General features: G+C 42.3%; 1 long non-coding RNA gene across 1 annotated transcript; it reads left to right on the forward strand.

The window, feature by feature from the left end:
• Nucleotides 1-30,263: 30,263 nt before the first annotated feature.
• LOC309373196 lies at nucleotides 30,264-111,815 on the forward strand. Its single transcript, XR_014169824.1, has 4 exons — nucleotides 30,264-30,870; nucleotides 90,395-90,684; nucleotides 95,465-95,576; nucleotides 111,109-111,815. It is a non-coding gene; the product is annotated as an uncharacterized lncRNA (long non-coding RNA).
• Nucleotides 111,816-144,179: the final 32,364 nt, after the last annotated feature.

Genomic DNA, 144,179 nt, shown 5'->3' on the forward strand with positions numbered 1-144,179 from the left:
GATACTGCCACTGAGCTAAAAATTCAGTTTATTCTCTGGCTTAAAATATTTCTAAAATGCCCTTCATCGCAAGCAATCCATATGGCAGGGTGAAATGTAAACAATTTTAAGCCATAACAAACATTAATGAGTGCAATCATACAATAAAATGAGGCAGATAAATCAAATGGATTAACAGCCTATAAAATACAACCAAATACAGCTGAGCACCCAGTCTAGACACTTGGAACACATTGTACCGTTCCAGTTGCCTCACATCAAAAAGGGTTCAGAAAAGGGCAATGGAGAAACTCCATATAAACAACATTTGGGGGCATGTTAGCTTAGAGAAAAGGTGAGTAAGAGGCAACGTGACAGACATTTACAAAATTATGCATGATGTGGATAAAGTAGATAGGGATTTCTTTGAAGGAACAAATGTGAATTTTACATTTGCACAGTGGCCAAGTTTCTACACACACTTGCATTCATACCCCTATCTTCCACTCAGTAAGCAAGATGTTCAAGGGAACATTCCAGCCATGCAAAATCCCTCACGGATTATGTGAAGTAGGGCTGCACAGGGATGTAGGAAGCGGGGTTTGAGGATGCGGTCCGCCCTGGGTGTCAACCCTGAGGGAGTGACAAAATGGCACACCGCGGGGGTGGCACTTACCGCGAGGCTTGGCCTGCAGCACGCCTGAGCCAGGCATCTCTCCTGCGAAAGATGTGGTGGCTCAGGGCCCCACGCTGCCCGAAACGGCAGTGTGGGGCTTACATCTGCCAGGCGGACTCTGGGAGCAGCTTGCTAAGATGCCGCCCTGTGCAGCACCCCCGTGGCCGACTTGCCCCATGCCCGCTGCTCCGGGTGCCAGAGCAGCTAGCTACGCCCCTGGGGCTGGAGAGAGATATGACCTGGGGGAGGATTGTGTGCTGTGGGGAGTGTCCTGAGGGCCAGATGCACAAGTGTGGAGGGCCACATCAGGTCCTCATCCCTGGTGTATTTCAGCCATGGGTTTAACAATTTGAATTATTATTCTCATCAATAATATTTGACTCTTGATCCCTGGAAGAATTCGGCTGGGTGTAGAGAGGGAAGAGAGAGAGGACGGTGAACATATCAATTTACACTGACAAGCATACTGCATCCTTCAGGAGGCAGCTAATTTTAAAGAGACCTTTGCAGAGTCAACATTAGAAGAAAACATTACAGCAAAGGCAGACGAGCCTCATATATTAATTCCAAAACTTTAGAACTTGGAGGACAAAGAGTGCTGTTCAAAATAGCTTAAAGAACTTGAGTTTTGCATTAGACACAGATCTATTTTTACTCCACTCATTTTCCATTCTTGCCTCTGCTGTCTGACAGCTTTGCCCATTCCCCATATTAATTTATAATTCGGCAGATGATGTCAGGCAACCCTCAGATCCTACTGTTTATATCAAAAATAATTTGCTCCAGATTTTGTTTGGAAGTGTGTGTGTCAGTATGTGTGTGTATGTTTAATGCCAGGGACCACACAAAAGCTTTTGCAAAGTTATTATTTGCCCGCCCCCTAAACTTTCAGAGTAAATCTTAGCTTTTCAAAGTGCCCTTATGTAATTAATTTCTCACTCCATGCATTCTCCTGTTTGTACATGGGATGCAGAGTGCAAAGAGACGAAAACAGGGTGGTGTTGGGAATTGGTGGGGAAGGAGGAGTGAAAGTTAATTAGGATCCCATGATTCCTTGGGGATTTTGAAGGTGGTATGATTGTTTACCTGCCAATAATGATGAGGAGATTAAAAAACTAAGAAGACTCTTTTCAGATTCACTGGATAGCCCCTGATGTTCTCTATCTTCAAGCACAGAGGATAGGATTGAGACTAACTCTGCCACCAAGCAAAGCCTACCACCAGGCAATATATAAGTTCAAGTCCTAATTTTGCATACAAATGGTCTCAGGTTCAATATCCAGCATCTCCAAGTAGGACTGGGAGAGAATTCTGCCTGAAATCTCTGCGATACTCTGCAGGTCAGTGCAGACAATATTAAGCTAGATGGACCAATCATCTGACTTCCTATGTTCCTAAAAGAAGTAACTATACACTTCATACATGACAATACACACAGCAATGGGTCTATGTCACTTACAACAGGAATGGGGAATTTGCGGTCCTCCAAATATCAGTGGATTCCATCACCCATCAACCTAGCCTTCATGTAGTCGCAACAGCTTTTGGAGAGCCACAGGTTCTCTACCCTTGACTTTAAAACAACACAGGTGTGAGGGCTTTGGTAACAAGTGCTTGGTGCTCATGATGGAACCAAGTAAAATTTCACGTCACTAAAACATAAAGGTAAAGGACCCCTGACAGTTAAGTCCAGTCGCAGATGACTTTGGGGTTGTGGCGCTCATCTTGCTTTACTGGCTGAGGGAGCCAGCGTTTGTCCACAGACAGCTTCCGGGTTATGTGGCCAGCATGACTAAACCACTTCTGGTGCAATGGAACACCGAAACCAGAGAAGCGCACAGAAACGCTGTTTACCTTCCTGCTGGAGGAGTACCTATTTATCTACTTGCAGTTTTGGTGTGCTTTCGAACTAGGTTGGCAGGAGCTGGGACCGAGCAACAGGAGCTCACCCTGTCGCGGGGATTCAAACTGCCAACCTTCTGATCGGCAAGCCCAAGAGGTTTAGTGGTTTAGACCACAGAGCCACCCGTGTAACTAAGGTGATGCATTTCTGCTTGCCAGATGGAACAATCTCTCTCCTCCCTCTGTGTGAAATTTCGAGAGTTCTCCCAACTACCCTCAGAGCTTATTTGTGAAGGGGATGCACTGGGGTAGGAGAGCAGGGAAAGTCAGTTCCACTAGTGGGACTTGTTAATGCATGCTTATGCCAACACAACTAGTTACTTCACTCTGCCCCTAAGCTTCTGCTTGCAGAAAATGGAGAAGGTAACTTTTGGTGGTATTCCTATCTTCGCTTGTAGCTCCTTGAAAATCTGCTCCAGCGGGGTGGGGACCTTCTAGAGCGGCATGAGAGGGGCTATTGGAGGAAGGGGACACTGGCGAAAGAAAAAAAAGTCAACCCATCGCAGCATGGAATTCTGCTGGTTCCCAGAAGGTCATCCTTCCATTTAGGGAAGCACCAATAGCAAAATAAGGGAAGATGAATAATGTTTGTATTCTCAAAACTCTTATAGCTTAGGACTCTGGATGCAAATATCCACTAGGAAACTCTTCTCCTGTTCCTGGGGCTGCAAGGATAAGGTGCCCCCACATGTCAGGGAAGGGAGACTATGCCTCAACGTAGGTCCATTAGCATCCTCCATCTCTTTCCCCACCCCTATCAGAACAGCACCAGCAAGACACACATCTCATTAAGAGCCAACTATCAGCTAGTATTGACAAAACCATCAAATCCTTGGGCAGGGTGGGGAGGAGGAAATAGGGCCTGTGTAGTGGGGGTCCACTCACAGGGCCCTGATTCCTTTTCAGGAGAAGCTGCCTTCTGCTCTGCTCAGCAGTCACTACAAAATGCTGCATTTTGGTTCAATTACACCACCTACCCTGTGATTACATAGCTTTTCAATTCTTTGCAGTGAAGCATTCTGCTTATCCAATAGAAATTTAAATATTTGGTTGCCTGTCTCTGCTCTTAAGCAATGTCAGGTAAATACACATGCCTAATTTGTTTCAGATGTTTGCTTGTTTTCAATATGGTGGTGAGGGAAGACGTTAGAATAGAAAAAGACCGAGTTAAATCACAGAACATGGGAGCCAGAGGTGACACCAACTGACCTTGGTGGGTTTAAAAATTAGAACAATAAAGCTTATTTTTGTGTGCCGGCGGGGGTGGGGGGCAGGAACAAGGGGAAGAATCACAGCATGCAGATTCTTCTTTTAAAAATAAAAAAGAATTGACTATCTGCACACAATGCAGAAGATAATGGAAGCGACTATTCATGCCCGTCTTTCTGAATGGCTGTGCACAAGCCATAGGTCTGCTCAGTGCCGCTGCTGTAGACAGAGTGAGATTTTATAATGAATTGCTCATTAAATTTTCGGAGTCCTAAAATGGTTGGTTGAAATGCAGTAGTGAAATGCCCCAGAAACTCGGCATCACTTTGCTTCTCTTCATTAAAAAGAAGGCAAAGCAAAAAAAGAAAAAAGCGAGGGATTATTTCATCTTTTAAAGTGACTGTAATCAGTGGAACGAAGGGGGTGGGGGTGGGGAGAGAAACACACTGCATAGCTCATCATTAATAATTTAATTTTCAAAGACTCCCTTCTCCTGCTGTGGTGCCGCACCGTTTAATGAGACGTACTAAATAAATTACATATAAATACAATGAAAACAGACACAAACAAATGAGCAAGTGAACTGCCAAAGAAAAGGATCAAGGAATTGGGGGGTAGGGAGAGAGATAACAAAGCTACAGCTGGCTGATCAGAGATTGGAATATAAAACAATTACAGTGTAAGGCTACAATCCTCTGCATCTTACATGGCAGTAAATCCCCCCTGAAATGTGCAGGGCTTAAATGCACAGGACTGCACTGGGGGGGAAATGTTCTCTAGGTAAATATACAGTTATTCCATTAACATTCTTGAAAGCTATGTTGGGATTTCCGTGGTCCATGAGGCAGCATGCCTGGCTAGGTCATTCTCATGCTGACTAAACTGATGTGCTGCACACATCTGGAGCCTGTGACGTGAAGTTGGAGGAACTCCAGGAGATGATGTCTCGTTTTGAGGGTCAGCAGCTATTGCTTCTGTGTCCAGAGCTGCCCTAGAAGCATTAGCAAGTCAGCAGAGATTGCAAGGAAGTGATGTCACCAGAAATGCCATTGGGGTAGGAAGTAGGTCAGCACTGCCACTCCATCCATCTCTTTAAGAACTACATTGAGAATCTAAGTTTGGAATACATTTTTACTCCTGAAATAAAATGTGTTCTAAGAATATAGGAACACCCTGGCTGGATTGCAGAAAAGGCCTGTTAAGTCCAGCGTCCTTTTCTGCACAGGGGCCGACCAGGTGCCTCTGAAAAGCACACACACAGGACGTGATAACAACAACAACAACAATTTATTTATACCACACCCCTCCAGCTGGGTTTCCCCAGCCACTCTGGATGGCTCCCAACAGAATATTAAAAACACAATAAAACATCAAACATTAAAAACTTCCCTAAACAGGGCTGCCTTCAGATGTCTTCTAAAACTCAGATAGTTGTTTATTTCCTTGACATCTGGTGGGAGGGCGTTCCACAGGGCAGGCGCCACTACTGAGAAGGCCCTCTGCCTGCTTCCCTTGTAACCTCACTTCTCGCAGTGATGGATCCGCCAGAAGGCCCTTGGCGCTGGACCTCAGTGTCTGGGCCGAACGATGGGGGGGGGGGAGAAGCTCCTTCAGGTATACTGGGCCACATGAGGCCACGAGTCCTAGAATCTTAGAACTGTAGAGTTGGAAGGGACCACTAGAGCCATCGAGTCAAACTTCAACAGTGGATATTTGGAAGCATGGTGCTTGCAGTAGCAGCTATTGTTAGCATTCTGCTTTATGAATTTGTTAAGAACCATCTAAGGCTGCATTCATGTAGCAACTTTCCAAGGCTATGATGATAGAAATACCGGAGGTCTGTTCTTAACCTGAAACTTTTCTTAACTTGAAGCACCACTTTAGCTAATGGGGCCTCCCGCTGCTACCGCGCCGCCGCTGCACGATTTCTGTTCTTATCCTGAAACAAAGTTCTTAACCCGAGGTACTATTACTGGGTTAGCGGAGTCTGTAACCTGAAGGGTCTGTAACCTGAAGCATCTGTAACCCGAGGTACCACTGTACAATGCATATAAAACACTTTTTCTTTACCCATCTAGTTGAGTCCCTGGTCTGAGCCAGCAACATACTCATATACCACTATTGTTTCTAAGCAGTTCACAGTTAAGTTACTATAGAGGTAAAATAGTGAAAAAAATCAGATAAAGTGAACCACAATTAAGGGCTTTAATGGTTAAAGGCAGGACTTTGAACTGGGGCCAGAAATGGACCACAACCCAGTAGGGTTTGGATATTATTATTACTATCATCATCATTATTATCATCACCTTGCTTTCAAATGTCTTAAGATGATGTAAAAAAATTCAACAGAAACATATAAAAGTGGCCAAAAACAACACAGAAAGAAATAGCAGGTAAATTTTAAAAATAATACAGAGTTCGTACCCATGGAAAAGACCCATTCATCCAGCTGGGAAAGTTTTTTGGGAACAGAAATATATTCAGTTGTTTCCAGAAAGTGCTGATAGCAGGCAGCTGTGATATCTTGATGGGAATGCTGTTCCAAAGAACAGGGGCAGCCACATTATGAGCTCTATTCTGATATTCATTTTGTATGGAAGAACATTCAATATGGAGATTCCTTCTAGCCAGCAGAACCACCACCAGCCAGTGAGAGACCTGTCCTCTATAGATTTGCCTAACCCACCTAACCAAAACGGCTAAATATATATACATAGAGCATGGAAATAAGAATAGGAATCTGAGATTTCTAATGGGCACATCATGTACAGTGGTACCTCGGGTTACATACGCTTCAGGTTACACACTCCGCTAACCCAGAAATAGTGCTTCAGGTTAAGAACTTTGCTTCAGGATGAGAAGAGAAATCGTGCTCTGGCGGTGCAACGGCAGCAGGAGGCCCCATTAGCTAAAGTGGTGCTTCAGGTTAAGAACATTTTCAGGTTAAGAACAGACCTCTGGAATGAATTACGTAAGTACTTAACCCGAGGTACCACTGTACTTTAAAACACACACACACACACACTTTGAATTTTAATGATGCTCTGGGGGGCGAGTACTTGGTCCCAAAGCCCAGAGCTCTGTGTTGCAAGAGAAAGCAGACACACACTATGTCTTGTCTACAAGTTTAACACAGGCCTGGGATCCCAGGGGCATTTGAATATCTTGATAAAAACAATAAATAAAAAAGAAACAGGGAAAAATGTAATAAACTGTAATGGAAAACATGTTTCTGTTCTCTTGCCAGGAGGGATTACAATATTATTCTATGTATCTCGCCAAATGGAAAGAAGAGGCAGGCAAGACGAGAGGGTAGAAAGGACCGAGAAAACAAAACTTCCATTTGTTTTTCTATCTCAAAATATAAAAGAGATCTTTTGGGGGAAATTGATTTGATTTGAAGAAAGGCAGCTTTCATGTAGTGGCCTCATCAAATACCGGAAAACCTCACACTCTTGGCATATGCATCTAGATTGCAGACGTGTGTGTGTGTGTGTGTGTGTGTGTGTGTGTGTGTGTGTGTTAAAAAGGAAAAAAAGAAAGAAAGAAGGCAAGGGAGCCTTCATCTGTGATTGTAAACCCTAGAAAACAACTCGAAGACAGCACATTTTTGACACTTATGTTAGGTGGTGAAAGATTGTTAGAAAGCTGTCCAGCTTCCATCTCTTTTGTACTAAAATAAAATCCCTGCAAATCCAAGATATGCTTCTAATAAATGCACTAGAACTGATCAATTAGAGAAATGGGATTATTGGAGGGGTGTGTGGAATCCACTGCAACAGATGTTGGGTTTGCAGGAGGCCTGGAACACTCTTCTTTGATGCTTTTCTAAAAACAGCAAGCAATTAAAAGTTACGTTTGTGTGGCTACAATATAGGCGGACTGCTTTTCAACCAAGCAGTTAAGCCAAAATGAGAGGACAGCACCTCATTGGGAGACCATGTGCTTTGCATTCAAAAATCCCCACATGCAAACCTGGACATCTTCTGTTAAGGTTCCCCTCTCTCCTTTTACTATTTTGGGGGACACAACCATTTGTGCTTTATTAACTCTGCTTTGGGTTGGGTTGCCACTGGCAGGGGAAATGTGCTGATAAGGAGAAGGGTGCACAGGTAGATACCACCACAATCACAATATTTATTCGCACAATCATTCCGCACCCTCAAAAAGTGAAGGTTTGGGGGAAAGGTCTGCTACACTGCAAGGACAATACAACACAATGAAAGAAGCACTATGGTTCAGTGGTTAGAGTGCTGGACAGGGACCTGGGAGACCAGGGTTCAGGTCCCTGCTCAAGCAAGAAGCTCGCTGGGTGACTTTTGGCAGTGCAGTGGCATGGCGTGGAGGGAGCACAGCAGCAGTTGCCCTGGGCTCAAAATTGTTAGCGGCGCAAAATTTCAGTACCCAGTGCTGCCTCAATACAGTTGCACACTTCTGTCACTGGGCTCCACTGAAAATGACTTCTCCATGTGAACCAGGAAGTGACCTCTCCAGACAACAGAACAACTCTTCTTATCTCTGCGGCTGCGATCTCCTAGATGATGCGGACACTGTTAGGCAATCAAATGCACATGCATGCTCTGTTTTCCTGTCTTTTCTACTCCCCCCCCCCCACAGCCCTGGGATCTGCCAACCCATGCTATATGACTGCGGCTACCTAACCTACCTCACAGGGTTGTTCTGAAGGTTAAGTGAATAGGGGCAGGAGAACTATGTTGTAATGGTTCTAGGGGTTGCTCGTGCGTAAGTTGCCGCCACTCCTGGCTAGGTTACCTGGTTGAACCCTTTCTGTCTGGACAGCCCTTCACTTCGTGGCTGTCTCAGTCGCTGGCAGAATCCGTCAGTGGGTGTTTCTTGAACTTCTTCCAGCAAAGAAGTTCTTTGACGCCAAGTCTCCTCCTACTCTCCCTGCGCGGAAGTCTTCTGCGCAGGGAGGGTGTGGGCAGCAGAGGACCCGTGCTCTCCCCGCTGATCTCTGGTGAAGAGTCCTGGAGCCTCCTCTCCGATTCCCCCATCTGCCCCCCTTCTCCACTGGTGTTACGCTGATTTCCTTCCCCAGCAGATGGGCTGCCTCTCTCCCTACTGGGACCCTCTCCGGCATCCCTCTGGAGCCTTCCCTCCGCCTCTAGCTCCGATGGCAGTTCCCTGACACATGTATACCACCTTGAACTCTTTGGATGAAGCATGGTATAAAAATGTAACCACAAATACCGTATTTTTTTGCTCTATAAGACTCACTTTTCCCCTCCTAAAAAGTAAGGGGAAATGTTTCTGCATCTTATGGAGCGAATGCAGGCTGCGCAGCGATCACAGAAGCCAGAAAAGCTAGAAGGATTGCTGCTTTCACTGCTCAGTGATCCCTCTTGCTGTTCTAGCTTCTGAGAGTCAGAATATTTTTTTTCTTGTTTTCCTCCTCCAAAAACTAGGTGCGTCTTGTGGTCTGGTGCGTCTTATAGAGCGAAAAATTTGGTGAACAAAATCATCAGGATCATTCTGAGAAATCATGGGACAAACGAGCAGAAGTGGTGATGTTACTAGACATGACTCATGAACAGGCAAAGATCTGTGATACAACCACAGCAACCCTGCTAATATTCTCTGACCATAGGTGACATATGGGAAGGGTTGCAAAGAAACAGGTGCCATAATCTCCTTCCAGAAAATGTTTCCATTATTGGCTATGTGGGCACAGAGTATGTAGAAAAGAACCTTCTATCTGTCCAGACCCAGGACAAAAACATGTGTGAGTTTTTCCCAGGCAGCCATTAACATGTGCTGGCTACTTTGGGCTCTTTTGTGTGATTCTTGCAGCAGATTCACTCCTCTAAATTGAGGAGCTGGTGACACTATCGTTTGAACTGTTTCTGCAGAAGGCTTTGCACCGGAGTGTCTTACGCATTTTGTTTCAACTTTGGACGTGCTCCTGATTAAAGTTCCAAGAAAGCGTTCTTTCACTTTTCTTTTCTCTCCCCACACTTTCCCACACAATTAGTCGGGGAGGCATGTGCCAAAGTCTATGCAATGAAATAGTTAGCAAAATATACACTTCTTGACAGATGAAACCCAGGGCAAGCAACAATAAAATAAAATGAAAATAAAAGTGTGTGTGGGGAGACACAATATGTGGTTCCTTCTGAATCTCACGTGATGGGGCTCAAAGCCTCCATGTACACATGCAGGATTAAACGGCAGCTTTTGCACTCCTGTGCCAAATCCTAGTCACGCTAACTACACATGTTCTGTTTGCATTAGATAACAGGAGGGAGAATAGTTAAACTGGGGCCGACCCCAAATTGCTCAAGAAAGAATTTGCTGACAATTTCTGAACAATAGGTTGTATACCTCAGAGATATTGTGGGTTCGGTTCCAGACCATGGCAATAAAGTGAATATTGCAATAAAGCGAGTCACACAAATTTTGAGGTTTTCCCAGTGCTTTCACAACTTGGCTAACTGTTTGGCGCAAGAGGCCTAGTACTCAGCCTATCTCAGCAGGGCTGCCTGCGACTGCACCCACATCCTTGTCTGATATTTACAGTGTTTACAGTTGAGCGGTTGCTGTTTTAACATGGAGGAACCTTCAGTTATGTGTGGATCCTTTAACAGTGTAGCTCTTGTTCATGATACCAGCCAGCCATGCCCTCACCCAGGATACTCCATTGCATCAACAAGGGGCACTGACTTGGGCCCCAAATTATGGGTATGTGTGGCGTAACGTGACATCATGACGTCACATTATGTCGCGTGTGCCGCAGCAGCGCCTGGGAGCCCCAGAAGTCACATCCGAGGCCTTGTGAAGCCTCAGATGTTACCTGTGAGGTGAGTTCTGGGAGAAACAAGAAGTCATGTCCGAGGCTCGCCAGCCATCAGACGTCGTGCCAGAGACCTCGTGAGGCCTCGGACATGATCTCCAAGGCACTGTGAGGCCTGTGATGCAACTTTCAGGACCTAGCACTGGAAACACCAGAGGTAGCATCGGAGGCCCCACAGTTTTGGTGCCAAGCACCCACAAATAATTTTTTGTGGGTGCCCAGGCACCCAAGGCCTCCCATAGTTGGTGCCAGTAACATCAACCCTGGTTTTCACCTTTCCCCACTAACAGATGTTCAGTGCTCTGTGTGCAGTGAGCAAGTTCAGTCCTGTTGGGCCTCCCCTCCTCTTTCAGGTTTTTTAACAAGTTTGTTTTTAACTTCAGTTCCATCAAGAATGCTGATATTAGGCCTTTTGTTGTCCCACCCCACAGCTTTGCACTTCTGAAAACTACCATCCTTCCCACTCTGGTGTGGGTGATACTGTTTTGGCTACATAGACAAGGGCAGCTTGAACATCAGAATGAGAAAGGAATGATGTGAATCCTTACCTAGAGTCTGAAGACGCACAGCCAGAGATTTAGCACTTCAGGGAGAACTAGGGCTGAGGTTTACTTTTTTACTTTTAAAAAAGAAGCTTTTATGAGACTGCAAATAAAAAACAGATGGCATCAAAGTTTTGCCACAAGTTTCCGTGCAACATACTTTTGATGAATCAGCTGTTAGATACTTGTAACTTCCAGTATGGAAAGAAAAAGGAAGGATTTGAAAAAATAATCTCAGCTGATTTGAAAAGAGCTTATGATCTTTTCGAGCATTAGCTGCTGCCAAGCTAGCATACACATGGCTGCTGACCCACGATGGGGAAGGCAGGTATGTTTTCCATGGTGGAGGCAATTAATTACTCTCAGGACCACTGGGAAATGGCGGCCTTTTCAGTGAGACCAGCCCAGTTGATTAAGCAGCAGCAGTTTCTGGCTTCAGGGTAGCTACAGATGTTTAAGACCCAGCCTTTTCTGAGTACTGCAGTCATTCCTAGGCTGGAGAGAATAAACAGCCTGTAATAGAGAGCAGAACCGCCTGAGGTAACTGCATCTAGCGCTAAAGAATTGCAGGGAGATAACTTCCTACACATCTTGAGGAAAAAAACCATTTTAAAAATAGCAGAATTATATTTCAACCCAACGACCTTCCTCAAATGACAACGGCAAGTAATTATTCGAGAAACACAAGTGTTTGCTGTTAGTGGAGAATAGGATTGTGTATGCAATAACCTTGGGAAGACAAACATTTCCAGCGATCCTCCAAATCTGCAGTTATGAGAGGGCGGAGGTGGCAGTGGGAGAGGAGGAAAAGGAAGCCCGGGAAAGGTTGTTTCAGATTGCCACTGGCGTCATGGTGCTGAGCTCTGTATATCCAATGCCTCAAAGTCAGCAGCTTGTAATCCCCTATCTGCTTTTTATATGGCTAATAATAATCTGTTTAGGGCTGGTTGCAGAGATGGAGCACATCTGAATATGTTGCCTTTATTTTTTTTAAAAAAAAACCTGTGGTAGTTTCTATAGCCAAAGGCAACGTACACGTTTTGTTTGCTTGTTTGCTTGTTTTGCCTACCCACCTGAGAATGGTTACTCTTCTTGGGAAGTCTTCTGGTTTATGCTGCTGTGTGACGCATGCCTGTTTTATTCCAACAGGTTTGGGGAATTGACTATTTTCTTTAAGGAAAGGGTTTCCCCCCTCACTGTTTTTAGTTTTGTTGTGGGTTTTTTATTGTCTATATTTTAACAGATTCCCCCCACCCCCCATTTTAAAAATTCCATTACAGTTCAATTACTTTTTAAAACAATTATCTTTTATATGTTTTTAGCTTTCTCGTATTCTAGCTGGTTTTTAAAATTTTGTGTAAGCTGCCGTAAGTCCCAGTCTGGGAAAAAGGTGGGATATTTATTATTATTATGACTGACCACCTGTCTCCTTGATCCTTGATCCTGGCTCATAAAAGTGAACTGAGAAGGGCTGGGCAATGGGCTCTGGGGGGTGGTGAATGCCTCTCTCTGTGAGGGAGTCTTTGCAGACCTGCTTAAAGAAGCTGTTATTAAACCCCTTCTTTTTTAAAAAAAAACCCACATATTTGGACCCGGCCAATATGGCCAATTATTGCCCAGTCTCAAACCTTCCATTCTTGGGCAAGGTGATTGAGCGGGTGGTCGCTTAACAACTCCAGGCACACCTGGAGCATGTGAACCGCTTGGATCCCTGGTCCTGCTGGATCTCTCAGTCACCTTTGACACCATTGATCTGGACCATCTAGAGGAGTTGGGAGATGGGAGCACTGTTATACAGTGGCTCCGCTTCTTCTTCTTCTTGGGCTGTGTCCAAAAATGATGTTGGGGGATGAAGCCACTGGGAGATATCATCAAGGGGTTTGGGTTGGATTGTGGATGATACCCAGCTCTACCTCTCCTTCAAATCTGAACTAGTGAAGGTCCTGTGTGAGTATCTGGAGGCAGGTGGGAGATGGATGGCAGCTAACAGATTGAGGTTGAATCTTGACAAGTACTATTTTGGGGGACAGTGGGCAAGCAGGTGTGGGGGACTTCCTGGTCCTGAGTGGGGTAGCTGTGCCCCTGAACAACCATGTGCACAGCCTGGGAGTCATTTTGAACTCACAGCTGTCCATGGAGGTGCAGGTCAATTCTGTGTCCAGGGCAGCTGTCTACCAGCTCCACCTGGTACACCAGTTGAAACCCTACCTGCCTGCAGACTGTCTTGCCAGAGTGGTGCATGCTCTGGCTATCTCTTGCTTGGATTATTGTAATGCACTCTACATGGGGCTACCTTTGAAGGTGAACCAGAAACTAGAACTAATTTAGAATGCGGCAGCTACACTGATGACTGGGAATGGCCACCGGGATGATATAACTCTGGTCCTAAAGAATCTTCATTGGCTCCCAGTGCATTTCCGAGCACAATTCAAAATGTTGGTTCTGACCATTAAAACCTTAAACAGCCTTGGCCCAGTATACCTGGAGGATCATCTCCTCCCCCATCGTTCAGCCCGGGCATTGAGGTCCTCCTCCGAGGGTCTTCTACTGGTTTCCTCACTGCAAGAAGTTACAGGGAACCAGGCAGAGGGCCTTCTCGGTAGTGGTGCTCTCCCTGTGGAACATCCTTTATTCAGGTGTCAAGGAAATAAACAACTTTCTGACTTTTAGAAGACAGCTGAAGACAGCCCTGTATGAGGAAGATTTTAACTTTTGAGGTTTTAGTATGTTCTGATATATGTTGGGAGTAGCCCAGAGTGGCTGGAAAAACCCAGCCAGATGGGCAGGTTATAGTAGTAACAGCAGCAAAAACTAATGCAGGTAAAATGCTTATATTTACAGCAAAAACAGTTTCAGGCATGTGCCTTATGCTTGAGCAAGCAGACAAACATCCGCTCTCCTGACTGGCTGGAGTGAAAGAGAGTGAGAGAGGAAATAAGAGACATCACACAAAACCTTCTCTGTCAGTTACATTTCTATGGTCTGCCTGCCTATCAGCAATACAGATTGATGGTCTTAACCCCTTCACACGTGAAGTAGCAAGAATAAGCTTTGTTAGATTTGAATGCAAATATGATTTGTTAGATTTGACTCCTACAGACATCTCTTTATAGCTTAGCATAATTGCTACTATTGTGGGTGCCAGTGATAGAAAGAAAAAAGTACTCACCTGCCAGATGAGAAAATAAAAGGCTCTTCAGAGTATTAGTGTTCTACCAAATACCATTGTTTGCTCAACGGAAGAATAAGCACAACTCTGAGCACATGATGCATCGTGCATGTGCCCTTGAAAGCTCCCTTTCTGATGATAGTTTTCAAGTGTTGGTGCTCTCTACCACAAAGCAGAATGCTTTATTATAATGATGATTGTATTCAAACTAGGCAGCATTTCTGAATGATCATGGTGAGGTTTGCTCTTAAATGCACAAAGTGGTGATGCAGTGGAGCCCTCATTCCCTGGGGCTGGACTGTCCCTATGTCATTCTTCCTTCCCAGGCTACACCCCTCACTGACCCTGCTCTGTACCCTCCTCGACTGCTTTTACCTGTCTGGGATGGGTCCTTGAACTGTAATAAGGCCTAGTTCTTGCCTTAGATGCAGAAGTGCATCCGTATGTTAGAATGATTGCAGTCATGGGATTGTTGTCTGTTACATGACAGTGTATGTTTTGACTCCACAGTGTGGGAAGTGACGGAGACAGAATGTTTGTGTTACTGCGTTCCGTGATGTGGGACTATTTCTCTTTGCTGTCTGATGCTAGAGAGAGGGAGCCATGTTGCAGTGCTCTCTATGTGTTTATATGTAAATAAAGTAGATGAGCCAAAATGCTGAGTTGCTGATGTCTGTTACGCAAGCTGCGAAGACTCTGCAGATCCCTAAGTGTGCCGATGTCTATTGGCATCAGTTGCTGTGATGTTCGGGCTGAAGAAAGCTTTTGAAGCTCCCGAACGATCAACCAGGAGGGAGAGAACATGCCAGTCAGGTATGTGTCTCTGCCAGGGTCTTACTCGAGTGTAGGACGAGCTCCTGTCACTGTATATGTGTACAAACTTCTGGGCTTTTGTGTGATTGGAATGCTGTCTTCTGTACAAAGCTCTACCCAGGGTTATTCTGGCCCAGCTCACCTCTGGGAAAAGGCCTCTGGAAGTTCACCCAGGTTAAAGAATGTCCCTAACATTGCTGGAAAGCAACAACAACCCAGAGCAAATAAAAGTCACAAGTGCATACTCCACCCTTCTTGGAAAGTTGCGGGTCCACTCGCAGTGTCGTCCTCCCAAAGGGCAAAACCCAGGCAACAACAGGTGTAACAAACCAGACAGGACAACGTTCTGGGATTTAAAATTGGACGCAGCTTGTATTGATTACAGATTTGGGTTGCCTTTAACTCAGGCACTGGGTGTATATCCATTTCCAGTCTCCAGAGGGAGGGCTGACGCTTAAGAAGGGGTGGGGGGCTGTGCCATGCTGGGGCACAGCTGGTCTTTATCTCCAGGAGGTGGACCAGAGTGAAGATGTATCCCTTCAGCTCCACCACCCAGATTCCACCCCCCAGCTTGCCCCTAATAGGGCAAATTCAAATTTCAGGATGGCCCACCACAACAACCGCCCACCTCCTGGCTAGGTTAGTGGCCTTTACACAAAGAAAAAGAAAGAGTGAGTGATTGTGCAGATATATTCCACAAGCATGAATCACACTGCTGCAGATTATTTATTTATATCCCTTTGCTATTTATACGTCCCTTTGCTATGAAAAATACCCAACGATTAGAACAAGAGAAACAATAATACTAAGAGCAACAATAATATGAGGAAGGGCAATAGGTCAATAACAAGCAAAATAAGAGGGAAAGTACATTGAGAACCAGAGATGGGCCGAGTTGTCCTATTACATTGTTTTACAGCAGCAAAAGATCCACTGATGGAGTACCTGTCGCATCCATTACCCTACAATTTGATTAAATAAGTATTGCCTTAAAAAAGAATCGGCTTTTAATAAATATGCATTCATGCTGTCTCTTCTGCTTATCCAGTTGTGCAATGTCTGCCCTGCCAATTCATGATGATGATGAGCATTTGTTTACTAGCTGTCTTTGTGAGCTGCTTTGAGTCTTATTTTGTATGAAAAAAGTGAAATTATTATTACTGTTACTCATATCAGCTTGCAAAAAGGTAGCTAGTAAACAAACGCTACTATATCCATGCAGCAAGAATGTATAAATTCACAATATTAGTAAATCCACTTAAAACACTTAATAAACCCTAGCACATGGGTAGGCAAACTAAGGCCCAGGGGCCGGATCCAGCCCAATCACCTTCTTAATCTGGCCCGTGGATGGTCCAGGAATCAGTGTGTTTTTACACACGTAGAATGTGTCCTTTTACTTAAAATGCATCTCTGGGTTATTTGTGGGGCATAGGAATTCGTTCATCCCCCACCCCCCACAAAAAATAGTCCGCCCCCCATAAGGTCTGAGGGACAGTGGACCAGCCCCCTGCTGAAAAAGTTTGCTGACCCCTGCCCTAGCACTTATATCTACATATGTCAGCCAGCAAAATTACCGTACTACACCAATTAAATTTCTCTAAGCATATCAAAAAGCAACTCCCTCAATAAATAAGAGCAAACAACCCATGAGTTAATAAACTATTTTTTTTCTTTAAGGTAAAGGTAAAGGTACCCCTGCCCGTACGGGCCAGTCTTGACAGACTCTAGGGTTGTGCGCTCATCTCACTCTAGAGGCCGGGAGCCAGCGCTGTCCGCAGAGACTTCCGGGTCACGTGGCCAGCGTGACGAAGCTGCTCCGGCGAACCGGCACCAGAGCAGCACACGGAAACGCTGTTTACCTTCCCACTAAAAAGCGGTACCTATTTATCTACTTGCACTTTAGGGTGCTTTCGAACTGCTAGGTGGGCAGGAGCTGGGACCGAACGACGGGAGCTCACCCCGCCACAGGGATTTGAACCGCCGACCATGCAATCGGCAAGTCCTAGGCGCTGAGGTTTTACCCACAGCGCCACCCGCGTCCCTGTCCACAGCGCCACCCACGTCCCTATTTTTTTCTTTACAATGTGTTAATTAAAGACTGGATATATTAGTGTGGCAACAACTATCGTGGTCTTTGTCTTTTCTTTGTAATCCCCCTTCTGGGATCGAATGTTGCCAGAGTTCCATTAAAACTGACTAAGCAATCATGACTAAGCAGAACTGGCATCCAGGATTAATAGCTCATCTTTGCTGGGGTCTATTTTACACAATTACTGTCAAGTAAATTAGGCTACATAATCAGAGTTGAAGTTCCCATGCTCTGATATGAATATGAATTGGCCCTGGGGAAAAGGGCTTCCTACTTTCTCTCTTCAAAGCACCTTGCTTCTCTCCAGGTCTGCGAGTATTGGCACTTCAGGAAAGCTGATCTTCAACTTCTCATTCCAAATATTCCATTACAGGTACAAGCAGAAAGCAAGAAAGTGTCGCTTGAGATAAGGAGCATCTTGGCATTCTCCATATCTAGACTCCTTGGTGGTGCAACCCTAGGCACACCTACTCAAAGGTAAGCTCCAGTGAGTTCAATAGGACTTACTTGCAGGCAAGTGTGCATAGGATTGCAGCCTAAATACAGCAAGCAGAATACTGCATGAAAAGCTGCTAGATATTGATTTATGGCCTCCGTGTAACTAAAGCACTACAGACTTAGGCAACATAAATCTAATACAAAATCTAACAAAGGTATCAGAGAACAATAACTAAAGAGTAATGTTTATTAAGGCAATGACGATATGCTAAGTGGGGTAGTTTTATATGTACATATTTTAAAATTTAAATGCTCAAAAGAAAGTTAAAAGAGGAAGACACAAGACCGATCCTACCATTGGCCAGACTGAGGGCTTGGCCACACGTATAATAATAATAATAATAATAATAATAATAATAATAATTTATTTATACCCCGCCCATCTGGCTGAGTTTCCCCAGCCACTCTGGGCGGCTCCCAATCAGTGTTAAAAACAGTACAGCATTACATATTAAAAACTTCCCTGAACAGGGCTGCCTTAAGATGTTTTCTGAATGTCAGGTAATTCTTTATCTCTTTGACATCTGATGGGAGGGCGTTCCACAGGGCGGGCGCCACTACCGAGAAGGCCCTCTGTCTGGTTCCCTGTAGCCTCACTTCTCGCAATGAGGGAACCGCCAGAAGGCCCTTGGCGCTGGATCTCAGTGTCCGGGCTGAACGATGGGGGTGGAGACGCTCCTTCAGGTATACAGGACCGAGGCCGTTTAGGGCTTTAAAGGTCAGCACCAACACTTTGAATCGTGCTCGGAAACGTACTGGGAGCCAGTGCAGATCTCTCAGAACCGGTGTTATGTGGTCCCGGCGGCCACTCCCAGTCACCAGTCTAGTTGCCGCATTCTGGATTAATTGCAGTTTCCGGGTCACCTTCAAAGGTAGCCCCACGTAGAGCGCGTTGCAGTAGTCCAAGCGTGAGATAACTAGAGCATGCACCACTCTGGCGAGACAGTCCGCGGAGAGGTAGGGTCTTAGCCTGCGTACCAGGTGGAGCTGGTAGACAGCTGCCCTGAACACAGAGTTAACCTGCGCCTCCATGGACAGCTGTGAGTCCAAAATGACTCCCAGGCTGCGCACCTGGTCCTTCAGGGGCACAGTTACCCCATTCAGGACCAGGGAATCCTCCACACCTGCCCGCCTCCTGTCCCCCAAAAACAGTACTTCTGTCTTGTCAGGATTCAACCTCAATCTGTTAGCCGCCATCCAACCTCCAACCGCCTCCAAGCACTCACACAGGACCTTCACCGCCTTCACTGGTTCTGATTTAAAGGAGAGGTAGAGCTGGGTGTCATCTGCATACTGATGAACACCCAGTCCAAATCCCCTGGTGATCTCTCCCAGCGGCTTCATATAGATATTAAAAAGCAAGGGGGAGAGGACAGAACCCTGAGGCACCCCACAAGTGAGAGCCCAGGGGTCTGAACACTCACCCCCCACCACCACTTTCTGGACACGGCCCAGGAGGAAGGAGCGGAACCACTGTATGACAGTGCCCCCAGCTCCCAGCCTCTCTAGACGGTCCAGAAGGATGTTATGGTCGATGGTGTCAAAGGCCGCTGAGAGATCCAGCAGAACTAGGAAACAGCTCTCACCTTTGTCCCTAGCCCGCCGGAGATCATCAACCAGCGCGACCAAGGCAGTTTCAGTCCCATGGTGAGGCCTGAATCCCGATTGGAAGGGATCCAAATGGTCCGTTTCCTCCAGGCGTGCTTGGAGTTGTTCAGCAACCACCCGCTCAATCACCTTGCCCAGGAATGGCAAATTTGAGACTGGGCGATAGTTGGCCAAATTGGCCGGGTCTAAAGATGGTTTTTTAAGAAGCGGTTTAATGACCGCCTCTTTCAGCGGGTCTGGGAAGGCTCCCTCACAGAGGGAAGCATTCACCACCCCGCAGAGCCCATCGCCCAGCGCTTCCCGGCTCGCTTTTATCAGCCAGGATGGGCAAGGATCAAGGAGACAGGTGGTCGGTTTCACTCGTCCAAGCAGCCTGTGAACATCCTCGGAGGTAACAGATTGGAATTGATCCCATATAACAGGACCAGACAGAACTCTAGCACTCTCCCGCCCTGGCCCTGCTCCCACGGTGGAGTCTACCTCCTTCTGAATCTGAGCGATTTTATCTGCAAAAAACTTTGCAAAAGCATTGCAGGAGATCTTGGGGTCCCTACCAGGCCCCGGTGGTACAGGTGGTTCCGATAAACTGCGAACCACCTGAAAAAGTCTCCTGCTGCTGTTTTCTGCAGATGCAATGGAGGCGGCGAAGAAGGCCCTCTTCGCCGTCGCCATTGCCACTTGGTAGGCTCGACGTTGAGCTCTAACCCGTGTCCGGTCTGATTCAGAATGAGTTTTCTGCCACCGGCGCTCTAGCCGTCTCAACGATTGTTTCATCACCCTCAGCTCCGGGGAAAACCACGGGGCTGTCCGGGCTCCATGCAATCGGAGAGGGCGCTTTGGAGCCAGACAGTCAATTGCCCTGGTTAACTCCGCATTCCAGCGTGCCACCAGGGAATCAGCTGAAAGGCCATCAATTTGGGATAAAGCATCCCCTACCACTCTCTGGAAGCCAATTGGATCCATTAAGTGGCGGGGGCGGACCATCCAAATCGGTCCCACCTCCCTCCGGAGGGGAAGGGTTGCGGAGAAGTCCAGTATCTTTTGCCCTGCTCTTTCCAGGCAGAGGTCTGTGCTCCATGGCTCGTAAAAGTTGCTGGCATGTTGGTTTGATACCTGGTGCTAAGGGGAGACGTGCATTAGGAAGTAACAATGCTCATACCTTCTGTTTTAGAAATACTGTCTCGAGTGTTTTCTCTTGTTTTGGCTCAGATTGAAATGGGGGCTGGTGGAAACTTTTTAGCTGATGTGCATAAAAAACTAGCGGGAAAGTGTGTGTAAAATAAAATAAAATAATCATCTGAACAGAACAAATGGAATATGCAATTGCATGAAACAGTTTAATTCACCAGAACATTTTTTTTAAAAAAAAACATCATCTTATTAGCATATCCAAATTTGCTTGAGCATGGATCATGAAGGTTCTCAGTGACCCCAGAATCATTAGAACTAATGGGGTGTAAGCTCTGGCCTATGAATAGCAAAAACCCCACAAATTCCTTCTCAGGACTTAAGCTGTATCATCCCTATTAATGTATTAACATCAGTAGATGAAACATAACTAATACTACATCTCATTTGCATAATGGATGAGATGGAGGAAGCAGTTCCAGATGGCTGATGAGCACCTGGAGCCAAAAATTGATTTTTTCCTTTTCTTTTAAGTAACACTGAGATGCTGATGGACATATTTACCTGGTGTGGTAGGCTGTATATGACGGGGAAGAAAGTTGAAGTGCAAAAACAATGCAAAGTGCAATGGCAACAATAGCATAAAGGTAAAGGGTAAAGGGACCCCTGACCATTAGGTCCAGTTGTGACTGACTCTGGGGTTGCGGCACTCATCTCGCTTTATTGGCCAAGGGAGCCGGCGTGCAGCTTCCGAGTCATGTGGCCAGCATGACTAAGCCGCTTCTGGTGAACCAGAGCTGTGCACAGAAATGCCGTTTACCTTCCTGCTGGAGCGGTACTTATTTATCCACTTGCACTTTGACATGCTTTTGAACTGCTAGGTTGGCCAAGCAATGGGAGCTCACCCCATTGCAGGGATTCGAACCGCCAATCTTCTGATCAGCAAGTCCTAGGCTCTGTGGTTTGACCCACAGCGCCACCCGCGTCCCCAAAAATAGCATAGTGCTTATCAATTAGGGATGTGTTAACTCATAGCTCAGGAGTAGAGAAACAGATCCCTTTGTGCCATATAAAGCATAAAAATGGAAATACCTACCATTCATGGTAAGGTGGGAGATATAAAACATTATAATACAACCAGCAGATTTCAATTATTTAGTTAATAATATTGATTTAAATAAAACCACAAAATATCCATTTTGATGCACCACCAGCACAATTCTATGCACGTCTGCTCTGAAGTAATATCAAGTTTATTCCCAAGTAAGTAGGTATCTTAAAAAACAGAGACATCATCTTGCTGACAAAGGTCTGTATAGTTAAAGCTATGGTTTTCCCAGTAGTGATGTATGGAAGTGAGAGCTGGACCATAAAGAAGGCTGATCACCAAATAATTAATACTTTTGAATTATCGTGCTGGGGGAGACTCTTGAGAGTCCCATGGACTGCAAGAAGATCAAACCTATCCATTCTTAAGGAAATCAGCCCTGAGTGCTCACTGGAAGGACAGATCCTGAAGCTGAGGCTCCAATACTCTGGCCACCTCATGAGAAGAGAAGACTCCCTGGAAAAGACCCTGATGTTGGGAAAGATTGAGGGCACTAGGAGAAGGGGACAACAGAGGACGAGATGGTTGGACAGTGTTCTCAAAGCTATCAACATGAGTTTGACCAAGCTGTGGGAGGCAGTGGAAGACAGGAGTGCCTGGCGTGCTCTGGTCCATGGTGTCATGAAGAGTCGGACACGACTAAATGACTAAACAACAACAACAAGTAGGTATAGGATTGTAGCTTAATTCATATTATTATGTGTTTTTGGCTGATCTCTCCCCCCGCCATTCCCCCGCCACACATGCTGTAAGATATAGTCACACTAATTCACCCCCTGAGGATTGTCCTATTTAGAGCCTTCTCTCCTTCTCACTACTCTGTCTTCTCTTAATTTGTTCAAATAAACTCTTCTTTCGATCTTTAAATTAAGCTTTTCCCTCCAGACCGTTTCACCTCATTGGAACAAGAACACAATTACAAAGTGCGGATGATGACATGCAGCGATGTGATATTTGGGTCTTTGGCCTCTGAATTAGGAAGGCAATGATTCTTTTCTTTGTCATGGGCAAAGAGTCTAGAGACACTTCACATGTTTTTATATGAGTGTGTGTGCATGCTCACCCTCCCTTAACATACTTAAAGCGCACACCTACAAATGCAAATGTGAAAGTGACAAGTGTATGTTTATAGCAACATGTATCGCAGAAGGAGCTGTGATACGCTGCACATTTTGATTCTGAGTACTCATAGATTCACATCTGCAGTGCAAGCCCTTTTTAGTCATGCAACATCTATGGCTAAGAAATGCCCTTTCATTCATTAGATCAGTAGAGGAACAATGCATGCATACTCTATGTAAGGTGCTCTATAGACATTTTAATGAAGGTAGGTAAATTGGGACATGGCAACTGCTCCCCAATAATACAGTTATAATCAACAGAAATTGACCAACTAAAATGACTTGGCTGACAAACATGGGTTTGTGTAGTGTTTAAAATGACCTTTCGGGTGCATTAAGACCCATGTTTCCCCTGTCTAAAATAATTATAATTATCTATTAGTGTTGCTTTTCATGTTGCTGAATTAATGCTTTTCTAAAAAAAAAAAAGAGAGAACATAGTGCAGCTTACACAAAATCCACACAGTGCTGAATAAGAAAAAAATACACCCACAAACAAAACAAAGTAGGGTAAAATAGAGAGGCAACAACAGTTAAAAACCAACAGAAGTTTTAAATACGAAAGAGGTAATCTATTATTATTATTAATCTTTCTAATCCCAAACCCCTCATTCACTTTCCCAATTTTTGTGGGCAAACATTTGGCACAGGCATATGGAATATAATGATGGATGTGTTTTCTGATTCCACTCACTTACCTCGGTGACGGCAGAATTTCCTAGCAGCGCAAGTTTCAGAAGGAGCAGAAAGACTGTTTGTAGGCAAAACCCTTACTGGAGACACAGTTATGGTTTCCTGACCCAAATGGAGATCCAACTGCCTCTTCAAATTTCACCTAGTCTCATTTACTCTGTCAGTTCTTCAAAATCGTACGTTGCCTATTTCATTTAAAAGCTTGGCACCCCCCCCCCCACTTTTTCAGTTTCTTCTCAGGCATACTGCATCATGGGTAAAATGTGGATGGATCACCTCCTGCAAATGTTTTAGCTGGGGAAAAGAAATAAAGATGGTTTGGGGTGAAAGTATTAAAACAGCAGATGGGATGGAGCAAAGAACACTTAATTCTTATTGTGATTCCACTCTTTAAAAAAATAAAATTAAAAATGAACAATTATGGAATACCAGTCAGAATTTTTGGATGAGGATTTAGAAGAGTGGCAGAACTGCAAGATTCAACCCCCGCCTTTCTTTTTTTGGAGGGAGTCTTTATAATTTTAGTGTTAAGACACTCCATACATTGTTGATAAACTGCAGCAATGACATGGAGCTGTTTAGATTAGTCATGGAAAAAATTAATCCTTTGAAAACCAGGATTTGGCTTTTAAAGACAGATGATGTAGCAATCTTGCTGCACTTAAGCAGGTCTGGATCTGCTTAGTGCCGAGATGGGAGACCTCCTGGGAAGAACCCTGCAAATAAACCTTTGAGCTCCCCAGAGGAAAGGCATGATATAAATGTAATAAATAAACCAACAGGAAGAAGAATAGGATTTGGATGTTGTCCACCTAATGTCTGCAATCGATCTTTTTCATAGGGTAACTATGCCAAATTGGTGTTCTGTGAACTGATACACTCCTATGAGTTTTAGGTGCCCTCTTAGAGCTAAGAACACTATAAATTTATATTTCAGTATAAATGAAACCTCTCCATGGTGCTAGCTGTGTACTGCTTATCTCAGGCACCAGAGAGAGTCCTATCCATACTGGGAAGGGCATTGGGACTATTGGGGGAAAGGGTCCTTATGTCAATTTATTATTTATTTTAAAAAACTTATATCCTTCCCTTCATCCTAGGACCCCCAAAGCGGGTTATATCAATAAATAAAGCTAGTGGTAATAAAAACAAAAACCAGCAAGATGATAATGTGAACATCTTAGATGTTGCCATAGATGTCCAGAGTGGTTTGACATCTCAAGAAGCGTAGTTCCTATGATGTCAAATCACCCTAAATGAGCAGTACCTCTGAGATGGTATCAAAAGTCTTAGGTCCAGATTTCTCTCCAGCAGTGGGTGCTGGTCCTTTAGGTCACCTGTGGCACTGCTCTCCATCCAGCCTTCAGCCAGTGCTCACAAAGAAGGAGTCATTGTCTATCAGCTTCCCACTCCTTAGTCTCAGCATTGCTCCTGTAGAACTCAGCAGAGAGGAGGGTGAGTTAGCTTTGCCTGTCATTGGCTCTGGCTCCACCTACTGTTTGCCTCCCTTCCTTACACCCTAGCAGTTTGAATGGCCACCAACCACCACAGCTCCCCAGTAAGGATACAGTTCATGCCCTGCTCCAGAACTTTGCACAATTTCCTAAGGGGGCCCATATAGGAAGTCCTATTGGCCTCATTTTTGGAGCCTACGAAGCCTTGTGTTGACTCCAACTACATGCTGTGCTTATTGACTTACATGCTTCATTTCCGTGCAAATTGACATTTTCCCAACCACCTTCCCAAACCAATTTGTTGTTGTTTTTACAGAAGAGAGATTTAATTTAATCATCACTTATAAGCATTCACATTTTACTTTTATGGTTTGAATAAGGATTTTATTTTTATTTTTTAGCTTGTGTATGAAATGTTTTCATTATCCATTACATGGGGTGATTAACTGATTAAGGAGATAAGCCACTAATTTCTGCTGATCCAAGACCTCAGCTGGTTCAGGCTGGTATAATTCCAGTGACTTCAGCTGACTGCAGTATATGCCACCTAAGTAGCTGACATCAGGCTTCCATCGTCAAAATAAGGAGGGGCAAACAATTTTTTTTATGTCAACAACAAAGTGCTTCAAGTTTTAAAGGAGATAGGCACTTTCATATTATAAATATGATACTGATTTTGATATCTAATGCAATGCTTTGTGTTAATGGCTTGTCAGCTTTTAGGGGAGGTACTGAATTACCGTTTTTTTGCTCTATAAGACTCACTTTTTCCCTCCTAAAAAGTAAGGGGAAATGTGTGTGCATCTTATGGAGCGAGCGCAGGCTGTGCAGCTATCACAGAAGCCAGAACAGCAAGAGGGATTGCTGCTTTCACTGCGCAGTGATCCCTCTTGCTGTTCTGGCTTCTGAGATTCAGAATATTTTTTTTCTTGTTTTCCTCCTCCAACAACTAGGTGTGCCTTGTGGTCTGGTGCGTCTTATAGAGCGAAAAATACAGTACATAAAACTTTGATATTGTTAGTCTGCAAGCAAGGATTGCCTGGTTTTGATTGTAGGCAAGCAGCTCTGGGAGCCTTTTGGGCTGAAGAGTGGAGACAGTGGGGTCTCAAATTTCAGTGGCGACCTGTGCAACACCAAAATTTGGTGACCCTGCCTCATGCTTTCCATTTTACATAATAGTTGTGGAGCCCCTTGCAGCACCCCTGAGGCTCCACTCCAGGGGTGCCAGTTGCACTAAAAATTGGGGAGGCCCATGTAAGCCCCACCCTGCATAACTGATCACATGACACAGCACACACAATTTGAGTGGCAAGCCCATCAACTAGGGGGGCAGCCCCTTCAAATATTTTATGGGGGGGAGGCAAAGGGACCTCAGCCCCTAGGAGTTGACTCCTATGCCGTGCTCCTAGTGCAACTGAACCAGTTGTGCTCCCCTAAATCTGCCTCTGGCGGAGTACAAATGCTCTAAATAAAATATTAATAAAACAATACTGTGTGATTCTGTTGTAGAATGACTGTCAGTATCCAGAAATGGAGAATGAGTGGAGATCTCAATGGTACTTCAGAAGAACTACCTCAGCAGAGAAAAGCGACCTGAATAACAAAGCAATCAATAACAAAGCTAATTATCATGGTAATTAGCACAAATATTTCCCCTTTAAAACAAAATCTGCTGCTGCCCACACAAACCAGAAAAATGAACCCTCTTGTGTTGTAACATAAATTCCATAGGGGCGATGTAATGCTTAGCATGTCTTTTGTAATTCAATTATAAGGCAGAAATGGTGGATTTCCGCTTTGACATTCTTGTGCAGAGATCAAGTAGGTTTGAGTCATTATGGAGTTTTGTTACCGTAACCACATGCTATATTTTATGTCAGCTCTGATCTTTGTTGACAGAGAGATTTTGCTATTTCAAGCCTCCACAATGGTTTGATGGTGAAATGTTAAAGCAAAATGGATTGTGTGGTATCTCCTGGGATGACTGAGAGAAATTCCATCCTCAGTACTTTGGGACTTCCCCCCTCCGACCCGTCTTTGCTTTTTACTTACATGCTACCCCAAACCACCTAATCAATTTTTCATTCTGTACACTCTCCTTCCAATACAAACAGAAACACATCAAAGCACCCTTTGTCTCACCAGTTGAGCATAGTTGTTTCTTTTAGTGAGCCAGCAAAACCACCAAGTTGGGAATCTCAGCCCTTTCACAATCACAGACTCCTGCTATTCCTTGCCCTCCCCGCCCCCCAGCAACACATGATACATAATAATAGTAATAATGGTGGGTTTGGTGAAACATATGGGATTTCATCCTGACAAAGATACGTTATAGTGAGGGTGATGGCCGTGGGCTGCACAACCTGGTGTGGAATAAGGCACAACCAAATTCTGTGTGGGACCTCTACAGCAGCCTTCTCAACCTGGTGCCCCCTAATGTTTTAGACTACAATTCCCATCCTCCTTGACCACTGGCCATTCAGTGTTCTGACCGCCCTCCCTGTGACAAAGGAGCAAGGCAGACAGTGTCTTAGCACCTCAGAGAGCTCAGAGGAGCTGTGCCAAAGCTATGTCTTCCTGGTTTCTTTTAAAAAAGTTTTATTCTCCAGAGAAGGGAGCTTCTGGGGTGTGTGTGTGTGTGTGTGTGTATTTGGCCCTTTTCAAGGCACATTAGAATTTCTTTAAAGTGAGTATTGGTTCTGAGCTTACCCCATCCTTGTGAGATGGTTGAGGGAGATTTTTGTATTTCCAGTAAAAATTTCTCAAGCACTCTGCAGTTTCTCAGGCTTCATATACTTCCTGATTTGAGAAAGTCCCATGGGAGGAGTTACCTCATGCTGTCTTCCCTTGGGTTTCAATTCAAGCTGCAGAGTGCAGACCACTAGTGAGGTGATTTGTACAACAGAAGGATACCTTTGGCTTTGTGAGGCAAGCACACACGCGTGCGCACACACACACACAAACCTCACCCCCTATTCATGAGAATATTACTGATTTTTTCTCTCCCTTTGATAATTTTCAAAAGAAATTCTTATTAATTCAAATGAAATTCTTATTAACTGGTGGATAATGTTTAGGAATTGGGGAAATGCAGAACATTTTGGCAGAGCACTAGCTCTGAGTGCACAGCTTGCTCTAACAAACTCTGGAGGTTGAGAGCCTGTGTGGTGTAGTGGTTAAGAGCGATAGACTCGTAATCTGGTGAACCTGCTTCGCATCTCCACTCTTCCACATTCAGCTGTTGGGTGACCTTGGGCTAGTCACACTTCTCTGAAGTCTCTCAGCCCCAATCACCTCACAGAGTGTTTGTTGTGCGGGAGGAAGGGAAAGGAGAATGTTAGCCGCTTTGAGACTCCTTCGGGTAGTGATAAAGCGGGATATCAAATCCAAACTCTTCTTCTTCTTTCTAAAGTCCACATTATCACTTTCTAGGCACTCCCAGATTCTTCCTGGGGAGTGTGACTTTTTAAGAGGATAGTGCCCTGACCTGAAGGCAAAGACTTCTCTCCATGACTTTTTGCTCAGTGCACTGCTGAGTAGGCATTGAGGAATGGACTGCCTCCTCTGGTGAATCAGGTTTGTGGGAATTGTCTGTGATGTGTTTTTTTCAGGGCCCACCCTATTCCCATGACTGTAATCTGCTTTAACTGTTTTCAATTTGTAGTTTTTAATTGGTGTAATAGCTTTTAAATTGAATTCTAAACTGTCACCTGCTGGAACCTGCTGGTGAGGGGTAATAATAATAATAATAATAATAATAATAATAATAATAATAATAATAATAATTGCTGCAAATAAATGCAAATAAATAATACTGTGCCTATTTTTAAACAGATGCTGGCACTGAACAGCATTATGTAAATGCAGTACTTTAAACAATTGATCCAATTATGCAGGTACAAAGACTAAGCAGGTGTGAAACTTAAGTCCCCCCCCCCAAACCACAGGTAAGATCATTTTAAAGTGTTGCTCCAGACATTAAGCTTAACTGAGAAGGGTATCAGTAAATCTTATCAATCTCCTACCCAAGTACCACAGTGAACTTGAAATTGTTCTGAACAAATTACAGTCCTTTGAATGTTATCTCTGTCTGTTTGATGCAGAGTAACCAATTTGATAGGATGCTTTATTCAATCTTAGTGAAATTGAACTTGGCTTGAAATTAGTTCTTGATTATAATTCTATTTAGAAAATCAATGGGAAGCTAGTAAGCACCATGTCCTTCCCCGGAGGCATTGTGCTACAGACAATTGCCACATTCCCCTTGTATATGCTGCCCATTTAATATCAATACCACTTTGTGGTGCAAATAGCAGCCTGATTCAAGACTGACTGATGGAGGGGGTGTCAAATGCTTTGGAGTCATCATCTAGCAGACACAGCCCCTCTGGCTGTGCATATATTGACAAGTCTGTAGTCTACAGAATATCTCAAAGACTGAGGCAAAGAGAGAGAGAGAGAAGATGAAATGAAAATGAAAGCACAACCAAAGTGTGGTTGAAAAAAACAGGGGCAGGAGAGAATAGAAATTAAAATAAGCAGTAGGTCACCAGAGGATGCATTGTCCCTAGTTCAGGAGGCATTAAAAGAAGATTGGGCAAATTCATGAACAATCAGTAGTGACCATGATCATTATATGGAACCTTCGTTTTGATAGGAAGCAAAAAGTGAGAGGGCTGTTGTCTTCAATGGCTTCCTAGAACAGGTATAGGGAATCTGTGATGCTCCAGATGTTGTTGGACTCCAACTCTCTTCAATCCTGGCCAGCACAGAATCATGGAGAGTTGCAGAGTTGGAAGGGACCCTCAAGATCTTCTCGTCCAATCCCCAGCAATGCAGGAATACTGTATGCAGCTGTCCCATACAGATGTTGAACCTGCAACCTTGGTGTTATCAATGGATTATGAAAGGATGTCACAGTCCAGCAGCACCACCACCAGTAGCAGCTCAAAGCAGCCTTCTGCTAAAGTCGACAGAAAGGGATAGGGACAACCTCTCTCAGTTCTCCATGAAAGAGATATAATGGTGATTACTCTCCTGTGAACATGGGGAATTATAAGGTGGTGGAAGTGCGCTCTGCCCTGTAACCAGAAGGTTCCCATGGTGGTACATAACAATCTATTAAGGCACACATATCTATACCAGAAACTCAACAATATAAAACAAATATATCTCAAAAAACCCAAAGCATCAAAATAACAAGCCAAAATTACAGACAATGCAGCAGCAATCCGGTTCTGAAGCAGTCCCATATGCCTGAGAAAACAATGAGCTGACATCTGAAAGAAAATAACATTGGAGACACCCGAATTTATGATGGAAAATATGATGGATCTGCAGTGGTTCCATCATTCTATGATTCTTCATTAATGTGTTGCTTGTGGATTGACAAGTTCCTGGTAGTGGCCATGGGAGACTATATGTGCCAAGGAACTTAAGGAGTTTCTGCAACTTGGAATGAAAGAACCTGAGAAAAGATTCCTTTGTTCTGGAACCTGAAGAAAGACAAAATTTTGTCAGTCTCGTTGCTAGTTTGCTCCACACTATTGCATCCATTTAACAGTTTTTTGTATACTGATAGGTTTAGTTCTACTTTTCCGAACCACTTATACTAAGAGCACTTTGCCATGATCCTGGAGTTCTCAAGCAGAAATGCCAGAAGCATCCTAAAGGAAAGGTGTGATTAGATATTTGCCTGCACATGCAGATGCTGAAAGTGTGGTTGGGGGCTGGTGTGTTCACATCATCCTCTTTGCCAAATTCTTGTGGGATAATCTGCTGCCAGATCACAAATGTATGCTTGCTGGAGAGTCTCAAGCAGGGGACTCTATGATGTCATATCCTTGAAACTTGTGTGTCAGGATGGGAAACAATACAACCTTAATCTTCTTCTTCCTGTCACTGCACACTCTTCTTCCTACATGCAATGGGGTAGGTTGTCTGTGAGCTCTTCTCCAGAGAGCACACTCCATTTTGAACTGGACCATGGACTTTTGTAATTTTTAAGGATTATCCCCTGCCTGATTTTCATCACTATATCTGTTGAATCATGGCAAGACTTTGATAAGTGAGTAAACCTTATATTTTTCTTGTTTACTTAAATGGTCTGAGAGTGATAACTTTGTTAAGAGGGAAACCTAAAAGGTAGAAGATAATACAAGTCTGCCTGAGCATTCTTGGATATCAGACTTATTCTAGAAGGTTATACAACCTTGTCCTAAAAGCTTCTAGAGTTGAGTTGCAAATAGATGGTGATATTACTCTGATGAAATAGGTATGTGCATTCTCACACTAGTGAAAACAGGAAGGATGGTTAATAAGTAAAATATCCTCTCCTACTCATCCAAATCCATCCAATAATTCTCATGCACAATGTCTCTCCCCTTCAACCCCTGACATTCCCTGCAGTGAGCAAGGAAAGTCTGCAGGGGGTTTGTACTTGCAATTGCTTGAACATGAGTAGAATACGTTGCGTAATCAGGGACCATGATAAAGTTGTGTTGAGGGTTGCACTTCAGCAGAAACCTCCAGCAGACTCTCTCCATTGTGTTCATCCTGTGCCTCATACAAAGATAAAGAGTTTGCATTTTCAGGCAAATACCAGAACTTGCCTAAAGAGATGTACCTTTCTCCCAGGGTTAATGATGTACTCAGGAGTCAACAAACTTTTTCAGCAGGGGGACAATCCACTGTCCCTCAGACCTTGTGGGGGGCCGGATTATATTTTGGGGGGGGGGAGAACGAATTTCTATGCCTCACAAATAACCCAGAGATGCATAAAAGGACGCATTCTACTTATGTAAAAACACACTGATTCCCGGACTGCCCACAGGCCAGATTTAGAAAGCAATTAGGCCGGATTCAGCCCCCGGGCCTTAGTTTGCCTACCTATGCTCTAGACAGTCAAGTTTGACATTCTGGACATATCGGCGTAGGTGATTTTCAAATTGCACATCTTGGGCTAAAAACATTGAATCTTTTATATGATGTGATTTCCAATAGTTTTTATAGTGGGAATGGGTATAGTTGTTAGTAAAACATTCTCATATGATTCCTTCCATAGTACTGAGTATGCAAGTATTGAGCAAGATAAGATGCAGAAATTGTATGTTTTAGGAAGATGGAATGTGGTAGGCCCTCTGAAAGGAACAGATGGGCCTTTGACTTTCATTTTCTCACTTTACAACACAATCTTCTTGTGGAGCTCTTGCAGTGAACCCCTGATAAAAGCAGAATTGGTTGTTAAAATTCGACAGTCCTTTGCAATCAGGTCACACACAATGAGCATGTTTCTGTTGAAATCCAAGGACTGAAGTATTTCATTGCAAAGGCAAAGGATTGCCTTAATCTTTTAGTCATCAGTGCATTGATTATACATTCACTGTTTATGTGTCAAATCTAGCTGTGCCTTTGTACAATGGAAATGTGTAATAACGATCCTTTTAATGTCATTTGTATGTAACCTGAGAGATGAATTTGAAAGCAATGAATGTTTTTAAATAGCACCTATAAGCGTGATACACAAATATAGCAAACTGTGCTCTAGGGTACTCAAACACTGGCTTCCTGAGCTTTTCAAAATGCTACCATTTTAATCTTACTTGCCTCTTTTATGCATTTGTTCTTGACAAAGCACTCAGCTTATATTACTCAGTGTTTCAAACAAAGCCCTAGTTTTCAGTAAATCTGGAACAAGGAATAAATTTAAGGAAATGCTGGTGTCTACAAAACATTATGTTAGTTTACATAGGTTAAGCTTATCGTGTGCTACCTTGCCTCTTATTGATAAGCACATCTTTCACACAAAAGGAAGACTCTGTCAGTGATAAATGATCTTCAGAACCAATTTCACAACAAACAGACAAGTGTGTGATAGTTTCAGTGATTGTAGGGAAAAGGTTGGCTTAATCTAATCTCGGTTTCAACTCCAGTTTAAGTGTTTTGTGATTACAGGCTGATAGTGCTGCCTAGGAACTAGCAGTGGCTATTGGCAGTGATTATGGTACCTTCCTTTTGACAAAAAGAATCCATTCTGGAAATCCCATGAATTTCCCCTATTTAAACCCCAATTAAAGCAGGTGATTTCACCGTTCTTGTTACCATTTCAAGAGGACAGGTAATGTGTAATGTGTAATTTCAAGAGGACAGGTAATGTGTAATGTGGCTCTCATAAGTTGTTGTTGTTGATGATGATGATGATGATGATGGTGATGGTGATGGTGATGATGACTTCACTCACTGGCTAAAAACACTCAAAGGAAGGATCAGGCTGGATTCTCACAAAATGAATAAAGAGACTAGTGCCTGCATGTCTTGCCTCATATCTCAGGCTGCTGCATGCTGGAATGGAAAGAGAGAGCTGTCACTGAGGTCAGCATAGGGCTGACACACCATCTGTTTTATGGGTCAACTTCGGGGAATCACATGGTAGTGGTGGGCAGGACCAATGGTCAAACTGCACAGACGTGGATTATCTAAAGGACTGTCACATGCTAGATGGGGTAAGCTTGTTTTCTCCTGCTCTGGTGGCTAGGACCTGAACCAATGGACTGAAATGAAATGACAAGGAAAGAGTTTCTAACTAAACATCAGAAAGAACTTTCTGTCTGTAAGAGCTCCATCCTTGGATGTTTTTAAGCAGAGGTTGGATGGCCATCTGTCATGCATGATCAAGTTGAGATTCCTGCATTGCAGGCCGTTAGATTACATGGCTCCCATGGCTCCTTCCAGCTCTTCAATTCTATGGTTTTTGCACTGTACGCTTGTTTCTACACACCCACTTATCCCTCTTTTTCCTTTAACCTGGGAAAACAAGAAGCATTATCAACATTCAGGGACTCATTTCTGCCAGGCAAAAACATCTGAGGGTGGAAAGCAGTGCTGGTGAAAGGTGTGACTCAGAAAGGTATCTAAGAACAATAGAAGAGCCTGCTGGATCAGGCCAGTGGTCCATCTGGAATCCATAGGGCCAGATAGGGAAGACTGAAGGGCCACTATAGGGCCCCTGGCCTCAGGTCCCCCATCCCTACTTTAAATCTTAGAATGCAACAGGACCTGTGAGTTCTTTCCTTTGATATGTGATTCAAAGTGATACTTTCAGAAGGAGCGTCAACAAGTCAGGGAAGGCTTTGAAGAGTAGCTTACAAATGACAAATGATTTGAAGTTCAATCGGTATGAGAAAAGGTTGAAGAGACTGGACATGTTTAGCCTCGAGAAAAGGAAGATTAGAGGGGGATATGAGAGCGACCTTCAGATAATGTAGGTGAGAAGCATGCAGCCCTGTCTTGGGGGAAGGACAAAAAGAGATAAGTTAAAGTGATAAGCAGAAAGATTTAGGCTCCATACAAAGAAAAGCACACTTTTCAAATGCATGGATAGTGAAACATGGTGCCTAAGGAAGTGATGAAAACTTGTTTGAGGCTGAAGAAAAGGCGATACAGGCATCTGTTGGCTATACCATTAATATATAGTTTCCAGCCTCAGATTGTGGAGTTAGACAGCAAGGCCCCTTCTAACGTTTTGTTTCTAAGCACCTGTCATTGTAAAAAAGAAGAAAAAAAGGGAAGATTAATGGATGACCAGATCTTATCTTTCCATGTCTTCCCAGCTGAGAAAGGGCAGAAAGAAATGATAAAAGATTAAGCAGCTTTTCATATCTCCAATTTATAGCACTGGTCAAAGCCTTTCTAAAATATGTACTAGAGAGGTTCCATCCATTTGTTGGGAAATTGTTCCAATGGGAGACTAGAGGTTAATATTCTCCATATCATATACATCCTGAGCAAATCTATTAAAAGTCAAGATGTTCACAATGAGAACTATTCTAGATGTGATTTGTCTTAGAATGAAATAACTCACAAGGAAATTTTATTTTTTTTAGATTCACATCCCATGCTATCACATTAGGGATGAATGAATCTTTCAGTTTCTCAGTGTCCCATTTATAAGTTCCGTTCACCCAATTTTTACATAAGATTGCATTAAAAAGAAAATAAATCCACATGAAATGCATAATAATTTTGGGTGTGTATTTTCCAAAGAGACACATTTTTGTACACACAATTGTCCAATGTTCATTTTTTCTACACAACTTTGTCTGTTCCACACATTTTGCAAGCAATGTCCCCTAATATAATGCATTTTTATATTGTTTTCGCTAATTGATATATTTTTGGATGTGCATCATTGTATGATTGGCTACCTGCATGCAAAATTCAGGGAAATGTGAATTTTGAAAGATAGCTGTGTTTCAATTCACATATTGCAGGTGTGAGAAACCTTTCACCCTTCAGATGTTACTGAACTACATCTCCCATCATCCCTGGTCATTATCCAACATTGACTTGTAGAGCCTTGAAAGACTACAGCAATGAGAGCAGGAATGGTCAAACTTTTTTTCCATCAAGAGCTGAATTATCTTGGCGGTAAACTGCTTTCTGCCAGTGGGTGGGATCAGAACTTGCAGTGGGTGAGACCAGAGGTATTTCATACAATTTCTCATCCAGCCCTCTTTTTCCCTGCTTGATAACCCTTATGCTAGTTAGCTTTTCCCACTCCTGTGATTCTAGTGATTATTGACCCCATGCTGGTATTCAGCTTTTTCCTAAGCTTAATGGCAGTGAGTTGGGAGAGGGTTCCATGAGCAGGTTCCAGAGGGTACTACTTAAGGCCCAAGCAATTGTGATGATGATGGTGATAATTTAATTATTTATATGCCGTCCAACTGACTGGACAAGATGACATTGATTCCTGTTACAGGCCTTCTCTGTAGTATCTTTCCATTCATGGAACAAAGCCTAGCACAAACCTTGTCATAATTTCAGTTTCCCCAGGCACTTGGACAGAATAATCAATAGGGTATTGTATTGTTAAATATGTTTTTAATATATGTATGTGATCGTACCACTGAATTTTTTTACCTGCTTGCAAATCGCTTTGGGACTCTTTTAGTTGGAAGTGATACATGAATTTAATAAACCTAAGCCTAACCATTTCTGATAGAACAATGCTGTTAAAAATAAATTTTGTTCATATGGAAAGAAATAAACTGAATAATGGATCCCTTTTTTCCTCTTGAAACTGACAAGCTTCTATTTTTCGTCAAATATCAGATGGGCTTAAAAGTAACATTTTTTGTACACTATAAAACTGTATTTTTCCTTTTATAAAAAGGAAAGAAAATCAGTCCTTAAAGCTACTATTTGCCCTGATAAGGAAAACGTGTGGATATGTGTAAAATATTTAAGAGCCATCTTTCACTGGGACAGTTAACTAACTAATTAACTAATTAAATTTGTACACCACCCTATACCCGCAGGTCTCTGGGTGGTTCACAGGATAAAATCAGAATACAGTGGTACCTTGCAAGACAAAATTAATTCATTCTGCGAGTTTTTATGTCTTGCGAATTTTTCGTCTTGCGAAGCACGTATTCCCATAGTCTTAACAGTTTCAAGAAAAAGGAAACAAACTTGCAAGACGTTTTCATCTTGCGAAGCTAGCCCATTCGTCTTGCGAAGCAACTCAAAAAACAAAAAACTCTTTCATCTTGCGAGTTTTTCGTCTTACGAGGCATTCGTCTTGCGAGGTACCACTGTATAAAAGCACAAAATACATAATGAAAACAAAAACAACCCAATAACCCCCCTCCCCCCCCGAAGAATGTTGTGTGAAGGCAAACACTACTCCATTTTTGCCATTGTTTGAATAGTGTTTTCTTTAAGTGCCTAGTTTATTTGTAAAACAAACAAATTAAAGAAATGGGAGATCCAGTATGGATCTCCATTATTGCATGTAGCTTTGGCCTGAACAGAAATTATCTCGAGGTGATTTCTGCCAATCCCTCAGTGCAGCTACGTTATTCTGGAGAATCTATTGACCCCTGGGATCAGATTTACAAGATGGCTAAGGTGCTATAACAGAAAGGAAGACGCAAGAAGATCCACTTCAGAAGCTCTTATCTTTCAAGTGTTTGCATTACTTTGGTCATAGGAGTCTGATGATTTCATTCGGCCCTGTTTTGTATAAAAGGTAAAATGCCAGCTTTTAAATATAAATCCAGAAGAATAATGAAAACTCATGAACTTCAATCACCGATGAAGAGAAAATGTAATTTGAGACAGGTTAGATAGTATTTCCACAACTAACCAACTGGATGAATCACAACGGAAATAAGTCATGTTGGATGAAGTGGCTGACCAAACAAAGCGGTCTAATGACAAGGGAATGGAGCTAAACAAATAGAGTGTAAAGTAATACATTTTCTGACAAAGAGCAAACATGTTCTGTTATCCTATCTATCGGCAAAACAGATCTGGAAGTGGCAGTGGAGGTAAGGTCTTGTGATACAACCGCTTAATCAGAAGGAAACTACATGCCATCAATAAGATGCAGCTGCAAAAAGACTGGTTGGAATTACTGGAAGTAATTAGGCAAAGTTTTTGTAGAACAAATGGAGGAGGATGAATAGCCTTCTTTAGGTACTGGTGAGGTCAAACATTTGTCCAGTTGTGGAAATCCATTTTCAAGGAGAATGAATTCATAAGGAAAATTGTTATGTACTGAGTTGAATAGGATCCAAAATGCAGCAGTCTGATTGGTCCTAGAACAATAGGATTCAGAATGCAGCAGTCTGATTGGTCCTAGAACAATAGGATCCAGAATGCAGCAGTCTGATTGGTCCTAGAACAATAGGATCCAGAATGCAGCAGTCTGATTGGTCCTAGAACAATAGGATCCAGGATGCAGCAGTCTGATTGGTCCTAGAACAATAGGATCCAGAATGCAGCAGTCTGATTGGTCCACAGGAGCCACCCAGTCCAGCTCCAGGTGGAAGTGAATCTGCAACCTGATTGGCCTGCAGGAGAATCCCGGAATTAGCCAATCACGTGGGGCCCATTGTGTAAATAATGTATATAAAGCAGACATACTGGGGGAACTTCCACTCCTCTTCACCATTATGGGCTGAATAAAGAGCATGAAATCTACTCTCAACTCCGAGTATATTTCAAAAATGATGGAAAGAAGACCAGGTATAGAGGTATAGTTATGAGCAGAGATTGACCTGTTTATCTTAGGAAAAATAACACTTATGCCGCATTCAGTGCCATGGGGTGGCAGTTGCTTCTCAATGCCATGTGGCTGAAATAAGGCTGTGAATAACAGACCTTTCTGGGCATAGTCTGCTATGAAGGGTTTCACCAGTCAGTTGGCTATTTATTAATCCATATGTTTTTGTTGTTGTTATTTGCACCACCCTTCAATTTAAGATCTCACAGAAAAGGCCCATTCTTGTGTTGTCATCCTCCGGATCTCAGTGTGGGGGTTAAAACTGAACCCTGGCATGTTGGGACAGCCTCATAGTCATCATGGCAGCCATTAAGTTCTGAGCCACCCCAGAGCCTTGGCATGGATGTAGAAGTCCTCCAGAACTAGCAGTCTGGGAGTCCTCAACATCGCCTCTGAGACCAGCTCTGTCAGCTCAGGCAGGGAGAATGCTGGGCAGCCAGGCTGGCAATAAACCAGCTGAATCCCTAATCTATCCTGATTGTCCAATGCCAGGAACACACTCAAGATGCTGCCCCCAACCCCACCCGTGCTGGAGAGCCTGGAGTGTGAAATGGAATCTCTATAGACTACAGCAATATGAAGGGGTACTATGGTGTTTAGAGCTTTTTAAAAACTGTTATCATGATTAGGACTGGAAGCAGTGAAGTATGGGGAGATTTTATCACATAGGAATGGGGGAAGGGTTCTTTTTAGTTCACATTTTTATGGGAACCAATGTGGTTTGCATTTCCCAGAATAATACACATACTAAAAGGCAGCTGTCCTTCTAAATTCTCTGTATCTTGGAATGCAGTACTCCAACCAAAAAAAGTGTACAGAATTGTGTATATTAGGAGAAAGCGTAGATAAAATGCATTTATCAGTGAACATAACATATAAAATGCACTATGTTACAGGAAATTGCTTACAAAAATGTGTTTATTAGCCAAAATTGCACGCAAAAAAAAATGTGTATGAGAACTGATTGCTAAAATAATGATTAATGTTCAAGAGTGGGAAAAAAGAAACACCATTTCAAACTGATGCAGAAATGTTGTAAACTGGAAAAATGAGAAATTGAGAAGAACCAGAATTTACATCCTGGCAGATTGAGTGGATAAGACCAATAGTGCGTCCAACAGTCAAGAAGTGAGAGGCAGATGGGGCTTATCAGCCTGGAAATGTAGCCCATCTAGGAGAAGGAAAACTCTGGTCCTAAACCTCCGCTGCTTTGTGGGATGACTTTGGAAGACGAAAAGGCTAATGTGAGTTTCACCTACAGTATGCTGCTACCTGATAAATGCCGCTACCTGAAATTGACCCTTGCATTAGTATATATTATGCTGACTCATATAAGAATGTGTAATTGAAGCCAGCTGACAGAGTGACTAACCTATTCATGCTGAAATATGAATCAAGGACTCTCTCAGACAAAGCATCTACTGTCTTATCTCAATTATGGGACGTCACCAATCATAACAAAACCAAACTACAGTCCTTTGTTTCTAGATAGTACATTTACAACTGTAATCTGCTGTTATACGCTGGAGAAAATGCTCTAAAAATCAAAATTCTGTTGAAAAACAAAGCAAAACTATTTTGAAAACTATAGAGTTGTGGTCATTAAAATTAATGGGGTTTGCAGATAAACAGAAACGGGAAGTATAATGACTATAACTGGAAGACAGAGTCTTAAGGAAAAGGGACATCCAGAGGTCAAAATGATGAACTCATTTTGATTGATAATTCAGACACCCAAAAGAAAGAATATTCTGGGATAGTGGGAACAGTGTGAGTGAGGGTTTAGCTACACTTCCTCTTGCCCTGCTGCTTCCTCAGAGGAAAACTGCTCTTTAGTGCTCAACTGGAGCAAATGGCAATTCAGGTTTTCTCCAGATTGATGTTTGTACCTGGCTCTGTTTAAAGAAAAATAAAAACCAAAGCAAAATTGATCTAAAAAGCCTGAAGTCTCCCCTTCTCCAATATACCCTGCCCTGATTGTGATCTAATGAAGGGTTGGAGGTGGCATACTTCTGAATACCATTTGCTAAAAACCATGTCGGGGAGAGTGTCCTTGTACTCAGGTCCTTCTTTCAGGTTTCCCGCGGTGGTTGACCACTGTGAGAACAAGATGCTGGACTAGAGGGGCTGTTGGCCTAATTCAGCAGAGTCTTTTTATGTTCTTAGGGTTCCCTAAATCAAGGAACAATGCAGGCAGCCTAGAAATGTTCAAAATGAATAAATGGGGGGGTGGAGGGGGGGGAAGAATGTCTATGCATGTTTTCAGAAATGTGTCAGAATGTGTCACACTTTTGAATGTGGCTATAAGAGGCAGGCATTCCTAACAAAGGCTCTGAGGGTCCAAGTTACACATTGATCACAATTTTCACCTGATTCCTTGTCACCTGAATCTTTGATTACACAGGAGTGACACTGAGACAGTGTGGAAGCCAGTTTGGTTGTGCTTTGAATATATTCTGTCAGATCACAAGCCACCATAATCAGATAAAAATTTGGCAGCTATGGAAAAGTAAAGAGGGGGCAGGGGCTTTTGGGGGGAAAGCTTTTCAATCTCTTTTAGCTGTTGTTGTTTTTTCTTTAAGAACTTTGGCTCACATCTCATTATGAGTCTGAGTTCTTGACCTAGATTCACATTTCCAGTTTAGCTAAGGGCCAATTCACATGTTTCATTTTTAAGGTGGAAAAACCTCACAAACTTGGTTTTCACATGCTGTTTGCAGAAAACAGGTTTTGTGTTAGAAAATCAGAATGTGTTTAATTTTTTAAATTTAGAGCTAATTCATACAAATTGTTCCTCCATGCACAGTGCAGAGGCAAAAGCCACCTAGAAATCAGGTCTAACTTGCGACATGATTTCTGCAAAGATGTTCCCTGCTACATGTGCCCGCCTAAACCTTGAATTTCAATTATTGTTGGCCCAAAGTATTAAGTCTAGCTTTTTCATCATGCTGAGGTGGAGGGCGGGCGGGGAGACCTCAGTTGGTTTGATCTTCAATGGAAGGAATGTGAATACAATTCACAGAGGGGTAAGATGGTCTTTCTGTAATGTGGCTAAAAGTTATTCACAGGGGAAGCCATGTTTTCTCCCAAGAATGCCCTGGGGATTTTGGAAGAAGATTAAATCCAGGCAACATGAGGTGCTTCTTCATCAAGTACACAGTGAAGCTATGAAACACAATATCACAAGATGTAGTGATGGGAACCAACTTTGATGGCTTTGAAAGAGGTTCCTGGAGGATTCAGCTATCAATGGCTTCTTGGATGATGGCTAGGTACTTACCTTGGCATGCCCCAAATTCTGACAGTGAATCTAAAATCAAGGCTACATGATCCTTTAGACCACTGTATTTGCCAAGTGGCAAACTGAAGCACAAGAGCTTCTTTGGATCATTTGAAAGATCCAGTTCTTGTAGGCTGCAGTCCAATCCCCTAATCCACTACAGTATGTTGGGAGTCGGACAGTTTATCCTGCTCTGCCCATAGGTCACAAAGACAGGAGTTGGGTGGTTGTGCTTTGGTGTCTCTATGCTATGAAACTTCCTCCGGGGCATGTCCCTTTCAACTCAATAAGACTTCATTTTGAGGAAATGGTAAACATGAACATCATTGACATAACTTACTTTAAATACAACTTTATTCACTTTAGAAATTTCCAACACAATTCTGGTTTGATAGTACAGTGGACGCTCGGGTTGTGAACGTGATCCATGCAGGATGCACATTTGCAACCCGCAGTGCCCACAATCTGCAGCGGCACACCTGCACATGCGCGGGTTGCAATTTGGCACTTCTGCGCATGCACGCGATTTAGTGCTTCTGCGCATGCACGACCACCAAAACGCAGAAGTAACCCATTCCAGCACTTCCGGGTTTCGGGGGTCTGTAACCTGAAAAAACGCGACCTGAAGCGTCTGTAACCCGAGGTATGACTGTACAGTCACTGAACTGAGATTCTGAAAAAAAGGATGAAAAAACTTGAAGCATAAAATAAAATACCCGAATCGTTACAGCAACAGCAAACAACAATACCATTCTGAAGGCTTTGACCTGGTGACAGTCATGAGGATAACGTTCCCCCTTTTTAATACTTAAAAGCCTTTAGTGCTTTATTGCCAGCTAGAAACTAGTCAACATTAGCATTTGACTGATGGAGTCCTCTTCCTAGTGTAAGTACCTGCAGTATGATGAATCGGGTAATAAAGGGATCAGTCACTACAAGTTCCTAGTGAACTCTGGCTGATTATACTTTGGAAAATGATCTGATGAAGGAGTAAAGGAGAGGAGATAAATCACAAACTTCCCATTTCTGTGTATTATCAAGGCCACAGTGTGCTACCGCTGCTTTAAAAGCACAGAGTTCAATAGGTACCAATGGTGTAACTTCCATTCTCCCCTCGTAAAAAAAAATGGAGTTCACGGGATCGTAGGATTGTAGAGTTCAAAGGGACTGTGCGGGTCATCTAGTCCAACCCCCTGCATTGCAGGAACCTTTTGCCAAATGTGGGGCTCAAACCCACAGCCTGGAAATTAAGATTCCCATGCTCTACTGACTGAGCTATGCAGCTGAATAAATTTGGCATTCTGTTCTGCCACAGGGTGCAATTCTAAAGGACTTTCTCTGTGGAATCAAAGGAAAGGGAAAAAGTTTTAAAACAGAGATATTTGGGGTGTATAGGCATGGAAATTAAAAGGAAGCTATTACTGCTAGCTTGCATCCATATGTATGTATGGGAGAATCTTGTTACTTTCCATTTCTCTCTGTTTCACATTTTTCCAATCTTAAGTTTAGTTCTCCACCCTGTTTCGACACCAGTTTGTGATTTATTTTATTTTTTAAAAAGTTTTCGTAGAAATTCACCAGCATTTTCATGTCAAGTTCTCCTAATATACATGCATTTCTACACAATTTTGTCTAGTTTACACATTTTGGATAATGCATTTTTGGATGATATATGCATTTATATGCATATTTTACCATATGTGTTTGTGTAGATGCATGTTTGTGTGTGAATCTCTCTCTCTCTCCGTGTACATACAGTGGTACCTCGGGTTAAGAACTTAATTCATTCTGGAGGTCCATTCTTCACCTGAAACTGTGCTTAACCTGAGGTACCACTATAGCTAATGCGGCCTCCCACTGCCGCCGCACGATTTCTGTTCTCATCCTGAAGCAAAGTTCTTAACCTGAGGTACTATTTGTGGGTAAGTGGCGTCTGTAACCTGAAGCGTCTGTAACACAAGGCAGTCACTTGGCTAGAGAACTGCATTGCAAAATGTGAATTTCAAAGGATGGCTGAGGTCTGGTTCACCTATTCTTTTGGAAAGTACTAATTAGCTATATTCGCCTTTAGATGCAAACTGAATCCATTTTCTCTCCCATCCCTATCTATGCATTTGTATGGTATTCACAACCACAGCATTGCAATATCTAGGCATGGTTATTTTGGAAGGGTGCTTTCTTGTCATAGCAAAGACAGTTAAATAGTAAGGAGGATATATGCTGAGCTTCAATAATTTTCATGTTATGCCCGCTTGGAAGTCACTGCCCTCAAACCTGAACACCATCACCTGCTACCCTAGATCTGTAGGAATGGAAGGTGATGAGTGACTCAATGGCGGGGTTCTCATTTGTCTGCATTTTCTACTATAGAATTCATTCCTTGGCAGAAATGAGACCTTGGAAGTAGAGAAAGTTGATTTAAAAGTGCGACAAATACATTTTTTTGTTAAAAAGAATCCATATTTGGAGGGTCTTTGTGTCCTGAGAAATGTGTCCTTAGCTTTTCTTATGCCCTTCAGACTCTTTTCTCTCCTGTATCTCTTGCATGTTGCCAAGAGCCAAGTGCTCAATAAAGGAGACTTGAGGCTGAGTCTAATACATCAAAGTCAAGGCCTGAAAGTTTCAGAGGAAAGTTTCGCACACATTCCTCAGCACAGTGTAAATGTGTAACGCTCAGCAACACTTAAAGAAATCATTCCTCATTCAAAATTCATTATATTGTAGCTGCAGTTTTATTAGGAAGCTGGTCGTTTCTATCGATTAACCCGAGGATGTTGTGGAAACCTGAGACAAATGGAAAGTGCCCTCAAGAGCAAACTGTGACTTCAGAACAGTACATAAACACAAATGGAAAGAACCGACCACTGTGCTTTACTCAGGCATGATGAGGAATAACAATGCACAAGCAGGTTGGCCTACAGAAGGTCCCAGGTATCTCCACGCAGGACTAAGAAATTTCCTTGTCTGAAATCCTGGACAGCCACTGCCAGTCATTGTTGACAATACTAAGTTACATGGACCAATTATCTGCCTCAGTATAAGGCAGCTTCCATTTAAGGCAGCTTCCCTAAGAAGGTGGTTCACTAATAGGCCCTCTAGAAGTCTAAATCCTGGCCTGAGCAGACAGGTAAGGATCCAGACCCATTTCTCTTCTGGATTTCTTGCTGCAAACATCATCACCACAACTGATTGTGACTGGGAATTCCACACGAGCTGTTTTACTTGGGAAGGGAGGACAAGAAAGGTCTGGAAAGGCTTTAGAGCTTTGTGTTTGGGGGGCAAATCTTCTTGAGAGCCAGTGTGGTGTAGTGGTTAAGAGCGGTAGTCTCGTAATCTGGGGAACCGGGTTTGCGTCTCCGCTCCTCCACATGCAGCTGCTGGGTGACGTTGGGCCAGTCACACGTCTTTGAAGTCTCTCAGCCCCACTCACCTCACAGAGTGTTTGTTGTGGGGGAGGAAAGGAAAGGAGAATGTTAGCCGCTTTGAGACTCATGAAGGGGAGTGAAAGGCGGGATATCCAATCCAAACTCCTCCTCCTCTTCTTCTTCTTCTTCTTCTTCTTCTTCTTCTTCTTCTTCTTCTTCTTGTAAATGGGCATGAACAGATTTAGCCAGAGGTGAATCCATTTTCATCCTTTCTAAGGGTGTGGTAAGACATTAACAGAGTTGTGTTGAAAAGTTCTCCTGCACCCCTTCCCCCAATTCTCCACCAGTGACTGAGAAAAGAAATGGCATTCAAAAATTACTCAAAGGGGGACTTTGGGGTGTGTGAAATTCTCATGGGCTGGGTACAGGGGTTTTGTTGCATTTACCATACTTTTTAAGTGGCTGTTTGTGAGTGTCCTATGAATCATTTCACAAGTGGTCTGCACACTGCAGCCTCCCTGGGTGCCTGTGATTCAATCAAAGGGCAGAAGAAGCCACCATCTGCAGATTAGGAAGCATGAACAGATGGAGTGAGGCTGCAGAGGGCCAGAGAAATGTTTACTAGAAAACAAAGCAAATGCACCCCGCATGATCACCTTGCAACAGTACAATAATCTAAAAATTCCACACCAACAGTAATTCAGAAGAAATTCTAAAGTGCCCAGGGAAGGAGGCAGAAAAGTAAAAGCCTCTATTGCAGAGGAGGAAAACCTTAGAGAAACTGCGGGATGAATTTTGGCACATATTTATATTAGTGAGACAGAGTAGGACTTGTTCACTTTGAAAGCTTTTACCATGGATGACTGGGTGGGAAATGTCACCATACAAATGATAAAAAGGGGACCACTCTGTCCTGCTTTGGATCACTGGGTATGTTGGTTCAGTACTGAATTATTCTGTTAAATTCCACATTCTGGACAGATGCTCATTTTGTAGCATGAACTGGGTGCTTTGGTTTATCTCACCTGTCCAGTTTCCCTATTTGCTTGAGTGTTTTAGCACCAAATCCCCATAAAAATAGAGGTCATATAAAATGGTGTGCATGTTCAGAACACAATTCTGTATTTCAAGTTTGGATATTGGACCTTGCATCCATTTTGGAGGAGATTAGGAAAGATGTAAAATGCTGCTGCAGTTTGGGAGTCTCCTTGAGTAATGAGAAAGCCCAGTGAAGCTTTATTATATAGCAATATTAGATATGTTAGATATATTAGATTAAACTCTTTTAGAAGTTCAAACATCATTTAAATCCCTTCATTTTCAAGAAACAGAAGAAAGGGCCAAACAAAACTGAAGTTTGAACTCATGAACATTGGGTTTTATTAATTAAAATAGATAAAACTTGTGGTGGAAGGCAAAGTTCAACAATAGCATTCAATAGGCTGCAGTCCTACCCAAGTCTTTCTAGGGTGAACGAACACTATATATTTTAAGATACTTTTTTTTTTACCTTCTGCTGAGAAAATAAAAGTCTTTTGTTCAAGGTCACAGACAAATTTACTTGCAACATGATAGTTTTTGCAGTTGCTTAACAGCATTTCTTTCTCAAAGAGGGAGGCATTAAAAAGAGAAGAATTTAAAATAAATATGTCCTTTGTTATTTAAGGTAAGAACATGATTCACATTTGTGGCCTAGACTTGTATTATTTAGCAAGGTTCCCCCACCCCCCAATGTGATTCGGTAATTTCATGTTTCCAGAATGTCAACAAGGGTAATAAAATAGCAATTTAAAGCGGCATTAAAAGCTAAAGTAAATGGCATGATTCTTCTGAAGCTATTATGACAAAAGTACTCCTGTTTTTACACAGCTTTGCACTGTAAAAAGAGACTCACTTATGTTACCAATTCACTTTGGGATGCTTGTTCACTCGTTACATTTTTGAGACTGTTCTGTAATATTGGACTGGACGGAGGTTGTAAGAAAAGGATCAAAGGAGCTATTGCTGCTTTATAGCAACTGATGAATGTGAGAAGTTGCTACTCCTCTTGTCTTAGGGAACAGCCCTAACCTCCTACCTCAGCCTGGTAGGGCTTTATGGAGCAGTAGGGTAGCCCTGCTGTGCAAAACAGCTGAGGCTGTAGCGGAAGTGACAACGATTGGTCTAGCATCGCACAATAGCAGTGGGCTTGTCACAGGATCGAATGGCTTAGGCCAGCCGGTTCTCTGCCCCTGCAAAGTCCAGGTCAAAAATAAAAGAAACGAAAAGCAACAATAGAGATATATACTGACAACCTGCCCACCAAATATTTTTTGCTAATTGTATCAAAATTCTCTCAGAATTCTGTTGATGAAAATAAAAAACACTACAACATTCACCTCCGATATGACAAGAGGCGAAAATGCTGTGTTAGACAATATTTGCTATGATGAGGTATTATTATTATTATTATTACTAATATTTCCTGAGAGCTGTTTCAGACAAGACAAACGACACTTTACAGCTTTTGGGTATAGAATTAACTAGGAAAGGGGGAGTGCTTAGCTAGAACTGTCAGTGACACGCAAGTAGTACAATGTGCACCAGGAATACATTCGCCTCATTTGGTCCCAGGGCAGCCCTAACATAGAGTCACCCCAACTCTGTATATTATCTTCATCACCATGATCCTACACTTTGTTGAAGGAAACTCCCCATTGGGGTAGAAATCATATATCAAACAGATGGAAAGTTCTTTAATCTGAGTAGGCTGAAAGCAAAGAGTAAGGTTACCATAACTGCTGTCACAGAGCTTCAGTATGCTGATGACAACGCAGTTGTCCAAACCATCCTAAATATCTTCAGGGGAACTTACAAAAAGCTTGGCCTATTGCTCAACATCCAAAAAGACCAAAGTGATGCACGAACAAGTACAAAATACCCTCTCTGCAGCATCACAAATCCAAGTTAGTGGTGCAGCATTGGAAAATGCCAATCACTTTTCCTACCTGGGCAGTTATCTTTCCACAAGGGCTGACACTGATGCCAAAATCCAGCACAGCCTGAGGTCTGCGAATGCAGCTTTTCCCTGACTGAAGTGCAGAGTGTTCGAGGACCGGGACATTCGCAGGGAAACCAAAATGCTTTTTTACAAAGCTATTGTACTATCAACCTTACTGTATGCTTGTGAAATATGGACCACTTATAAACACCATCTCCAACTCCTTGAAAGATTCCATCAACAGTGTCTCCGAAACACATCACTTGGGAGACAGGCAAATTAATGTCAGTGTACTGAAAGCAAAGATCACCAGTGTCAAAGCAATGATTCTTCAACATCAACTTCATCGGACTAATCATGTTGTTCGGATGCCTGGTTATCATCTTCCAATGCAACTACTCTATTCCCAACTTAAGAATGGAAAGTGAAATACTGGTGGACAGCAAAAGAGGTTTGAAGATGTTCTCAAGGCAAATCTAAAAAATATATATATATAATCACTGACAACTGGGAAACACTGGCTTGTGAGTGCTCCAGTTGGAGAACAGCCTTTACTAAAGGTGTTGTGGACTTCGAAGAAACATGAACTCAGAGTGAAAAGGAGAAATGAGCTAAGAGGAAGGCATGCTTGGCAAACCCTGTGATACCTTCCGCCCGGAAACCTATGTCCCCACTGTGGAAGGACTTGTGGATCCAGAATTGGCCTCTTATGGACTCACGGTTAAGACCGTGATCAAGGAAGACAATCTTACTTGGCTACAAGTGATCACCAAAAGAGGAAGAGGAAGAGTCTTGCCTCAAGCATTAGATGCTGAAAACCACACTGCAAAAATTGGAGAAGTGCAAATTTCAAAGGATGCCTGTGTTTTGGTTTGTGCATTGTTTTGAAAACTGCAAATTCTGTAAGTTTTCCTTTAAGTGAAAACTGAACTGAATTTATCTTCCATCCCTACTCCCAGCCTTACCTGGAGATTGAAGCAAGGACTTTCTAAATGCAAAGCAGTTGCTCTACTGAGCTATTACCCTTCCCCATTTTTCTTTTATTTTCTGAAAGGCAAAAGAGAACAACAAAACACACACCACTTATATGTAGGGCATAGGTGTAAACATGAAGGTGTGGGGTCTTGCTTTTAGCCTACCCTGGTGTTATATCTCTTTCCTCCCGCCCCCCCCGTAAAACTGCAGCTGCATGTTGCACATGGCTGTGCGAAAAGAAAGCCCAACCTAGGAACTCCTACTTGAAAGTGGGGATTCCGCATTACCAGGACACCCACACAAGCAGGTAGGCTTAGAGCGCCTGTTTTTAAGTTCACAGTCCTGTTCCACATGCAAATAATGGATAAAGAGACATTCTGGCCACATTCCCAGTCTAGCACTGATACCATTTTAAACAGTCCTAACTTTCCCCAGAGGATTCTGGGAGCTGTAGTTAAGGGTTCAGATAGTTGCTAGGAGACCTCTATTGCCCTCACAGGCCTACTATTCTCAGAGCATTTAAACAATCAAACCCTCTTTCCAATGAACTTTGGGAATTGTGGCTTTGTGGTGGGAATTGGGGTTTCCTACAGCTCTCAGCATCCTTAACAGTCTACATTCCCAGAATTCTTTAAGGAAAGCCATGACTGTTTAAAGTGATAACGTAAAGCTTTAAATATGTGGTGTGAATGTTGGCTCTATATATAGGGCTCTGGATGACAATAAGGCCAGTTCTTTCTGTCTCCTTGGCTGCTGGTTTCTGTACTCATTCCACCACTCCTCTGATTGGTGCAATAGGAAATCCAAAGCAATGCCCTTCCTGCCTTCAGTGCTATTTTTCTAGAAATGCGTTTGTCTCATCTAAAATGAGCTGCATGAAGCATGTAGCTTGATGACTTGCTTTACTAATAATGTACAAAATATATGTCGAGCATATGCATTTACTACAGAAAGATGGGCATTTTAGCTAAAGACATCCTCTTAATAAGTCAGGCATGAAACACCCCAAGAGAAGTGTGTTTGATGTTTTTTTTATTAATTAAAATGCTTAAGGAATTCAAAAGGAAATAATTTATTCCCTGCCAGTCATGTAATTTTAGTGAAGTTGAATGGGAGGGTAAAAATGAATCAGTTTTTTTGAACTGTAATCCAATTTGAAAGGGAGATTTTTATTTTATTTTTTGGTAATGGAAGAAAGACTTCACTTTTGTACCAATTTTACGAGATCGTTTGTCACTAGAGAAATTGGAGTTTAAATTGCATTAGTGTTTCTGTCCAATTACTGCTTCCCTTTGGCTTCTCTTTCTGCCCTGGTTCCTAAACTTTTTTTTTAACAACAAAATATGATATTACAGAATAAGTCACTCTGGTGTTCTTTATCTGGGTCTACAATTCCCTATTAGCACAAAACCTGAACGGAAGTGAAACACCAGGACTTTTAGAGATTTGCTTTTTACTCCAATTAGTTCATGCTGATCCCAACTATAGTGTCAAACTAGAGAAATGTCCTTATAAGTGATTGACCAAACAGCACATCTAACTGCATCCATGACCGATCATAGATGAGCTCCCATGCTGGGAGACCAGAAGCCTTGACAAAAAACAATTTCCAATAATCTCTGTATTAGGAAATTCTTGTTGGAATTGCTATGTGCCCACCCATACCTGCAAACTATAGTTTCCAAGAATTTTCTGCATAGAACTTGCATAATTTTATCCACCTCTAACGTTTTCCTCTTACTCCCCTTTTCTCTAAAGTAAAAAGCTCTAAACATCTTAACCTTTCCTCAAAGAGAAGAATGTTCATCCTCTAGATTATGTTTTGGTTGCCTTTTTTAAATTCAATTTAATTTTCAATTCTCAGTTCCTCATTTTTCCAGTTTCAAATTCAGTTTGTTTTGCAGCAATTTGGGAACTTGGAGGGGGGGAATCATCCTGAAAATTTGTCAAAATTTTTAGTGTGAATTTGTTTAATGTACACATATTGTTTTCAAGCATTTCCCCTCGATATAATGCATTCTGCATGCTCTTTTCACTAATATCTTTATTTTTATGTACACTTCCCCCTAATAGTTGCACTTTGGTAAACATTTTATCATTAGAGAACTGTGGTGCAAAATTCAGATAGCAGTGTTTTGGTGCATGTGCAAATTCGATAAATTCAGCTTTAAACAAAAACTGAATTGAATTTCTCCTCCACTCCTAGCCCTTTTCTGAACCTTTTCAGCTCTACAATATACTTTTTGAGGTGAGGAGAATTCCTTACCCAGGAATTCGGTACTCAGAATTTCAAGTGTGGTTGCATAATTGATTTGTATAAAGGCATTAAGAAAAATAAAAGAGGACTCGAGAAAGGCCCCTATCTCATTTGACAGCCTCCTACTTAGCTTAATATGGCCATGTGTAGCTGCTGAACATGTCTGTTATCTAGCTTCACATTTGCGAAGCAGAGGCAGTTATCTTCATGTCTCATAAAAAAAAAAAGTATTGAGAGAAGAACACCTAGCTGGTTTTTTCTCCCTCTAAACAATCTGTTTCTCTTTTATTGCTGGTGCTGTCAACTGACTTAGTTTACATCATTAATTAGCAGAATCAAGTCACAAAGCCTTTCATGGATTGCCACACCATCGGACTGCAGGTGGGAGCTGTGTGTTTGAAATTTGTACAGCATATAAAGCTCCCTGCAAGAATGGCAGAGAGAAGGCTCTGACCTAGCTTCTTCTAGCAGATACTGGTATATGCAAACATGTATGCTTCAACAGTTCATTGAAAGGTTACTGCATGACTCTGGAAGGGAGGTGCAGGGGAGGGTAGTTTGTCTCACAAACACAAAAAGAAGATAGTGTCTGTACAATATGCTTCCTGTCTTAGGTTCAACATAAGCAAAAAGTTTACTCATTATTATTTTTTAATGAAACCTGGGGAGCTGGATATTATAGTAAGTTAGGGCAGTGGAGGGAGGGGACGTGGCCTCCCTGTGTTATGTTGGTTCATCTAAAAAGCCCATTCCTGCCTGTTTTGTATCTTTTTCTTTCTCTCTGTTCTCAGTTGTTCTAAGTGTAGTAGGTGGTTCTGTTAACAACTTGGTGAAACAGTGTGGTTTCTGCTCAGAGGAGGGTTGGATCTGCAATCAAATGTATTTAATAAATAGAGTAGATAAGAAGTGTGCGCTCTCTCTCTCTCTCTCTCTCTCTCTCTCTCATACTATTATAGACTATTATAGATCTGTGACCGTTCTTACATACCTGGGAGCAAGTGTCATTGAATTGAATTATAAGTGTGAGTTTTATTTATTATTTCTATTTTATGTATTAAATTTGTATGCCACCCTTAATCCATAGATCTCAGGGCAGTTAACAACATAAAACTACAATATGATTAGGATTCAGGCAGATGGAGGGAGGGAGGGAGGGACATGATGGCATTATTAAGACCCACCATTGGAAAACAAAAACCTTGGATTGTGGTTTGCTGTGGGTAATGTGAAAGCAACAAAACATGAGAAACACCTTTCATTAATGGCTCACACTAGACAAAATCGACACCTTACATTTTCGTATAGCAGGTGATTCTCGCTTACAATAAAAATAGTGGCAGCTTTTTCTCTTCCTCAACAGCTCAGAGGCACCCGGAACATAATACGATGGAGAGGGTTATTCTTTCCCCAAGTTTGTGGCTTAGCTTCTGTTGAAGAACGTTTGAAATGGGATTTGGTTTAATGTCATTTGAATGGAATTTTTTCCCGATTGAAACATACAAAAAATAGTCACCATCAGACTGACACTACAGTGACATCTTGTAGCATTGTTTTGCTAGTCAATTACCCCACGCACTGTTGGCCTTCATGGGTCTCACTGCCAGACTCCATGAATTTGAGAGTTCACCTGGAACACATCCAGCACACACCTGAGACTGCATGTTGCAGTGGAAGTCTGGTCTAGGTGGCAGATCAGCGAGTCATCTGCCATTGGCAATCTTTTTCAATGAAGAGTCTTCATAAGCTTCCGTAGAACCTAATCTGAACACACACTGTGTTCGAGCTACTTAAGCTCCTCAGTCACTTACTATCCTTTGTACCTCATCTGTTCTGGAATTTGTATCCCTGTTTTCAAAGATCACTGATCATTTTATGGCACTGATTGCACACGTGCTATTTACCATTGTCAAGGGAAATACACACTTAATTTGTTTTTCATATTCAACATGACTAACTGCACACCTGTGTGTAGCATTTAGTTAGCATTAATTACCCATTGTCACAGCTGCAAAAACAGTGATTACAATATAGTTTGGAATCTCTACACAGGTCTTTATGAAATTGCTGATTTCCTGCACCCTATTCATCTAGGGTGGTCCAGTGCAAAAGCTTTGGCTGGGGAAAAACCTGGGTTCCGGTTTCTCATTCTGCCACATACTTACTGGAGTAAGCCTGTCTGTAAAAGAGTCCACCAAGAGTTGTTCAAGGGATGACTCGGGGAAGATTTGAATCAGGTAATGTTTCTCAAGCATTATGCTTTATACAAATGAATGGTTCTAATTGTACATGACAGAGCCTAACACAAAACTTGCTTTTTCTGTCATCCCAATACAATTATCCTTTGAAATGGGTTGTGATCTCAGCTGATCTATGTTGCACCCAATCAAGAGTAATTACACCCCAGCCAATATGTAGTTGCCAATTTGGCAACCGTACGAGCTCAAAAATGAAGGATCTGCTTATTGTGTCTCAACATAGCTCATATCGTATTTATATTGCTGTTACTCTGGAAATGCAAGCTTGTACCCTATTTATGTCATTCAAAGTAGCTGCAATTTTTGGTGGAAGGCTTTAAGGACATTTTTTTTTTGGCAATATTTCTTAAATCTATTTCCTGGTCATTATGCTGGAGCACTTTTCCATTTAGCTGCTGCTCATTTTACTCCTTCCTCCCATGCTCATTATTCTCTTTTTATCGTTACTGAGCTGTGTTTGGCATCTATTAACCTAGGTCCTTCAAATCACGTATATAAACAAAATCAAGGCTGTGCCTGTCCAACGGTGAGTGGGGGGAAACTATGTATGGGAGGGGGGACACTACCCACCTAGTCCATCTCTGCAGAACAAGAACAGAAAAGATTAGACTATGCAACATTCTCTTATGCAACAAGGCAGTTTATAAATCAACCTTTACCCAGAGTGCTCAGGGTTCATTTTATTTAGTACAAATATAGCATTGAATGTGATTGATATTCAGTAGCACTGATCTCATTAGCTGTTGTAGACAGTTGTGAGTATTTTGCCTAAACTGGACTTAATACTGGGTTGTGTGAGTGTGTAGTGGTAGGACACAACATTGACCTTGTGATGACTGTGGACTTCCTTCATTTGAAGATGCATAAAAAAATTAATGACTTGAACTGGGGAGACTTGGGTCCTAATCCTCAGTGAGCCACAAAGCCAGTGGGCAACCTTACCAGTTCAGGATTCATGTGTTACTGTCAGGAGCGAGCTGGCAGTAAATCACACCATGCAAGTCTTTATTAGCAAGAACATGATCTGCATAGACTTGGCGGATTGCCAGGCCTGATGAGCACAGCAGCTCATCCTCAGTAGGTTTTGCCCCCTGCCTCCCTACAGTCATCCAAGTCTCCTCTTCTCTAGGGTTCCCTCCAAGCAATCAGAGACTGAATGTGCATGAAACCAACCTCTGACCCCACCCTTTTCATGCCTCTCTTGGTTCTGGGAGACAAGCAGGGAGTGGAGCTTGTCACAGGAGGAGGATGTGAGTGTCTGTGTCCCCACCCTTCCTTTAAAAAACCCATGTGCAGCCACATAGAGGAAACCAATGGTACCTCCTAAACTCCTGATCCTACTGGGTTTTCTGCTAGGAATGGGAGAGAATGTCCATGGGATTAATGATATCAACTTTCTATGAAACACCCTTGTATTAGTGAGCAACGAACCTTAACATTCCCCTTCTAAAAGTCCTTTGCTATAGAATTTTCTCCCCTCAAACAGTTCATGAACTAAAAAAGAATCTCTAACAGAACAATGCATTCCTCGGAGCCTTTGATAATTGGCATATTTCTGCTCCCACTGGGATGTGCCAATTAAGGGAATCAGTTGTTTCACTGTGTCTACCTCAAGTGGGTCTTAGGTTCCCCACTGTCATTGTTGGGAGCTTTGGTGAATCATCGGATTTTATTAGAAAGTCTAATAAGGGCATGAAGACATTCATGGGTTTTCTCTTATTTAATGTGCTCTAGTAGTTTTGTTCGTTTAAGCACTTTCTCTTCTATTACCATTTCTGTCAACGGATACAGTCTTCAACATCACTTTCTATGCCACTTCACTTCACGCTTTGAAATGCTCACTCATTGTTACTACAGGCCATTATTAACTCCACCACAAATTGTCATATAGTCTGCACACCATCTTCTTTCTCTAATTCAGGGGTTACCAATGCAGTGCCTGGAGGTACCAACTGAGCCTGCCAGTACCTCCTGTGGTACCCACAAAAGGTCTCAATAAGTGTCTTACCACCTCAGAATTGCACAGTGCACAAGATACTGTTTTCTCTTTCTCATCTCCTGTTTTGTATTTACTTGCTTCAGTTTTTTATTCAAGGTTTCCCTGAAAACAAATGTCATTTGACCACATATAAACAACACAAATAAATACCTTTGGTTCTTTGTAATACTAGAAAATGGGGATGCTGCAGAGATCTATCTTAGGTTCAGTGCTGACCAACATCTTTAAAATTGACTTGTATGACGGAATAGAGGAGATGTTCATCACATCTGCAGATGACACCAAACTGGGAGGCGTAGCTAATGCCTCAGGAGACAGGATCAGTATTCAAGATGACCGTAACAGATTGGGGAACTGGGACACAACTAACAAAATGAATTTCAATAGGGACAAATGTAAGGTTCTACATTTAGGCAGGAATAATCAGATGCACAAATATAAGATGGGCGACAACTTGCTTGACAGCAGTACATGTAAAAAAAAAATCTGCACAATATGACAATTACTCCTAGTGATGCTAGCATTGGACAGTTGTTTCACAAGCCCCCTTTATCACATAAATACTGAGAAAGAGAATGTTAGCTCATATGGATCGGAGCTTCACATATGGCATTTCCTAGGGCAGACCATTAAATAAAATTAGGATTAATGGCTGTGGAATAAAACGCTAACATCACCAAAATCCAGAGTCATTTTCAGTGAAAAAGCAGATTGTGCCATACAGTGTAAGGTTGGTATACTGACATTCAAATTAACCAAAAGAGGACAGACGGACAGGAATGATTTAATGCTTGGCCACATGAAAGACTTCTTTAATGGCACTTTGTTCTTGGGTGTTTTGAAGAAACTTCAATGCTACCAAAATAATGAAAAGGTCAGAAGCCGATTGTAATAAATTAGGAAAGACTGAGCCAATTTTCAACACCTCTGTTGCATCCATTTAAATTAGTGTTTTGTTTTTTTAAAAAATGAAATTCTGTGACATTCACACTTTGATTAAGGATGACGAAAGGGCCAAGCCAGCCTCAACAAAGCAAAACAGAGTCAGGGACAGTAAAAGTCACATAAATTCATTGTTGTTGTTTTTTTAAAAAAGAGACCAACAACAAAAGGTTTCAGAGGAGCAGGGTGTGTTACATGCTATTCCATTAGCATCAAACAGTGATCTCTTCAAAGCAAACTTAATTGTCGTGTGATAAAAGTGCAACAACAAAAATGTTGGGTATTGCTTGCATTGATTCATGGGACACAGCAGTTATACTATAATGGTCTGCTTCAGAGGCAGCTACCCTGTTTTTGGCCTGGGGGGGGGAGGTCACATTCACCCATAGTGAGAGGATCCAGAGGTTGCATGGCACCCCGCACTCTTGCATGCACACAAATACACTGGACTCTCTACTCCACTGATACAGGCATATCAACTGTGCTCATCAATTTATCAATCTGGTAATCAGAGAGGAGGCTGATAGAATTCCCATTAGGATGCAAACTTTTCTGCCACCCAAGTGCCATATCTATTTGCACCCTCCCCTCTGCTCTTTTTTCTGTCCCTTACAAAAATGGTGAGGTTGAATGGGCGTGTGCAAAAACTAGCCAGTGGCAAATTATTGGAACCAACTCACAATCCAATTCAAAATTCAGAATTTTAACAATCATGTTTTAGTTTTGTAAAGCAAGCTGAATCAAGCCCTTAAACTAAAGAGAAAAGCATATCAACAGAAGTCAGAGAAAAGCTGAACAGCTTTGCCAGTTATAGTGGTGGCTGTGTCTCAGTGCTTTCTCCTCCGTCATGACTACTACAAGAACCCTATTTGAAAACCTTAGAAGATAAATTATCAAATTAAGCCCATATATGAAAACTTGCTTTAATGCACATAATGCATTAAAAACATTAAATGTACTTAGCTCAGAATCTGGATCTCCTTCCCACAAAATTTAGATTTAAATTTGTTTTTCACTGTTTTCACTGTGGAAACCCCAATTCCTGTTTGTTCCAACTCAGTCATAAATAGTGGGTTTTCCCAGCAAAAGGAAGTTTGGAAGAGCCTAGAGTCTAATCAGTCATGATCATATTCTCTTCCACCATACAAAAAAGAAGTATACTTGTTTTCTCAGAATAATAAGCAAATTGTTGTTGTTTAGTCATTTAGTTGTGTCCGACTCTTTTTGACCCCATGGACCAGAGCACGCCAGGCACTCCTGCCTTCCACTGCCTCCCACAATCTGGTCAAATTCATGCTGGTAGCTTCGAGAACACTGTCCAACCATCTCGTCCTCTGTCGTCCCCTTCTCCTTGTGCCCCCTATCTTTCCCAACATCAGGGTCTTTTCCAGAGAGTCTTCTCTTCTCATGAGGTGGCCAAAGTATTGGAGCCTCAGCTTCATGATCTGTCCTTCCAGTGAGCACTCAGGGCTGATTTCCTTAAGAATGGATAGGTTTGATCTTCTTGCAGTCCACGGGACTCTTAAGAGTCTCCTCCAACATTCAAAAGCATCAATTCCTTGGCGATCAGCCTTCTTCATGGTCCAGCTCTCACTTCCATACATCACTACTGGGAAAACCATAGCTTTTACTATATGGACCTTTGTTGGCAAGGTGATGTTTCTGCTTTAAGCAAATAGAAGTAGGCAAACTTCTACAACTTTTGTTCTGACACCCAGTGTTCAAAATATAACCGTTGCTATTTCTTATCTTCTCCTTCTCTGTTAGGATACACCAGTCTAGAGGTTTATCCCCACACTTCCTCTTGTCCCACTACTTCCCCTATCCTGCTCTACCCCTGGGGGGGGGGGACGCTCTTTAGCACTCAGTTGGAGCAAACTGCAACTCAGGCTTGCTCTGGATTGATGTTTGCTCCTATTTAGAACAAGGGTTTCCTTGGGAAGGGTGGGGCAAGGGGAAAACTACTCAGACCCATGCTTTCTAGGTGAGGGACAAGCTGAAATGTGAACAGGTGCCAATTCAATAAGCTTTTCTGAGGCTGGTTGTGACCATTTCCATTTTTACTGCAGCGCAGTGCAGCGCTCACCTCCCACACACAAATTCTACAAATAGGGTCTTTAACCATTCCCAACCAGAAATGCAACATGTGCACCCCAGTGTTTTATACTTGGTAGTCATCATCTGCATTGTGAGTGATACAGGGCAGTGGTGCAAACTTGAATAAAATATTGGGGGTGCCCAGCTAAGTCCTGCCCCACATAATTGATCACATGACACAGTGAACATAAACCATTTTAATGGCATTGCACATCAACTTAGGGGAGTGGCTCCCTCAAATATTTTATTGAAGGGGGTAGGCGAAGGGACCTTGCCCTCTAGGACTTGATTCCTATGAAACAGGGGTAGGAAAAGTGTTCTGTTTCTAGTCCGAGTTGCTTTTGCATATGTTCAGCCATAAGTCTTTTTCATCCTGTTTTTGCATTAATTTGTGTTTGGTTTTTCGTTTTTTTAAAAAAAGCACATAAAATGTATTTAATTATGATTATTTATGGATCTCTTCATGCGAAGCATCTTGAAGTAATTTCACATTACAATAAAAGCATTGCATGTACACACACACACACAATTTAATGCAGTCACATATATAACAACAATTTCAAATCCAATACAGATACGAACTAGGATAGACATCTGCATTCAGAAGACTTGTCTTCAATAGACTCTGAAAAGACAATAGAGTGGAACCAGTGGGATATGTATGTTATCATAAAGCACCAAAGCTGCAGCAAGCAAAGGCTCTAGCAGCTCAGGCAGCTGCTTGTGGCTGGAAAGCCAGACAGGATGTTTGTGACTGTTGCCATGGAAACAAAGGGGCAGTCCATTCTGTACTGAGCACCGGATGTTAGCTCAGTGTGTGTGTCATATGACCAGTACTGGAAGTACATGGGTGGAGTTTATTCTTACTGCTGTGGAGTGCAGACATGTTTCTCTGTACTGATATAAGAGACAGGAATAAAAGATGTAAATAGATTTCTGTCTGCGTCTTTCCCCTTCCTGGGGGACACCAAAGGGGAGAAAGATGAACGGTGTGTTCCTCTCACACATCTGAGAAGAATCGCCGAGACCTCGGCTACTTATCAGCAGTGTAGCAGCGGGGAGGTCGCCAAGGAATATCTGCCGGTGCCTACGCTGGGAAGGGCACATTCCTCTGACTGAGGCAGAATTCCAACAATGTAATGGGACAGAGTCCCAAAGGCATAGGCACCATTAATAGGATTCCAACATTATGTGAGGATCTGCTGATACAGTTGTATCTGCAGAGTTCCACACTTGTGCAAAGCACCGTGATCAGTTGTATACATAAGGGATGAGAATTGCTTTTTAGGTACAATATATATATTACGTGTACTTCCTCTCAAAATACCCATTTCTAAATCACCCCCACCCTCAAAATACATGTCTTAAACATACTTTGGTTGCAAAATATGGATCATTGCAAAATTCCTTGGATATTTCTGATATGCAAATGAGTCTGAGAGATGTGGATCAGATCAGTTCATATCAGCATCCCGTTGGTGAGAGTGTGGTGCTGATAAGGCCAAGGTTGCAGGTTCGATCCCCGTATGGGACAGCTGCATATTCCTGCATTGCAAGGAGTTGGACCAGATGATCCTCAGGGTCCCCTCCAACTCTACAATTCCATGATCCCTAATGTAAATCAAGCATGAGAGTGAATAACTTGCCTAGGAAAAATAAATGCCCCGTTCCTCCAGCATGTGGCTTCCATATAGGTGTGCACCTGCTGATATGGCTAGCATGAACTTCCAGTTACGCAGAGGAAGTCTTAAGAATCAATCTTACCCAAAGCAATTGGTGTTTGGGAGCCCCACTGTTTCATTGCAACAGCGGGAGTAGCATTAGAGCGCTGCTTAAGTTTCCTGGATTCGAAGTTTGCATTCATTGCCACACGCAATGGAATTGTTGGCATGCAGTGTGGAGGAGGAGAACACAAAACAATGTGCTCAAGAGAAATGAGGTACATGACCTGAAGTTTGTGTGTCTAGCGGTGGGGGGGGGGGAGAGAAAAGGTGAGAAGCAGCACTAGTCAAATGAGAGATGCAAAGAGATTGCCAGATCAAGGCTGGGATGAATAGCACTGGCTCTGCAGTAGAGGAAGCCTTAGAGAATTTAATGGAGAGGAACGTTTTCCAGCATACGGAGTGGAGTGAGAGCCGCTTTGACAGGAATGCTAAAATCTCCCAAACAATCAACACTTCAGCCCCAGCGATGCTGAAATGACAGCAACCGACACAGCTACCTAATGAAGCATCCTTCATTATCTGTTCTCTGCTGAATCTGTGCATCTTTTGTTGAATATCTACAGCATATAACAAACACAGTCATAATTAAAACTAGGTACAAAAAGATGGTAGGCTGATACTTAACTGAAAATTCCACATTGTTGGTAACTTACCTACTTCAGTCAATAGGTTTTTATGCAGCTCCCTGACAGGGCCTTTAATGCAGGCCTGCAGCAGTGTTTCACCTTTTACCTTGTGTATTCTTATCAGCCATGACTGCTGTTATACTGCGCTTTGTTGAGTGGGCGATGGAGGCTTTTAAGCTTCACAAAAGGCCCAATATTGCTGAAAGCAGACAGAATATCTCTCACCCCATTCCCCTGAGCTCGGTCTGGACATGTGGAGAGGAAGAAAGAATAAGACTTGCAGCCACTTTTACACCATACATTTAAGCCCTATGATATAACTTTAAATAGTCATGGTTTCCCCTAAAGAATTCTGGGAGCTATATTTTGTTAAGGGTGATGAGAGCTGTCAGGAGACCCCTGTTTAACAATCTATCCCCCTTCACAAGGAACGCTGGACAAATGACAAACTAGCTCTGAGATTCATATACCAATGAATTCTTATGCCAAATGAACAGAATCTCTAAGTGGTTTACAAAAACATTAAAATGAACCTATCTGAATGGAACTATCCTTGCAGCCTTGCCTTAAGAGCAGCGCACCTCACCCCTGACCACCGGGGAGGCTGTCTGGGGCCAGTGAAACATCTGAGGACCCACAGCTGGGGAAGGGTGCTATAATTGTTTGTAATACTTGAGGAAGTATTGATGCAGAAGATGGAAAAGACTGACATTCTTTAATGCCACAAGCTGGACTCAGTGTACTTTGGGAGGAGGGAGTAGGAAGCCAATGAAATGTGGGTGAGCAAGAGCAAATGCGGAAATGCTACCTCACAGAAGGCCTTGAGCAAAGACAAGCTATTTCCTCCAGGGCAGGTATCCCTAAACTCGGCCCTCCAGATGTTTTGGGACTACAACTCCCATCATCCCTAGCTAACAGGACCAGTGGTCAGAGATGATGGGAATTGTAGTCCCAAAACATCTGGAGGGCCGAGTCTGGGGATGCCTGCTTCAGGGGGATTTGGGAACTGTGGACTTGGAAAGGAAGTGCCAGGGAAGAAGGCCAGATAACAAGTAGAAGAAATACTTATTGTAACCGTGCTGAATCTTCCAACAATCCATTGGATGTCTGTGAGTCCTTGGGTTCCATTCACTTTTTCAGTGCCTTGCATGAATCTGTAAGTAAAGTTCAAAGCTGAGCTGCTGCCAATCGCCATGGTGGGGATCATGTAGAGGAGTTGCCTTGCTCACTGCCTGTGATAACAGGGGCAGCCCCCTTGCAAGTTGTACCCCTTTTCAGAAGACCTATACAAATGCAATGCTAGAATTGCAGACTATTGGACTATTTCCAAGAGAAGTCCTATGCAAGAGGCAAACTTGCATAAGCCAAGGCGCATCTGTCAGCCTTCGCAACTCCATTGTGATATGGCATAGCCCATGAAGAGTGTGAACCAGGATAAAATTAAGAGGAGGAGCTGCAAGGGGCAGATAGAAAAGCAAATTTGTGGTTTGAGCTGTGGGCCTGAGGTTCCTTACCCTTGACATATAATTAAGGCAAGGACACTATCAATAACATTTATATGCCCATCCAATAAAATTGTTTTTTTGGCCTGGAGATTTCTTTTTGAAGTTAAACCAGTCTTAGTCTTCCCCACCAAGGAAGCACATCCCATAACTTTCTTCACAGGTTTCTGTTTTCATTATCCATCTCCGAACTGTTAATGTTAACTGGTGGGTTCATTCATCATTGCTCAGTTGCATTTCAGCTAGGGGAGGCTTTCTTGAAGTCTGTATTATTACACTGGCTTTATTACAGCCACAAATAGCTGTGGGAGCTCATTGATCTCCCCTTCCTTGCTCCTTCCAATTCAAAGATCTGACCTAGATTATACTAGATAAAACTGAAATATGTTTATGTCCATTATTCCCATAGGAGGCATTTATATTTTGCATTGCGAGTTAATAGTGAAAGACTCTTTACAAGTTTTTGCATGCATAAAACAAAAGCTTTTATAATCCTGAGGAGGCATCTTGCTGTGATAATATATTTAACTCACTTGCAGTGCTGTAAAACAGATAAACTTTAAATACAACATATTGTGCCAAAAGATTAGAACCGACTTTGCTTGAGTTCACTATGAGTTCAGAAAATCAATGTTAACAGTGTTTTTCCCTCCCATTTTGGTTAAAAATACAAACCGTTTCCCGTTCCCATCACACTATCTCTTTGCATGCTTAGACCACAGATAAAAGGTTTTACAAGGGGAAATAGCAGGCAAATTTAATGTACAAATATGCCCTTCTTGGAATTAAAGTAACGATTTTGTTTAGCACATGTGTATTCAAGAGTGATAAGAATTGAGAATAGCAGATTGGTTAGGCTTAAACTGAACCAGAATCACAGTGATCCATCCTTGTAACATGGAAAGAAAATAATAATAATTCTACTCTAGTGGGTTTCCCACCCATTATTGAAAATATGGGGCGTATGGGGTAGTAGGAGAGGGAATACCTCTGGTTTGAGGCACATTGTGTTCCTCCTGGGGTCATTTGTCCACCTTTGGTCTCCAACCCCCTGCACTCAGTTCTCACCTGTGGCCCCTAGGAGCTATCAACATGCAACAGTGGCCACACCCTGGGAATGGCTTCGACTGGCTGGCAAAACCAGGTGAGGGTAGCCAATGTGTCTCAAACCCTCAGTGAGATAGGCACTTACCCTACATGTGAGAGAGGCTCCAGAGGATTGAGAAGACAAGGTCAATAGTGGGTTCAACTGCCAAGAAGGCAGTTTCTGCACAGGCTGCTGAGGGAAGCGAGGAGCAGATGGGGCTCATCAACCTGGGAAGCCACCCCATTTAGGAGAAGGAAAATTCTGACCCTAAACTTCCACTACCTTGCAGGATATCTTTGGGAGAAGAAAAAGGCTAAGGAGTAAAACCTACACGAATCCAGAGCGGGGTCCCTAAGATGGTTGGATGGTGCATTGTACGCCTCCTTCTGGCAACTCCTGCAGCCAAGCTGGTGCCAAAGGTATTGCTCTGCTGTGGGGATGCAGATGCAGCTCAGCATAAGACACGCCACAGCGGGTCTAGCCACCATGCCCACTCTCTGACCTTTTCCTCCTTCGCAGAAAACTGCTCAATGTTCCACTTGGCTGGAGCATGTCGAATAACGCAGACTTTCAAGTATCAGGGGAACATTTGGGGGGGAAACACCTGTCTGACACATGTATAGCTAACGCTGGAAATGTGCCTTACTGGAAATACGTTAAGTTCAGGGTGGTTTCGCTACTGTTTCCAATTGTTGACTTCTGCTAATAAAAGGAGCCTCTGCTGAGCTAGCCGGCAGCTTGCTTGAAGCTTGCTTGCTAGCTTGCTCCTGCACAGCTCAAATGCATTCAACTCCTGTGCCGTCCTCTGTTATTTCTACACTCTGCTTTCCTCTGGAACACATCAGTGAGGCTGAGAGGAGGATTTTGTCACTCCAGATCCTCCATGCACACTGCAAATGCTTGTGCCCCAGGAAAAGTCACTTTGGTGCCTCTAATGCAGCAGTTTGAGGCACAACCCCAGAGACAGATGGATTCCAACAACAGTAAAATATATATTTTGGACTGAGCCACCCCAAACTTCACAACCCTTTTCACATATTGTGAAGTTGGAAGTGGCATTTTGGCAATGCAGGGTGGGGGGAAATGTGATTTTGGAGCTAGCAGCAAATCTAGCACCAGTGTCAAAAGTGCTCCCAGGAACTGTGGAATCACAAAGACAATCAGAATGCCCTTGATCTGCAGGAAGGTAAGAAATGGTGGCCACCCACTGTTGGGACTCCCAGGAGCCCTGCCGCTGTTGTCAGAACCACCAAAAGGGCTACTGGCATGGGCAGTAGCTCAGTGGTAAAGCTTCTTTTTCCCATGTAGAAGGTCTCAGGTTCAATCTCTGGCAACGCTAGGTAGGGCTGGGAGAAACTCCTGCCTGAAATCCACCTCAGACCATCTCTAATATTTGCTGATCTACATGAAACTCAGTGTGCTTGAATTTGGCTCATGACAACAACAAAATTGCCTTATAGAACCAAGAGTAGTCAAATTTTGGTCTCATGGTAGGAATGAAAGACTGAACCCAAGCAAGGTAGAATTTGATGAGTGATCTCCCCCAAACTTAGTAAGATTTTTTTAAAAACACACACACACACACACACACACACACACACAAAACCCCCCTATGTTTCTTTCTGCACTGAAACAAGAGATAGTTTACATTCTGGTGTAATTTGTTCCAGAAGTCCTTGAAGGACAGGCTTTACTGGCAGTGATTTAGAGACCTGTTCCTACCTCTGGTGACTTTGTGTTGGAATTCTGTCAGCAAAATGTATCTTCAAAGCCATTTCATCCACAGTAGTTATTACTCAGCTAGGTTCACTCAGTGAATAAATATCCCCTCATGCTAACACCAATTTTTCTTTCTTGGAGCTTTCTCTACAGCATTTGGAAGGGAAGGGGGGAGATGACAAAAACAAGGGGAAATATGTTAGGAAAGGCCTGGATATTGGACTCTGAAGACTAACCAAACTAACCTTTCTTTGGAAGACAGTTCTGCTTCCATGTAGATGCAGAGGCAACTTAGTCCAGCTTCTCATGAAATGGTCACATTTGCTCCTGTGACCCCATCATTTTGAAATGCCAGCCATCAGACTGGAAGATTCTGCTGCGGGAACATGATTGTTTTAGATTAACAAGAGCTATGGCTTAGTGATAGAGCATCTGATTTGCCTGCAGAAGGTCTCTGGTTCAGTCCCTGGCATCTCCACATAGGGCTGGGAGTGACTTCTGCCTGAAATCCTGGACAGCCACTGCCAGTCAGTGCAGACAGTACTGATCTAGATGGGCCAATGGTCTTTCTCAGCATGAGGCAGCTTTTGTGTGTGTGTGTTTACTGTGATTACCAAAATATAGATTTTATTTCTGTGATGAAATGTTTTGGCTTGTACTTTTGGCTTTAATAAAAATGAAATGATACTGTTGCCAGGGTGGCAGTTATAAAGCTTTGAGGGTGAAATGTCCAGAAGGGCTTCGTGTTGGTACTATCCTCAAGGCTGAGGCCATGCGTTGTAAATGCATCTGGTGTGTGCATCCAGATGTTGCCTCCATTCGCTAGCAGAGTAAGATCCGTTGTGAGCTCTCTCCCTCACCCTTCTTTACCTGCTCCTGTTATTTAATCACAGCAATAACCAAGGTGACGAAAATGAAGGAATGGCTTAGCGAGGTCAAATGCAATAAAGCACACAGAGCCACAAAGGGCAGGCTTATTTAACTCTTTGCAAGAGGGTGGTTGCTGGAGGCATCCCAAGAGTTAAATGTACTTCCTCACACAATTTAAGAGAATTGGTGTTGGTCATCTGCTTTTTTATGATTTTGTAATGTAGTAATGTTCTAATTATTTTATTGTGCACCTCCATGATCTTCCCTTATTTGTTGCTTAGATGATAAATAGATGATGATAGATGATAGATACATAGATAGATAGATGATAGATAGATAGATAGATAGATAGATAGATAGATAGTTGATAGATAGATGATAGATAGATGATGATAGATGATAGATACATAGATAGATAGATGATAGATAGATAGATGATAGATAGATGATGATAGATGATAGATAGATAGATGATAGATGATAGATAGATGATAGATAGATGATAGATAGATAGATAGATAGATATAGATAGATAGATAGATAGATAGATAGATAGATAGATAGATGATAGAGATAGATAGATGATAGATAGATAGATAGATAGATAGATAGATAGATAGATAGATAGATAGATGATAGATAGATAGATATAGATAGATAGATAGATAGATAGATAGATAGATAGATAGATGATAGATAGATAGATAGATAGATATAGATACAGTGGCGTAGCATGGGTTGTCAGCACCCGGGGCAAGGCAAGTAATTTGCACCCCCTAACCCGTGGATTTGCACCCCCTAACCCTAACCCCCAGATGTTGCGCCCGGTGCGGCCGGCCCCCCCTACACCCCCCATGCTACGCCACTGGATAGATATTCCCACTGGGTAGAAGAGGTCAAGGATATAAACAATACAATGAGTTTAGATTTGTGGGGAAGGCTCCCCACTGCAAACTTGTCTCCAGCATATGGAGGGCTGTAGGGCCTCCAGCAATGCTGTGAGGAGTCTTGATAAGTGTCTTTCGGGATTAGTACTGTAGAAGGGAGAGGGACCAGCAATAGGCGAAGCCAGAGTCAGACAGGCAGAGCCACCCTCTGAGTGTCTGTCAGCCAGTGGAGGCAGGCTGAGCTTGTGGAGCAGTGCTCCTATCAATGATTCCAAACCCGATGGCTATCGCTCACATGTGCCCACTCAAACGCTTCAACTGGTGGAATTGACATCGATGCAGGTGCCATGTAATGCCCAATCCACATTTTAAGAACTTGGTCATTTACTGTGGCAGCACCTAAACTTTGGAATTCTCTGCCTATTGATATCAAGCAGGTGCCTTCGCTGTACAGTGGTACCTCAGGTTACAGACGTTTCAGGTTATAGACGCTTCTGGTTACAGACTCCGCTAACCAGAAATAGTACCTCGGGTTAAGAACTTTGCTTCAGGATGAGAACATATTGCACAGCGGCAGCAGGAGTCCCCATTAGCTAAAGTGGTCTTCAGGTTAAGAACAGTTTCAGGTTAAGAACGGACCTCCGGAACGAATTAAGTTCTTAAACCACTGTACTCTTTTCAGTGCTTGCTTAAAACACTCTTACACAAGCCTATCCAGATGTTTAGAAATTTGAGGTAATCTTAACCTGCTTTAGTATTTTAACTTTTATATATTTTAGAGAAGGATTGTATTTCTTTCTTGTTTTATCTTTTTGTAGACTGCTTTGAGGTGTTTCTTTTTTCAACAAGCAGGTGGTGTATAAATTTTATAAAATAAAATGAAATAAATAATAATGAACTTTCTCCAGTGTCGAAGGCAGTATGCTTCTAAATATCAGTTGCTGGAAACCACAGGAGGGGGGAGTACTGTCACCCTTAGGTCCTGCTTGCAGGCTTCCTGTCAGCATCTGCTTGGCCAATGTAAGAACAGGATGAAGAAGAAGAGTTTGGATTTATCACTACACGAAGGCGTCTCAAAGCAGTTAACATTCTCCTTTCCCTTCCTCCCCCACAACAAACACTCTGTGAGGTGAGTGGGGCTGAGAGACTTCAGAGAAGTGTGACTGGCCCAAGGTCACCCAGCAGCTGTATGTGGAGGAGCAGAGAATCGAACCCAGTTCACCAGATTACGAGTCCACTGCTCTTAACCACTACACCACACTGGCTCTCGTGTGGTCCAGGATGCTGGACAGTTATTATTAATTGAATTGATATACCGCCCTATACCTGGAGGTCTCTGGGCGGTTCACAGAAAAGATCACAATATATAAAATCAAAATAAAAACAATAACCCAATAACAGCCCCCCCCAAAAGAGCCACATTTTAAAAGGGTATAGGATGTCAATCAGGTCAACAAAAGGCCTAGTTAAAAAGGAATGTTTTTGCTTGGCACCTAAAGGTGTATAAGGAAAGCACCAGGCAAACTTCCCTGGGGAGAGCATTCCACAGACTGCAGAGCCACTGCAGAGAAGACCCGTTCTCGTGTTGCCACCCTCCAGACCTCTCGAGGAGGAGGCACACAAGGAACCATTGCTCTGATCCAACAGGCTCTTCTTATGTACTGTCCTAGGAGATCAGACTCCACTGCATACAATGGAGAGGGCTAGGGAGCATTTCCACACCCTGCCCCCTTGTGCTATTGGAATCACGTGAGGAGGGGAACAACTGAAGAGAGACGAAACAGGTCCCAGCTGGAAAACAAAACAGCATGATAATCATGGCTCTCTCTCTCTCACCAGATGGTCAGAAACAGAAGCTACATATATTTGTAGACCAGGTCCTTTTGGATCTTAATGTCTTACACAAAATGAGACACCACCTATGTAAATAATAAAAAGAAAGTATGATAGCACAGATCTCTTATAACCACTTATCTGTTCTGTATTATGTATGCTGGCCCACCCTGCACAAGTGTTACCAGCTTAAAAGGGCTTTAATCCTCAATGAAATTATTTACCAGTATCTTCTGTTCTATTCATCCAGGCTATTTGCATTCAGTTCAGCTTTCTCAAGACAAAAAGCCACCGGAGCCTGCCTGTCTAAAGAGTTTAAGCTTATGTGCAATAAAGCAATATTACATTCCCTTCAGATTAGAACGTTGTGCTGTTGAAGGGATTATGGTGGCACCAGTCACCATGCAAGAATTTGGAGGAAGAGAAAGTTTTGCATATTACAAAGTGACATCTTAAAATAATAATAAAAAGAGTCTTTCACAAGCTGTAATCCTCTTCTGGAGTTTTTCCAATAGCTTTATGGACTTCTGTGTGAAAAATGCTATCATAGTGATTATATTGCAAGATGACACCAGTAGGGGGTATTGGATCCAGGAGGCGATTCTGCTTTTCTTGTCAAACAGAAAGCAAAGTGATGCTGAACCTACCTAAGGTTTTACTTTAAGTAGGAAGGTAATGAGGGGGGGGGGGGAAATTGCAAAGAACTCCTGTCATGTCGGGTTTTGCCTGACCTTTTCCAAAACAGATAGGAAGGATCATATCACTGACAATTCATGTTTGGGTATAAAAAGTTACAGTTGTCACACTGATACCTGTTTAAAAGGTGAAGATTTTCAGTGGAGAATTAGCCTCACTTGGCAAGCAGAAAGCATAGGTATAGCATATGTTTGCAGGGGAAAGATAGTGCAATTCATAGCGTCCTCTTCTTGGAGTTCTCTTCCACGCTTCCACAATAAAGCTTGGCCCACACATGCACTTAACAGAAGTCCAGCTCCAGATGTGAGCTTGTTCCCCTGTGAGGAGGGCCAGTGATCCACTCTCTGCACAATTGGTGTTTTTCCAAGACATATTCAGACAGATGTGTGTACTGAGTTCCATGCATGCAACAGAAATTCTCCTTCCTCTCTTCTTCCTGTGCACCCTCAGAATCTGCTCCAGAGGTTCCTCGAACCCCCTGGATAGTGTTCTCGAAGCTACCAGCATGAGTTTGACCAAACTGCGGGAGGCAGTGGAAGACGCTCTGGTCCATGGGGTCACAAAGAGTCGGACACGACTAAACGACTAAACAACAACAACATCCATTGTGCAGGTGGAAGTTTGCTGAGCTAACAGAACAGCCTCAATGGATATGCCCATCATCCCTCCAAACATTTAAGATTGCATGCCCTTATCTCCAATGTCATAACCCTTTCTGATTCTGTCCCCATTCTGTCCATTTGTTGAGGCTTGTTTGCAAAGGACAAGCCTGCTGAACAAGCACAGTCTCTCTATGACTGCACAATCAGGGTTCCCAATCATAGGGAGAGCCTATGTGCATTCAGACGTCTTCTTATTTCACTTAATGCATGGATAAGGCTTCAGTGCGGACTTAAATCAGGTAAAAAGACTGCCTGATGGTTAAATTTTCACACACATTTGTAAGCAGCATAGGATCACATTTTGGGAAAGCAGTTCCCCCTAGTGCTGGGTGAATGTGGGAAGGAGCGATCCTTTCACTAACGCCCCATGATATACTGTATAAGGGTTGTTTTGTGTGTGACTTTTATTCTGTAAAGGTGATACCATCTTTGAGCCATACACTGCTGATCTCACAGCTTCTCTGGGCCCCAGTCCTGATGTCCTCCTGTTAGGTATGGCAGTCTGTAGAGGAAAGGACTGTGCATACATATAGATCTCTACATATAGATCTCTACATTCCTTTGGAGCTTGAAACTTGTGTGATAAGGGTTCCAGGTAGGGATGAAATTTTCTGAAAAATATGATGTCTGCATGGATTTATTTTTCTAATCTTGCTCCTTAATCTTGATGAGAAACCAGATTGCACTGCTCCCCCTGGTTCTGCTAAAATTATGAACAATTTTCATGTATTTTATGCATTATTATACATTGAATATTATATATGTATTATGCATACATACACTACAGGTTTCCTTAAGTAAACAGCACAGAAACAGATACATATCTTGATCCCCTCCCCCTCTTTCCTTTTTCCTTTCTCCTTCTGTGATGGAACTCCTATTTGGGGACTTCCATGGCTTTTTTCTGGCCCACGTAGGACTAGTCTGGATAGTTGGCCTTGGTGAAGACTAGACATATTCATCCCCCAAAAGTCTTTGATTTGAGTTTCTACTGAAATGACACTGCAGTTTAATGTTGTATTTTAATCTTGTTTTTATACCTGGTGTTAGCCACCCTGAGCCCGGTCTTGGCTGGGGAGGGCAGGTTATAAATACAATTTATAAATAAATACAATTTATTTATACGACTATGCATATACCTTCAAAATATTACATATTAATATACTTGTAAAATTATGCTGCAGAAATATACGTAGTACAAAATAGAGCTTAACTATTTTATACATGTTAGGGGAAGAAGTCCATGTCCCAATAACAAGATCACTCCATCATCACATCCATTTCTGCCTGCCTGATGGAGGGGTCTGCCTGCCTGATGGGGGGATCTGCCTTCTCCCCCACCCCATGCTGTTCTGACCCACCCCCAAACTATGAGTGGCCACATAAAAGGAGGAGAGGGAGTAAAAAAACTCCACTCAGTTTCACTAGAAGGAGCCCTTGCACAGGCTTCCACTGGTGGGGCTCATTAGTTGAATCCTGTCCTTTAGGTATAATAGTCATAATTTTTGCATATAATCACTTGAGCTTATAAAGCCCTGCACACCAACAATGCAACTCTCAGTTGGTTCAGAGCTGCCAAATTCAGTGTATAAAATCTATTTGGTTCTTCTTCCATCTCTAGTTCTAGCTTCTGGGGACGTCTACACATGTAGAGAGGCATGTAGGTCCACACATAAAACATGGACCTTGGGGTGGTACTAGGATGGGGGGGGGAGAGATCTGTGTAATCTCAGAGGTGGGGTGAACTGCACTGCCGTACAACCTCACAGATTGGCCGGCAGTTCACCCCTACTCCACAGTAACCTCACAAATGCTTCTTCATTCCTGGAACACCACGAAGAGAGATATATTTGGAAGCTGCTGCACCTTCGAAATACATAATATTTGTTAGAGGCACTTAAATAACGCAGATGACATTCTAAGAGAAAATCCTAGTAAAAATTTATTGAACAAACTGAACCAAAAAGAATACATCTTGAACAAAAAGGCACAAAGGAGTTTTGCATTTCTGAATGACTTTGTTCAGAGCATGGTTAGCTTCAACTAAAAATTCACACACACCCCAATCCTCCCTCAGAGCAAGAGAGGATAACAGAACACATGCTAACCTCCCTAAAGATCATGCCAAGTTCCCTGGTTGCTTTGCAACATTGCCACTCACTCCTCTTGAGTTGTTGACCAACACTGAGACTAGAATTAAAACTAAGTGATCTCGGCTGTTGTACTTCCAACAGCATTTAAGCCAGCAATCTTATGTCTAGGTAGAGGAAATTTACATGTAAAGGAGTTCTAAATCATCATCTTTTTCTTTCTTTTTTGGGGTGGGACAAATGTATCTAAATTAGTTATGTATACAGCTTAATGTGGTGATATTAATAATAATAATTTTTCTGGCAAGGGGGAAGCAGCATGATTTCAAAATTAAACTGATTCACTCTCTCTACTGCATGTTTTATTAGTTCAATATCAGTTAATACTCCTCGTGGGTTTTTCTCCTGCACTGTATAAATCTCAGCTGAATGAAGTAATGTCTTTTGGAACTGAAAATCCAACCCCCTCAGGAGAATGTGGGACTCATTGCCTCCCCTACTCTTTCTCCTATATTAATGCCAGAAAAGAGCTTCATTCTAAGCACAGCGGCCCTGTGATTGATGTCAGAGCAGGGGGGGTGGGGTGGGGAGGAAGACGGCATAAACACAAAAGCAACAATGATTCTAGACCAGCCCAGTGTCCTCTGGATGTTTGAACTCAATTCCCAACTGCCCCAGCCAGCATGGAGGACACCAGATTAAGGCTAGTGGTCCATTCTAATAACTCTATACAAACAGCTCCAACACATCCATTATATGTTCCACCCTTTGTTTAGCTTACCATGAAATTCTGTTTGTGTCAGCTGTCAAAATGCTGTGGACATAGTGTACTTTGATTTTAGCAGGCCTTTCTGCAGGTCCTACATGATATTCCTGTTGACAAGTTGATAGAACATGGGCTAGATTACACCTTTGTAAGGCATGTATGCAGCTGGTTGATGAACCATATTGAAATAATGTTCATCAGTGGCTCCTCAGTGAGCCTGTAGAGAGGTGAGAAGTGGGATGTCACATGGTTCTTTTCTGGTTGACAAAGGACAAAATGACAAAGGAAGAAGTAGAGGAGAAGTTTGTCAGAGCTGCAGATGGCACCAAAATAGGTGATGTGGCTAATACCTGAGATAACAAAAACAGGATGAAATCTTATCTTGACTGGATGGAGAACATGGGTCATTCATTTGATATGTTTTCTAATGGATAGTGCCAGGAAAATATATGAAATGGAGCATCTATGGCAGCAAACATTCATAAATGTCCAACCCAGGTTTCCTGTTCCTGTTCTCTACAAGAGTCAGAAAACAAACACCATGATAATGTCACAAGAATTATAGCTGGAATAACTGCAGTGGTAAATAGATCTTTATTATCAGTATACCCAATAAGTAAATCTTCTTAAATTTTTCATAAAGTAGCTCAACAATTCATCTTCAGTGAAGCCGAAACTCTGCATTACAAGCTTTCATGTGAGAGGTAGCTCTTTAAATGAAGCAATGTGCTGAATATTGAAAGTGCATTATGCTTTAATTCTCAGTCTGAAGTTCTGTTTTGTTTCAACAAAAGTATAATCATTTTGTCAAGTAGAAAACTGCTAGATCTTTCTCCTGATTATTAAAATGAGGTCTGCATGCATTCATACTGCAGCAACAGGCTTTGATAATCTTATTCAAAACTGAATGAGCCACAAACGGCTCGAGATACTCCCAGGCTTAAAAACCTGTGCAAAGAATTCCTAAGCATTTCCCTCATTTTTAAGCATGGAGGATGTCCCAGCGGTTGTGAAGACAAGGCCATTCATTCATTCAACTTGTATGCCGCTTTTCACAAAAAAAGAAACACGCTCAAAGTAACTTACGACAAAAGAACAGGAATACGTTTCAAGCAAACACTCAAAAAACGCACTTCCACAGTAGCATAGCAATATAACATAGTAACAATTTCATAAGAACATAGCAAAACAACAGCGAATATAATAACATAGAAAAAGCCACATTTCCGTACTATAAATATGACAAGATTACTTAAACAACATGCAGCATCCAATATCAAAAAGAGCAGCCCTGTTTAGGGAAGTTTTTAATGTTTGATGTTTTATGGTGTTTTTAATATTCTGTTGGGAGCCGCCCAGAGTGGCTGGGGAAACCCAGCCAGATTGGTGGGGTATAAATTATTATTATTATTATTATTATTATTATTATTATTATTATTATTATTATACAACTTCATGTTTGTCCTAGAAACACCCCTCCAGTGATGTTCCTCAGTGTCCCTCTCCTGCAGCCATTTGCAAGGCTTTGAGGTGTTCCATTAACATTATTAAGTAATAATGCTACTTAATAGAGTTCCACCCAATGTTAGGGGAGCTTGTTGCATGAGCATGACATCACAAGTGCAACACACATTGGGAGAAGGCTGTGAGGCCCAACAAGACCCACTGCCACTGTGGGGAGGCCCAGGGGGTAACCCCTCAAGATTGGGGAGGCTCAGCCCCATCCCCCACATACTTGAGGGTGCTGAGGTGTCCTCAGCCCCACAGAGTTGGTGCCTATGTTGCTCACAGTCCTCCTGCAGCAGCTTCTTATAAGAGCTATAGTTTTCCTGGGGAAGGCAGGCAACTACCAGCTAAATCCCAGGTCACTAATAAGTGAGTTTACCTTGGTTTGTGCCCTGAAAGAGTGCTCTACCACACAGAGAACAGAACTATGGTTTATCAAGAACATCTGGATGGAACCACTTTGGCTACCCATAAGGAGAATCAAAAACTTTTGTTCTCTAAATCGTCTATACTGGACAATCTTAAAGAGAAATGCTCGTTTGTGATGTAATTCCATAAGGAATAAGCTCCTTTTTTATCCTGACAGAATTAAGGGATGGGGGAAGAGAATTCTCCCAAGAGGCACCACAGGTGGGCTTTAAAAACTTTTATTTATTTTACACCTGGGATGTGGCATGTCCAACAGATAGAGAGATGAGTTATTAAGACTTTTCAACAATGAATATTGTCTGCGAACTGGCAGATATTTCCTATTTATTCCTGGGACCTATGAAAGCAGCAACATATTTTGGGAGTGTTCTGACTGAATGGCTTCCTTGGTGCCACTAAAATAAAAGAGGTGTATATATATATATATATATATATATATATATATATATATTTCATTTTTTTAAAGGCATGAAACAACTGCAAAGTGCTGAAACAAAATGTCCTCTTTCAGATAGGAAATCCATATAATACGGTATTGTATAAACACCACAGAATATTTGCTAATCAATATTCATGCAACATCATATAGAAGACATGACAACCACATATTGGAAACATGGGTGGGTGAGCAGTGATCAGCAATTTTAACAAGATGTATGCCGTCTCATTGATAGTAATACCAACTGCATGTTTTTTGTCCACTGGTAATAGGGTTAAAATTGTGAAAAACAACAGTCAATGCAGCTAAAGCGCTCAGAACTTAGATAACACATTGAAAGATGAAGCTCCCAATATCATAGACATAAAGAATTCAAATATGAAAATAAAACTCAGTCTGCTCTTTACAGCATTCATAACTGAAAAATATATTGACAAAAGTGGAGAGCTTTACAGAGCTGACAGTAAGGAATACTTGAGGAATACATATAGCCTGTCACAAACCAATGAGCTATGAAAGTGGAAAGCATTTTATGTCTGTGTGTGTGTGTGTGTGTGTTTGTGTGTGTGTGCTTATGTGTGGAAATCTCAGTACCTAAAGTAAAATGAGCACCCTTTTCCTAATCCCTTGTTTAAAGGTTAGCCTATTAGGTTTTATTGGGGTTTTGGCTAGATTTGTAGGGCTGCCTTTGTATATCATCCAATCTGATTATGACACCTAGCATGCTGTGTGCAAAATATTAAAAGTGGGACACTAGCAACTAATGAATGGTTAAATAAATAATGGGATTATGTGGCAAAACCTAAAATAACAAATTATGTTCATGTTAAAGAAGGAACACAAAGGTTAAATGTATGTTTTATTGGGAATGGCATGTGTGTATTTTGTAACAGAAAGGATATTAAGATTAGAAATGCTTTTTGTAAATTATATGTGTGCATTTGCATGCATTTGATTTAGAAGTGCAGATGTTCAAACAATCAAATAAACAACCTTCAGTTGGTTCAGCAAGGAGCTAACCGAATGCTTACTGGGGCAGAGGAATGGAAGCAGTTGATGTTTACCATGAAAGAACTTCACAGGGGCTCTCTTGTTAGTTTTCTGAGCGCAAGTCACAGCTGCACACATTTATGAAGGGCATCTGTACTCCTTGCAACTTCATTTAAGGTCCTGGATGCCAAATGGGCCTGAGCAGATTCCTAATAAAAACCCGCTAAAAATTGACTACACTGCTGTGGGCTGCACACTTTCATCAGCAAGGAGACACCTCAAGGCTATCTTCTTGCTGACTTCTCTAGCTCGTCTGCCAGACAATGGATGGTCAAGGCTCTTCTTTTCTACGGGGTGGTTTTCATGTAGGATTAACCTTTTTTGCCATTTTGAAATCCCCATGGAAGAACAGCTTTGCAAAGCTCAGTTGCTCTTTTCTGTCTGTTCTTGGAGCCTGTAATATTTAGGAATGTAGTGAAACTCTTGTTTCTAGCATTTACTTTGGAGATGAGCTAATCTGTGAAAACACAGCATCTGCTAGAGCTATAAAACAAATGAAAATTAATTAGGTATTTGAAGGTCTGCTTTGGAGACAATAGGGTTTTTTAAGTTTACTAACTTCTCAAAGGGCTTAAACTATTTAATGGGAGTTCAGTCTGTAAAATATGTTGGTTGCTACTAGTTTCTTGATTCTTGTATTTTCTCAACATATTTTCACTTTGCTGGAAAGTCTGAGAGGATTAGAGACATGAGATCAATCTCCAAGGAGTTTTGCACACAACCGATAGCCAAGATCATTCCTTTCTCGTGTAGTAAGTTGCCATCATAATCTCTTACATTTCTAGTGCTGATGCATCCTGTCAAACATATATAGATAATTTTTCATGTAATCTTCATTTATTCTGCATACAGCTTTTCGTTTACATACAGCTTCCTTAGCAAAATATATGAAGAATGGTTCTCCCTTGTGAAAAGCCTGGATGGTTCTCCTGAGTGAGAGCAGAAAAGCTTATATTTCCAGGAGAGAAAGATTTATATAGCTTATGTATTAGGGATGGGTAAATCTGGCTATTTCTGTTCTGACAGTGTAATCCTAACTATGTCTACTCAGAAGGAAGTCCTGTTGAATGAAACAGGACAACAAATATGTGCTCTTCAAAGCCCACATTCCCAGCATGTTTGCACTTCTGACTCAGTGACATCTACTCTGGCTTGGTCATATACACAGAATGGAAGGTGGCAGGATCCCCAAGGACATGCTTTATGGGGAGCTGGCTTCAGACACCAGGCCTGTTAGCAGACCAACTCTGCATTATAAAGATGTCTGCTGAAATAGAGTCGAGTAGTAATTTCATGCTCTTTATTTCAGCTCATAGGTACAGTGATTGAATCCCCCCCCCCAAAAAAAAAAATACCTCAGGGCTTATGTACATTATTTACACAATGGGTCCTGTGTGATTTGCTGACTCTGCTTCCCATCTGGAGCCTGACTGGCCCGCCTTCAGGCCAATCAGGTTGTTGCGTTCTAGTATCCTCCCGACCTAATAGGCTGATAAGCTTCCTCCTGGGGCATGATTGGGCTGCTCCTGCAGGCCAATCAGGTTGTTGCCTTCTAGGATCCTACCTGCCTATTGTTCTAGGATCCAAGCTCAGTACATAACACCTGCAAACATGATATGAAGGCTGGCAACATTAACCCTGCCGTGTGGGAATCCCTTGCAGATAATGGCAGTGCCTGGAGACAGACAGACAGGCCATGTATCCATAGCAGTGGCCAGAGGAGAAATGACTGCTGGGAGGAGCACAGAGAGGCCAAACGCCATGATGCATCAACACAACAGGACTCCTTCATCTTTCTCAACCACAATCATAATAAAATGGCACCGCAGCTCTCCAATGGTTTGTCTTTACTGCCGATGGCACACTCTTCTATTGTTTTGCAAAACAGACACATGCCCATGTTAGGTTGAGTAAGGATTGCAGCCTCAATCACTTCTGCATGCTTGTAGCCAGAATGACTTTTAGATTATGTTTTGTACTATGGGGATTCTATGTGGGGCAAGAAGCTACAGTAAGAACAGGATATGGAACAACTGATTGGTTCAAAATTGGGAAAGGAGTGGGGCAAGGCTGTATATTTTCTCCCTGCTTATTTAACTTATATGCAGAATTCATCATGCGAAAGGCTGGGCTGGATGAATCCCAAACTGGAATTAAGATCGCCAGAAGAAATATCAACAACCTCAGATATGCAGATGACACAACCATGATGGCAGAAAGTGAGGAGGAATTAAAGAACCTTTTAATGAGGGTGAAAGAGGAGAGCACAAAATATGGTCTGAAGCTCAACATCAAAAAACCGAAGATCATGGCCACTGGTTCCATCACCTCCCGGCAAATAGAAGGGGAAGAAATGGAGGCAGTGAGAGATTTTACTTTCTTGGGCTCCATGATCACTGCAGATGGTGACAGCAGTCACAAAATTAAAAGACACCTGCTCCTTGGGAGAAAGGCGATGGCAAACCTAGACAGCATTTTAAAAAGCAGAGACATCACCTTGCCAACAAAGGTTCGTATAGTTAAAGCTATGGTTTTCCCAGTAGTGATGTATGGAAGTGAGAGCTGGACCATGAAGAAGGCTGATCACCAAAGAATTGATGCTTTTGAATTATGGTGCTGGAGGAGACTCTTGAGAATCCCATGGACTGCAAGAAGATCAAACGCATCCAATCTTAAGGAAATCAGCCCTGAGTGCTCACTGGAAGGACAGATCCTGAAGCTGAGGCTCCAATACTTTGGCCACCTCATGAGAAGAGAAGACTCCCTGGAAAAGACCCTGAAGTTGGGAAAGATGGAGGGCACAAGAAGAAGGGGATGACAGAGGACGAGATGGTTGGACAGTGTTCTCGAAGCTACCAACATGAGTCTGACCAAACTGCGGGAGGCAGTGGAAGACAGGAGTGCCTGGCGTGCTCTGGTCCATGGGGTCATGAAGAGTCAGACACAACTAAACGACTAAACAACAACAACAACTATGGGGATTAAAGGGCGGGCATCAAAAATGGATTTTGCAAGCCTTTCTGATTGCCAGGAGACTTAAACATTGAGCCTGGAAGGATCAACACCCATTATCTATTATGTAATGGTCTGAGGACCTTAACACCCTTGCTACATTTGAATACACTTTTTTTTTAGAAACATCAGCTTTTTTAAATACCTGTTTTGACATCCAGATGGCATAGAACTATATGTGTAAACCAAGATGTATGTATTGATGGTTATTGTATTATGGATGTGAGCTGGCAGGGTTTTTCTTGTGTTTTCTCTTTCTTTTTTCATATGTTCCCCATGTTTTTCTTTTTCTTTAATACATTTGCAGTAAGAGAATCAATAACAATTGTTTGCACCCCAAAATCCATCACTGTACTGCATTAATCTGCAACAAAACAAAAATATTATTTAAGTGCATACTTTAATACATGGTTTAATGCATAATTTTTTTTTTCAAATGTTTTTTTTTCAAAATTTCACTGTGGGAGTTTGGGGCTCAAAATGTGTATTTTGCTACTTTTAGCCTGCTGAGAAATGTTTCACAGCATTATGATAAATCAAATTCATATAGGGACATAAAATTATGGAATCATTCAAGGTAAAATGCACTTGTAGAAGATTATGTTGTAATGTATTATGTGCAAGAAAATTACCCTGGCCTTTTGACACCTGAGGTGTGTTTTCCCTATTCCACTGAGAGTCATTTGTTTTAACTGTTTTTAATGCTGAATTTATTATTGCTGAAAGCAGCTCTGGGATCTGCTGGTGAAGGACAGGTAAAAAATATAATATCACCATCGGAAAGTGTGCATAAGTGAACATCTCATTCAAAAATGTGTTAAATTGGGGAAATTTCCTTGCAAAAATGTACCTTTTGGGAGAAATGTGCGCTAAAATGTTGACAAATTTTCACGAAGACATTTAACAAAACACACACACACAAAATGAGGCAGAATTGTGGTAGACTGGATTTAAGGTTGGGAAAATGAGAAACTGAAATTGACATACCCAACCATTCTTAGGGCATAAAGACATATGTAAGACGAGCCTGCAGGATCAGGACAATGGCCCATATAGTCCAGCATCCTTTTTTCACAATGGCCAACCAGGTGTCTGTGTGGTGAGAGCCAGTGTGGTGTAGTGGTTAAGAGCGGTAGTCTCGTAATCTGGGGAACCAAGTTCGCGTCTCCGCTCCTCCACATGCAGCTGCCGGGTGACCTTGGGCTAGTCACACTTATTTGAAGTCTCTCAGCCCCACTCACCTCACAGAGTGTTTGTTGTGGGGGAGGAAGTGAAAGGAGAATGTTAACTGCTTTGAGACTCCTTCGTGTAGTGATAAAGCGGGATATCAAATCCAAACTCTTCTTCTTCATCCTGTTCTTACATTGGCCAAGCAGATGCTGACAGGAGTAGTGATAAAGCGGGATATCAAATCCAAACTACTACTACTACTGCTACTACTACTCTTCTTCTTCTTCTTCTTCTTCTTCTTCTTCTTCTTCTTCTTCTTCTTCTTCTTCTTCTTCTTCTGGAAGCCCATAAGAGGACCCAAGTGCAGGAACACTCTTCCCTCCCTTCCAGCAACTACTATTCAGAAACATTGCTACCTCTGTGGAAGTAGAGCAGAGCCACCATGGCTAGTAGCCATTGACAACTTCACCCTTTATGAATTGATCCAGTTCTCTTTTAAGGGCATCTGAGTTGATGGCCATCACCGCCTCCCATGGGAGTGACTGCCATAGTTTAACTATGTGCTTTGTTGAAAAGTACATTTTTTTTATCTGTCCTGAATTGTCCAACCTCAGGCCCTCCAGGCCTCTTTCTCCAGTCCTTGAGATTCTCCCAGGTTTGGGACCACCTCCTTGGTCTTGTAGTGAGGTGGAAGCTTACTGGGAAATGATATATAATGAATTGAAAAGGATGTTTAAAATAACGTCTGTAAAAAACAACCCAGAAGTTTTTCTTTTGGGAATTATAGGGGCAGAACTACCCAAACTGTATAGAAACCTATTCATGTATGCTACTACAGTGGCAAGAATGTTACTTTCCCAAAATTGGAAAGAAGTAGAAGTCCCAGCAAAGGAAGAATGGATATAAAAACTTATGGAATATGCAGAAATGGCAAAACTTACCGGAAAAATAAGAAATCAAGATAACAAACTTTTTATAAAAGAATGGAAATGGTTTATTGAATATTTACGGATAAAATGAAAACAGATAAGAAGATTGGCAGGATTATTCTAACAACCTGCAGTTTCATAAGAGTATATATTTAAAGTAGATGAATAAATGAACAAATTAAGTTAATTTGAATATACAGACAATATTAAAAAATAAATTTAAGGAACTACAGAAAGAGAGGGAAGGAAGTCAAGTTCTGAAATGTTAAAATGACTGTAAAATTATTGAAATGTATAAACCTGAAAATCATAATTTTAAAAATAAGGTTAGGACCACCATACATCTCTCTCCCCAGGACAAATCCTTCATTGTGCCTTCTCTACAACCTCCCCAAGTGCTTACACCCTTGAATTTTGATAATGCTTCTGGCTTGTCTGTATGGAGAATGGTGTGTGGGAGATGGTGGTGGTAAGGGTGCTGTTGAAATCTCAAATTTCTGTATGGGTGAAATCTAGTCCATTGTAAAAAGGTAAGACTCACTTCCCCCCTTTTTTGTCTCGGGTCCAGCCTGCCGCCAGCATACAGCCCCCGGAAGATTGGCCATGATGGAATGCAGTCCTCAGGCTGAAAAAGTTTCCCCACATAATATCCTGTTTCCTTTTGTAAAAAGCAAGAAATGTCTTCAAGTATATCCAGAGTTTAGCCTGCAGTTTGACAAAACATCCTTATTGTGTATGTATTCCAGACCTACTTGTCCAACTCAATTACTGTTCCAATCTAGTCATGCTGATAGAATTTAAAGAACAGCTTCTCTATTTTCCCACATTTTAATTCTGTTACACATTTGACTGTGAATTTATTCTGGTCGGGCAAATGATTGTGGGGCGAGGTGGGGGAGCAACTGAACCGACCTGAAGAGAAGGAGAAAATAAAATACTTTTTTTCTTTTGCTCTTCCCTATTCCATAATATGGAATGGAATCGACCATGAATGAACAGGGATGATGGATATAGGAGTAGAGCTAAATAAGAAGGTAAAGGTAAAAGGACCCCTGACCGTTAGGTCCAGTCGTGGACGACTCTGGGGTTGCAGCGCTCATCTCGCTCTATAGGCCGAGGGAGCTGGCGTACAGCTTCCAGGTCATGTGGCCAGCATGACTAAGCCGCTTCTGGCAAACCAGAGCAGAGCACGGAAATGCCATTTACCTTCCCGCCTGAGTGGTACCTATTTATCTACTTGCACTTCATGTTTTCAAACTGCTAGGTTGGCAGGAGCAGGAACCGAGCAACGGGAGTTCACCCCGTCACAGGGATTTGAACCGCCGACCTTCTGATCAGCAAGCCCTAGGCTCTGTGGTTTAATCCACAGTAGTACCCACATCCCTGAAATAAGAAGAGTCAGATACAATAAGGAAACTAATGTTTGGCTCCTTAAACAAAGGAAAGGAGAAATTCATCAAACACATTGCTGCCTAGCTCTTGGTTTCAGGTAAATCCCCAAAGTGGCGTAAAATGAACAAAACTATATGCCTGCACGACAAGGAAGAAGTTAATCATTTATAATTTGAGGCTATAGTCTGGTCTTGCCTCACTCTTCAGCTCCTTTGTTTGGGATTAAAGTCCTGTTCCCATTGCATCCAACCACCCAGAACCCCTTGCAAAAGGAAGCAAGAGATTTCTGACCCCTCTAGCAGATGGGGTAATGCAGAATCTGTCACCCTATATATTTTTAGACCACGTGGAATTGATTAGAACTCAGGAGCTGCTCTACATCTGACCACGTCACTGCTTCTCGTGTTCACACTGAGTGATTATTATGGTTACAGTGCAAGGGACTTATGTACTAGACGCACAGGCCAGACACAAATCTCTCTGTATAAGAAAGTGATTGTTTTATGTGTGCTGACCACACTGTCCCAACTAGAGGCTTGCCATATGTCTGCAAATTCCAAACATGCCAGGAAATCGAACATCAAAAATGGCATCCGGAGGGGAATTTTTGAATTTTAAGAGATGTCAGGAATTTCCAGGACCTGGGAGTTTTTTGGGTTTTCTGTCCCCCCACAATTTCCCCCGGGTTTCTTTTTTTTGGGGGGGGGAGGCTGGGCCCCGGTGGCAGTGGAAGTGATGAGAGGTCACTTCCCTTGGCCGGGGAGTGGGGGGAGAATGAGGAGGCAGGGGAGGAAATGCAGTGGGAAAGAAACATCAACAAGGAATCTTGTAGGCTGGTAAAGGGGGTTGCTGGTCCCGACTGTGTGTGTGACTGTGTTGCTGCAAGAGGAGAGGTGCAGGGAGAGGGGGAGTGAAAACAGCTGAGAGTATGTAAACACTGGCACCAACATCTGTTGGAAAAGGAATTCTGAGCACGGTGGTGTGTGTGTGTGTGTGTGTGTGTGTGTGTGTGTGTGTGTGCATTAAGCATTCTCTCTCTCTCTCTCTCTCTGAGGATAGCTCAGCAGGAGACTCCTAATCTCAAGGTTGTGAGTTTGAGTCCTGCATTGCAGGGGATTGGACTAGATGATCAGAAGGCGGGGTCCTCAAACTTTTTAAACAGGGGACTGGTTCACTGTTCCTCAGACACTGCTGGGGGCCGGAGTATAGTTTGAAAAAAATATGAATGAATTCCTATGCACACTGCACATATTTTGTTTGTAGTGCACATTTTGTGTTGTTTGTCTTAATAGCAGTATTAGTCTACCTGACATATTATTATTATTATTATTATTATTATTATTATTATTATTATTATTATTATTATTAAAGGGCCAACATGGTGACCTACAACGTTTCATTTAGGAAGCTTCTAAAGTTACTAGTTCTTCCAAACTGTGGGTCCAGCCCACAAGATTATAATGTAGCCAACACTATATTGTTGGAGTATTCTTTAGAAGTTTCTCCCTGATCTGGCCTGACTATCCATAAGCACTTAGACAAACCTGGCCTGCTATTGTGCTCAGTTTCTGTCTGTGAGCTTCCAGCAGGCATCTTGACCGTCTCTCTGAGAACAGTACGCTGGTCTAGATGACCCTTTGGCCAGATCCAGCAGGACTCTTCTTATTCATCTCCACCCCAATCGTTCAGCCCGGACACTGAGATCCAGCGCCGAGGGCCTTCTGGCCGTTCCCTCATTGCGAGAAGTGAGGTCACAGGGAACCAGACAGAGGGCCTTCTCGGTAGTGGTGCCTGCCCTGTGAAACGCCCTCCCAGCAGATGTCAAGGAAATAAGCAGCTATCCTATTTTTAAAAGACATCTGATGGCAGCACAGTTTAGGGAAGTTTTTAATATTTATTGCTGTATTGTTTTTAATTCAATTGGGAGCCGCCCAGAGTGGCTAAGGAAACTCAGCCAGATGGGCGGGGTATAAATAATAAATTATTATTATCTTTTGGGAATGTTTCCCTTTTTCAGTCACATGCCTGGATCCAGTCGTGTTTTGCTTCTCTTCTGTATCCAGTTCTGCTTTATCTCATGACTGATTCCAATCCTGCTCTGATTCTTTTGAGATGAGTTTTAAAACAACAGTTTTTTGGATTTTTTTTTGGAACATCCAAAGGCTGAAGTGTGCATAAGTCCATTCTATGACAGCCTTAAGCTGAAGATACGCAGAGCAGGGCTAAGTAATTTTGTCGTCAACCATCTCTTCCCCTTCTTTAGCAGCTGACAACTTTTATAGAAAATCCTACCTTGCATCAAAATTACTTAGGATTCTATATGATTTCATAAAAATCCCAAATGTCATTCCTCACAAGTGTTTAGCTTACATGCACATGGATGAGTGTCCCTTGTTCTTAATCCCAGATCAGTCTGTGCTGCCTGTAATTCACTGAGGGCAAGGCATGTGTCACATAAGCCATGCTTCTAACTTTTGAGCCAACATTTTCTTTGTTGGGCTTCAATCTTTTCTCAGATGTTCTTTCGGATGGGCTATCTCCTTAGCGCACACACACCCAACCCCTTAACTCTTAAGACAGCAAAATGTGAAAGGGTGAAGGCTACTGCCTGACAGAGTTTGATAGCAATGCCATTGTGTTTTCTAGAAGGCACCCTATGTTTTTCCTAACTGCATAGGAGATAGAAATTCATTCTTCAGTACTTTCCACCTTCGTGCTTTGATACCTAAGATTTATTAAGTTTTACTGAAGTTCTCAGGTATTATAGGCACTAACTCTATAGGGCTGAGGAGTCTTCAGGCCCCTCAAAGTCTATTAGGATGGGGCTGAGCTTGAGGGAGCAGAGGAGGCCAAGCATGATCCCTCAGTTGTTCACCCGGTGCCTTTCCCATTACAGGGTGGCCAAGACTGTCTGGAACATCCCAGGGGCAAAAGGATGGCTCGCCTTCTCACCTCTGCCGCTGCACTGTCTCCCAACGGGTCACCGCTTCTGCTATATCTTCCAGTCCAGCTTCTGGAGAGGCATGAGCAGGGATTACAAGTCCCATCATGCCTCAGCCCCATCTATTCCTCCTGCCTAGCTCACTTCCTCTGCAGGGCCACTACTCCATAGATATTGTTGTTATACAATTCCATTCACCATATAGATGGGTTTATGAAGTATTTTCGTATCCTTCTGCTGTGCTGAAGAAGAATTCTATGAAACAGTGGGTATATCCGGAATCACTGTTCACTACGTCTGTTTGCGGACCACTTCAGCACCGTTGGACGTCATAAAACAAAGCTTTACGGCTTTTTTTCATCACATAAGAATCTGACCCATTGCTTCTTTCCGAGACTTGCATAGTCTACAGAGACTTTCAGAGACTTATAAGACTTACTTTCAGAGATTTATGAGATTCCGTTTATTTGGTTTTTCATACTGTTCAATATTCTGTATAGATTATATAAAGAGTTTACTTTGGCCACCTCATGAGAAGAGAAGACTCCCTGGAAAAGACCCTGATGTTGGGAAAGATGGAGGGCACAAGGAGAAGGAGACAACAGAGGACAAGATGGTTGGACAGTGTTCTTGAAGCTACCAGCATGAGTTTGACCAAACTACAGGAGGCAGTGGAAGACTGGAGTGCCTGGTGTGCCCTGGTCCATGGGGTCACGAAGAGTCGGACATGACTAAACGACTAAACAACAGCAGCAACAACATATTGATATTGCATTGTTGTACTTGGTCATCGTGTTGCCTTGGATATTACTGATAATTGGTTGCAACACAGGGGTTCAATTGTTTGGTTACTTAGCTCACTTCCTCTGCAGAGCCAGCGAACCAGGAGCCGATTGCAGTGGTGTAGCTAGCTGCTGGAGTGCCTGGTGCTGGGGCATGTCCTGCAGTCAGGGGTGGGGCAATCCACTCGTGGGGGCGGGGCAAGACTCTCTGACGCTTGGAGCCTCTCTGCCACCTTCCCCTCAGCTGTAGGGCGTCTGAGGGAGAGACAGTAGGCAGACGCAAGTCCCATGCTACTGTTTCAGGTAGCACGGAACCTGCAGGCACCTAAGCCACCACATCACTCCTAAAATGTTTCATGAGCCCATTTTTTTAAAAAAACTCATTTTGTCACACACATACCCTTCAGTGATGACACCTGGGGTGGACCACAGCCCCCTGCACCCCCTTCCTCTGCCAATGGCCAAGTGCAACACTGTGCCACACAGCCGGGCTCTGTATTCAGCCTGCTCCTGATGTGACAGGCACATGTGCAATCACACATGCATGACCCACCCCCCCAATGTTGGGCACTGCTCAACACCTCTGTCAGCTATCATCATGGAACAGTGCATAGAGAGATGTTCACAATGTGAAAATTATACCGCTTTGCAAGGACCTTATCATGGCAGGGCGGGGAAAATAAACATGAGTATCCTTCGTTTGTCTTGGGCAGAAAGCACAGTGCTTTATAGAATATCACTGGCTGCCATTTTTAAAAATCCACTCATCTTTAGCCATAAATATAATGCATAGACCTACATTTCTTTTCCTTTTTTTATTCAACTTTTCCTCCAGATGGATTGAATATGGAGGGTGAGTTAAAATTTATGCTCTCAAAAAAAAAATAAAAAAAATCACATACATACTCCATAAAGGAAACAGAAAATTATCTATGTGATTAAATTCGTGTTTGGTTGTAAGTCACTTTGGGTTTCCCTGGGAAGGACAAAGTGGCAGGCAAATTTAATAAATAAATAATTGGATAAGTAGATGGATGACACATACACACTTTCTATACTGTTAAACAGCTTTTCTGGCTGCTATTCCATTCAACTCATTGTTTGAGAAAACCGCACACATTTCCAGCAATATATGCATTTTGACACACCCTTTACTCCAGTATATGCAGTTTTGTTCATGTTACTTTCCTAGAGAACTGTACTGCAAAATTTATAGAAGTAGGGCTTTCAAAGCATGGGTGTCTTTTAGTTTTCAATTAGTTGCAGAAAGTGTGGATTAGGTAGGTTTGCCTTTACAAGTGAACTGAACTGAATTCCTTTCCCATCCTAGCACGGAGCAGTAGCGGAGTGGAAAAACTGACAGCAAAAGAGGTAAAGGGTTGGAACAATTTGAGTCTCCAGGGGGAAAAAACATGAAACAGGTGAATATTCAGCACAGTCCTGGAGTCTTATGGGAATCCTGTATGAACTTGACTGAACCACCACCGTCATCATAATTTATTACAGTCAAAGACCAGCTCGAAAATCACAACTGGGACAGCTTTCACAAGAAAAAAATGTACATGTAAAGCAGTGTACAACAACAGCTTAAAGATTAAAATCTAAGATAAGTGCATATGCACATAAAGACCTAAAAACTTGGACTATCATACAAATTGGCCCTGCCAACCTGGAGGCCGACTGTTTTCCTGAACCACCAGTTATTTGTCCCTTATGTAGTTTCTTTCTTCTTCTTTTTAAAAAATACATCTTTATTCAGCTGAAGATACTTTGGTGATGTAAGCAGCTTGGCAATGATCCAACCTTGATTGTCAGCTATGGGAAGCAAAGAATTTCAAGCGCAAGCTTTTCCAAAGCTGATAGTGGAAAGCCCCAGATGTGCATGTGGTCTCTGGATGAGTTTTAATGGATTTTTTTGCCAGCAGAAGGAAAACCTTTAGTGCATTTTGGTGGTTTCCTGTTTTCACAATAATGCCTAGAGCACCTTAAGTATGGCAATGATATGTGAAGACATCGGCAGTCACTTTCTCATAGAAGGAATGCATTAGCACAGACACTTCTGTCATGGCCATATTGAAACATCACTACTCTCTGATGGGTCCTTTTGAATGGGAACTTTCAGGAAAAATTAAACAAAATGTGGAGGCTCATAGCTCTAAAATCCCAAGGAGTAATGAGATGCTTTATTTACAAATTAGTTTATTTAGATTACGGATATACCACTCCATATTTCAAATCCCCTCCCCCCCAAAAAATGTATTTTTGTTGACATATTTCAAATCTCTGAGCAGTTCGCAACATCATAACATTGTAAATAAAAAAATAGAAATAAATAATCCACACTTAGGTAAGATCACCTCTAAAAATCAATGTAAATGAGAAACAGCTAACATGTGTTGTTGTTGTTGTTTAGTCATTTAGTCGTGTCTGACTCTCCGCATGGACCAGAGCACGCCAGGCACTCCTGTCTTCCACTGCCTCTCGCAGTTTGGTCAGACTCATGTTTGTAGCTTCGAGAACACTGTCCAACCATCTCGTCCTCTGTCGACCCCTTCTCCTTATGCCCTCCATCTTTCCCAACATCAGGGTCTTTTCCAGGGAGTCTTCTCTTCTCATGAGGTGGCCAAAGTATTGGAGCCTCAGCTTCAGGATCTGTCCTTCCAGTGAGCACTCAGGGCTGATTTCCTTAAGAATGGATAGGCTTGATCTTCTTGCAGTCCATGGGACTCTCAACATGTACGGACCGTAATAATTAGTAACAGACCAAAATATAGAAATATAGCAGAGACAACAAGCCCCACCCACATGTATCTATAGGTAGCTGCACTCTCACTATTGGCTGCTATTGCTCCAACTTAAGATCACCCGAAGGTGGAGCAGAATAACACACTCCCCATCGGTGGAGCTCCCTGCTGTCACCAGGGAACACCTATAATTATTCCTGCCCCAGGAAGAATTACTCATGTCCCACACCCCTAGTGCTCCTTGCTCTCACCAGGGAGCACCCCTAAGTCATGAATCAAAAGCAAAACAGGGTAGTGATCTCACCCTTGATATAGCCCAAATGGGTGATCAGTAGCAGCACTATGGGCTGGGAGTGTGCCTAAGAAACCCCAGGTTATCTCCAACCATCTCCTCCAGCTTCTTCTGTTCAGGCTTGGCTGCAAGGTCTGTAGTCTTTTGGCTGAGATTCTTTGTGCTCTTGTTCTTCAGTTCACCCCGGGGCTCACACCTCAAGCAAGCTGTGAGGCTTCATGCCACATCCCATACATCCATCCAGTCAAGTCATTTCCCTGGTTCTCCTTTCCGGTTCTCATGTATTTTTGTTAGTCATTATTAGATCTGGAAAAGCATGCACCAACATAGATTTCCTTCAGAATACAGGCTAGATCCAGGAAATGGATCCTCGATACATTCTCTACCAGTTGGCCAGCTATACTATATCTCTTGACCATGTCGGTCTTTTCTTTTCTTTCAAGTCAACATTCTGGCTATCCATACAACATGGCAGATTCTGACATAATTAATCAGCAAGTACAGGCAGCTTTATGACAACCAGGACTTGTCGCCAAATTTGTCCCATATTGATCACATTTGCCATGTTATCAAAACGTTATACTTCCACAAACAGCCTCTGGCATGCTAGGATTGCATCGGGCAAAGCAGTGAACAGCTGATTCTGATTCCAGCCTAGACACATGAACATATCCCTTAAAATATCGCAGACCAGTCATGGACCCAGATGGCAAAAGATTGATGTTCTCCCCACCCCTTTACACTTTAAAATGTATATGAACGATTTAACATCTGCAGTGTGTCTGTGCTTCATTTTTGTGTGCAGTGATGACCTCATCCTCTAGGTTGCCCCCTTTTTTTTTTTTTTTGGTACCTAACCATCATAGAGTTTTAATAAACCTGAGCTCACTGAGTAATCACATCTGGATTGCTGCATGTCAAGAGCAGCGCTTGCGGGTGGGGTGGAGGGAGGAGAAGAAAGGGACCAGGCCATAGCTCTACAAATCAAATGTTATGGTACATGAAGTAGTTTTGAGGTGGGAGATGACTATATGTTCCAGATGTTATGCAAATACACTTTTTACAAGCACCTACTGTGAATTCTGAAAAGAATCAGCATTCAAACTTTACTGATGCTAAAACAGAAATGGGGGGGGGGTAGGATGGAAATCCCTACAGTATCCCAGAAGACAGGAGTCTCTCTGCATCACTTTCTGAAACTATTCTCTCCTTGTCTTCTCCTAGACTGAATGGATTCACCTAAATGCCATGCCCTCCAGCCTTGCTCCTGTGAAACAGAAGAATGCAATGTCATATGCCACTGAAAGCTCCAGGAGAATCAACAGGGTTGCATTTCCCTGTCCATTTCTGGTACAAATTATCCATCAGGGCAGGGATAGCCAAGATGAATAGCCCTCCAGATGTTGTTGGACCACAACTACCATCATCCCTGAATTGGCCATGCTGCGTGGGACTCTGGAGAGCTATGGTGTGGAGAGCACCACACAGGCTATCTCTGCACTAAGGTAGACAAGGTCAGTTTGGTCAATAAGCTAGGCCACAATTTTGAAATAAATGGCTCCAGGTGATTATATAAAGGGTTCACTCCCCAGTCTTGCTGCTCCTCCAAATGATATTATGTATTATACATCAAAATGACAGAACAAGCATGGCATTTTCATGAACCAGCATGGCTTGCTCTCTCGCTCTTCTCAGATGGATGTTTGTTCAACTGCAGTGGTACGTACAACATTTCAGTAATTTTATTCCATGGCTATTAAACTTGACTTTATTGAGAACTGCTATTCATTTTGTTTTCAGACCACCACATTTTCTGACCTTGTAGACATCATGAAGGAGAACACTTAAAAAAAGGAAAAAAGAATTAACAGCATTAGGATTTATGTTATTTTGTGTGTGTGTGTGTGTGTTTCATCTGGAACACTTCCAAAAGGGTCCTGAGGAACTGGCACAGTGAACTAGGGCTTGAGACAGAGGTCTAAGTTCCCACTCAGCTGAGTGAGCAAAAGGGTCACTAAACACAGCAGGGCCACATTTTGAAGTAAAATGATGTACACAGTTAATATCTAAAGAAGGGCTGAGGAACTTTGGACCCACCCCCACCCCAATGTTGCTGAACTACAACTCCCACTAGTCCCAGCACGCATGGCCAGTTTCCAGAAAGCAATCCAAAATGTCCCCCAAGATAAGTAGAAATGGGCATTGAAACAAACTGAAATTGGTAAATATATTAAGCCCTGTCCTTCAAATACTTATTTCCAAGGCAGCTAACCAACTAAGCATAAAACTATAAACAATACAATACAAAATGAAAATGACAGCTGAACTGCATAAAACAGCTAATGTAAACACATTGCCAGAGTTATAAGTCAAGAGCAACATAAAACATTACAGCAGTTAAAAAGCCTGGTGTTTTTTTCAAAGGTCTTCAAGAGGCATCAACAATATGTGAGTACACCAGGAAGGGACCTAGAGTAGTGGTACAACATCTGCTTTGCCTGGGTTCAATTCTTGACATCTCCAGGTAAGTTTGGGAAATTCTCCTGTCAGAAACCCTGGAGAGTTACGGCCAGTCAGAGTAGACAATATTGAGTAAGTTGGACTATTGGTCTGACTCACTGCACAACAGCTTCCTGTGTTCCTATTAACCCAGGTGAAAATGCACTCCTTTTTTTTTTTAAGCATAGCTTTTTGAGACAGTGCTCTATAAGGCATCTTCCTATCCTCTTATGTGCACACCAGGTGCCCCCTCCCCTCATTCCAGAGGCCTCTCCTCAATGACATCAGGCTGCAACTGGAGCCAGCAGAGGGACTCCATAAATGACTGCAGTGCATGGACAGACTGATATGGGAGCCAGCCTTCCTTCAGATGAATATGAATACTTCTTTGTAAGGCAGCCATGGGCAGATACTAAAGGGTGTGTGTGTGGTAAAGCTTCAGGAAGGTGTTGGATGAGATAGGTCTATGTGCCATGCCTTGTGATCCTTTAGCCACCCAGCCAGTCTCAGGTGTGATGTTGTCCTTGTGGTGGAATTGAAGCAACATTCAAGTCCAGGGTGTGCATTCCATCTTGTCTTCCTCAGGAAGCAAATTGTCTTGGGCTAGGCCTTGTACTGGCTTACTTGAACTTTGCTTCGTTCTGAAACACTAGAATGCAGTGTTTCACCAAGCTAAGCCTGCCCCCACTTGCCCCCTCTTTACTTACAACAATATCAAGGAGAAGCAGGCACTGTCATCTCCCTCTTCTTTAATATCACACTTGCCTTTTTAGAACTGAGGGGGGAGGTGAACAAAACCCAAATTGGCTTTGCCTATCCTTTGCTCTGCTTCCATCTAGTGTTGGCCTCCATGCCTTGTACCCTACCAGTCTCAACTGGCACCTACCTCCTCTGCTTGCCTTTCCATCTCAATATGAGGTACCCAGGATGCTTTACCACAGATCAAAAATGTCAATAATAATAATAATTTATTATTTATACCCCACCTGACTGGGCTTCCCCAGCCACTCTGGGCGGCTTCCAACAAAATATTAAAATACAGTGGTATATCAAACATTAAAAGCTGCCTTCAGATGTCTTCTAAAAGTCTGGTAGTTGTTTGACATCTGGCGGGAGGGCGTTCCACAGGGTGGGTGCCACTACCGAGAAGGCCCTCTGCCTGGTTCCCTGTAACTTGGCTTCTTGCAGTGAGGGAACCGCCAGAAGGCCCTCAGCACTGGACCTCAGTGTCCGGATAGAATGATGGGGTGGAGACTTTCCTTCAGATATACTGGACTGAGGTCGTTTAGGGCTTTAAAGGTCAGCACCAACACTTTGAATTGTGCTTGGAAATGTACTCAGAGGCAATGTAGGTCTTTCAAGACCGGTGTTATGTGGTCTTGGCGGCTGCTTCCAGTCACCAGACTAGCTGCCGCATTCTGGATCAGTTGTAGTTTCTGGGTCACCTTCAAAGGTAGCCCCACATAAAGCGCATTGCAGTAGTCCCAGTGAGAGATAACCAGAGCATGGACCACTCTGGCGAGGCAGTCCGTGGGCAGATAGGGTCTCAGCCTGCGTACCATATGGAGCTGGTAAACAGCTGCCCTGGACACAGATTTGACCTGTGCCTCCATGGACAGCTTTGAGTCCAGAATGACTCCCATGCTGCGCACCTGGTCCTTCAGGGGCACAGTTACCCCATTCAGGACCAGGGAGTCCTCCACACCCGCCCACCTCCTGTCCCCCCAAAACAGTACTTCTGTCTTGTCAGGATTCAACCTCAATTTGTTAGCCACCATCCATCCTCCATATGCTGCTGTTTTAGTTTGTGTTTGACTTGACACAAAGCAGCAGCTATTAACAGTCAAATAAAATCAGCAGAGAAGATCAGGTCAAACTTCCATAGTGACAACAACTGAAGCATCCAATACGGCAAAAGGCCTGCAAGAAGTCTTCAGTCTGACACCTGGATCCCTCAGGGAACTGAGCATCCCAAGCCCGGAGACTGCAAGAGAGAAAGCTCTGTCTTGCGTACCTGGAAGCCATGTCAGATATTGGCAGGACACACAACGGGGGAAAATCATACTCTTCTAGTTTTAGGCATTTGGAAATGCCTCGGTTCTCACACAAAGATTCAACCTACCTATTTGTCAATAACAAAAAGATAATAGTTGGCATATGGATGGGCATGGAGCAGCTTTCCGGATGTTTTGAACTATTTATTTTATTTATTTCATAAAAAATTATGTACTGCTTGATTGTAGTAAAACCCCCAATACAGTTTACAAAGAAGATAATACGATAAAATAATCTCTAAAAGATTTACAACTATAATTTAAAACACAGAGAAGGTTAAAACTGCAATAAAATAGACTAAAACAAATTAAAAGTCATACCAACTTTCTAAGCATCTGGGTAGGGTTGTCTAAATAAGAATGTCTGGCTGGGGCTGCTGGGAGTTGTAGTTCAAAACCTCAGGATGACAGCAGGTTGGCAAAGACTCGTATAGAGGAACAATAATACAGTTGAAATATACTCCAAGTCTATACTCCAAGCTCTTTATTCAGCTCATAGTGGTGAGGAGGAATGAAAGTTTCCCCAATGTATCTGCTTTATATAGATTGTTTACACAATGGGCTGCACGTGATTGGCTAATTCCAGGATTCTCCTGGAGGCCAATCAGGTTGTGGATTCACTTCCATCTGGAGCTGGATTGGGTGTCTCCTGCAGACCAATCATACTGCTGCATTGTTCTAGGACCAATCAGACTGCTGCAATGTGAATCCTATTGCTCTAGGACCAATCAGACTGCTGCATTTTGGATCCTATTCAACTCAGTACATAACACCAGTAAAGCAGGTAAGGGCAGGGGAACAACCCAGGTTTATTGTTAGGAAATCATGTGGATAAGCTTAAGAAATGCTATGCTTAAATATTATATTACATTATGCTGAAAAATACTGTTTCTTGTCCTTAAGAACATTTGTATCACAAGTAGTTTGTAGCTTGGTCTTCTATATGCTTACTTCAGAATATGTCCAACTAATGTTTTAAAAACTCCAATGCCCTTCTCAGAAAATGATTACAAAAGAAGAGAAGGGCTCCATTTGCTGCTCTGTCCTATTCGATAAAGTTGCAATGGTTTTCATGAGTAAATAAAATTTAAAAACAATAAGCATACTTTTCCTCCTTTGAAACTGATTCCCATCCTTCTGCCTAATTGCTATCAACATTGTAATGGAAATCATATTGCAATATTGATTAACAGTGGTTGCATTTTCCAATTATTTCTCTAATGAGTTAAGTGGCAATGACCCAGAAAATGGACTAAGACCTCACTACAGACTAATGTTAATTTGGTTTAAATTGTTATTTTTCCCCCCTCTTCCAGCAAATAATGATGAGAGACGCCTACTGTTAATTAATCAAAAAACTTCTCAAAATAGAGTTCACCAGGTGGAAATAATTAGGCTTTAATTGTGTCTTGTTTATTACTCTTCAGAGATGTAAACAAGAAAAGCTGGGTTCGTTTGACAGTCGTTACTAAAAAGCTTTGTAATAAATAAATCAGAGGCACCAGTGTTGTGATTATGTCATGAATATTTGTTCTTCTGCATTTGTTCTGTGAGTCAGTTTGACAGGTGAAGAACTGGTAATTTCCCTTTAGAATTAAAATATCAGATCAGCAGGTGGGAACATTTGCCTTTTGTTTCATTCTCTTCCTTTTTTGTTGATTGTTTTCAAATTGCTTAACTGACTGGCAGAAAGATACAACTCGTTGTCAGATGGAATAACTTTTAATGATGGAATTCACAGACAATGAAGAAATTTTGGTTGCACCTGCATTTTGATTTGAACAAAGGTACTTGAAATCTGGGAGGAGGAAAAACCCAACAAAAACCCAGTCTTCACAACTGTCTACTTTAAGGTATTTTCACTTTCCTCTCTTCACTCATTTCATCATATTAATAGGGGTCTTTTTCCATTCTTTCCTTTAGTTCAGAATAACAGGCAGTATGAGAGATAAAACTTGGATCAACTGAAGGAATGGCTAAGGAGGAAATTGTGCAAGCATAAACACAATCCCATCGTAATTAAGCACCTTGAAGTTCCCTTTACTTTAGCAGAATAATTCATCCACCTAGGGATCCACTGATTGTAAGGTGAGGTGGAAGCATAATGCTTACTTTTGCAGCTTTTGGTGGAAAGTTTTCTGAGTACCTTGTAAAGCAGGGGTAAGGAACCTGTGGTACTCCAGATATTATTGGACAACAATTCCCATCATGCCTGACTGCTGGTTGTGGAGACTGGGGCTATCAGGAGCCAGAGTCCAAAGGGTTGCCATTCCTTTCATCAAGAACAGAAATCTAGAGCTTCCATAAGAAAGGGACCATTGAACAGTAAGGATGATCGCTGATGAATGGGGTAGTCAGCCAGGAGTCACAATTATACAACTGCCAGAATGGAAGGCAGTAGAGTGTGAAGGAAGATGTGTCAGGAGGCATGTTGTCATATAGAGAACATTTAAGCTATGGAAAGGACTTGGAATGACATCTGTAAACAAAAGGAGGGGGAGCCTAGCATAGTGATGGGCGACTTTGGTTTCTTTCAGTTTTTAATTTTTCCAATCCCATATTTAGTTATCCATATTTCCACATTATTATTTTTATTGATGTTGTTGTTTGGCCAATTTCTCCTATTATTATTATTATTATTATTATTATTATTATTATTATTATTTCTCCAATTAGGTTTGCCAGCTATTCTGAATTTCTCCCTCAACCATTGGTTAGCAGGCAAATGTCTGAGGAAGATTGTTTTATCCAGATTGTCACAGTGCAGAGGTCCCCAGTCTGGGTTGGGAAACCTGTGACCCTCCAGATGTTGCTGATAGGTGTGTTGGGAGCTGGAGTTCAGCGCATAATTCCCCCTTTAATCCTCATCCTGGAATGATCACAGAATATCAGTTAGGAATCTGCAACGCGATTTCCCATTATGAGCTTTACAATGCGTTTCCTGATTTATTTATTTTTTAAATGTGTCTAGATCCAGCCAGAGTAGTTGTTGCTTCCCTTTGTTGGGTGTGGGGAAATCAATAAACTTTGCCCCCGGCTACTGCTAATAAGGGAAGCCTGCTCTTGAGAAAATGTCACTTTCCTTTGAGAAATTTGGTGATATGATGCTTCCCTTCTCTGCCCACAAATGGGGTAGAGCATGAGCCAACTCCTAGGGGCCAAGACCATTTTGCCCTCCCAATAAAATATTTGAGTGGGCCACACCCACCCTCCCCCAAGTTGATGGGCATTGTTATGCAAATGGTGTGTGTGCTCCACATCTTGTGATTGATTATGTGGGGCAAGGCTTACTTGCCCCTCCCCTCCATATTTTATTTAAGTTGGCAGCCCTGAGGTAGAGCATCTGAAGAGGCCATCAAAATCAGACTTCCATCTTGTTATCCCAGGGGTGCAGAAAGCTGCCTTATACCGAATCAGGTGACTGGTCCATCTACATCATTGTCATCTGCACTAACTGGCAGTATGCTCTCCAAGACTGGAAGCAGGAGTCTCTAGCCTTAGCAGATATTCCAGCCCTGAACTACAGCCCTTTCCATCTCTTGTCAGGTGGGGAAGTCATGCACACCCACAGCTGCCGCATGTGTCTGCATCCATGTAGCTTGTCAGCATCGCCCTTGAGCCAGTGCCATCAACTGGACTCATACACTTCAGCCCCGACTGGGCTAGGCGAGCTGGGTAGCACTTCCAGAGACCACCTTCTGGACAGGAACAGGTCAAAGTGCTGTGGACTCACAGCTTAGAGTTGTGAGCACCGGATTCACTTCCACAAGAAGACAGTCGTCGCACAGCAGAGTATAGCAGAGTCTAGCAGAGTATATAAACGACTTGGAGAGCAGCTCTGTAGAATAACTTTTTTATTCTATCTACAACTATTATACAACTATATACAGAGCTTAATGAGGGCTAAGCATAAATGAATGCTGCACTACACTGAGTGTCTTCAGCTGCTCTTAGCAGCAACCTTATCTATACACACGATCTCTAACACTCAGTCTCTCTCTCTCCAACACACTGACTGACTGACTGACTGACTCTTTGCTGGAGTAGAATAAGTAGATAGCAGAACACGCCGCCTCCTCTCTGGAGAGTCAGCAGAGATCATCAGGAGATTCTTGGATATGGGAGGGGTGAAATCTCCTCATAGCCTTGTAAAGAAAACTGCATTGAAAAGTGAGCGGGGAGCTGGACTTGGTCCACCTCACTCTCCCTTCCCTGCCAAGCACTTGATTGGCAGGTTTTTGGCTTTCCTTGCATGGCCTCCTGGATGAAGTCATCATGGTCACTCACATGCTCTATTAGAGTGCAGCCCTGATTTAATGGATTTATTTCTAAATGTTCTGTATTTTGTTTTATTTCTTACGCACTGTTTATCCCAACCTTTGCCAACAAAGGTCCGTATAGCTATGGTTTTCCCAGTAGTGATGTATGAAAGTGAGAGCTGGACCATAAAGAAGGCTAATCGCCGAAGAATTGATACTTTTGAATTATGCTGCTGGAGGAGACTCTTGAGAGTCCCATGGACTGCAAGAAGATCAAACCTATCCATTCTTAAGGAAATCAGCCCTGAGTGCTCACTGGAAGGACAGATCCTGAAGCTGAGGCTCCAATACTTTGGCCACCTCATGAGAAGAGAAGACTCCCTGGAAAAGACCCTGATGTTGGGAAAGATGGAGGGCACAAGGAGAAGGGGACGACAGAGGATGAGATAGATGGATAGTGTTCTTGAGGCTACCAGCATGAGTTTGACCAAACTGCGGGAGGCAGTGGAAGATAGGAGTGCCTGGTGTGCTCTGGTCCATGGGGTCACGAAGAGTCGGACACGACTAAACAACACTGTTTACCCCCAGAGTGAGTGAGAGTAACAAAAGATATAGCTATGAAACAATTGCAGCTACCAAACAATAAAGGGGGGAAACTATTAAAAACAGTTCCATATAAAAAACAGTTTAGAACAATTCCTTATATATATATTATATACATCTTTAAAGTCACATTATATCTATACACTACTTTCCAAAGTACCCAATGGCTTGTGAAATTGTATGAAAGCAACGAATGCTAGAAGTTTTAAGGACGAATAGGGCTTTTGTCTTTTTAATCTGCTGCAATCATTTTAGGGAGAGGACTGAGAGAAGAAGAATACATTTTTTTTAAAAAAAATGTATCTTATTTTAAAGGGGGGGAATTGCAGCATGCTCCTTTGGACAGTTACAAATTCTTTCTGAAGTCTGTTTTGATAATTCATAGGAAATCACACACACACAACCTGCCTTGGAATTATTGTTTGAAACATGCATGAAGGTACATTTTATTCTCAAAAATGTAGTGAAGATAATACTGAAATATATGACTGAGCCTATACGAAGGACCCCCAGCTGATTTCTGACACAGGTATATATAATTCCCTGACATAGCATTCAGTAGCTACATTTAATAATAAGATCACTCACTTTTTATTGTTTTCTCCTTGATTTCCCCCTTCTCCTTTATTTTATGCTTTCATCAATCTGAGCCAAAGATTGGAAATGGGAGGGGACCCCCGCGCTCTGCATTGATGCAAGCTTTGAGTTCTAGATTAAAATGTAACAAGCGGCATTCCGATCATTATTTTTCTTAACCACCAAATTAGAGAAACTGAAATTGGAACTGATTTTACACTTTCCTATCATAATATTTTTATGAGTGAAATTGGACCAACAGCCACTCAATGGGAGGGAAGACAACCTAGGAGCCTGGCTGCTAGCAGAGATATTTATGAGGGGCTGCTGTTTTGCTTGGAGTGCAAGGAGAATTTGGGGCGTTTGGGGGAAAAAAAGAAAAGAAAAACCTGCACAAGGATCTTTTTGTCGTGCTAGTGATACTTTCGCCCTAAGGTAATGAGGAGCTTATTTCTACAAAGGGTGGGTTGACGTAGTGCTAATTTTGCCTCTGACCCACTTGTAATCCTATATCATACTATTATGTTGCTTGAACAAGAAGTGTCTATGTAAGTTGTTAGGTTTTTTGGAGATGAGTTTTGCAGGTCTCGGAGAATAGGAATGCGTGATCCTGAGCCAAAGTCTGACTTGCTCATATTTCTGCTGGTGGCAGCAGGACTTTCCATTGCTCAAACATGGAAGGATTTGCAGGGGGTGTCTATGGACTTACAGTATTAGAAGGCTTGTTAATTGGCTCTTGCCGAGAAGGAAACTCACAATATGAAAGTCTTAAAAGGAACATCAAAACCCAGACAGATTTCATATTGCAACGAAACCAAAAATTAAACACACACTGCCACAATTGTCTTTGCAGATTTGGATATAATAACCCTGTGAAGTAGGGGCTTTTTGTCAATTAAAAAAAGTTGTTTGAAATTGTTTTTAATCTTGTTTTTCATGCTGTAACCTGGCACAGGACTTTAAGGACAGGTAATAAATAAAATCCTCATCGTATCATGTGTCTAGAATGGTCCATTTGCCAGTTTCCAATTGACCTCTTGGACAATACGTACCTTTTTATGTACCTTTGTACTGTACGGATCAAAAAGGAACAATTATATAGCAATACAACCTGATACCACTAGGGGTATAAGGGTGGAACCTATGGATTTGATGTAATCCCTGCTATTTTTTGCATATTTATTATATCCATAAAAACCTTTATTATTGTTGTTTTTAAAAAACAGTGGTAGCAGAGTCAGTAAAAAAAAAAATCCACAGCCCATAATTATAATCAAATATGCTTCCCCCCCCCAAAAAAAAAACACACAATCAGATAAACACAGGAAGAACATAGATCAGTCATTAAAAGCCCTGGCAATAAAGTGGCCCAACAAATGCCTCTGGAGGTACTGAAGTAAGTCATACTAAGAGTACATTGAATGGAATCAATGGGCTTAAGTTAGTCACACCAAGTGATTTCACTGAGTCTTCTCTGAATATGTCTAAGTTGGATTCAAGCCCTTGTTTGTGACTCTCAAAGCTGCTAGGGCGAGTGCTTCACAGACAAAGCACCACCTCTCAAGAGGTCATTGCCGCCCACTTCACCTAAAAACAGAAAAACTTAAGAAGGGCTTTCTGCATCATGCCAATGGCCCATCTAGTCCAGTGTACTGTTCTCATAGTGGCCAACCAGATACCCATGGGAAACCTGCAAAGCAAGATTTGAGCACAAGAGCACTCTCCCCTCTTCTGGTTTTCTCTATTGTGTGTTGAGGTCCCCAAGGAAAACCCCTCAAATAAATCACACTTCACACAGAAATTTTGTTTAAGGTTTTTGGTATAATTTTGGCCACAACTTTATTAAAATACAAAATGTGAATGGTTGCTTTGTTTGCTTAGGCATTGGTTGCAACTATCTGTCCCCACCCAGGGACAGAACTGACATCTGCAAGCCTGCAAACGTCAGTAAGGGAAAACATTTTGGGGAGAGAATGGAGCCGGGTGCCAGACCCTCACCTCTCCCCGAATGCTCCCAGGGGCTCTTGCGTGGCCCTAGCCCCTTGACAGGGGTTCGGACAAGAGCATGGCGAGCCCCTGGATTCCTTTAACAGAATACCCTTGCAGCAGCAGCATTGGAGGGGCAGGCACAGCCAATCGATTCCCCTCCACAACCAATTTTAACCAGTGCCTAACGGCAACCATAAAGAAGGCTGATCTCCAAAGAATTGATGCTTTTGAATTCTGGTGCTGGAGGAGACTCTTGAGAGTCCCATGGACTGCAAGAAGATCAAACCTATCCATTCTTAAGGAAATCAGCCCTGAGTGCTCACTCGAAGGACAGATCCTGAAGCTGAGACTCCAATACTTTGGCCACCTCATGAGAAGAGAAGACTCCCTGGAAAAGACCCTGATGTTGGGAAAGATGGAGGGCAGAAGGAGAAGGGGACAACAGAAGACGAGATGGATGGATAGTGTTCTCGAGGCTACCAGCATGAGTTTGACCAAACTGCGGGAGGCAGTGGAAGACAGAAGTGCCTGGCGTGCTCTGGTCCATGGGGTCACGAAAAGTCGGGCACGACTAAACGACTAAACAACAACAACAACAACAGGGCAAAAACCAAATGGCCCCAGCCAATCAGTCAAATGGACACAATTCCTACCAGGCCCCTTCCCCCAAAACAGATGACCCCATGACAGGCATAACAAAGTCAAATGTGAACAAACCCTAAAATTACGGAGGGTGGGAGAGTGATCCAATGCGCCAGCGAAAAGAGGAAGCTCGACGCGCGCAGGGAATGTATAGCCTCTAGGCTGTCAATCAAAACTGGCAACATCAATATCTCCCCAACAACTCCGGGGAGCCCAATCACTTTCGTGGCCAACCAATTGAACCTGCCCAACAACAGAGGGATGACTTGCAAGACCCCACCACAACGTGTCCTCTCCATGAAGGAGAACACGCTTTCACGTTCTCCATGTCATGCATACTTTTTCAAACTCCTATCATTCCATCTCTTACTCGCTCAAGCCCAGTTTCTCTTTCCTTAATCTACACATTTGCCAAACACTAATCTATGCACACATTTGTCACTGAAAACCTGTGTTCGTTGCCTTTTTATTTAAATAACTTATGCAAGCATAATCGTATAATCACTGCTGTTTATTTTGTGAGGTCCAACTGCATTTTGCTCAGATTATGTTTCAGTCCCCAGGACTTACCCTTTTTCTACCATACTTAATAGAAGTATGATTCATAAGCCATATCTATAGATATACAATCAAATGATGGAAAATGTACACGTTATTTTAATCTTACACCTTGACTGTGCCTCAGCACAACTGATTGACTGATTGAGCAATAGATGGATTTCAGATATTTATAGCCTACATTTAAAATATAATATTCAAGGCGACCCACAGTATGTTCTCCATGAACACAAAACACTCTCTGATACCTCATGAACAATTCCAGAGGGGTAGCCATGCCCGTCTGCTGCAGGAAAAACAGCAACCAAGTCTCTTGTGCCACTCTAAAGAGTGACGGATTTATGGTGGCATAAACATTTCATGGACTAGATAGTGATGATTTTATTATGATGCCTCCTTGTCTGAGGTCAGTTTGTGTGGCAAAATAAAAGTCCAGCCTCTAGACCACTACCTGGAAAGTTGAGTGGATTCTGAGATGATATGGTTCAGCTATCCCTCTTCTAAAGCTCATATAGAAGTAGCAAACTTTTTCTGTTATGTACTGCTCTGCTCTGCTTAAAATGGAGACTCTGAGCAGGAGAATCAGGTGTGAATGGTACTTACTTGGCCAGAAAAAAATAGCTGATTCTTTAATTACCAATAAACACAAGCATATAACTGGCTCTGATCTTATAGATCATAGTCCTGCAGAAAGGATCATTAATTTTTATCTAAGCAAGCAGGCACAGTGGTGAAAGTCACTTGAAGCACAGAGACTTTGAGATTTTACATGCCTTCATTTTCAACACAGGTCTTTTTGTTTACATGATGGTCCTTGGCAAATACTCACCATCCCGCAAATTATTATGGTTTCCACAGAAGGCCAGCTCCACAGAGGGTCAAAGGCTCACCATCCCTCTAATTATGTTTGCCTCCACAGTGGGTGAACTCCTTAACTGTGCAAGCCAAAGTAGTGTGATGGGCAGGATAAATTGGCCAAAGTCAATATGACTTGTGATACAGGATGCATTATGAAGCATCATATAAACCTTGCTTTTGGTAGAGATGACTATTACAAACGTGGTAGCTGGGTTATTATTGCCGTAATTAAAAGCAGATGAAAGGAGACTTGTGTCAGAATTATATGAATGTATTTGGTTAAACAGCATTTGCTGGATCCCTTGATCCAAATGCAGGGCAAGCACACTTTCCAGTAAGAAAGAGCCCCAGCAAAAACCTTCTTTAAAAAATAATAATCACAAAACATGCAGCAAATTGAAGTGTGGGAATTTAGGCTGTTAAACCTTTTAAATATCCTGAGTCGATTACAGCACTTCATGCATTAACTAGAGATGGAAATTTACCCCTCAACTTTCAAAGTTTGTTTCTCCTGCCACTGTTAACTCTATAAACTAGAATTGTGCACAAGAAGACTCTCAAAATTCTCCATCCTATTTGTGGGAAGAGAAACTGGTGAGACATTAATTGAATTTCCTCAGGACAGTTTGGAGAAAAATAAGATAAGATAAACTTTATTCTCATTAGCCAACGGCCATAGCAACACAAAGAAAGCATTATATACGATTAAAAAGACAACAATGGGTAAAAAGGACAATCAAATGATCAAGTGTGCGGTGAAATTCTTAACCAGTATCTTAACCAGGGACGTGGGTGGCGCTGTGGGTTAAATCACAGAGCCTAGGACTTGCTGATCAGAAGGTCGGTGGTTCGAATACCTGTGACAGGGTGAGCTCCCGTTGCCTGGTCCCAGCTCCTGCCAACCTAGCAGTTCGAAAGCACTTCAAAGTGCAAGTAGATAAAAAGGTACTGCTCCGGTAGGAAGATAAACGGCGTTTCCGTGCACTGCTCTGGTTCGCCAGAAGTGGCTTCGTCATGCTGGCCACATGACCCGGAAGCTGTACGCTGTCTCCCTTGGCCAACAAAGTGAGATGAGCGCCACAACCCCAGAGTCGGTCACGACTGGACCTAATGGTCAGGGGTCCCTTTACCTTTACCTGTGGGTGGGTCGTATATAAGCAGTGGCAGGAGCAGAGCTTCTCACTCGTCCACCTGCTCCTGTCAAATGGCAAGAGCAGCAATTGTGTTGGCAGCCTAGCCACCATTTTGTGTCTTTCACAATGTCCCTGACCTAACAGCATTCCAGGGAACTGTGGGAAGAAAATGGCATCCACCATAAAAAAGAAGACGTTTGTGAGTATTTGTGAAAATTCTGCAACATAGCCTTCTGTTTCAAGAGGATAGAGAAAAAGAATAATATTTGACTTTCCCCCCAGATAAAATGTATACTGGGAAATTTCATCTCATTCTGAAAGCACTCATATATACACCTTATATTCCTAAATGGAAAAGAGGTTTATCTGTCTTACTTTTGCAATCTACTAAGGGCAAAACAATTGATGGCTTAGAGTAGGCCTGTTGGTGAAACATTTCCCACCATCTAACATTTACAGTGGTATAGCACCATATTGATAAAAAAGCCACAGTTCCATAATGCAATGGTAAAGTAAAGGGACCCCTGATCGTTAGGTCCAGTCACGGAAACTCTGGGGTTGGGGTGCTCATCTCACTTTATTGGCTGAGGGAGCTGGTGTACAGCTTCCGGGTCATGTAGCCAGCATGACTAAGCTGCCTCTGACAAACCAGAGCAGTGCACAGAAATGCTGTTTACCTTCCCGCCGGAGCGGTACCTTTTTATCTACTTGCATTTTGACGTGCTTTCAAACTGCTAGGTTGGCAGGAGCAGGGACCGAGCAACGGGAGCTCACCCTGTTGCGGGGATTCGAACCGCCGACCTTCTGATCGGCAAGCCCTAGGCTCAGTGGTTTAGACCACAGCGCCACCCGCGTCCCAATGCAATGGTATTACAGTGTAAAAGGGATGTTCGGAATCAGAAATGCTAGCACTATAACTAGGAGAACCAACTCAGTATATCCCACATCTGAATGCAGCTTTGGACTGGGCAGTCATTTAAGGAGAGGACCGCTTCAAAGAGAGGACTGTGCTTTGTGAAGTAGAACATGTGACCACCATACATAAAAAGCTATACAATGTCATTACTAAAAATGTCAGATTTGACCTCAGCATGGTGCCCCTTTGGTGTAGGCCAAAGTCAATGGGATAGAGAGCTAACCATTCCAGTGAACAAGATAGACGTATCTGTTGGCCAAATCATTTTTTAAGTGACTTAAAATAGTCCAGGGGGTATCGTGGGCCAGCCTGTGAGTAATTCTAACCTACGTGGTGACAGGCAGTGTGGATTTTCACATGCTAATTTACCAGTTCATTTAAAAAAAGAAAACCTTGAAAGACTTAGTATATATATCCATGTCTGGCTCCCAAGAAACTGTAATACTGACAAGTTATGTGGATTTTCACATGCTTACTTACCCCCTCAAAACTGAATATGTCTACCATAGGGGCCTTTGTATCACGTTACCTACAGAATGGTCCTCTTATAACACTCAATAAGTGGTCTCACGTGTCTGTCATAACCCTAGCTATGTTTGCCAAGCTGAAAAGGAACAGAAAGGCAAAACAGAAGCTGCCCTTTCCAACCCAGATTAAACATATAGCTTCTCTGGAGAAAACAGTTCTCTTTGCCTGAGAGAGCTCTCAGTGATACCATAGGCATGATCTAATAATAATGGAACTCTGCATCTGTCCGGCTCCTTTTAAAATGAAGAATTCCAAGGCACTATTACATCGTAAGGCAATAGCCAATAAGAGTTAACTGCCTATTATCACTTGTCACATTGAAGCCTAAAATGTTATTTCACAATTATGATAACCATGGCTAGGTGCAGAAGGCTTTACTCATTGTCAACAGAATGGCCCAACAGGAATGACATTACATCATGACATTCTTCATGAAAAAAAAGAAAAGATGGCTTTGACTGCAGAGGGAAGATTTTGGCCTTTCACTATTTAAAAGTTTTTTGGTTTTTTTTTAAATGTCTCTTTGTCATCCTATGCTACCTGCAGGGTGTAACCTTCCCAAACACTAATGGGCATTACATTCCAAAGTTCGTAGAGAGATTCCCAGTTATCAAGCAATGTCCCCAACTGCTCAGCTGCCTATTCATAGCAATCAAGGCAGTCAAAACTCATAATGTGTTTTTTAAAGCGTGTTCTTTATGGAGAGCACGTGTTGTGGTGGGGGCCGCCAGGACACTCCAAAGTTGTGGGGCGGGCTAATTGATCGTTGGCCACTGATGCGATTGGGCTTCCCTCGTTGTTGGAAAGACGTTAATGTTGCCATTTGTTGATTGACAGCCAGAAATGCTAAAACTCCTTGCAGGAGGCTAGGGCTTCCTCTTTTCGCCCGTGCATCGGATTGCCCGGCCCCCCTCCCTAGAATTAGGGTTGTTCGCTTTGACCTTGCTATGCCTGTCATGGGGTCGTCTGCTCTTGGGGCAGGGGCCTGGTAGGAATTTTGTCCATCTGGCTGATTGGCTGGGGCCATTTGGTTTTTGCCTACTGCGTAGCAAATCGTCACAACTTGTAAGGTTGCAGTTGCGGTTGCGGTTGAGGGGCATGGATTGGCTGTGCCTGTCCCTCTAATGCTGCTGCTGCAAGGGATTCCATTAAAGGAATCAGGGGCTAACTATTGCTTGTCCACCCTGTCAAGGCGGCTCGGGCCACTGCAAGAGCTCCTGGCTGCATTTGGAGTGGGCTGAGGGCAGGTTCCCTGCACCGTCGCTGCCCCCAAGTGTATTCACCTTTTCTGACTTTCGCAGGCGTGCGGAATGTCAGTCTGTCCCCCACGGTGGGGGCAGATAGTTGCAACCAAGGCCTAAGCAACCACTCACATGTTTGTATTTTAATAAAGTTGTGGCCAAAATTATGCCAAATACCTTAAACAAAAATTCTGTGTGATGTGTAAGTTATTGGGGTGGCCCTGGGGACCTCGGCATGCAACTATCCTGAAAGCATGCTGTCACGTTTATTTAGTGGACTACACAGAGGCACCTGAAATAAACAGTTTTGCCTTGGCAATCTTAGCAGAGCTGGACATATATGAGGGTTTTCTGCATCATCTTCTGGGAGTTTTAGCACTTACAGCAATGTTGCAGAAGCCTGAGATTGATGACACCCTAGAGCAATTTTACCTGGGATGTGGTTTTGGAAACAAGAACAGGATTGTGGGCTAGTTTCTGCAATTTCAAGTGGTAGTAGATAACCAGCTGCAATGTATCCTGAGTAAATGTTATTGTGGCAGCCCCTAAGAGCAGAGTTTACTTGAGAAAGGTTGATCAAAATTGCAGTTCCTTTAATAAAACACAGCAGCCGCAGTTAAATCCATATCTTTTGTCTGCTGTTTTCATTCCAGATGTGACGACAAGCGTAAAATGAGATGTTCTGAACATTTTAAAATCGAGGGTGGGGGCAGGAGTCTGGATTTCCATTATAGATGAAATAAATGCCCCCCAATATTTTTTTTATAAAAAAATAAATTAAGTAGTGCCTGTAGCATGCTTCCCTAGTTATTATGTGTTTCCACATTCTTTCCAAGCAGTTTTGGGTGGCACGAACTCTGTCCCACTCCATTTGCCATAATAATTGCCAGCTTAGGCATCTTCAAACTCAGCACTTCAAGGCTTAACAGTTCTGGAAATGGAATTCACAGCACGGCATTGCCTCAGTGTTCCAGACCTGCACCAGCCTTCCCCACCTTGCAGAAACAGCCGTCTTTGCATTCAGGCCTTGGGAAAATGAGTAGCCTGGACAATCTGCTTGTGCAGACAGGGAAAGTTAGAGTATGAGCATAGGAGTGGTTTAATAATGAGATCTTAAACCCTGATCTTTCAGATACTTGCTCGGAAGCTTAAATATATTAGTCTTGACTTATAAGACCCTAAACAGCTTGAAGCTAAGCTACGTGAAAGACCTATTCCTTATTTACAGACTGCCCAGGTCACTCTACTGCAGGGGAGACTCTCACACTGAACATATGTTGCTCTGGCTCAGAGCTTGGAAAGTTCATTCCAAAAAGCAAGTAGTTCTAGTTCAATGTCCAGAAAGGGGACTAAATCCAATTCACATTCACATTCAGTTCACAGTTCCATTCAAGTTCATCCAAATGATCCCTGGCAAAAAACAAAACCACCCCCCCCCCCCCGTGCATTTCCGATATTGCAAGCTGCTGTGCTGATTGTATAAAATAGATTTAAGATTAAGTAAACATCAAGATACATCCACAGTGGAATGTGAATTGTTTAATTTACCATATTTTTCGCTCTATAAGACGTACCTAGTTTTTGGAGGCGGAAAATAAGAAAAAAATTATTATGAATCTCAGAAGCCAGAACAGCAAGAGGGATCGCAGCTCTTGCTGTTCTGGCTTCTGGGATAGCTGCGCAGCCTGCATTCGCTCCATAAGACGCACACACATTTCCCCTTACTTTTTGGGAGGGAAAAAGTGAGTCTTATAGAGCAAAAAATACGGTATTTCCCCCAGCAGTTAAGATCCTTAATTGTAAAGGCCCAAAGAGTTTAAAGAGTAATGTAGGAGGGTGAAACCGATGGTAAACTGGAAATAATTCTAACCCAAAACCAACCTAATTCACATCCTTTTCACCCAGCAATTATGGGAACTACTTTCAGGTACAGTTCTGAGATTTTCGAAGTAATTCAAGGAAGTAATTCAAGCTGGATTTTGCTAGGGTGGTATACAACTAAGCCTTACTCAGAGCAGGCCCACTGAAATGAATAAACATGGCAAAGTTAGGTCTATTACCCAGTAATTTGAATGGGTCTACTCGGAATGAAACTTAGTTGAGGACCACCCGTTCATTCTGAGCATTGAGTTGGCTGTGGTGCAGAGGAGAAGCTCCTCAGTACAGTGGTTCCTCTGGATACAATTGGGAACCATTCCGGAGCCCTGTTCGCATCCTGAAGTAAACACAACCCACATCTGCGTGGGTCGCGATTCGCCACTTCCACACATGCGTGTGATGTCATTTTGACCGTCTGCGCATGCGCGAGTGGCAAAACCCGGAAGTAACACATTCTGTTACTTCCGGGTTGCCACGGAGCGCAACCCCAAAGCACTCAATCTGAAGCAACTTCAACCTGAGGTATGACTGTAATGGCACCTACCTATCCTGCAGATTGCTCTTCCAGCAGACACCAGGCAGACACAGAAGCTGAATGGCTCCTGCAAGAAATTAAAAACCTACTTGTTTACCCATCATTTTTGCCCGTCTGGTATTGAGTTCCTATTGCTCTCTTTTGGTTTTAATTATCAAAATTTATTTATTATATTGCATTGCTGTATATTTCATATGTAAACTGCTTGCTTCGTTGTAGAAGTGAAAAGCGGGGTTTGCATATTCTAAGTAAATAAAACATTCATTTCACTGAATGTGTTTGAAGCTTTCTTTGAACTTTAAAACAAGATGACTAAGAAATAGGAGGAGGGATAGGACAGAGGTCTCTAAAATTATGCATGGTGTGATTAAAGGGGATAGACAGACACTTTTCTCCTGCTCCTGTAATACTGAAACTCAGAAGCCCTACTCAGGCATTCAGTCTCCTTGCATGTCAACAGGCGAAGCAGGGCACACTGCCAGGCCACCCCCAGCACATCATCTCTACATGCTTTAGAGCCCTGAATGAATTTGTGTGCAAAGATCTTGTGACGGACAGCAGAGCCAGACTAGAATCTGGTGATGCAGTTCCCCTGGAGCCTCTCGCTGATTGGCTAGCCACAGCAGGGGGAGGGAGCAGAACTTTGGGAGGGAGAATAAAAGGAGCATTTTCTGAGGGAGGTAGTTAAGGTTTGGTTTTGAGATAGGACTAAGGTTCAGGTTAAGACATAGGGTTTGAATGGAGTTGGGAGATAGGGAGTGAGATAGGGAGAACTGGTTCTGAGTTAAGTTAAACATACACACTGAGGAAACTATCCATAGTGAGAGGACAGCGCCTCGCAGCTTGGATAGGAAGACTGTGTCAAGGGCCTGGAAAAGGTATACAGACAGGAGTGTTCTGGGAGGGCTGAGTCTAAGCTGGGAGAGGTCGATCCTGTGGAAATTCAGGCTACCTGGGTCTCGGGATAGCCAGGAATGGAGAAGACTCCCAACCCAGTACCAAGGCATGAGGTGATCCTTTATATCATTTAGAATACCTCAAGTGTGGGATTGTTAAGAGAGTGGGTAAGCAAGGAGAAGTGCCCCTTGCTCATGAACCAAAGTTTTAAGCTGTGAAGGAAACTGTATGGTATTGAAAGTATTTAACTGTAATATCCAAGTAACAGAAACTGAGCTGAGCATTTTGCCATCTATTCTAGAAACCTGAACGTCTACCACCTGAAGTGTAACACCTGATTTTGAGTAATTAGAGTTTAAGAAGAGCTGTGCCTATAGTGCTGTGTTAAAGCCTGAGACGACTTAGTTAGTTAAAGTAAACAAGTTTTACCTGAAAGAATGCATTTCCTGATCCACTTTGTTTCATAAACCTCTTTTGTCTAATAACACTTTTCTTATTTGTTTGATCAACTCCTGCCTGAGACTCTAATCACTAAGTTTGCCCTCACACAAGTCCGTCCCCCCCACAACAGCCTGTGGTAAATTGTAGAAATTTGTGTAATTAGTTGCACAGTGAGGTGGGTGCACTATATTTAATAGGGGGCAGTAGCAGGAGTGGATCTGCCACATTATTAATTGGTAGTATTAAGTGGTGGGTTAACTACACTTCTCTACTCCTGGAGGCTCCCCACATGATTTAAAACCCTAATTGCACTTGATTCTAATTTCCACAGGGGGCCTCTATGACAGATATGATCGCTATCTTCAAATACTTCAAGGGCTGTCACATGGAAGATGGAGCAAGCTTGTTTTCTCCTGCTCTGGAGGGTAAGACTCGAACCAATTGCTTCAAGTTACAGGAAAGGAGACTCCGACTCAAACATCAGGAAGAATTTGAGTGTGTTTGCTTGGCTGAAATGTCCCATTGCATCTCTTGTTTGTCTGCATGGAGGATAGACAGAGAGGTTTGAATAGAAGCTACCCTCAAGTACAAAAGATAAATAAACAAATAAAATTGTTGCTTCATCTACAAGGTGTGACTGGAAAGTTCGGTGAATGGTCACAGCGAGAAATATTCGAACATACAATCGGCAACGGAAACCCATGAAATGCTCACAATTGTGTACAGAGATGAAGCTGTAACTCAAAAGACAGTATATGAGTGGTTTAAGCATTTCTGTGAAGGGTGGCAAACCATCGAAGATGACCCTTGGTCTGGCAGACTGTTGATGAGCAGAATGGTGGCAAATGTCGACAGAGTTTGTGAGTTATTGATGTTGGATTGGAGTTTGTCTGTCCGAATGATGGTGTAAGAATTGCATATTTTACATGAAATCATTACTGAGGTTACTGAGTTGTCCCACCCACCATATTCTCCTGATCTAGCCCCACCTGATTTCTTTCTTTTTCCAAAACTGAAATCTGCACCAAAAGGGCACAATTTCCCAACATTTCACACGTCCAAGTTGCTGTGACGAGTGAACTGAAATCAGTACGAAAAGAGGACTTCTCCAGAAGTTTCCAACAGTTCTACGAACCTTGTCAATGGTGCATGGTATCAGAGGGAGCCTACTTTGAAGGTCTGTAAGGTATGTTCGAATATTTCTCGCTATCCGATTTCTGTGACCATTCACCAAACTTTCCAGTCAAACCTTGTATTTTGCTTCTGGGTCTGCCTACCTCTGCCATGTGGCCCCAGGAAGGCTGCCCAGATGCCTATGTGGCCCTCAGTGTGAAAATGTTACACCACTCCTGCTTTATGGAAAATAAATAAAGGCAGGCAAGAAGGACCAGTGTCTAAACGAGATGCTGCTTTGCAACACATCCGTGGAGTATGTGGGATATGGATGAAAGTGAATGGATCATTATTATTATTTCACCTTAGTAGGGTTCTCAAGGGCACCATTAACTGTAGTACAGTTAGACTAGTATTCACAGGGACAATATTTAAATGAATTATACTGTAATGAGCACGAAGCAAAATGTTGCTGAAGCTAATGAGTATTATGCAAACCTGAATAATAATAAAAATGGCACAAAATTTATATTGTAATTCAAGTGTGTTTGAGAGAAAGAGAAGGCTGGACTGTGGACTGTGGCTCAGAAGCAGAGCATGTGCTTTACATGCAAAGGGTTCCTGGTTCAGTCCTTGGCACCTCCCAGTCACCTCCCAGATAGGGAGAGACCCCTATCTGAAACCCTCAAATACCTCTGCCAACCACTGTATACAACACTGAGCAAGGTGCATCAATGGTGTCACTTGGTTTAAGGTAGGTTTGCCACATTTCTCTGTTGAGAAAGAGAGAGACAGAGATCCCTCTCTCACACCTTTCTAACTATACAACCTTCACTCAGGCTAGAATTCTGAAAAGCCTTAGATTCTACAATTGATCCACCCCCCACGCAATCCTAGGCACCAGGAGTGGGGAACTTTATGCTTCCCTCTCCAGCCCTTGAGACTCTCCCGGGGCCACACCTTTTCTTTTCAGGCCATGTCCATCAGTGGCTGGAATGTCTTCCTGAACTGCTTTAATGTCTCCTGCTTGCCTGGATAGAGAAGTCTCTCTCTGTGTAGAAGTGTATGACTTTTGCATGCTGGAATGTAGCTTATTGGGCAAAGGTAATACTCATAGCCCTTTCTCCACCCAAATTTTGCCTCTGGTCCTGCCAGCCAAGAAAGTGGTAAGGAGGAAAGTGGAGGCAATGTGGCCCTAACCTGGAAATAGTCCCTCCACTCTGCTATATTTATTCATTTCAGTAAAATAATGGATATGGGTTGTTATTCTTTTATAAAAAACCCCTCCACTTATGGACAAACTCCATGTTACACACAACACACCCTTTAGAAAATGAGATAAGGCCTCTTTTGTGGGGATATTCTGGACCAGGGAAGTGCTTCCAAACTGCAAATAATTCCCAGTGTGATTTCCCACCCACACTTTGTAGTTTTATATATATGTGTGTGTGTGTGTGTGTGTGTGTTTTCTCTTAAAAAAAACATGCAAGCAATGCCCAGAACCTTGGGAGGTGTATTGGTTTCATGTTTTAATAAACAGATCAAGAAGGTGAATCACACACAGAGACAGAGAATTTTTCCCTTCCCTCTCTCATAAAATTGCAACTCATTGACATTGAACGAAGCTGAATGTTGGAAGATTCAAGACAGACAAAGGGAAATAATTCCTCACACATTGCAGAGTTTCACTTTTTGCTGTAACAGAAAGTGGTGATAGCAACCAACTTGGATGGCTTTCTGAGGAGATTGGACAAATTCATGCAGGGTAAGGCTGTCTATGGGTACTAACCCAAATGACTATGTTCTACCTCCACTGCCAGAGACAATATGCTTCTGAATACCAGTTGCTGAAAACTTTAGGTGGGGAGAGTACTATTGTGAGTTTCCTATAGGCATCTGGTTGTCCACTATGAGAACAGGGTGGTCAACTAGATGGGTCATTGGCTGATCCAGCAGGCTCTTCTTTTGTTCTTACTTTTTTGAAAATGTCCAGCACGTAATAAGTATGGGAGCAAAAATGAGGCCGTAGTTATTATCAAGCCTCAAAAAGTACATGTTGGCGGATTTTAGTTCTAAGTTCAGAAACATGGTGCAGATGTAAAAAAATGGCAAAGGTTTATCTACCCTATAACGAGTAGTTCAACAACAACAGTGGAGAGCTTTGAGGTTTTCCAAAGAAAAATGCTGCTATATCCAAAAGGAATTATTCAGTGTGTTGTATGCCTATTAGCAATACATTCAAAACACTGATACTTTCATCTGTTTGGTACCGACATTTATTCATGCCACTGTTATGATGGGATATGCCAGGAGGGAGGCTTTTAACAATACAGAAAAACACCTCCGAAATGCACTGTCTAGTAATGCTCATGGTGATGTCAACACAAAATGTTTGCTTCTTGTTCAACTGCTTTTTCTAAATGCCCTGAAACTCATATAAAATGCAAGGTAAATTGTAGTTCATTTTAAAATTATTTCTCATTGCTATGTATGGCCCATTTGGTATCATTTCCACATGGGGAGAACACTCTGTGGTGCATGCAGTGAATCAAATTGTGCTGATCTGAATTATTCTTCCTTAAACAATTAAGTAATTTGATCAGGCTAAATAAAATTAAGAGAAAACTGTGTACACATGCGCGTACACACAAAGAAAGATACCCAGCTTAGCCTAAAAATAAAAGGATTTTCTGGATTACAATCTCCAATACAAATGCTTCCTAATACTTTGTAAGTCACTGAGATTTGAGGATTTGCTGCCTTTAACTGCCCGGGAACACATTTTAGCACATCTGCATGCCAACAAACATGATGTTCAGAGTCCGCTTAGCTAATCACAAGCGTAGTGTGTCCTGCTGGCTCCAGGGAGTTCTTGACGTGTAGTACCAAAACATGGAGTGCATCACATGCTGAGGATATCCTACACCATCTTGAAAATAAATTGTGCTTTTTGCAAAGCATTTCCCCGAAGCTCTCTTCAGCGTATTACTGCAAACTGTTATAGATTGTTTTACTAGAAATAAGCCAAGCCATCCAAGCTGTGGTAATTTCGGGCAATTACAAGCAGAGATATGAACCCAAGTTTAGCAGCTGTTCAGTTTCATCTGCCTGATGATGAGAAAGCAGTGTTCGCTACTGCGGTGCCAACAGATTGCCAGGAAACTGCCAAAGCCATCCACAGTCTTCAGAGGTTAAACACTAGAAGCAAGGGTTGGATTCACACATCCCCAGGAGTTCTGCTCCTGGAATGTTCTGTTGAAAGTAGGGTGAGACATGTTTTCTTATTCCAACTGCAACCCCCTATGCCTTTTGAAAATCTGGGAGTTGGGGGACTTTGCAAAACATTGTAAAAGGTGGGATTGGGGGTTACAGTTGGAAGTGGGAATTGGGAAAAAAGATTATCCTGCTGTCCTTGAATAGGAGCCATGAATGTAAGGAGCACAAAGTTTAATCTCCAATCCCCCACCCCCAAACAGATTGGACATGTTAATGAAATCCTACATTGCATTAATGTTGCCAACCTTCATGTCACATTTGCAGGCATCTTTGTAACACAGAGTTGGTTTGCCAACAGGCCTGGTGGCTGATGCCAGTCTTAAGATTCCTGCTCTGGGATTGCAGTCATGGGATTGTTGTCTATCACATGATTGTGTATGTTTTGACTCCACAGTGTGGGAAGTGACGGAGACAAGATGTTTGTGTTACTGTGTTCTGTGAAGTGGGACTATTGTCCTTTGTTCTTTTCTCTTTGCTGTCTGATGCTAGAGAGAGAGGGAGCCATGTTGCTGTACTCTGTGTGTGTTTATATGTAAAAAAAGTAGATTAGCCAAAATGCTGAGTTGCTGAGGTCTGTTACACGAACTGCAAACACTCTGCGGATCCCTAAGTGTGCTGAGGTCTGTTGGCATCGGTCGCTATGATGTTCGGGCTGAAAAAGGCTTTTGAAGCTCCCGAACGATCAACCAGGAGAGAGAAAACATGCCAATCGGGCATGGGTCTCTGCAAGGGTCCTACTCGAGTGTAGGACAAGCTCCTGACAGCTAGCTCCCCATAGAACACTTCCTTGGGGATTCTTGAAGACGACCACAGTGCCACAGTTAGGTTGTGTATCCACAGCAGTGACCAGAGGAGGACGGACTGCTGGGAGGAGTACAGAAAGAATTGCCATGGTAGAGCTGCACAACTTTGTCTGCCCCAGCTGCAACAAAACATATCTCTTCTGTATTGGTCTGTACAGCCACAGCAGGTGCTGTAACTCCCCAATGGTTTGGGGAGGCACACCCTTCCCTTACTTCCTGAGACAGAAGGATGCGAACCGACACTGGACTAATATCAATGAGGCTTGTGCCCATGTATGTAGCTGCTTCATTTCTCAGTGAGCCTGAATGCAGTGTGAAAGTATCCAATTAACCATAGTTTCAATTTTGTCTGAACCATGAAATTATGGTTATCAGCATCAGCACAAACCAGGATACGCTAGCACAGATTGAAATTTGGTTTAAGATCCTGACATTTTCTGAAGCTGGGAACCAAAATGTCCTGCTTAACTGTGGTTCATTGAAAACATCTGCATTGTAGATATTAATATTGCTGCTGCTATTTAGTTTAGAGAAAGGGCATGAGAGAAAAAGATCCGCCATGCTCTCTTACCATTTCTACACTCTTCAGAGAAAGCCACAAGGGAGCAGCTAATAAAAAAAACAATCTGGCCACATTTGGTTTGACCCTCTATTATAAAACTCAGAGGGGGAAAGCTCATGTTCCAGTCTATGATACATTCCTAGAGAACAAAGTGAGAAATGCAGGCTCGTTTCCTTGAGCTACATATTTGAAAAGTGAACAGGAGTGAGTCCTTACCTCTCACATCCTCTGCAGTTCCATCATGGATATCCACATGCTGTTCCGAACTAAAACATCCCATATATACCTGTCATAATGGAACCTATGGGTTTCTGACCAATACCCAGGGAGCACGCTGCACTTGGCTCAGAAACACCTGCCATTTAGAAGCCTGCAACAGCAGCTAAAGCATCATGGTGCATCTTTGCCTTGGTTCCAGCTGATATATTAATCTTGAGCATCTCCCTTGTATTAATTAAAGGGATGTTAACCTCTGGCCCACAGTTGGGAGGGCCTTCCCATCAGCCATCAGAGCTTTTCCATGGGGTTTTGTATCATCAGTGAGAGATCAATAACAAGCTCAAGCTAAATTATGGTGGGTGTCCAAATAGGGAAAAGATTAACATCGGGGATAATATTTTTCTCTGCCTGTTTTCCTCCCTACCACGGTAGAATGGCTAATAGATTCCTTTCAAATTGCATCCTACTCAGACTTGATGCTTGCTAATGAAGGAGCTGTTTTTGAAGATTGGTAGCTGGAGAAACAGTTTTGAATACCAATCTCCAGGGTAGAATGGACATGGGCCTGCAGACATATGGCTTGAACCAGGAACCAGGCTGAAATTTCTTGGAGAAGATTTTTTCCTAAGAACATTTCAGAGAATGTTCATATCCACACACGAACACAACAGACCCTGAAAATGAAGGCCATTTTGCTAAATGTTCTCTGTCATTCTTTTGTATTGTTTTTGTGATGGGTGCCATTTACTCACTTCTCCCCACTGTCCTGGAACCATGCTAGGCCCAAGGCATAGTAGAGAAGGCAAAATGGTGGCCAGGGTGGCAACATGTTTCCAGTTCTAACAAAAACAAACAGAAGAGAGATTGTCAAGGTGGGAGAGAGAGAAAGACACCATGCCACTGAAAGAGCTAATGATGAGCCCTACCTTCAAGAAAATGGTGGAGAATCTCTCCTCCCCTTAGAAAATAATTCATAGGATAGTTCCCCAATTTTAACATGAATGGTTTCAGTAAAGCCAAATTGTCTCTCTTTCCTATTTAATCACAGAATCATAGAACTGTAGAGTTGGAAGGGACCCTGAGAGTCATCTACTCCAACCTTCTGGAATGCAGAAATGTCAATGAAAGCATCCATGAGTGAGCACTCTTTGAGTTCAGTCAGTCAACCAGCTACAAATCCACTTTACAGTTACCTTGTCTAGCCCATATTTTACCAGCTTCTTCACATGACTATCATGAGGGACTTTGTCGAAAGCCTTACTAAAATCAAGATACACTACATCCATGGCATTCCCCTGATCCACCAAGCTTGTAACTCAATCAGGAAAAAGAAATGAGATTTTTCTGGCATGGCTTATTTTTCAGGTAGTCATGTTCGGTCTTGGTAATAACAACATCCTTTTCCAAGTGCTTATAGACTGACTGTTTAATTATCTGTTCTAGGACCTTTTCTGGTCTTGACATCAAGTTGACTGGCCAGAAGTTACTTGGGCTTTCTATTGTCTCCTTTTGAAGATGGGGACAACATTTGTCCACCTGCAGTCTGCAGGAACCTCACCTGTTGTCCAAGAATGGTATCTGGGGTATCTTGGGAGTGTCTTTCCTTACAAGGTGAAAGTTAGGGTGCTAAATTTAATATATAAATTCAGGGAATATTTCGCATCTGAGGCATAAAGAAAGAATCCTTGTGGAGAATGTTTCAAAACAAATCCACTATGAGCTTCAGGTTAAGAAGACAAGCATGTCGGTTGTATAAGGCCACAGATGTATTTGCTGTTGCTTGTACTACTTAAGTACCAAATTATGTTCTTTCAGTGCAGTGAAATTGTTGCTTCTTAGTGGAACCTGCTGTAACGTGAGATAATTCTGCGCTCATTCAACATTTGGCATGCCAGGATTTAAGTGCCCATGTTTTCAGGAGCATCATTTTCTTGACATGCCAGAAGGAAACAATATTAGCAGTAGCTGCTGAGACATTTCTTCCCAATCAGAAGGAAAATGGTTTTGGACAGAAGCCATTGGCAGAAACGTGGTCTCCATGACAGCCCTGTCCTCCTATGTAGTTTGCGAGATGCATTTCCAATGAGTAGCCAAGTGGAATGGGAAGACACTTCTATAGTCTAAAATCCATTTTGCCCTGTTTAATCCAGCTCTGAGACTTTTTCCCCGTGGAAAAAGACAAGAGTCATGAATAATGTGAGAACTTGTGAGGGTGGGCAAATGCATTCAAGCCAAGCCTTTCACAAGTCCAAAACTAACATATCAAAATAGTGTTCATATCAACAGTGACCGGTGGGACAAAAAAGGTTATCACATTTCTAATTTCTTCACATAATGGAGAACAGAAACAAAAGGAGCAGATGCAAAACCCAATCATGAGTCAGAGTGGACCCTTTCTGAATCTAAGGGTGATTTGAATTCCTATTCCATGAGTTACATTTGGCAGCCAGTATCCCCATGAAGAAGGGCTGATCAGCCCCAAAGGAGTTGTGACTTGGATTACTTTGCTGAATTAAATTCCTGAATCCAGCAAGGCAATCTGAATCACATAATTCCCCTGTCTCCACTCTGTTCTTTATATCTTTCTCTATATTAAGCAACCTTCTCCACTAGTTGTGTCACTGTCCACAATGTCTCTGACCCAGAATGTTTCCAGTTTAACATTTATGTACATACTCCCCCCCCCCACAAAGTGAGATTATTTATTATTTAATGGGAAATGTGTCTATAAAGCCAGAGGTGTTCCACAGAATATCCAAGCCCAAACCAAACGGATCTGAATGGAATCTGGATAGTCTCTGGCATCTGTTTCAGATACTGATGCTGTGCCTCCCCCACCCCATGACTTCTTTATTTCTACCTAGATTTTGAGCTCTGAATTGCCTTATCTGGTTTGTGAAGTGGGGCCAATTAACTATCATTGTTCCATATTTTATTTTCAACTTTGGTAAAAAGTACTGTCCGGACAGCTTCAGCAGTACAGTCTGGTGATTTTATCCTGTGGACATCATACTCTTATGGGCAGGGGACATTTAGATGCCAATGCACATTACTTCAAAATGTTGTATACTAGCTTTCCTGCGTCAGGAGACTCGTCTGCTCTCTTCTGTGTGAGGCTCTGGACTTTTGCCCCATAGCCGTATCTTCATGGCATAACTCCACAGCTTGTCAGAAACTTCAGTTCACTTTTTATCCCTCTGCACTGAAAAACCACTGCTCCTTTCCCTTCAAAATGCATTCATGATGTGGTAGTATCTATGGTTGTTCCCAGTGCTTTTTTTTCTGGGGGGATGCAGGGAGACACATACCCCTAAACAATTTGTGAATCTAAGTTTGGCCTCATCGAGGGGCAGTATTTCAATATGAGTAGGAAAATGAGAGTACCCCTAAACATTTTTATTTTATTTTTTTAGGGGGAAAGCATTGGTTGTATCAAGAGTCAATTTCTGTGGTGTTCAAGCAATGCTCTGGAGTGTGTCATGACATTTAGAAAGAAAAAAGAATTACACAGAAATAATCTTGATGGGGTCAGATATACAATCACATCAATACTGCTTAACTTCTTAATTTGTCTGTGCATATGTGTAAAGCACAGAGAGCGGGGAGACAAAAAATAGCTGAAGGAAAAGATATGGCAGGTGGGGCAGGTGTCACATGCTCCAGCGCCAAGAATCCTTTTTGAAACTATCTTCATTGCAAACAGATTTCAGAAGCAGTAGAATCCACGGCAGAGTGTACCCAAAGACCAATAACTGAACAGAAGGGATGAAATCAATATTCTCACCTTTAATCTAAGGCCACTTACTTTGTTTGCACCACACAAGATTGAACTGGGCTATTCCAAATTCTGCAGCCTTTGTATCTTCCCATAGCAACAGGAGTATCACCATAAGTTTGGGTCAAGAAATTATGTACAAGATGAGAGAGATACGGTTTCATTGTTGGAATGCTGATAATGCTTTCTTGAGTGCAGAAGAACGATTCTATGATCACTGAACTGTCAGAAGGTAAAGGTAATGAAAAGAACTGGCTTTGACCTTCAGATTTCCTCTAGAATGCAGTCTAGAATCTAAGCCTTTTTGTTATGCATTAACACCCTGTTCATCTTTTCAGGTGTCTTTCCTACACTTGAACGCTTTGAAAAGGGAACTGTATTTTAAAATCTAGAAGTGTTGAGGAAATTTAGATCAGAAGAATCAGAATCAAACATCTTGTCTTTTGTTATGTTTCCAAAAGATTTTCAAAGAATAGAAATATGAAGATATGTCCCAAAATATATACTTCCAACATATGCTGAAAACCTATCATTGCAACTGCAATCTGATATCCAGGGGTAATATCCGTTGAATCCAGTGGGGCTTGCCTTTGAGTAGACAGGTACAGAATTTGACTGCATTCCTCTGCACACTTTCTGGAGTGTGAGCACCACTCAGCTCAGATGGGACTCAGTTCTGAATAAGCACGCACAAGATTGAGCTATAATGCTTTTTATTTCAGGTTGCTTATTGTAACATGAGCTCTGCAAACCCTTGCTGTGCTTTCCATTTGAAATGCTCTTTGTGATATAATTGTCTGGACTAATTGTTTAGACTGATCACTAACTAGTGAGCTAGGTAGAACAATACATCCATCTAGCTAGCTAGAGATTTATTTATTTATTATCTAGCCCTTCTTATCCAATATAACTGGAATTTTTCTGCAGTGATCTTAAAGTTCTGTCTGTAGTACCGGATGGTTCATTCACAAATGGAAGTCATCATGCAATGCATCAATCATCATGTGAGGAAAATGCATGTGCAAACTACCCTAGAGTCCTTTGAATAATAGCCATGAACCTCTTTAAATTTATTGCAACTGGCCAACCACAAAGTTAATGTCAAATTTCGAGTGAATTCAATACAGTAGATGTAGTGTGGAGAGATGTTTGCAGCTTGGAAATATGGCAGACGAAAAAGCTACTTATAGTAACAACACACACCAGTCCAGCGAAATGTACCGTAATTCATATGCGGAAAAAGAAAGTCTAATAGCTCAATTGGTTAGAGCATGGTGCTGATAGTGCCAAGGTTGCATGTACAATCCCCTATAAAGGACAGCTGCATTTGTCTGCATTGCAGAGAGTTGGATTAGATTATGATGGTGGTGATGATTATGCCCCGCCCATCTGGCTGGGTTTCCCCAGCCACTCCTGATACAGGGATGCTCTCAGATGTCTTCTAAAAATTATGCAGTTCTTTATCTCTTTGACATCTGAAGAGAGGACATTTCACAGGGTAGGTGCTACTGCTGAGAAGGCCCTCTGCCTGGTTCCCTGTAACTTTACTTCTCAGTGAGGGAACCAGCAGAACACCCTTGGAGAAGGAGATGCTCCTTCAGGTATACTGGGCCAAGGGCCCTTCCAACTCTATGATTCTATGAAAGATTCAGGGTGGGGAGTGCCCAGATTTTCTGGTGCATTAGAAATCATTAATAGAAAACTGCCTTCTGAGAGTCAGATGAGTCCACCCATTTCTTTTACTCTACAGTGACAGGTAGACACTCTCCAAGGTTACAGAATAGAGCTATTTCCAGCCCTACCTATTGAAGCCAAGGATTGGATGTGGAAAATTTTGTGTGCAAAACTTGCGCTTCATCACTGAGCTGTGGCTCTTTCCCAGTGTTAACAGTTACTATGGCCAGATCCTTGTACAGAGCACTGTTCAAGGAATGCCAACGACTAGCCTGAGATCATGTGTAGGGTGTCAAATAGCTAAACTGTGACAATGCTCAATACTTATTCAGAGGTGGAGTGTGGAGGAAAGAACTGAATCCAAGGCCGTCTCTGCTTCTGTCCATGCTACACCTTGCACTAGATAACTGGTGCCGTCAAAGCTTCGTTTGTTCAGAGCGGCTCTTGGGGGACTTGAATGGGGGCCAGTCAATGTGAATAAAATGAAAACAAGCCCAAAGATATATATTTTGGATTAAATTGTATCATATCCAAAACCTACAGTCTAAATTTGGAGACAGTGCATCTTATGTTCAGAGTTCTAGTTTGGCAAAAGGTTAAACAGAATAATATAAAAATCCAAATATTATCTTTTTCGCTATGGAGGAAAATGTACGTTCATATTGCTCTTCTCACAATAGTTTTCTGTGTAGTTGTCCAGTATATAAATCTGTTCTGTCAAACTTCATTAGTCACTGTAGTTCTTTTTTTAAAGTCCTTAAATAAATAGAGTCTTTTCTATGGCCTTGTGAAACAATGACTGTGGGCCTGAATAGAAAACATTGATAACCTCCTAGCAGAATTGATCCTCACTACCAAGGCCTAGTAAGGTTGGACATCTGCTGAGGTCCCTCACCCCAGCAGGAGTCTCCTGGACCTGGTGCAATATGGAGGTAGTATCAATGGTTGAGTGGAACCATGGAGGGTGGCTTGCCTGAGGGTCCTCTTAAACCTAGCTATGACACTGTTCACTACAAAGCTTCTCTCATCAAATCTTGTTGAACTCACCCTGCCATTATGTTTGTGCTTCTGAAGGAGCAGGTGTGTATTCCTGACCTATTCAACATATGTTCTCTTTCTATGGCCAAGATGGCAGGTGACTAGGAAGGGTAAGTGATATTGTTTGCTCTATGATAATAATAATAATAATGATAATAATAATAATAATAATAATAATAATAATAATAATAATAATAATGGCTGTCATGAAGGGGCCCAAGCCTGAGTAATAATAATAATAATTTATTATTTGTACCCCACCCATCTGGCTGGGTTTCCCCAGCCACTCTGGGCAGCTTCCAACAAAGATTAAAAATACATCAAAATGTCACACATTAAAAACTTCCCAGAACTTCAGATGTTTTCTAAATGTCAGGTAGTTGTTTATCTCTTTGACATCTGGTTGGAAGGCATTCCACAGGGCGGGCACCACTACTGAGAAGGCCCTCTTCCTGGTTCCCTGTAGCTTTGCTTCTCACAGTGACGGAACCGCCAGAAGGTCCTTGGTGCTGGACCTCAGCGTCCAGGCAGAATGATGGGGGTGGAGACGCTCCTTCAGGTATACTGGGTCGAGGCCGTTTAGGGCTTTAAAGGTCAACACCAACACTTTGAATTGTCCTCGGAAACGTAACAAGAGTATTTGGCTATGATGTGGGAGACCAGAGTTCAAATCCCTACTTTGCCATGAAGCTCACTGGGCAATCTTGACCCATTCACTATCTCTCTGCCTAACCTACCTCACAGGGTTGTTGTGAGGATAAAATGGGTTGAGGAGAGCATATAACTATAATAAATTAAATAATAAACTTGGGACCATGAATCACCCCACACATAGCATTCACAAAGGGGGGAATATTACAAATGACATGTCTAGTTTAACCCTTAATTTGCATGTGCGTTACCTACTGGTGGGGAAAGCTACATGTCGCATGTTGGGCTTTTGGAAAATGCAAAGGATTTCTGTCCTATCCACATTCTCCCCAGAGTAAGCCCCACTGAACCCACTGGGACTTCTGTGTAGACATGCCTAGGATTGCCCTGGTGATGATATGAAAAGGTGGCTTTTTGATGCAGCTTGTTCACTGTTCCAGTGTTTGTATCTCCAAATAAAATTCCTTTCCCCCCTAAGGATAATGCGTCCTTGCTTCCTGCTATTAAAGTGCTTCTCATCATCAAAGCACATTGCTAGCATTAAGCTACCTTCTTGGTGTTTATTATCTCCAAATATTTATAGAGACTCTGCTTAGCACTAATTGCCAAATGTTAGTTATGCTTCATGCTGTTCAACTAACTATTTGCATAACATTTATTTAACCCATGCCAGAACAATACTGCATATATCTAGAGATTTCCTTGAAATATCCACTTCAGAATTATGTTCAATCGGCTTCCTTTCTTGTAATCCCTTGTCTTCCTTTGAAAGTAAATAACTTGTCATTACTAATTCCTAATGTGTTGATCCAGGAGATCCTTGTGCACACATGGGGGGGGGGGAGGTTTCACTTCCCAGCCCACCATTGTGCCTACCCAGCATGCAAGCTTTCCACTTGGAGGGAAGGAGATTTCCATTAAAGATGTTGCCAGATTTCACCCTTGCCAGCCTCTAGACCAGAATCTCATGTGCTGACTGGCATGGAGTGAGGCCAAGAGCACTGCCACATTGTAAAGGTAGGTTATATTTAGTAACTGATCACTGAAATTTAATTCCTAAAGCTGCAGAACCATGCAGCAATTTTCCACTAAATGGAGAAGAGCAATTGATATAGCTTACCCTATACAGATGTGGCACAGTGTAGAGTTCCAGAATTGTGGCTGCTGACTGACAAATTCTCCATGGATATATTTATTCCAAGGAGATCTCTGTCTCTCTCTGTCTCTCTCTCCCAAGGGGTGGTCCTGTTTTTTTCTGGCACATGTGAATCCCACTCCTCGTTTTGCATTTTGTTGAGATTTCAGGATGTGTTTAAAAATGGTTTTCAGGCTTCAGGCACTTATCCCCAAGTCAAATACTGCAGAAAATCAATCAGGATGTGATAGTGTATATGAATAAATTATTGTTGTTTTATGGCTCAACCAGTGTGCAGAATTGCATGTGTGCATCAGCAAAATCAGCAAAGAAAAGGAGTAACCACTTGGCAGTGTTATATCAGTGTAAAATGGGGGCAAGGAATAATAATAATAATAATAATAATAATAATAATAATAATAATAATAATAATAATAATAATAATATATTTGTATCCCGCCCTCCCCAGCCGAAGCCGGTCTCAGAGCAGCTACAACAAAAAAGTAACACTGCATTCTAAAATCAATACATTTTAAAATCAGTTCAAAATCAAATTAATGGCAACCATTGAGCTAGAGTTCTGTGAGGATTACCAAAGGAGGGGGTCAGACTGTGCTTTGGCCAAAGGCCTGGTGGAACAGCTCTGTCTTGCAGGTCCTGCGGAAAGATGTTGTCAAGTCCTGCAGGGCCCTAGTCTCTTGTGACAGAGTGTTCCACCAGATCGGGGCCACGTATGCATAGGAACTGAAGAAATTAAAGTCTACGACAAACTGTGCAATCTCACGTTCTGGAAATTAATTTTAGAGATTTTCCCAACCAAGCTAGGATTAAAGCGGAAGGAGTGGAATAAGTGAGCCCAAGGAACAAAAATAGAATGGAAGGACAGAAAGAAGCTCATCCCCAACTAAGCTAGTGCACAGATGAACAAAATTCCTCCCATGTCTATACTGAGTTTATGAACATGGTTTTTAGGGGAAGGCGAATTCGACATCTGCGTCTCACATTGATGTAGGTGTTTCCTAATAAAAGTACTGAGTATTTTATGGCTTCCACAAAATTTAATAGGGTTCTATGGAAGTTGCTTTATGAAGTGCAGCATTATAAGTGCATTGGATTGGATACAGAGTATTATATTTTCCATGGATTGTTTGAACCAAATTCAGTACCAGAAGAATAATTGCCTTCCAAATTGCAAGGGATCGTTTAAAACATCCGCATAAAGTTGCACCATTTATCTTTTAAGCTCTTCTTAAGATGCAATGTTAAAATATATGCAGATAATAAGGAAATGCCTTTCTGGACCGCAGGTTCTAAGAAAAGCAGTTATAACGCTCACTTTAACTAGGTGTGTGGTTTTTGTGTGGCAGAACCGGTAATCTGAAACAAGCCCCACTGTCTCACAATTACCTGCAACAGCATGAAGGCATGTCAGAGATTAATGCATGCCCCGTTCTTTCCAAGGTGCATACCTGCTGTCTACCAATATCTGATCTGACATTTTGATGGATACAGGTCAGGCAACTACTGCCAGTCAGTAATTTCATTTATCCATAGGTGGCTTCAACCAAGTCTAATTTATCACGAGCCCATCTGTGTTGATGCTGCTCTTCTCGGCTTGCAGTTACCATGCTTATGTCGCTTGAGGGGCATTATAAATATCCTGGCTGCCAAACATTCCATTCACGTCATTATCTGTTACAGTGCTATGTGATATATATATATATATATATATATATATGCGCAAAGCATTACAGAGTAGGGACAATGGCGCAAACTGCAGACCACCCATGACAATTCTCTCCCTTCCAAAACAAGGATGATCGCCTAGGCAGGGTAGGAGACCTCAGGCCCATGGCCTCTCTATTCACAGAAAGCTCTGAGTTTTGCATGATTGGAATGTAGCATATGGTACCAAAATAACAGTAGCATTTTTGCCCCTGTTTCTCCCCCCCCCCCCTTTGGGGATGCAGGTGGCACTGTGATTTAAACCACTATGCCGCTTGGACATGCTGATTGGAAGGTTGGCGGTTCGAGGCCCCACGACGGGGTGAGTTCCTGTTGTTCGGTCCCAACTCCTGCCTACCTAGCAGTTTGAAAACATGCAGTGCAAGTAGATAAATAGGTACTGCTCCAGCAGGAAGGTAAATGGTTTCCATGCATTGCTCTGGCTTTGCCAGAAGCAGCTTAGTCATGCTGGCCACATGACCCAGAAAAAACTGTCTGTGGAAGCGGACGAACGCCGGCTCCCTTGGCCTGTAAAGCGACCCCAGAGTCATTCCCAACTTGATTTAACTGTCAGGGGTCCCTTTACCTTTATCCTTTACCCCCTTTGGCCACACCCACTACTGGCAGGCCTGATATATTCTCCACCCACTCCTCCCCATTACTGGCATATGTTTAAGAAGCACCACAAATGGCTTCTTGCCAACTTTTCCAAATCCCATGCAAATGCTCCTCTGCCTGGATCCCTTTTGAGCTGGCTGGGGGAGGAATGAAAGCAATGCACTCAGAATTTCAACCAAAACCTCTGTAAACCCTATCTGGCATTCACTGCTTGAGGTCCAGAGATAACGTTTGCTCCTGATCAAGGTCTGGAAATGACAGAGCCCTGGTGTTAAACCAAAATCCCCAAGTTTTAATGTATTGAACAAAGCTGAAATGAGGATTGAGTCAACCTTTACTCTGCCGTATGAAGAGGATGACATGAAATCTGAATTATTCTTGAGCAGGGGTAGAAGACCTGTAGCCTGAATCTGGCCCTCAGAAAAGTTTTTGGTGGCTTTTCAAAGTTGGACATTTCTCCAAAAAGCACCACTTTTCCCTCTGGTGTAGCACCATGATTAAAAGGTTAAGGACCCTGCCAGACTGGTGATCTTTCGTTGGTGTATTCTGCAACATGTCATTGACACAATAATAGTGCATTAGTAGCAGATTCATATTGGTCCATCAATGCATCATGCCACTTTATTTGTTACTCTGAGATGCTTCCCCATATTATTGCTGTCTGGAGGGGTGCTCCTGCACTGCATGGCAGCAAAAACAGGACAACAGCATCAACAGCAACCCAGGAAAATCTGGGGTTTGAAAAGGTACAGGCTTTCAGCAGGAAGCAACAGGACAAAGACTGATTGGAAATGAAGCAAGATGTTTGCCCTCAAGCCTTTTGCAGGCTCAAACAGTATTAAAAGTGGGAAGGATCTCAAATATCTGCCACATGAGCAGAAATAATCATGAACGGACAAGAAACACAATGTGTGGAAGGCCCCTAGAAAGAGTCGGAAAATCGGAAGGAGCACTCCTTCCTGTTTCCTGTTTCTAAGACCTTATTCACAGATGGGCAAGAAGAGGTATCTGTTTGGAATGGCTTTTTCTTTTCTTCCGCATCACAGCTCTGGACAAGGAAGAGAGTCTCCTGTCTCAGTGTTATGGTGAGAATGATAGACACAGCTCAAAGCAGCATGCGGGCCAGATTCTGACCTGCTTAGCTCTAGCAAGGCTGCTGAACCATGTCCCAAACATTGCAGTTTTTCCTTCCTCTGTGCCTTGGGGCAACAATAAACTCTGCTACTCAGTTTGTCTCTTTGCAGGCCCTTCAAATGTCCCTATTTTCCAGGTATTTACCTGACTTAGAGAAGCCATCTTGGTTTCTGATTTGATCCCGGAATATCCCACTTTCCCTTAGGATGTTCCTGTTCTCATAGGAGAAATGTTGGAGGGTATGGAGTTATCTGACCCCCAAGCCATCTGAGGGCAGCCCTATACAGGAAAGTTTTTTATGTTTCATGTTTTATTATGTTTTTATATATGTTGGAAGTTGCCCAGAGGGGTATAAATAGTAAAATCATACTTATAGAATGGGATGCCCCTATTTTTCATCAGAGAAAAGTTGGAGGGTATGGCTTTTGTTACACTTGGAATGACTCTGACCATTTGCTTCATGAATTGGGGGAAAGACAAAGAAGGAGACCAAAGCTATCGGCCACATGATGTCAGCATCTTTTCTTACATGCATTTGGCAACATTCCTCTCCTCCACCTCCGTAATAAATAATACCAAAACATATTCTTGCAAGAATGATTGTTTCCTTATGTGTGAGGAGGGGGTGGAAAAGGTAGGTGAGGGTTCTATGTTTAATTTATTGTGTTTGAAGTTCCCTTTCCCTTTCCCCAATGTAAAAAGCAAAGACAAAAGAAAGATGCATCACTGTCTCCTTATTCCAGGAGGTGCGGCGGGGGGGGGGGGAGGGAGGTAAAAAAGAGGAAACGAGATAACAGGATATGGCTATGCATTCCCACCCTTGTTAGAAGTCCATATACTATTCATTCCAGTCTGTAGAAGGTAAGTGTGATAGAAATTCATCTGCCTACCATACAAGAGGGAAAGACTGATAAATTACTAATGTGAAAGAGAAATGCTTTGATAAATAGGGCTGCATATAACATTGCTGAAATGAGTAAATCTCAGGGATGAACAGATCAATCTATTTCTGGTTGACGCTAGCTTTAGCTTATGTTCATTCATAAGTCATAGAATCACAGAATCTTAGATTCCTGCAATGCAGGAATCTCAGCTAAAGCATCCATGACAGGTGGTCATCCAACCTCTGCTTAAAAACCTCCAAAGAAGGAGAATCCACAGCCTCTTGAGGGAGACTGTTTCACTGTCGAACAGCTCTTACCGTCAGAAAGTTTTCCCGTATGTTTAGTCAGAATCTCCTTTTTTATAACTTAAAGCCATTGGTTCAGGTCCTACCCTCCAGAACAAGAGAAAACAAGCTGGTTCCATCTTTCATGTGGCAGCCCTTTAGATATTTGAAGATGACTATAATATCTCATCCCAGTCTCCTCTTTTCCAGGCTTAACATACCCAGCTCCTTCAACTGTTCCTCATAAGGCTTGGCTTACGCCTGGTCTGTCCCATTTCTGAATTAGATCAATTACATAGATAAGAAGTTTTAAAAAAATAAATCACATGCAAAACTGTACTTAAATACATATTGTACCACAACATATGTATCAAATATATTTTATGTCCATGGGTGCATTTCTAAACATATGCTATCTTAAAAAGCACATTTTTATCCATTTTGTTTGTTTGATTTTAGCCGAGAAGTAATTGTTGGCTGGCTGTCTCGAGAATGGAGTGTGCCTCCAGAAGTGGTCAGACTGTTGCATTAACAGCACCAAGTGACATTTCCAGGTCACAAGTCTGGGCAATGTCCATCAAGGTCCTGCGCTGCCCATATGACAAGACCCCTCTCTTGGCCTCACTGGTGTGATCCAAAGGAAAACAAATGGTAAGTTTGGCATCAACTTGGCTGCAGAAGTTGCCGAAGGGAGACATACCATCCAACCATCTTAGGGACTCCACTCTCGATTTATGTAGGGATTACTCCATAGCCTTTTCTCTCTCCCAAATATATCCCACAAGGCAGTAGAGGTTTAGGACCAGAGTTTTCCTTCTCCTAGATGGGCTACCTTCCTAGGTTGATGGGCCCCACCTGCTGAGATGTGGCATCACAAAATTCTGAGATGTGTGAAATTGAAAGGATAATTATGTTCTGCTTTGTGTATTAGTCTGGGAAGTGCAAAGTGTATAAGATGCCCCCATGTAAAAGATGCCCCCTATTTGGGGGGACTCCAAATTAAGAAAACACCCCTCAGCACTACCCGGGTATAAGACGAGCCCCAATTTTAAACCAATTTTTTTTGTTAAAAAAAAAACAACCTCTAGTCTTATACATGGAAAAATACTGTAAGTTGCTTTTCTAAAAAAATGTGGAATGAACCAATTTTTCTTCCATCACTATCAGATATTGGTTCAATGAGTTTTTAACTATATTCCAGTGATTATATTACTGCCACATAGTATGTCTTAAAATCAGTATTTGTCAAAACCACAACATCTGGATTTTGACAGGCATAAGAATGCCTGGAAATTCATTTTGGTGCACACTTTTTAAATATAAAAATACACACTTTTCAGTGCATTCACCAGTAAAACATGCATTTTACATATAACTTTTCCATAAAATATGTGTTTTGGTACACACTCTTCTTAAACTCAAAATGCACTGCAAAATCCAAAGAGGTGTGCATTCTGTTTGGAAATTGTATTCTGATGTGTAAGGAAGTTTGAGAGTATTGGATTGGTTTGTGGCAAAAAGCCGACCGAACAAATTCTGCCGCTTTCCTGAGTAGCTCTTTAGCTCTGTGATATATATATATACATTTATCATTCTGCTCTTTGTTTTTAATTGATTTAATGCCACAGAACTGTGTTCCTCTTCACTCTGTTTATAAAGTTGGCTTTTTAAAAACTGGGGTTTTTTTGCATTCTCTTTTTGAAGGGGTAATTATAATTGTTTTAATCTTATTTTTGATCTTTTAAGTCACCCAGATAATGTCTTCTATACAGCTGCTTATAAATAGTATGTATAATGGAATAAATTTAGGTTCCTGGCAGCATTTATGTCTGAATAAATTGACACCTAAATTTTAAGGTTTCCCATATTCATATGGGATTGTGAGCATTCACATGAAACTGTCTACATTCATTCACCAAATTTTGGGAACTCCCTTCAGTTACAGTAGCTACAGTAAGATGGCACAGCAGTTCTTAACATGCTATCACTCCAATTATTCATAGATTCCTGTCTCTCCATCATTAGCCATTTTAAATCAAGATTGATTGTCTTAAAACCAGCCTTGTCATAATCTCACCCCAGCAGGATACTTGATGCAGATCAAATGAGAGAAAGGGGGGAGGCCAAATTAACGAGCAAACCTCAAGGGACTAAAAACAAACATTCATTTAAGAAGCTTGGGTTTTTGTTGAACAGTTGGGTAGAACACTATTTCGTTCTGCACTACTGGAAAAGAAATACAGAAGGATCACATTTTTAATATTCAATTGGCTATGCACCGAAAAATATGTAGTCATTTTGACCCACCACTTTGCTTTTCCAAATGAATATGTAAGATTTACAGATTTTCACAGCAATGTGTATATTACACAGTAATGGCACAGAAATTACTCAACACTGCAGAACATGGGGAAAGAACTTTTCACAGGGTGAGAAGAATATAATTCAGAGGCATTCAGTTTATTCAGCTTCCCATATGTATCCCCGTCACAGTTGTGAATTCCCTTTACCTTTACCTTCCCTTCTGTTTAATTCAAAGGTTGTTTGCTATTGGGACAAGGATGGATCAACATGTCGATTTTGGCTTCTTTCAGTTTCTCATCTTTCAATTTTCAATTTAGTTCTCTGCATTTCTGCATCAATTTTTGGAGTTTTTTTTCTCTTTAAAAACAATCATGAGAATTCACCAGATTTTAGAGCACATATCTCCTAACAAGCATATTATAAAGGGTTGGTTGTTGTTGTTGGTTTTTTTTTTTTGCATTATATTGCAAATAACAGATGATTTGGACAGTCCTGGTAGAAGGTACAGAGACAACAGTTGATGCAGCCAGAGCCAATAATATGTGAAGCCAGTGCTTTCTTTCTGAGGGGTACACCTACCCCTAAATATTTTGTGAATCTAAGTTTGGCCTCATTGAGGGGCAGTATTTCAATATGAGTAGGGAAATAAGAGTATCCTTAAACATTTTAAGGGGGGAAAAGCACTGTGTAGAGCCAACCAGTTCTAGTTATGTCGCCATCCCCTTCCCTGCTTGGTTCTACAAGGGCAACATTGAGACTGAGGAGGAAGAAGCCAACAGGCAGTGTCAGCCCCTGGCCTGGTTGTAAATAAGAAGACAGTCAGATGAGATCTGGATGACAACTGACTAATAGGCCAGCCTCCACTGCTTCCATGGCTAAGGCAACCCCCCAGAATCCTGTTTAATTGGATGTGGGTTTTCCCCTTGTCAGTCATAGCCTTTCTGGAAGGCATCTTATAAAGCAGATAGCTTGAGCAAGTCCTTGTCTCTCTTGCCCAAGTGCTTAGTCACTTCAGCCTGAGCAGAACCTGTGCCCCCCATTGCACAAAACAGGGATGGTGAAGACGCTTCATGTACGTCACTGAACAAATGGAAGAATTCTGTTCAAGACAGGATTATTACAAATTACGTTATCTTTGTATGCAGTTTCTGATATCTCTTACTATTTAAACTTAATTCATTTTTTTTACAAAAAAAAAGCCAAATAGAAACCTGTACTTGATTAAAGAGCCTTATTTTATGATGGCCTTACCCATGTCTGACTGATCTGGCTAAATGCTACTTGGTTACTAAAAAGGTGGACTCAGGTCTGTCTCTGATTTCCTGATACCCTCTTTAAAGGTAAAGGTAAAGGTACCCCTGCCCGTACGGGCCAGTCTTGACAGACTCTGGGGTTGTGCGCCCATCTCACTTAAGAGGCCAGGGGCCAGCGCTGTCCGGAGACACTTCCGGGTCACATGGCCAGTGTGACATCGCTGCTCTGTCGAGCCAGAGCTGCACACGGAAACGCCGTTTACCTTCCCGCTGGTAAGCGGCCCCTATTTATCTACTTGCACCCGGAGGTGCTTTCGAACTGCTAGGTTGGCAGGCGCTGGGACCGAGCAGCGGGAGCGCACCCCGCAGCAGGGATTCGAACCGCCGACCTTTCGATCAGCAAGTCCTAGGCGCTGAGGCTTTAACCCACAGCGCCACCTGTGTCCCGATACCCTCTTTAGGATGCACTATATGGTGGTGACAGCTGTACTCTTGCATGGAATACACAAATGCTATCTCACCAGTTCCTACTTCACAAGGAAGGTGAGCACAACTGTCCCTTTGTAAGAGACATGCTTGTGCCTTCAGAACACAACTTTGAAAGCTTGGTTCAATTACATGTATGATTATATGATTTTTTTTGGCAGTGTTTAACTGAGCGCCGCAACCCCAGAGTCATCCGTGATTGGACCTAACCGTCAGGGGTCCCTTTACCTTTACCTTTAACTGATGCAAACATGTACTCCTACATTTTTTGTTTTGTTTTGTAAAACTCCACATAAACAAAAAGAATTGTGATACAACTGTTCATCCAATCACATCAGAGTCTTTGTGGTGTTTCATCCATTTTCAGATGTCCATTCATAATATGCAGGTGGATATTTGTGTGGGTATACTTAAGGAAGTGACCACATAGTGGAAAAGCAACAATTATTCTGCAATATATTTGCACCTTCTGTATGTAGTTTCACTTCTGTATTAAGAAAGACACACTGGAATGGACACAGTAAACATGATTCTGAGGACTTTGAGCACTGGCTCGATGGAGGAAAGCTGGGAGTTTAAAGAGGGTGAGGGGGACTCTTGAAAAGAAGAAGAGTGAAAGATTAGAGAGTGGTGAATCCAGACTGGTGCAGGCATGTGGAATCAAACATTTTAAGGCCTCCAATGGAATGGCTGTAGCTTGTTTAATAAAAGGCAGCTGGATTTTGGAACTGGATAAAAATGGAGGAAATCAAGCTAGAGATAGGTAAGAGAGACAATATGTCTTCAGCTGACAATTAAAGTGGAATGGAAAGTCAATGAGGCAGTGATGAGGCAGCCATATATTGGATTAGTAGCTCCTACAGGGTTGAATGAACTGCTCAACAGAAAAGGGAAGTCAAGAGGGGACATGTTCCATGACATAATCTAGCACAACTCCGTACGGGGTTATAAAATAAATGAGCTTGCCATGAAACCTGAAACAAACCATTTTGAAGGTGCGTTCAGACTCTACACACCTTTTTTTAAATGGTGGCATTTCATGGCTGCTGCAGTCCTCTGAAATGGAAATGAAGGAAGCTCACTAAGAAACCGGGGGAAGAGGTAACAGAAGGGTTGAGAGATGGATTCTACAGAAAGATGTTCACAACATCAGCATAGCATCAGCAAAGGTGAGCATACAGTGGAAGGGCAAAAGAAGAAGTATGGATAATGAAATATGGGAAAAAAGGGAATGTGGCCTGAAAGTATCAACTATCCACCATTTTGATTCCCTAATAATCATATTGGCTCAAAAGTGTCAGTTTGTCAAGACTACCAGTATTCTTACTTGCCTTTTTTCTAAACTAAAAAGTCCAAAATTCTGCAACCATACTTTAAAGGGGGAAACTCCATATCCAGTGGCCTCTACCTGGAAAAGACAAATTGTGGCCGAGGAAAATCTCCCTCCATATTGTATCCATAGGGATGGGAATGAAGGCATAACACCTACAATCTGTGCTGCCTTTTCTTTTAACAGTCCTTGATCAGTGTTCAAGGCAGGGTAGCGTTCTTAGCTGCCAATAGAGCTTTAACCATGGTATTGAATCTCATTTATTTCCAAGTTTTACTTTATTCAGATATGATTCAATCACTGGCTTAGCTATATGTATTTACTACTGGATCCAGATCAAGCAGGTAATAGTCAGACTAGTGGTTTTAAAGCATTTCATTTGTAAAGACATTGTTTTAAGACACACAGGGAAGCCCTTCCTCCTCCCCCACCCTTTCCTTGAGGCAGATGATAACTTAATCTACAGAGCTCTTAAAAACGTTTTACAACTCCCCCAAACCTAGTTAAAAACTCTTGCCATCTGCCTTTCCTTTAACGAAACTGGCCTTCGTGAGATAAACCTCTGCTTCTGACAAGGTTATGTCTTTAACAGGTCTTTGCTGGATGAATTTCTGCTCACTAAATAAGTGCATTTCATCAGTCGATACTTTCACCCATTTGCCTTGTTGAGCAAAGACGCGTGCCTTTAGGAAATCGACCAGGCAGGCGAATGTACAGTCTACCATGGCCATTACATGGACTAAAGGAAGGATAATTGAGTCGGTCATCCAGATAGCTGCAAGGCCTTCTGTTAAGCACTCTTGCTTTGTTTGACTCACATGGGTCCCACAACACCTCAGGCTACAGAGATGTAATTTGTGTTTTGGTTTTTGCAATTTATATTGATAATACAGAGGAAGGAGACAGTTTGGTTATTGGATTCCTTTCCTCTGGCCTGTCCATTCTGGCATGTTCATAAAGCTGAGGATGTCAAGAGTTATGTCCCATCCCTTGAATCTTATTGGCAGCTGCTGGGCACCCTGTGGAGAAAGCTGTAATGTGTAGCAAACCTTTGCAAATGTTTGACACCTCCGTGCCCTTGTCTGGCCTGTTTTCCTATGCAGATGTTGTCAGGTTTTCCTGATGGGGAAAGAGACACTATTTAATTTCCCTGCATAAGGGAGAGAGAAATCCATTAGTGTTTGTAGCCTGTCAGAGGAGATTGTGTCATCCTCCAGCATAAACTACAAATTTGTCCGATGGCTCAGCAGTACTGGAGAAAGCTAGCAGACAGCAGGTGGATAAAGGCCAGGCTGGCACTTCAAAAGACCTCATCACTTGCAGGTCAAGTGTTTCCATTTATCGGGGGAAAACAAAACCTGATCCTTCTCCAGGGTAATCATCATAAAGTGTTATATAGAGAAACAGCAACAAAAATATAATATGTTGAAGTATTATCCCAGGGCATCCTTGAGATTGAGAATCGTTCCAGTCCTGCATGTGACACTCTACACTTCAGGGCAAATGCAACACAGTGTTCCTGCAAAATCCTATAGTTCCATGCCAATATAAACTAATACTAAAGAACTGGAGTCTAATGCTATATTATCTTCAGGGAGGGGAATAAAATGTAGGTCCCTAGTCCTTTGACCATGAGAGGCCACACACACCACAGTTGCGGGCTCAGAGATAGTATTACACTTTCTCTACTTCTTTAACATTTGATACATGGACTAATGGACATTAGGATTGTAACAAAAACATTTGTATCATATTAAATGGCCCCATGGGTGACTCTGAAATGTTCCCTGGGGACATCCCTCCAAGCATCACTTTTTGTGCTTGTTCACTTGCTGTTGCTCTAGTAAACAGTACCTGCTTTCCTTATCTCTCGCCAGGGCCTTTACTTCCTCACAGCATGAACCCAGCCAATTAGGGATCAGACTCTGAAAGTGATGACATTGCAGGACACCACGAAGGGACAATTCTCCTTAAATGCTGGTGATGGGGAGAGGAGGGGGACTAATCTACACTGGTCAGTTATAACATTAAAATGAATTATAAAAATGTGACACCAGAGGGTGCTGTAGAGCAGCGATCTGTCAACGGGAAATTGCATTGAGAACTATATTACTTTTAAAAAGCATTTTTACAGACCAGTGTAGATCCGGGGGGGGGGGGGGAGAGGGAGAGAGAAACCCTCACCAGGGAGGGCTTTGCTTAAGCAAAGAACCACTGCCAGGCAGTATGCAATGGCAGCACCACAATCAGGGCCTCTCTGGCTGATCATAACTCTGAGGTGTCTGATATTGGAGGAAGGGATCCTTTAGGTACTTGGGATCCAAGTCATTTGGCGGCTTTGCAGGCTAGTACTAACAGCCTGAAGTGTAGTGCTTTCAGTACTGGTGACAAACTGTTCCACCCAACTGCCACATTCATCAACCTTGAACCCCATTCTGAATTAGCTGCAGCCTTTAGACTATCTTCAAGGGTGTTCCCATGTAAAGCACATTGCAGTAGCCCAGACATACATGCCACACTGGTTTTATTCATACTAGATCTTAGTGTGGAGTGCCCACTATGTGCTCAGGATACATTCCCAAAAAATTAGAGGTTGTTCAAACCAAATCTTGGGTGCAGCCATTAATCAGCGTTGGAGCCTGATTATGTGAAAGTGATTTTTTCTTTCTTTTAAAATCAGGAGTCCATTATCCCTGACTATTGGCCATGCAGGCTTGGCCTCATAGGACTTGGAGCCAAATAACATCTGTACAGCAGCAGACTCTCAAACCCTGTTTGAAAGCAATTCTTTAAATTTCTGTGTAATGCTCCCTGTGATAATCTGATGGGTTGGCAGGGAAGGGCTTCCTGACAGAAAATTTATTCATTACTAAGCACCCCTTGGAGTCTGCTCATGAGTCGAATCAGGAGTGGAGAGGATATTCACCAGCTCCTTGAAATTGAACTTGTTCTCATCCCTCCATCTGCATAATCCCTTCATCAGCTACAGATTGGAGAGCTTCGTTCAAATAGCACCCCTATTCCACATGAATCTACTCTAACCAGGTCCCAGCCTGGAGCTGGTTTAATTCTGGAATCTAGTCTACTACAGTTGCTTTGAAACTGAAAATGCATACTTGAGGCTGTGTTTCTAAAATACCTGTTCAATTTGTAATTTAAAAAAAATAACTTTTAATTTCATCTCTGCTGATTTCCTCCAGCTTTTTTTTTTTTTTAATGACAAATCTTTGGTGATTTCCTCCAAAGGAAATTGACTTTCTAAGAAGGTTGCCAACTTTTTACTAGTATTCAAGGTAACTTTTTCAAGGCAGGGTTGTCAAATGAACAAAAAACACCAGCCTAGACATTTATTGTGCCTTTAACAAAAACCACCAGAGGAGAAAAATCTAGTTCCTAACTAAAGCCTCTAACTGATATTAAAGAATCACAAGGGCAGAGAATCACTGACAGCAAATTTCCTCACCAATCCAAATTTCCACATACCAGTTCTTCAGTTTATCCTTATATGAAAATTCAGATCTTTATCTTTATAATGTTTGCATGGTTTATAATGAAGGTTTACTTGAGATGGATTTTTTTCCTGGCTGTCAGCAGATTTATTACCTTTTCTTTCATGAAGTAATTCACAATGTGAATCTGTAATTTTTCTACAACATTTTGAATAAAGGGTATAGATATATCAATTGAGTCTGTTTACATTCAGTTTGTAATATTAGCATAATTTTGCTTAAATACATGCATATATTTGGGGCATTATTCTGGGGTGGTGTTTGGGGGTTTCGGTTGGGGCCAAGATTGAATTTTCATGGGGAGTTTTTATATTTCTGTGATTATGTTTTTGTATTTTGTTGTTAAACCTTATTATGAATTATAGGTGGATTGTTTACTTTTATTGAATATTTTAAATGAGATGCCTTCATTAACAATTTATTTAAATTTTGTTCTAGTTTGCAACTTAGTGAGTTATGTAATTTTGTTCGTGCTGTGAGCTACCTTGAGTATAGTCTACTATGCAAAGGGGACATACAAATAAAAGATCTTGATGAAAATCATGACTGGGGAATATATATCATATAGTATTCTCAGGCAACTGTAATTGGCCCCCGAGTATCTTTCTTATCTTGAGGTAAATTGTCCCACAAAACTGCACACAAAAATCCATTGCTCTATTCCTTTTTATCTCACCACATTTCAAGCTCCAAACAGTCTTCTTCCTTCTCCTAAGTGTGAGCAAATATCATGTTCAAATTTCCTGCCTCACAAGAGGCATGCTTAATACTTCCCCTCATTTCAATTCATCTTGCCTTCTCATTCAATAAAAGATGGCAGGGCAACTAGAGTGTGTGTGTCTTTAATCTTGAACCATTCGTGTGGTTTCTTTCCCCCCACTCTTAGCCGCTCAGCATCAGCACAACACAATTATGAAGATGTAAACATCACAAGGGCACTCGGCACATGGGCTGTCACAATGAGTTAAAGCAGAGTGCTCAGCTCCCTGAGCGACTGCTGAGAAAGAGCAAACACCCTCCTTGGGAATTCAGCTGGGTCGCACGGTGTGGGAAAAGCTCGAAAGCACAGGCCAGGAGTCGAGTCGGGAAGGTAGATCCATCCAGTTCAGACACCATTCTTCCCATCACATTTCCATTTCCTACTTACATCCAGGTAAGAAACATGGGGTGCATAGTGTATTGGGTCAGAGAACCTCACTTTGGTAGGAATGCACAAGAGGTGTTCGAAATAGTGAACGTGAGAAGCTGCCTTATACTGAGTAAAACCATTGGTCCATCAATGGAGAGTCAGTGTGGTGTAGTGGTTAAGAGTGGTAGACTCATAATCTGGTGAACCGGGTTCGATTCCCTGCTCCTCCACATGCAGCTGCTGGGTGACCTTGGGCTAGTCACACTTCTCTGAAGTCTCTCAGCCCCACTCACCTCACAGAGTGTTTGTTGTGGGGAGGAAGGGAAAGGAGAATGTTAGCCGCTTTGAGACTCCTTCGGTTAGTGATAAAGTGGGATATCAAATCCAAACTCTTCTTCTCTCTTCTTCTTCTTCATCAATCTCAGTGTTGTCTGTCTTGCCAAATGCAAGGTAGTTCTTTTAAAATGAGATTCAGAGGCAATAGAAACACAAGTGAGAAGATAAAATATTTTATTCTAAGCAGCAAGCATTATATACATTACCAAGCAAGCACTTCGATCTGCCACTTGGAAGCCCTCCAGAAGCAGTGAAGTGACCCTCCCAGGTAGCCTTCATTTGCACGGCCCTGAGGCCATCAGTCTGTGCACGAGCTTCAAAAAACTTGGCCCAAAATCATCTGATTTATAGATAGCTAACCTGTTAGCCTGCGTGGCTTGCCTGACTGCCTATGTGCTACTAGCTATGTGTAGATTATTCATTAGCCCCCTCTTTCCATGCCTCACTTTCTTAAAACAATGTCCAACATCAAAAGAAGGTACCCAGCAATATCACTTCCTTCCCTTCTAACAGATTAGGGCATTAAAGACTGTTCTTCAGCTATCAAAGAGCTTAGAGAGGGGGAAGCAAACAGGAGCAGGAATGCCAACCATATTAGAGCACTATCTCCTTGAAATACAATTATCTTCCGGAAAGCTTGCCCATACATGTCTCTGCTGACTGGCAGTGATTCTGCAGAGTTTCAGGAAGGGGACATTTCTAGGCCTACTCAGAGATGGCATCTATTGAGCCTGGGACATTCGGTGTATAAGGCAAATGCTTCACTACTAAGCCACAGTCCTTTCACACTGTTTGAATTAGAGGGAGGAGCCATAGGAGGCCCCTTAATTTTTAGATAGCCACACTAGGCAATGGATGGAGTTGTGGAGTGGCTTTCATTTCAGGCCTCCTCTCCACCCATCCAGTTCAAGGACCATTCCTGTCTTTTTTTATTTAATCTTTTTCTTTTTTAAGAAAACAATGACCTCAGTGCTCCTAACTCACCCACTCTGATTCAAGCATTGTATCAGCCCTATGGTTTTTTGTTTTTTTTAAAAAAGACCTAAGGCAACAAACGTATTTTATTTTTCTGCACAGTTCATGTAATTTGCATGTTCTAAATAGCTACCTGTCAGAGCAAGGAGAGACTCACTGGTAAATGGTATTAATTTGTTTCCAGAGCTTTAATACATTTAAGGTGAATTGTACCACAAAGCAGCTGACTAAAGTGAATTGCCTTACTCCTTACTCTCTCCCCATGTGTTTACCTCCCACTAGTCCTTCTCCCCACAAGTGTGAACAAACGACATGTTCACATTTCACAAAGGCAAACACAAGGTGTGCACATTTGTTGAAAGTATATAAACATATGTATGTAATGGCAATATCATGTTGTATACAGTTGGTTTGAGAAAGCATGTGAATTCCTGGCCACATTATTCAGAAGAATGTCAGTCTCACACAGACCTACCAAAATGAATATCAGCCTTATTTCTGAACATAGGGTGATACTCAATGCCGTCCCTTCCACTGATGGAAATCATCCACCAGAGAGGTAATTTTTGCCAATTCCTTCCCCCACCAGGGCCCTCCAACCCTCTGGTCTAGATTTGAAATGTCTATGGGGCTATAGGGGAAATGTCCTTGTTCTACTGGTGGATACCACTCGTATTTGTTCATTAGAAATTAATTAATTACCGTATTTTTCCATCTATAAGTTGCCCCCATGTATAAGGCGCCCCCTATTTTTTGGGCAACAACCAATCGCCAGTCCACCCTTGGCACTATCTGTGTATAAGATGCCCGCTAATTTTTGACATTATTCTTTAGGGGAAAAACTCAGTCTTATACACGGGAAAATATGGTAATTCTGCACCTTTCAACATGAAGGTTCACAGGCTGGTGCACAGCATTTCATAAAACACACACATAAGTACGAAGAACATAAGAGCAGCAAGGCATGGATTGCAACAGCCAATGTTTTCTTTCAAGGAATGATTGTTTTGGGAAGCTTGACTTCTTCAACATTGATTTCTGTTATTAACTGACACACTATTCTTACAATAAACCCAACCCTGCCTTTACAAACTGTAAAGAAAAGGAGTGAAGAGAAAACAGTTGCATTCATTTTCGATAACACTCAGCTGGACTTGCATCAAAGGGTGTTGCTTTAGATACCTTCCCTCTGCCATTCTCACACAATTCCCTTTAAAGAAGCAACACACAATTTCAACAGCTTGCAACTCTTTTTGTCTTTTTGATTGGCATGATAAAGGTTCTGTCCTAATCTTTGGGAGTAGGCAGAGTAAGTTCAGAATGAAGAAATGTGAGGAGCTGAATTGAGACTAGAATTAGATTTTACATTCAACAAACAATCACATTAAGAAATGGGAGTCCTTGTTTCTAACATAGACCATCAGGTGTTGGGGACATAATTAATCTTGAATGTCATTAAATCTGAGCCATTTATTGAAAAACAGAGTACCTGTTGGTGATTGTTTGGGATAGATATATAGTTTCTTTCTGTATTTATGTATTTTCATATTTAGTCCCTAAGGTAGAATTTTCATTTGAACCAAAATATTTCAATGCATTCACACAATTTATACACAGTAAATAAACTGTTTAATCCTCCTGCAAACTTAGTGATGCAAAAGTCCGTGAAAGCCTCACTGTTTTACATAATCTCAACTCTTGGGGATTAAAGGGAATAGAAATTGGTGGAACTGTACATCACCAGATAAGAAACTAATAATAAAAAGATGTTGTCAAAGATCACAGATCTGTGCCCAAATGATACAAATATTTCGTGAATTTCCCTACGTGATGTGAATAAAAGGCTATTGATATATGATGTGATTTTCTATCATGGGCCATATAGGAGATATAGACTGTCAGCACCTTTTCCCCTCTGCAGAGGTGCGGGAATTATTAGGAAGGTCTGCCCTTGGAGGCTGATGGATCCAGTGGGATTCCAAATGGCTCTGAGGTCTTTTCTGGCTGATATGACTGGTGCCCCTGTCAAAGCCCTGGCCACCCTCTGGAACACCGGAATGCCTCAGGCTCACATGATCTCCCCTGAGTGCCCTCTCCCACTTCATGGAGCCCATTAGGCCCCTGGTATGCTCCAGAGCTTAGGGCGAGTAAACAAGTTGGGAGACAGCTTGAACACAAGTGGAAGAAAGATCTGAATGTATGTAACCAAACACTGGTAAGGGCTCATTATCGAGCCTACCTAGTGCCAGTGAAGGCAGCAAAGAAGGCATACTTTGCTGCCTCGTTACTGTTGAGATTTTCATTCCACCTTAATGAGCAGATGTGTGGAACTGTTGCATGTCACATGTCTGTTTACACACAGCACAGCTTGCTGGGAACTTCCGTTGTGTATAGCTTTTGTTTTCTGCTGTTCTCTCTGAGAAGACGAAGGAAGAGAGAGACGACATGTTTCTTTGTCCTGATTTATGATTAATAAATCTTTAGTTGTAGTAAGCTTCCACAAGCCTCATGCCTATTCTGTGTGTGCAGTTCGCTCTGCTGATAGTTTGCCCTGACTTTGAAGCCCGGGTCGCTGATCTACATCGGAGCAGAGGCCGATGGTCTTCGCAGCGGTATGGCATTATGTCATCTGGCAGAGCTATTGCAGCTGGCCCAAAAGAGGTGGTAGAACCACTGGTAGCTCGCTGTGACTTGTTTGCGAAGCATTTTGAGGATAAAATTGGAAAAGTAGATATATACCCACCAGATCTGATTGGATACAAAAACTAACAGAGTATGCAGAGTTAGACTATTTATCCGAAAGAATCAAAGATAAACCCAAACAGGAATTTGTCTCAGATTGGAACTGTTTTAAGGCATGCCTGAAGAGTAATTGCTGCAATCTAAAAATGGTGACGGCTTTTAATTAGTTTCTGTGGATATCAATTTCAAAAGGAAAATTGATATATAAGAAAATATTATAAATAAAAAGACAATTGATGAATATAGGTAATACGTTTATTGGTACAAAATAGAAGAGACAGGAAGTCACTTATTTATGAGGGATATTATCAGTTCAAAGTTACATTCCTTTTCTTTTTCTCCTTTTCTTCTTTGTGTACAGCAATGTTTGCCGATTTATGATAATAACAATTATGAACTTACCTTGAAAACAAGAATATGTATAGTTGCAAGATGCAAAGTTTTGAG

This window comes from Podarcis melisellensis (genome assembly GCF_964234715.1).
Source record: "Podarcis melisellensis genome assembly, chromosome: 1".
NCBI classification, from domain to species: domain Eukaryota; kingdom Metazoa; phylum Chordata; class Lepidosauria; order Squamata; family Lacertidae; genus Podarcis; species Podarcis melisellensis.